We start from the raw sequence: 144179 nt of genomic DNA on the forward strand, positions 1-144179 counted from the left end.
TGGCTTTCTTTTTTATCAGCTATAAACCAAAAGAATCCCCACTGATATAGGCAGCCATTGTGACTTAGAGGAAAGACCAAATATGTGTGTCGATGGACAACTTACTGAATCTCCTGGAACTTTATCTTTTATTATAAATAGAAAATTTTGTATAAGTTAAATAATACATTATTCAGCATATACCTTGACAAAGCTATGAGAGTCTTTTTTTTCCCCTTTTTTTTTTTTTTTTTTTTAGGTGGGGTGAGGTGACAGAGTGTATGTAATGGATGAAAGTGTCAACTGAGGAGACATTTCAGTTCAGTTCAGTTCAGTTCAGTTCAGTCACACATTCATGTCTGACTCTTTGAGACCCCATGGACTGCAGCACACAAGGCCTCTCTGTCCATCACCAACTCCTGGGGTTTACTCAAACTCATGTCTATCATGTCAGTGATGCCATTCAACCATCTCATCCTCTGTTGTCCCCTTCTCCTCCCACCTTCAATCTTTCCCAGCATCAGGGTCTTTTCAAATGAGTCAGTTCTTTGCATCAGGTGGCCAAAGTATTGGAGTTTCAGCTTCAGCATCAGTCCTTCCAATGAATATTCAGAACTGATCTCCTTTAGGATGGACTAATAGGATCTCCTTGTGGTCCAAGGGACTTTCAAGTGTCTTCTCCAACACCACAGTTCAAAAGCATCACTCACATCCATACATGACCACTGGAAAAACCATAGCTTTGACTAGATGGACCTTTGTTGGCAAAGTACATTTGGCCTGATGTCAAATCTCATCTCCACACACTTACTTGCTCTGTCATCCTGGATGTGCTGTTTACCATCTCTGTGGCTCAATTTCTTCATCCTTTAAATAGCAATAACAAAAAAACATAAAATTTAAGGCCATTAACCAGCTAATACAGGCAAACAATAGTGCGTGGAAAATAGTAAGCTCTTTGTGGTGGTGGTGGTTTAGTCGCTCAGTTATCTCTGACTCTTGTTACCCCATGACTGCAGCCAACTAGCTTTCTCTGTCCATGGAATTTCCCAGGCAAGAATATTGGAGTAGGTTGCCATTTCCTACTCCTGGGGATATTCCTAGCCTAGGAATCAAACCCATGTCTCCTGCATTGGAAGTACAACTCAAGCTTCCCTGGTGGCTGAGTGGTAAAGAATCTACCTGCAGTTCAGGAGACCTGGGTTTGATCCCTGGGTTAGGAAGATCTGGAGAAGGAAATGACAACCCACTCCAGGATTCTTGCCTGCAGAATCTCACGGACAAGAGGAGCCTGGTGGGCTACAGTCCATGGGGTCACAAGAGTCAGACCTGACTTAGTGATTAAAGAAACAATTTTCTCTGACATATTTTGGCCCATCTATGCAGTTTCAGTAAAGCTATAAAGTGACAATTGCCCAACAGTCATGCTTAAGGTTTTATTCCATAAGTGTGTCTCAGAGATAGTAATCAAATAATAAAACATGAAATAAATTTGTACATTAAATTTCAGTACTTTTGGTAGATGTTTCAAAGCTTAATATGGAAATTGAATCACTATGCATGTGAATCTGAAGGGATGGGGGGAAACTTAGTAAAAAAAAAAAAAAGAACTGAGAATCTCTACTATTTCAAATGTGAATTTCTAGATTTGCCCATGGCAAATTGTTGATCAGATTCTTTAATGGCACTTGAAATATCAATTTTTGAATATATTATGAAAATATTCATTGCATTGACAGTTGGTCAGAGAGAGAAACAAGAGTAAATTACATGGAGGTAAAATTTATTCTTAAAATAAATCACAAAGCAGTTTCTGCACATTCATTAAAACTCTTGACAGTGCTAATTTAAAGTAGCACTTTATCAAAAACCAAAATAAAGACTGATATATGTGTATATGAATGGTGATCCACATATGTCCACATAAATCACATTGCTAACATAATGATTTAAAACTGACACTGCACTGCTACAGAAAATCGGTCACATTGTTAGATTAATGAGAATATCTATTTTATTAAGAAGTGAAGACACTGTGTTATAGTTCTAAAACTTAAGCTGTCTAAAAGAAATGAAATATAATTAATTGAGTTTGTTTCTATCTTAGTTCTTATTTTAAAGATTAAAATTTTCCCTAAAAAAGCTACTATTACTGTATCTCCTGGATCTGTAAGGGATTAAGTTTCCTGTGCTTCTTAATCTTTAAAAATTTGATTTAAATTTGACTTTGGTATAAAATATAATTGTCAGAAGGAGATGCTGTGGAAAATTCTTTGAACAAGATTAATGCAATTCTATATTTATTATTCCTGCCTTAAGCATAAAATCCAGAACTCCATGATGACATGTACTATCTCAGAACACACTTTTTAATACATCTATTTTGAGTTATTTCAAAGTTTTCAAAGTATGAGTATTAAAGTAGGAATCTGATTCAAAGTGCAAGTCTCAGAAGTAAGATTTCAAACCGTTTTCTTATAAGGCAGAGATCAGAAGTGGTATGGACAAACGCGGATTCGGCTCAGAACATCCCTTGAGCTTTCTAAAACAAATGTTGTTCAATTAAGAAAGTACTGGGCTTGACAGTCCAATATATTAATGAAATGTACTGTATTTTTCAGTTTCGATTCCTCTTTGAAACTTGCTTTGGATAATTATTTTGCTTGTTATCTCTTTTCTTGAGGATAGTTAATTTTTTTTCTCTTGTCTGCTGTATCAGATGAGATTCTTTTGGTTACAAGCAATAGACACCTCAATCAGACTAGCTTGTGCTGAAAGAAAAAGACAAAGAATAGAATTTACAAAATAATAAGGGCCATCTCAGTCAAAGGTGGTGTAGTATAGTTCTTCTGAAAAGGAACACACAAAAGAACTGGAATGATAGGAAAGTATCTTAGTCTCTCTGATGCTATATGCTCTTCAGTCTCTTCTTTGGACATGTGCTCATTTCATTCTCTACACACTGTTTTTTCTCTGCTTTGGTGCCCTGGTTTTAGAAAAATAAAGGCTCTTGTCACTACACAGAATCTCTTAATTCTAATTCCAAATAACAGGTAAGGAGACTACAATGATTTCATTTGAGTTAGGTGTTCATTCAGTGCAGGGAAGAGTGCTATTATTCATTCAACAGAAGTAATAGGATCAGAATTGAAGCAGGGCACTTGGGGGCAGTAGCTGTAGGTAAGGGTAGGTAATAAGCAGTTCTAAGGAAAGGAGACCACAGATCCAATATGCACACAGAAACATTGCCTACACTCACACTGAGAGTGTTCATTTATCTCTATACTTTCACACTAAGAATTCCTTGATTCCAAAATTTTACACTTATAATAAAAACTTACCCAATATGAAAACCTCATTCATATGAGGTTTTAATATGAATATGAATTATATCTTACTTATCATGAATTTTTATTATACATTTTATTATGAATTTTATCATGACATTATAATTTGATTCTATAAAATTTAAGAATTCTGAGACCTGTCAACATAAGTTCCTTAAGTACTTTTAATCATAACTGACATGCAAAAAATAATCTTAAATATTTATGAAATGATTAAGAGAAGGTAGTCTTAAAGTCACTGGGTACAAAATATAATTGACATAATTAAATATTATGGAAAAATATACAGGATATTATATAAAGTAGTGAAGAGGCTTGTTTTTGTTTGACTTTTATGAACACCCTAAAATACTTTTTTCAAGATGAATCCAGACGCACTGGCATGGATCACCCAGGCTTCACTCAAATGTAACTTTCCATTTTTCCTTACTAGAAGGAGAACAGCAAAAATCCAACCTGGATTTGTTCAACTCCCTCTTCGCCTCCTGAGACATTCAAAATGCCTCCAGGATCTCAGCAATAGGCAGAATGTTGCCAAATGAAAATGTCCGCAGGATTCTCATTCTCATTTTAGCTACTGGTTTTGAGGAGGCAGGTCCAGTGCAAATTCCCTGTTGCTTTCCCTGTGAGTTTTTCATTCTAAGGTAGTTGTGGGTCAAAAGTGGATCCAGCCCTCAGTGATGACAAAAGCAAGATAACAGTCTTTGGAGGATTGAATCAGGACTCTGCAGATTATATCATCTTCCCCAACTACTCAATTTAAATCTTGAATCAAGAAACAAAAGGATAAGTGTTCTGTATTATTTTCCCTTTTACCATTAAGTGGTCAGAACCGAATATGCCTTGCTGGCTTCATCTTAAAATGCCATTAGAAGCAATAGGTTTCTTGCTCAGTAATTGTCCAAGGATGAGAGGTGCTTCTCAAAGATGAAATTCTAAGTCCTGGTGACAGGAAAGAATATGATTGTGTAGGGCACTTTATTTTTCTTTCCTTTTCCTGACACCTGCAAATAATTCTGAATAGCATGTTTATCTAATTTGAAAGAAGCATTTTATTCTTTTTTAAAAGCAATACAGTTAGCACCTGAAAATATTATCTTGGTCTATGGCTGATATAGTTTCTCAGCTCAACTAGTAATTAAAGAGCATGAAATAATTCCATATATCATATATACAGCATATCAAATATAACTATTTTTCAGCAAGTGAAGGGAATATGAGCAAACATTTGACAGTTTTGAAAAATTAAGTTCTACCATCTAAACAATGCAACTCCTAAGTGAACTCCTATTTCTAACCATAAAAAAAAAAAAAAATATCACTCAGTATGTGAAAGCAAATCTACTTTGGCCAAATCTCTGTCTTATTAACACCAACCATCTTGGTAAAAGAGATACTAAAGAAAATAGCAAGTTTGTTTATACATTATGAGTAAGTCAGAAAAGGTGACAAAATTCAGGACAGCTTAATGCATGAGAGAAGGAATTTATATAAAGACCTATAAATCATATAGGATCATCATGTTGGAGGGTCAAATGCAATTAAAAAAAAAAAAAAAAAAGAAAACTAGTCAAATTTCCCTGCTTTTGCAAATAAGGAAGCAAAAAGGTTAAACATCTTGCCCTTAGTCTATTGTTTTCTCCTCTATTCCATATGCTTTTAGTTAATCCTACTCTAGGTATATTTGTATAAGGATTTGGGCAGAGTCAAAGCACTTGACCTCTCTAATAGTCAAGTTCTCTTAGTTGTCTAGAATTATGTGTCTCTTCTCATTTCCTTCCAAGTGGGAATCATGATATTCAAAGTAGTAGAATGCTTGTCTCTGTAATAAGTGAAAGCTCCCAGTTAAAGTTATGTTTCACAATAATTACTTCCTAAGATGAAATCAGACAACAAGGGGGCTTAGAAAGAGGGGAAAAAACAGCTTTCAAACTCTTTACTTGACTAGATTTCAGTTATTTTCTAAAGGTTGTATGTACAGTGCTTGGGTTTTACTTTATTTTTTTTTAATGACATAATAATATTGAAGTAGAACCCTGATGATCTTGAATAAAGAAACTCAATATCACCCTATATGAAAAGGAATTTGACAAACAGAATCATCTTGTTCATATGGTGATATTTTAAACTCTTTCTTGAGTGAAGCTTTAAAGGAAGCACCAATTTATCTTTCAGTTTCAATGCTATGTACAACAAGTCAACAGGCATTTATTTAATTCAAAGAAGCTAAAACTGTAATACAATTACCTTTTCTAGAAGACTTTCCATGAGTTTGTTTTTCTTTTTAGGTAAATTCTTACTGAGTAACTATGATATTACTAAATCTGTCTTTGTTTCTTTAAATTGAAAAACTAAATGCAAGTAAAACTAATGTAAAGGTACATGGATTTTTTTTGCAAGAACTATAAATCAGTTGTTTAAAAAGCAAGCATATATTAGATTAGACATTTGAATCCACTACAAAGATTTTCCTACCCCAATAATCAATATTTTAAAAATCAATGAACATTTTCTTAACATTGATGACACTAGTTTTATTAGTTAAGACATTCCTGGAAGTTTATGAACCTTCATTAAAATTTATTTTTGTCACCTCCTAGAAAAATGCTTTTGCAAAACTGCCAGGTCTTTCTATGGCATCCTGGTAAGTCAGAGACACAGGTTGTCTCATTCTAATCATGACTATTTTCAAATAAAAGCTTCTTCCAGATGTGCTAAAGGAAACAGTAATCAAACCCAAGCCTCACCATCTCTAATATATGCTACTCCACTTGGAGTTTTTGCCTTTGAATTCTTAATTAAAAAACATCTTTTAATGAGAAGCAGCCTGAGTGGGAAGCTGACAGATCTACCCCTGTCCTTGATGCATACCAAAAAAAAGGAGATTCCACTTTTAAAAGAAGCTCCAGTTTCTTGAGACATTTGTATTCAAACATGACTCTCTCTTTCTCCTTCTTTCTCCTGGGAGAACAGCTCTACTCTTCAAATGAAAAAGAAATAATAAAACACATCAGGAACAGCGGACCTCAGACCTAACGTTTCTCTCCTTGTCTTGGAATGTTATTTCCATATAGAAAGCTACTCTAATGGGACACTTGTAAATGGCAGGGAATTTAGCCCTTGTGGAGTCCTCTCCAGAAATTGGATTTTTGCTTAAGCAAACAGCAAACCATGCAGCGGGGGAAAAGCTATTTATTTGGCTGCCTATTGAAGAGCCTTACAAAAATACAATTCAGTCTGTGCTGACCGTTGAGTCAGTCAGCATACATTGGAAAACAAAATCCAGTTACTCATGTCAGATAATAGACGAGCCCTTTCATGTAACAGTTAATCTCAAATACACTTTAATGATATTTTTCTTGATTACCCTGTTCTTAGACATAACAGCGTTTGCAGTTTACTTTCACATTAAGGAAGGTTAAAAGGCTTATACAAGCTGCCAACGTCTACCCGGTCTTTTGAGAGATTATTTAGAATCTTTGCGGTTCAGAAACAAGCAAATTTGTACAGAGGGAAGTTAATCTCCAGTTTACGACATTTAATAATGTCATTCAAAATGCCTCATGACAACACGTTTACCTTCTTAAATCTGATTCAGTTTCTAAACAGTTCTTATGATTTATATGATAAATGTTTCATAATCTTTTCCCTTGCTCTGTCATTTAAGTATCAGACATCCTTCCACACATAGTGATGCTTTTCTTCTTTAAGCAAATAAATTCCCCCACCAAAAAATATTTTCTAATGTCTCCGAGTGTCCTTCTAAAGGGTAAGAGGACATATCTCTACTGAAGGATCTTTTATTAGGGATAAGAAAGATAAAGGTAATTCTTAAGAGGTGACAGATCTGCTAATTTAAGTTTTGCAAATATCCACTTATACTTGCTGACATTTTGGTGTGTCCTTTGCAGCAGGTAGAGCTTCTTTCACTGTATTTCCCAGAAACAGCTTTTTTATCCTAAAATGATTTCCTCCTTTCTACCAACAATTTCTATAGTCAAATATCAATGAAGAAAATGAACACTTCTGCCTGATTTTTCCTTCTCCTCACCTCCCAGCCTACGAAAACTTGATATTTCACTCTGCACTCTGAAAAGTATAGAACAGTGACAGCTTTCTAGTCAAATATGTTTGTGATTTAGAGAGTGGAAGAGCCAGCTCTCTCCTGTAAGTCCAGGAATAATTTGCTCTCGCAGAGTTCTTTGTTAGCAAAATGTGTTAGAACCTAGATCATTTTGAACCAGTATGGTTGGTCATTGCCTAAGCATTATGGTAGAATTTCCCAGGCAAATTTTTAGTTCAGACTCCTTTGATTGTAGACATGTCTTAAGTACTTGATATCATTGACGAACATATAAATCATTGTACAGATATTTTGCAGTAGTTTATATTATTTTCTCATTTTAAAGTACATGCATTTTTTTCATTGAAATGTTCATGACTATCCTAGTTAACATGCAAAAATCATAAAAAGTCTGCATAGGAGTATACATTTATTTAACATTATAGCAAGAGCCATAGTTTGAATTGGGAAAGGCAGGAGAAATAGTTCCATCTACTTCTTTCTTTCCTCCCTTAGAAATAAATAATATCAAGCCTAAGCCTTCACATAATGTTTAAGAAATTTAAATAATTTCTTGTAAACAATTTCTGGCATTTCCAAATTATAATTAGTCTGGTCTAAATTATATGGAATGTAACAAGAATTGTTGTCCTTGTTTTTAAAGTTGTAATTTTATTTCTGAGATAAAGTGTATAAACAATAATTGATTGCAGAAAAATTATTTGGTAACAAAGCAATAATACATTCACATTTGCTTAGAAATGTTTATTTGTAATTACTGGACTTTTACTTGTTCATAGTAGAGATAATTAAAAGAACAAAACATTATAAGGAAGCAAATAAAAATTACTTATAATCCTGTTTCACTCTTTATCAAAAATATGCTAATTAAAACTAAAAAAAAAAAAAAATACTCCTACATGCCCACTAGAATCAAAGAACTAAAAAAAAAAAAAGCAGAACAATGTAAAATGCTGATCAGGATGTGGCAAACAGGAAATGTATTGATGGTAGCTGGAAAACCACTTTGAAAACACTTCTGCAGTGCTTAATAAGGTTGATCATAGTTGAGTTCTATGACTCCATTCCTAAGACTCTAACCTATAGAAATGTATAAATACATGCTCTGGAAGAAAGGAACCTTGAGGATCTTCATAGCCTTATTTGCAATAACTAATATTGGAAACTGAGCAAATATTTATCAATAGTAGAACTGATATAAATATACTGTGATGTAGTCATAGGATGAAATATAATAAAGTGATGAAAATAAGTAAATTGTAGTTCCACAAAACATAGATACATTTCATGAATATAATTTTGACCCAGTGAAGCCAGACACAAGAACTTGTACATATTATATTATTCTATTTATAAAATTCCAAAGCAATTAATGCCAATTCATGGTATCAAAAGTAATGATACTAACTTATTTTTTTTTTTTTTCTATGTAGTGACTGAAAGGGCATAGTTGGTTTCAGAGGGTTTATTAAATTTTATGCTTAGGATTTGGGCATTTTCCAACAAAAACAAATGTATTATTTTCAGCCATTTAAACTGTTAAAAAATTTGAACTTTTAACAATATTTTGACATAATCATTGGAATCATAGCATGAATTTTATTGTATTTTTAATTTAATAATGTAGTGTGCATTTATCTTTGTTTTTTTAAGGACATCATTTCTAATGGTTACATGGCATCCAAATATATAAGTAAAAACCAATTAACTTAAAATAATTTTTTTGTGGGTAGTTTTTGCTGTGCAGTTTCAGTAGCATAAACAATGCTGCAGCTGTCATTCTTCTATATTGCTGATTTTCTTCAGGATTAAATCTAAATAGTGTGATAACTAAGTCAAATAATATGATCACATTTGGGGCTTTTGATACATTTATCAAATTTATCTTAAAATATTCTATCAATTTTCACTCCCATTGACTGATAGGAACAAAATTATAAAATTTGAAGACCTTTTGTCAAATGGGCAAAATAATTTCATTATTTTAATTTGAATATTTATTTTCATATAGTTTGACTTTTTAATAAGCTTCAATAGATAATTATGCTTTTTCTGTAGCTAACTTCCATGCTTAATCCACTTCCATTTTAGTTGGGAGATGCTTGTTTCTTTTTTACTTTTTCTTTTTTTTTTTAATTTTATTTTATTTTTTAAACTTTACATAATTGTATTAGTTTTGCCAAATATCAAAATGAATCCGCCACAGGTATACATGTGTTCCCCATCCTGAACCCTCCTCCCTCCTTCCTCCCCATACCATCCCTCTGGGTCGTCCCAGTGCACTAGCCCCAAGCATCCAGCATTCTTTATCAATCATAGTAACACTTTGCTTCTTGCACATATTCTTTCAAGTTACTTTATTGCCCTTTCCTTTTGTAATTTTTTTTTTAACTAGAAGAGTTTAAAATGTATAGATATAGTTTGCTGAATTTTTCTTTAAAGTTTTTAAAATTTATTTTGACAACATGTGCGTTAGGTTTATCTGTTACAGTTGTTTCCCAATTGCATATTGCTTAAATTAAGGTATGCATTCTTGGCACATAATTATCACACTGGAGAAGGCGATGGCACCCCACTCCATTACTCTTGCCTGGAAAATCCCATGGACGGAGGAGCCTGGAAGACTGCAGTCCATCGAGTCGCGAAGAGTCGGACACGACTCAGCGACTTCACTTTCACTTTTCACCTTCATGCATTGGAGAAGGAAATGGCAACCCACTCCAGTGTTCTTGCCTGGAGAATCCCAGGGACGGGGAGCCTGGTGGGCTGCCGTCTATGGAGTCGCACAGAGTCAGACACGACGGAAGCGCCTTAGCAGCAGCAGCCGTGTATTACTGAATGAAAGAACTGAATGTTTTAAATAATGAACAAAGAATTTTATTCAGGAGCAAATGCAATTCCTAATAAGATCTGCAGAAGCTGAGTTTGAATGGAAATTTTATAATTATAAATTTTAATAATTTTTGAAATTACATTTAAGGCTTAGAAGCAAATTTATCTAGTTAAATCAATCACACGATGATTGAATCACTAGGTAGTATTCTTTCATTTGTCTTTACTTGAATTAGATTCAGAATCGTAAATAATGCTTCAGGCGTGCTCTCTGGCTTTACACATGTCTAGATCCTAGTTTCAGACGTTGCTGTCAAGAGTAAGTGACTTTCCATTTCCCAGTTAGGCTTTCCTCTGTGCTGGTTGATTCTCAGGTAAGTTGTTCCCAAAGGTCACTAAAGTAGCTGCAGAAGCTCCGGGCAGCTCCAAGCAACCTTAGTAGAAAGCTAGTCTTCTTTTTAATAGTACTTGTAAAATCTTGGAGATTATTTAATTCATTCAGCCTGGTTGCTTTCCTATGTCTGAACCAGTCCTGTGGCTACAGGGATGCAGATTTCTCATTGCCCACACCTAAATTACACGCAAACATCCAGAAGTCTGGAAGTGGGATCAGACATTAAGAGCCAGATCATGGCTTGAGAGTTGAGAAAACTGGTTCTTTAATGGAAGCCATGTTGCTGTTACGTGAGGAGTGAATGAGTTTAGGCATATAAAAAAGAAAAAGACCATGTGTTTTTTATGTATATGTACAAACACATATATCTATGTAATTTAAACTATACGTATACAATTTTAATGAAATAAAATGCATTATAAATATGTTTATATTTGTAGAAAAATATTTTAAATTAACCCAAGCAGCTAAGAGTCAGACATGACTTAGTGACTGAATAACAAGAAGCCTCATCTGCTCTTTACTTTTATAGTTGCCTACTAAATAAATCAAAATGCAAAAATTACATTTACTGATGAAGTATCGTCATTAGATTTGGTCTATCATCCTTAATATTTTAGATCTTTATGGGTCATATCTTCCAAATTAGGGTCATATGCAAATTTAGATAATCAGCATTAGATTAATGTCCCCACGCGAGTCATCCAGAAAATGTTGAATGGTACAAGGTTAAGTTCATACAAACTTTAGATGTAGAGCTATATGCCACATCACTAGAGAATTTTCTCCAGGTTGTCACCTATCCTTTCATCAGGACCTCAAGATAAGGATTTAGTACCAATTGTAAATACATCTATATCATTATTAAAGCATACTTCTTCATCATGTCCTATAAGAATACCATGAAATATGTTGTTAAATGCTTTCTCAACTCCAGATTTACTGTGTTTAAATCATCTTTTAGTAGTCTAGTTCTATTACCAAAAACACCCTAAGCCAGTCGTGATGCAAGCATTTGGTATTGAATACCATTTCTTGCTTTTCTAAATACTCATACATCATGCTTTTTGACATTTTCACAGAGTAAATTACAAGCTCCCTGGCCCACAGTTTATTTAATCCTAACTTATTCATATTTTAGAAAGAAAAGCCTTGTATATAATTCTTTAAATATTACCTACCTACCAAAAAAAATCACATTTTTAAGTTATTTCAGGACCTTGGAATGCAGCTCATCTGTATCTGAATCCATTTTAGATAGGCTCTTAAGAATAATTTATTCACTTAATTGACTTTCAATTATTCTACATTTTTTATTTGAAAATCTGTTTTGACAAAGAATATTGAGCAAAATTAGTATTGACTGTATCATACCGTATACCCTTCATAAAGCATCAGTTCTTTGCCTAGTTATTAGTCCTATTCTAAATACTACAATATTTCCAACTGTTACTTGTATTATTATTTACCAGCTTAATTCATTTAAAACTTTGGTTTCCTATTGCCATTTTTACAATCTAGCCAAACATTTCTTTTCATTCCTGAAGATTCTAATCCTTTTGTACCCTGTTGTGAATTTCTTTTTTACTGAGTTCCTGATTTCTTCCTCATTAGGACTTCTAATTGTACTGTCGAATGTTATCAGTAATTTTGTAAGTCTCTCAAAACTCTTGCAGTGGCATCCTTGTCTGAAAAAATGTTATCACTATTTTGTGTGTCTGTAATTTTTAAGAAATCAGATTTAAAATATTGATAAATGTAGCTCTCCCCCAGGTTCCCTTACTTGAATACCATAACCTTAAGGTAACAAGTTTATTTGACGATGTACACTAAAGAAAAAGCTTATAGTGCAGTGTTTCAAGACCTAAATTCAAATTTTTGGTGGGTTTCCTCTTGGCTCTGTGTTCAGGGATATATTGCTGAATAACTAACTCCAGGTCTCAAGTGTTTTTCTCAGTTAAAGTTAAATCATGTAGATAATGGAGTATGACAAAAATCCTGTGAGTACCAAAAAAATAAATAAATAAAAGAAAGAAATAAAGAAAGAAAGAGAACAAACATGATGTAGGAAGGGATTGAGAGCTAGATGAACTCTATTTGCTTCCCCAGCTAGTTCTGCATTGCTCAGAATAGGAGTTAACTGGTCATTTTCTCTTTATTCTAAAAGGTAGAGTGGTTGGCAAGTCGATAGTTTATTATAAATGCCACTTTATTAAATTTAAAGTAGTTTTACTTCTCTGATCACAAAGTAACATTCTCGTGGTGCAAAATAAATGTAGACATTTCAGAAATACAATGCAGAAATTCAAAATCCTCTGTAATCTCACTACCTGAGACAGTCATTGCTAATTATTGCTGAAAACTCCCATGTATATTTTGCCTTATTTTTACCCTGTATATTCACTAATAAACATGCTTTCATAAAAATTAGACCAAGTTTAACCATGTACTTATTTACTTGCTTTGTTTAATATACCTTGCATATTTTCCCATATCATAACTTGTTAATACACCCAGTCTTTTAAACAAGATTGTTTGCTGCTAGTAACAGGTATCTGGAATGTTGAAGTACTCTATTCCACTGGCCAGTTTAGCCCCATGACAATTTAATGACATGCCCTATATAATGTTCCCATGTAAATAAAATTTCTGTTTCTCTATTCTTTATTCTGGTGTTTCTTTTCAGTAAAACCACCTGCAGTTGCTAATAGTGATTTTGGATCCACTACATAGCAGTTTCTTATACTTTGAACTAATATTACCAACTTCAGAGCCCATTTATGACTTCCTAAGACATTGCTGAACTGATCTCCAGTGTCTAATCACACGGTGGTAGAATAGGCAGCGAGAAGAGAGGATGCTCAGACCTAGTTCTTTAAAAATCCAATCTCATAGAAAACGGCTGAGTTAATTTGTCCCCAAATTGAGATACTCTCTCCCTCACCAGTTACATCACTTCATAAAATTCAATGTTAGGAAGATGTATTCTTTTTTCTTTCTCTTGCCTGCCCTCTCACCTCTTACAATAAGCTGATTTTTTCACTTCAACAAGCCACGCAACTTCAAAGTCTAAAGCTATTGGTCTCAGAGGCTCTGTTCAGTCACAGGTCACAGATCCTTCCACCCTGTCCAGGCTTGTACAGATCAGCTTCTTTGTAGGATTCCATTGCTTTGATCTTTGATGGATTACTGGCCAGATCAGGATTTCCATGGAAGCAGCCTTTTGCTGTGGGGAGAGAAATTGGGCAAAGTTTTCTTTAAAATGTTGTTATGATAGACGGACATATCTACACTTGATAAAGTATTATGCCATATATCATTGGCTTCAGTAAATGCCATCTAGATTATAATTTAATAATAATAATGAAAGTGAATTCTATATATTTAGAGAGAAAATACAGTATAGATCCTCATGCCATGCTAGTGTTACTTGACATAGAAAGAGAGTGTTATACCCAGTACTTCCTGACTGAGTGGAATAACTATTACTTATCTGTCTCTATCAAATCACGTCAACACTCCAGTGTCCTATACGTGCAGAATTTGCTAATTCTTTTATAGTAAAAAATAGATTTAGCCTTTCTAGAACACATTTGTTTACTTCAGTCAAAAAAAGTAATTGACATTTTATTTGACTTTAAATTGCATTTCTTTTATAATTCTTAGTGTTACTATGTTTTAATTTCCTGGTGGTCTTTTGATTTGTTTTTAGTAGAGCAGAAAACTTGCTTCTTTGTATATTATGCTAGTTTGAAAAACATAATTAAAAATTCATTTCATTCATTTTTCATTGTTTTATATTAAGCATCTCCTTTGGATTTGCATTTTGCGTTTCAAAACAGATTAGTGGAATGAGAATAATGGCAAAAATCTCGTTACGTTTCCAACTGTCCTTAAATTACTTATATTTCTGCCTTAAACATTTGTTGCAGTGGTGAGAAACCACGACATCCTTTATATTTCGTAGTTAAAACGGAAAATATTTTAATGGTTGGGATGAAGAAATACGTCCAAACGTTTCTGCCAGTTGTGGTATTTAAGTGCTGATTCAATTAGAGCTAAGTGAATATTCACCAAGAGAGTAAATGAACTTTATAAACTTAACCAAGAGGCAAGTGATGATTAATTCTTTGACTTCATTCTCTCTTGCTTAATATTAAAATAATTCATGTGCAGTATAGAAGAAGAAGCAATCCATTGGAATTTCCTTTCTTTATGGAAGGTATGGTTAAAAAAAAAAAAAAAAAAAAAAGGTAGTATTCTCTAACCACTGGAGTCAAAAAGCATGATTTTGGCTCTTTTTGTTAGCATCCACTACTGGTCTTGGGGGAATAAATTACAAATGGTCACTGAGCATGCCTATTAATTTGAAGACTGAATTTGGAAATAGCTTTTATTATGCTATTATCCATAGTATTGAATATGAGAACACCTTTATAATTTTTTACAGCATTTACAGAGAAATCTAAACTTTAAGAATGTGTTCTCAGTCATTTCAGTTGTATTCGACTCTGTTCGACCCTGTGGACTGTAGCCTGCCAGGCTCCTCTGTCCATGGGATTTTCCAGGCGAGAACACTGGAGTGGGTGGCCATGCCCTCCTCCAGGGGATCTTCCTGAACCAGGGATCGAACCAGTGGCTTCTCCTGTGTCTTCTACATTGCAGATGAATTCTATACCAATAAGCCACCCGGGGAGCCCAAATTTAAGTACAATATTTAATAAATGAAGTATTCCTAGTGTGGAGAAGTATATTTATTTTTTCTTTCAACTAGTTTCCCTGGTAGTTTTCCATGGAACCTGGATCATTGTACATATTATACCTTAGCCTGGCTATAATCCCTTAAATATCAAAAATATTTTAACTGCATCATATGTTTCATGAAAAAGAAAGAGAGGTTTCTAGATAGTAAAATGCTAAGCCAAATTGCCTCAAGTCACTGTTTCTTTATACATGTTCAAACCTAATGAAAGGGCAAGTTCATGTTCAAACTCTCTTGAAAGGGCAAGTTGTGTTCTTTTCCTTTCTTCTTTTCAACTGAAGTAACACTGGTCTTTAGCATAAAAAGTTTCATGTGTACACATTGTGTTTTGACTTTTGTATCTGCTACACCATACGCACACCAAAAGTGTGGTTTCTGTCTGTCGCCGCACAGTAGACCATTTTCACCAATTCTTCCTTCCCTGCCCCTTGTCCTTTGGTAACCAGTACTCTGTTCTATTTATTTGTTTTGGTTTGTTAATGTATGTATGTTTCCATATTTCACATGTGAGTAACATCGTATGGTATTTCTCTTTTTCTGTCTGAATTATTTGGCTTAGCATAATACCCTCAAGTCCACTCATATTGTCACAAATACCAGGATGTCATTTTTTTATGACAGAGAAGCAGTGTTCTGTTAGATATTTGAGGGGTTGGCAGTCAAATTTGACCCAGTAACAGTAACAGTGAGTGGGTGTGAGGTACTTAATATATACTGTGCCCCTTTGCTAAGTGCTATATGTCCATCGTCTCCTTTAATCCTTACAGTAACTTTATGCAGTTGATGTCATTTTATATTCACATGTCCAACTAAAAGACTAAAATATAAAATAAAATAAAATACAGCATTTCCAAAGATGATAAGACTAGTTTACAATGGATCTGGGATTCATATCCAGGAAACGTGATTCTAGATCCTGGATTCTTAACTACTATATTAAAAGAGGCCTCCCCACCCAGATTGCTCCATATAAAACAGTATCACTCCCTACAGAGCATGCCATCAAGTTGGCATTCTACATCCTCTTATTCTGTCTTTTTCCCTACAGCCTTTATAAGCCCTTGCATGTACTATATTATATATTTAATACTTTGCCTATTTTATCCTCCCTCTGTTGAGTGTGGGTCCTTATGGGTAGGAGCATTGCCTCTTTGGTTCTTGGTTATAGCCCATGTTCCTAGAACAATGTCTGACTGAAGTAGCCCCTCCTCCCTCAAATCTTTGGGAAATTCCAGCTGGAATAAAACTGAGATGATTCAAGGAGAATTCAAAGCTCTCAGAATGAGGAGGATGGCATGGATAAAAAGATGATGAAGTGATACAAGAGAGGAATTTCAAGACTAATATCATATGCATGGCCAGCAAGTAGGATCAGACCAAAAAAAGGCAAGGATCTTGAGCCAGAGCTAAGAAGTGAGAGTGATAGCTGATGTGGCAGGCTAGAATTCTGCTTCTTTGGCAAGCAGTATAGATGTTCTAGGAAATCCCTTTGCTTGCACAAGATCTGAAGTTAATGATACTCTTTATCCTAGGTCCTTGTAATCTGTTTGGCCAGCTCTAAGCTAGACAAATTCTTCACCATCCTGAAGAGCTCCCTCTTAGCAAAGCTACACCTTCAGTAACAAGGGCCTCTTGTTTTACACTGGAAAAATCAGAGTTAATCTTCAGTATCCTCTGGTTCTTCTTCTTGAAGTCCTCCTTTGCCAAGGGTCTGACATGCTTCCAGGAATAGATTTGGGTCAGTCACATTCTTTCTTTTCTACCAACACTATTAGTTCATTTCTACAAAGCAAGGTAGAAAGTATCTGTGGCAATCAGCAATTAGGCTACAATATTTGTCTGAGGTTATAGATTGAAGGACTGATTGCTCTCCAGTTAATATACTTTACACAGTTCCTATTCCAGATATTGACAGGAACTTGAACAAGGACACAAGAGACTATCTTGACTTGCTCTCAATAATGTTATACGTTAAATTTTCAAAGAAAGTATAGGCAATATATAAATTAGTCACTCCATGATGAAATAGAGCATAATTTCTCTAGGAATATTCAGTGTAAAAATTTTGTTTTGACGGGAGTACCCTTTCAAGGAAATAAATTCCTGGAGTTTGAAGTAGGCCTTTAAAAATAGGGTAGAAATCAATAGACAGAGAACAAGGAGGGAGGCAGTCCAACTGACAGAGAGCAAGAACATAGTATGAGGGTGTGGATGTTTACTGGCAATTCTTATTAATAATGTCTGCATTTGTTTTAAATGGCAGTGACATAAAGGCATGGTATGGTCCCTTTTTGTTTTTTATACCTCTAAACTGGTATTGTATATATTATACAAATTAAACACTCAATAAATAGCTGTTGAAAGAATTAACAATGAAAGAAATTTTTGAAAAGCTTAAGAAATATTACATAGTATTTCATAGACCAGTTTGATTGAAACTGAGAAAATAGTTAATAATACTAATAAATTTTGTTGAGTCCTTGTTTTGTGTCATACACTAATCTGAACACTTGACATTTATTAACTCTTTTAACTCTCATAAAATTCCTCTATGGTAAGTACTTTTATTATCTCTATTTCATAGTAGAGGCAATGAAACAGAAAAATGAAGTAAATTGACCAGGGTCACACAGCAATTACTCGTAAATAGGCAATTCCAACCACTCTATCTTTGTGTTATGTGCTTTCAACCCTGTAGTATACCTTCTATTTTTTAAATTAATTTGTAAACATGGCTTGGAAGTACTTTATTTTTTGAAAGTCATTGGATGCCAAGTTAAGAGAATTTCAGGGTTTATTGTATTCCTTTTTAAAATTTTATTTCTCTAGCTTTATTGGGATATAATTGATAAATAGAAATTGTTATATATGCACAAGCTGGAATCAAGATTGCCAGGAGAAATATCAATAACCTCAGATACACAGATGACACTACCCTTATGGAAGAAAGTGAAAAATAACTAAAGAGCCTCTTGATGAAAGTGAATGAGAAGAGTGAAAAAGTTAGCTTAAAGATCAGCATTCAGAAAACTAAGATCATGGTATCTGGTCCCATCACTTCATAGGACATAGATGGGGAAAGAGTGGAAACAGTGACAGACTTTATTTATTTATTTATTTTTGCTCCAAAATCACTGCAGATGGTGACTACAGCCATGAAATTAAAATACACCTGTTCCTTGGAAGAAAAGTTATGACCAACCTAGACAGCATATTAGAAAGCAGAGACAGTACTTGACCAACAAAGGTCCATCTAGTCAAAGCTATGGTTTTTCCATCTATGGATGTGAGAGTTGGACTGTAAAGAAAACAAGCACTGAAGAACTGATGCTTTTGAACTCTGGTGTTGGAGAAGACTCTTGAGAGTCCCTTGGACTGCAAGGAGATCTAACCAGGCCCTCCTAAAGGAAGTCAGTCCTGAATATTCATTGGAAGGACTGATGCTGACACTGAAGCTCCAATACTTTGGCCACCTGACACAAAGAACTGTCTCACTGGAAAAAACCCTGATGCTGGGAAAGAATGAGGGCAGGAGGATAAGGGGATGGCAGAGGATGAGATGGTTGGATGGCATCTCTTACTCGATGGACATGAGTTTGAGGAAGATCCAGATGTTGGTGATGGACAGGGACGCCTGGTGTGCTGCAGTCCTTTGGGTCACAAAAAGTTTGACACAAGTTGGCTACTGAACTGAACCGAAGATGAACAACCTGATGTTTTTATGTACCTGTGCACTGTGAAGTAATTACCATATTAAACCAGTCAGCATTTCCAGAACCTCACATAGTTACCTGGTGTGTGTGTATGTGTGGAAATGCTTTTTAAAAAAACATTTGTTTATTCCCTGTTTTTACTGGAGGAAATTCCATAAAAAGATGAAGTGGAAAGGTATCTTGCAGCAGCATGTACAGTGGGGTCGGGGGCAAAGAATGGCTCCTTGGTTTCATAGGCACCATAGATGAGGTGCATGATCCCAGGTGATGACGATAACTGGAAATGCATGAAGGAAAGTGTGATGTGATAAAAGTGGAAGAATATGACTCCAAAATGATTCTTGCTCTCAAAATTGATTGTCAGGGAAAATAATGATACTCTTCTGATCTAGGCAATGTATTTCTTGGGGCCAATTTTAGGAGAAATATTATAGGTGGATAAGACCGTGAGTCTGCAATACCTTCATAAAATCTAAGCAGATGTGAATAGCAGGTAGTGCATAAGGAGAAGATTATTCCCATAGATAAAAGGGAAATTCCTGTTCCTTCAGGGAACCTAATTCTTATTTTTAGGAAACTGATCATTAGACCCCAGACACAAGAATTGCAGATTAACTAAACAATTTGTTTGTGGAGAGAAAAAAGAAATTATTCTAGGGAGAAAATTCTGGTTATTGAACCATAATTTAAAAAGTGACAGTCCACCATAAAGACAATCTGGTCCACAACACAGATTTTACTAATGAGATTCGTGAGATCTAAAAAAGTTAAGAAACATTTAATGAAAGAAAATATTAGTATTGGACTTGAAGAAGAAGCTAGTTTCATCCTCTAGATTACAGGTAGTCTCACTGGAAAACCAAGTACGCTGAAGATGTCATGTTTCAACCAGACTCCTATCTTCTCTTCCTCCCTATAGAAGGCACTGTCATGCCCTTCCCACATCCTGTTTGCTGGACAGGACAACTTTTCCCCCAGCTACTGTGATTATTACTGAATGGCTCATAGAAACACTTTTCTCTGGAGAATTACCCTTGCCCAATGGGAGTCACTACACACAGAGATATCTGCAAGTATACTCCCCTCCCTACCTCCCTCACCCCCAACCATGGTGCCCGGTAGTCAATATGACTGTTAATGCCCAGCCCCCTCCTGTCAAGGTGGAAAAACTATGGTATTCCTTGTGCTCCAGAGCTCCCTCTGGAATCAGTTCTGAGATGAGATTTTCATAATTTCCATATCTTTACTTGGCTTTATTCCTTGCTTCTTTTTTTCTGCTTCTCCCTTTTCTCTATCGGTCTGTGGATGATGGTTTTGCTCTCAGAGCACTTCCTCAGTAGATCACCTACAGAGGCACCTTGTCTTAGATGCTACTTCTCAGAAGCCCCGTCTAAGACAGTAACCAACCCTGAGACTCAAAGCATCACTCCTAGCTGCCAAATTCAAACACAGAACCATTTGGTGATACAATTTGAGCTGTTTTTGTTGGAGTCTGAACAGCTGATCATGGAGTCTCCCCAGAGGCAGCTTGGCTGAAGAGTTCCCTGAGAGCTTGAGGTCAGATGGGAGTAAGTGTGGGTTCAAGTTCCAGTGGGAACAAATTAGCTCTGTGTTTAAAATAATCTACTTGACTCAAATAATTTGTATGAGGATAATTAATAGAAAAAAAATAAACAACAGCAATATAGTTTAGCCATATAATATATATAGTTTAGCAATATAGTTTAGTGACTTTGAGCAAAAAACTAAGTAACAAAAAGTAACATTTCTATCTAGGTTATAATATTAACAAAATAACTATAGCACATTTCAGTCAGTTCAGTTTAGTTCAGTTGCTCAGTCCTGTCTGACTCTTTGTGAACCCATGAATCTCAGCACACCAGGCCTCCCTGTCCATCACCAACTCCCAGAGTTCACTCAAACTCACGTCCATCAAGTCGGTGATGCCATCCAGCCATCTCATCCTCTGTTGTCCCCTTCTCCTGCCCCCAATCCCTCCCAGCATCAAAGTCTCTTCCAAGGAGTCAATTCTTCACATCAGGTGGCCAGAGTATTGAGTTTCAGCTTTAGCAACAGTCCTTCCAATGAACACCCAGGACTGATCTCCTTTAAAGTGGACTGGCTGGATCTCCTGGCAGTCCAAGGGACTCTCAAGAGTCTTCTCCAACACCACAGTTCAAAAGCATCAGTTCTTTGGCGCTCAGTCTTCTTCACAGTCCAACTCTCACATCCATACATGACCACTGGAAAAACCATAGCCTTGACTAGATGGACCTTCGTTGGCAAAGTAATGTCTCTGCTTTTCAATATGCTATCTAGGTTGGTCACAACTTTTCTTCCAAGGAGTAAGCATCTTTTAATTTCATGGCTGAAATCTCCATCTGCAGTGATTTTGGAGACCCCCAAAATAAAGTCTGACACTGTTTCCACCATTTCCCCGTCTATTTCTCATGAAGTGATGGGACCAGATGCCATGATCTTCGTTTTCTGAATGTTGAGCTTTAAGTCAACTTTTTCACTCTCCTCTTTCACTTTCATCAAGAGATTTTTTAGGTCCTCTTCACTTTCTGCCATAAGGGTGGTGTCATCTGCATATCTGAGGTTATTGATATTTCTCTCAGCAATCTTGATTCCAGCTTGTGCTTCTTCCAGCCCAGCGTTTCTCATGATGTACTCTGCATATAAGTTAAATAAGCAGGGTGACAATATACAGCCTTGACATAGTCCTTTTCCTATTTGGGACCAGTCTGTTATTCCATGTCCAGTTCTAACTGTTGTTTCCTGACCTGCATATAGGTTTCTCAAGAGGCAGGTCAGGTGTTCTGGTATTCCCATCTCTTTCAGAATTTTCCACAGTTTATTGTGATCCACATAGTCAAAGGCTTTGGAATAGTCAATAAAGCAGAAATAGATGTTTTTCTGGAACTCCCTTGCTTTTTCGATGATCCAGCAGATGTTGGCAATTTGATCTCTGGTTCCTCCGCCTTTTCTAAAACCAGCTTGAAAAACTGCAAGTTCACGGTTCATGTATTGCTGAAGCCTGGCTTGGAGAATTTTGAGCATTACTTTACTAGCGTGTGAGGTGAGTGCAATTGTGCGGTAGTTTGGACATTCTTTGGCATTGCCTTTCTTTGGGATTGGAATGAAAACTGACCTTTTCCAGTCCTGTGGCCACGGCTGAGTTTTCCAAATTTGCTGGCATATTGAGTGCAGCACTTCCACAGCATCATCTTTCAGGATTTGAAATAGCTCAACTGGAATTCCATCACCTCTACTATCTTTGTTCGTAGTGATGCTTACCTAACTTAAAAAAATAATCCTATAAATATTAGTTGATGATTTTATTTTTAAGACATTACCCTGATGGAATAGGGAGATTTAACGGAGTGGGGAACAACAGAAAAAAGTACTTTCTTTATCACTCACTCCACCAAAAAAAAAAAAAAATTTGCTTGCCTTTGATGAGTGAGTAGGTTGATATTTTCAAGCATAGCTTAAGTATAAATTTTCCAAAAGCAGCTCAATTGAGAACTGAAACACTTCCAATTTTGGAGAGCAGATTTTATAAATGCAAGTACATGTTATTTTGCTTAATTGTTTTATTTTTCCCAATCTACTAAGTAAGAAATTTTCACCCACAACTAATGGATATTTCTGTGTTTAAGATTCAGAGATGAGAAAACAAAAGAATTGGCAGTAAGTGACCTAAAATGTTAACTTCTGATTTGTACATCGGTGCTACCATGGTGATTTTTACAGACATGAATAATTTTCTAGCTTGAATTGAGATACACAAATTTTTTTTTAAAGGAAAAAAAAGAAAGAAAAAAAAAAACTATCAATGAATATGATATAAGTACTCATCTGGTCAGAAGATTAAATAAAATGTATTTAGAAAAATTGTCATCTAATCAGCTCTCCCAGGTGATTTATTTTTAGTCACCCTATGCCTTTACTACATGGTACCTGGTGCCTGATCAATTATTAGTTTGAACGTGGAGTGCTGCTTTTTAGAGAGCTATCAACCCCCTTGAAGTAAATTGTATCCTGTGGCTAAAATTTGACATGGTTCAGGAAACACATACATCGTATATTCTTCAGCGGTGGGTTGCTAGTTCTCAGACCCCTCAGAGGCATTTACATCCTCAGTGTTTGAGCCAAACTTTTCAGGGCTTGAATTCTTTGAAAACTTCAAATGCTCTGTACTGTTATCAGACCAGTGGTGAAGCTGATCTCAAAGTCCACTATTAAAACTCCCCTCAAGGACATTTTCATTAGAACTTTGTACATGGGCAGTTCAAAAGATCCAGCTATTGATTTTTGTTCAGAAGTCCTGTCTCCACTTTCATATTACGCAACTTTTTTGACAGACTTTCAAAAACCACAAACTGTAGGCTGCCTGCGATTCCAGCCAGGATTTTATGCTGCTCATTTGATTTCCTCAGGCCACATCCTTCTCGTGTCCTTGTCAACACTGCAAGGAGAAGAGCCGTCTTAGAAGATTTGCTAAAAAGCAGAAGCAATTTCACAGCCATGGAAGAAAAAAATCTGACCTTTCAATGCACACAAAAAATCTCACTCAAGTAAATAACCTTTTGAGCTGTAAAATTTTGTTGCAGCATTCATTTATCAGACACATAGATAATCAGAGTGTTTATCTCTTTTTGCCATTTAAATTTCATAAAGGAAGTCAGGAGCCAACGTGTGTAAATTGCAGCAAAGAGCCTCTAACATATGCGCTCAGCACATATTTAATGGAATTATCTATTGGAGAGTAGGTGGCAGAGGCAGCTGAGGAATTAATTATTCGGATAGATATTTTGTATCTATCTGCCAGTGCCATGTGAAATAAGACTTGTCTCCATATTACTTCTGTCACTTTGTGTGGCCTTTCAAAAGTGGCAGTTTCTCAAAAGATAAGAGAATTTAATCATGTGTTTGGTCCTGAACCACACTGTGAACATTTCATGGCCCACCAGTTCATTCCAAACAGAACAATTTTGCTAGAGTGTGTGTACAGTTCAGTTGTGAGGCAGCCAAGGGAAAGCAGTGAAAACAGGTAGGACCCTTGTTGATTTCAGCTTTCACAAATCATCCCAATTGAGCTTTCTTCATCAGAATAAATGGCAGACTCTGTAGGAAAATCTCTGTCGTGTTTTTTCCCCACATATGTGAGTTTTCAAATAATATTACTGTTACTTATTATTAGAGTAAGCTTTTTACTGAGTATTTACTCTTGTTTGGCATTACCCAATGGATTTCACCTACATTATCAGATTTAGTTCTCATAGCAACCCCTTGAAATAAGTGGTATTAGATATTCCCATTTTATGAATGAGGAAACCATGACTAAGAGAAAGGAAGAAAAGTGTTCATAGAGAATAGACTTTGGACACAGCAGGGGAAGGAGAGAATGGGGTGAATTGAGAGAGTAACACTGAAACATATACACTACCATATGTAAAACAGATAGCCAGTGGGAATTTGGTTTGACACAGGGAGCTCAACCCTGTGCTTTATGACAACCTAGAGTAGGTGGGATGGAGGTTCAAGACCGAGGGCACATATATATACTTTGAGGTATGGCAGAAACCAGCACAACATTGTAAAGCAATTATCTTCCAATTAAAAATATTTTTTAAAAAGAAAATCATTCAAAATCTAGTAAATTTTGAATGTGAGGCAAGGTGAAAATTTTGCTCTGCTCGTTCTGTTTAAAAGAAAGAGCCAGAGGATGTGTGCCATCCAAAGATGGATTCCAGCACAAGTGCAGGAATTCCAACTCCGAAAGGAGATCCTGGTTTATAATATTGCATTCCACTAGGGGGCAACATAGACTCTTCATCTATTTGAGCCCCTTTGTTCCAAAATGTCTAAAAGACAAGTGGAACAAAAACCAACCAAACAAAAAAAGACTGATAAAAGCACATAAATCAAGCACTTCAGTATTTAAAACAGATATAATACTTTATTAAAATATAATTGTCCCTTATTAATGATAAAAAAGTCACTTTATATATCAAAGAAAACTAGTCTTTTCTTATCGATATGAGTGCTTTCATCAAATGCTTTATCTTTTTCTTTCCTGACCCCATTCCCCCCACAAACTCAACTTGCAGTCTGTTGTACAGTGACAACCAGACGATGAAACATGGTCTCATTTGGGTTTTCTTGTCAACCTTTTCAAGGAAGGATTGGGAGTACAGTAGGTTTGCCTCACACAAAACATTGGTATCCAAGGCCAGTTTTTAAATGTCAGACAGTGAAGAGTTCCATGCTGCCACAATTCAGGATGCTAGTGGACACTGGTGAACACTCAGATATGTCTCTTTTAGATCAAATGTAGAAAGCACACTGTTCCTATAAAAAGCTGTTAGCAAGTTCATGAACCTGACAGCTCAGGGCAACAGCTTCCTATTGTAGGAGGAAATGAAAGCGTACGATACTTGGTTTCCCTGATACTTCTCTCCTATTTGATCCTTTTGAATTCATTTTCATACTCCCCCTGCTGGATTTAATCAGGCCTAAACAAATGAGTTTGGGTGGTTGCAGTCTGTTGACCTGTGGATGACACATTTCATATCAAGTTGCCCAGGAGTTCTGTTCCTTTATGCCTTGTTGAGTAGAAATCAGTCGTTTGAGGCCAACAGCCATCTCACCCCTTCAGTACTGTATGCTGAAACATAAAAGAAGGGCTAAATTCAGTACTCTGTGAATTAAGCTAAGTTCTGATAAAATGTCAGAAACAAATGAACTACTCCTGTAAAATATCACAACAGCACTCAGATGGAAGAAATTTCTGAAATGACTGGTTCTGTTGACATTGGGGGACCAAAAATTGACACAGAATATATGAAAGATAGGATTATGTGATAACTAAAGAAAAGTGGTATCTAGCATACTTATAGTGCCTTAAAATACATATTAACACATCTCTCTCTCTCTCTCTCTCTATATATATATATATATATATATACACTTACACACACATATATATCTTCAATATTGAAAATGAGCACAAATAGAGATATCTTTATTCCTGAATTACGATAATTACTAGCTTTTTATTGAATAGTCTCTGGGAGTCAAGCTCTAAACTATGCCTTCAAAAATAAAGAGCTGCAAAGCTTGTAAGTAGAAGTTGGGAAGATGGTTTTTTCATGGTATGGTTCTTGGACATCTCTTGCCCTAGATCAAGAATAGATCAAGAATGGACAAGTTCATGGTCACGTTTGAGTCCTTCTAGTTCCCACAGCTTCCTGGCAGAATGATGACAAGAGAATTGGGAGGCAGGGAGTCATCAGCTTGCCTCTGCTGTTTTCACTCCTTATTTAAAACTTTTCCCTTGAAAGCCTCCTATCTCATCCTCATAAACCTGTGGCACCATATTTATATACTCATACAATGATTGATGGATTTTAGCCTATTTCTTGTGTTCCTCAGATTTTGGGAGGTCCTCATTTAGCTTCAGTGAGTGTGGCAAATGCCAAAATCCCTTTGATCCTATGTATCAACTAGAAAGAACAAGACTAAATATTATAAGACAAATAGAGTACAGTTTATCCAGGTTTTTCTGTTTCAAAAATTAGTAATACAGAAAGATAGAGAACTTAGCACTTGGAGAGGGAGGAGAAATGTGATATTAATAGAAAAAACTTAGACTTAATGCCCCTCTATTAAATGGGTCTAGATTAGCTCTCTCCATTTTCCTGAAGACAAGATCAACACATTGCCTCATGTAATCTTCAAGCACATTTTATAGGACTCATATTCATTGGAATATCAATATCTATCCTCTTCAGAATGCCTCAAAGAGACACCTCCTGGCCATTCTATTTGAAAGACCACTACTTTCATGTTTTAAGTGTTTTAAATTGTTTGACATGATTCAGATATTGTTTATAAATTGTATGGTTAGACTAGTTCTGAAATAGAGTGTTTTTGTTTGCTTGCTTTTTTATGTTTTCTTGGATAAGTTCTATCTTTTTTCCCCTTTGTTTTCTCTAATTTTATTTAGATATAAGTAACACATAACTTCGGAGAAGGCAATGGCACCCCACTCCAGTACTCTTGCCTGGAAGATCCATGGACGGAGGAGCCTAGTGGGCTGCAGTCCATGGGGTCATGAGCGGTCCATGGGGTTGCGAGCGGTCCATGGGGTCGCTAGGAGTCGGGAACGACTGAGCGACTTCAGTTTCACCTTTCACTTTCAGGCATTGGAGAAGGAAATGGCAGCCCACTCCAGTGTTCTTGCCTGGAGAATCCCAGGGACGGGGAGGCCTGGTGGGCTGCTGTCTCTGGGGTTGCACAGAGTCGGACACAACTGAAGCGACTTAGCAGCAAGCAGCAACACATAACTTTGTATTAGCTTAGGTGTGCAAAATAATGAATGTGTATATGTGTGTGTGTGTGTGTGTGTGTGTGTGTGGTCTTCCCAGGTGGCACTAGTGGCAGGTAAAGAATCTGCTTGCCAATGTAAGAGACACAAGAGATGTGGGTTGGGTCCTTGAATTAGAAAGATCCCCTAGAGTAGGAGATGGTAACAGACCATAGTATTCTTGCCTGGAAGATTCCAAGGACAGAGGGGATTGGTAGGCTACAGTCCATGGGGTCATGGACATGACTGAGCATACACAACACAGTATATATACACGTATACACAAATATACAATACAGCATACACACCAACATATACATATATAAGTATACACACACACACACACACACACATATATATATACTGTATACAGTATATATTACCCCAGAAAACTAACTAAACTGATCACATGGACCACAGCCTTGTCTAACTCAATGAAACTATGAGCCATGCCATGTAGGGCCACCCAAGACGGATGAGTCATAGTGGAGAGTTCTGACACAACATGGTCCACTGGAGAAGGAAATGGCAAACCACTTCAGTATTCCTACCTTGAGAACCCCATGAACAGTATAAAACAGCAAAAAGATATAACAATGAAAGATCAACTCTCCAGTCGGTAGGTGCCCAGTATGCTACTGGAGAAGAGTGGAAAAATAATTCCAGAAAGAATGAAGAGACGGAGCCAAAGCAAAAACAACACCCAGTTTTGAATGTGACTGGTGATGATAGTGAAGTCTGATGCTGTGAAAACAATATTACATAGGAACCTAGAATTTTAGATCCATGAATCAAGGTAAATTGGAAGTGGTCAAACAGGAGATGGCAAGAGTCAACATCAACATTTTAGGAATCAGTGAACTAAAATGGACCAGAATGGGCAAATTCAATTCAGATGACCATTATATCTACTACTGTGGCCAAGAATCCCTTAGAAAAAATGGAGTAGCCATCATTGTCAACAAAAGAGCCTGAAATGCAGTATTGGGAGCAATCTCAAATTAACAGAACGATCTCTGTTCGTTTCCAAGTCAAACCATTCAATATCACAGTAATCCAAGTCTATGCCCCAACCACTAATGCTGAAGAATGTAAAGTTGAACGGTTCTATGATGACCTACAACCTTCTAGAACTAACACCAAAAAAAATGTCCTTTTCATTTTAGGGTACTCGAAGTAAAAATAGGAAGACAAGAGATACCTGGAGTAACAGGCAAGTTTAGTTTTGGAGTACAAAATGAAACAGGGGAAAAACTAACAGAGTTTTTCCAAGAGAACACACTGGTCATAGTAAACACCCTCTTCCAACAACACAAGAGATGACTCTACACATGGACATCACCAGATGGTCAGTACCAAAGTCAAGTTGATTACATTCTTTGCAGCCAAATGTGGAGAAGCTCCATACAGTCAGCAAAAACGAGTGGGAGCTAACAGTGGCTCAGATCATGAACTCCCTATTGCAAAATTCAGATTTAAATTGAAGAAAGTAGGGAAAACCAGTAGACCATTCAGGTATGACCTAAACAGTTATACAGTGGAAGTGACAAATAGATTCAAGGGATTAGGCCTGATAGACAGAGTGCCTGAAGAACTACGGACAGAGGTTCATGATCTTGTGCAGGAGGCAGTGATCAAGACCATCCCCAAGAAAAAGAAATGCAAAAAGGCAAAATGGTTGTCGGAGGAGGCTTTACAAATAGCTGAAAAAAGAAGAGAAGATAAAGGAGAAATATAAAAGGAGAGATATACCCATTTGAATGCAGAGTTCCAAAGAATAGCAAGGCGAGATAAGAAAGCCTTCCTCGGTGAGCAATGCAAATAAATGAGGAAAACAATAGAATGGGCACAAGTAGAGATCTCTTCGAGAAAATTAAAGATACCAAGGAAATATTTCATGCAAAAAAGGGCACAGTAAAGGAAAGGAACAATATGGACCTAACAGAAACAGAAGATATTAAAACGAAGTGGCAAGGATACCCAGAAAAACTATACAAGAAAGATATTAAGACCTAGATAACCACAATGGTGTGACCACTCACGTAGAGTCAGACATCCTGGTCTGCAGTGTCAAGTGGGCCTTAGGAAGCACCACTACAAACAAAGCTAGTGGAAGTGATGGAATTCCAGCTGAGCTATTTCAAGCCCTAATAGATGTTGCTGTTAAAGTGCTGTAGTAAATATGCCAGCAAATTGGAAAACTCAGCAGTGGCCACAGAACTGGAAAAGGTCAGTTTTTATGCCAATCCCAAAGAAGGGCAATGCCAAAGAATGTTCAAACTACCATATAGTTGCACTCATCTCACAAGCTAGCAAAGTAATGCTCAAAATTTTCCAAGTGAGACTTCAATAGTATGTGAACTGAAAAATTCCAGATGTTCAAGCTGGATTTAGAAAAGGCAGAGGAACCAGAAATCAAGTTGCCAACATCTGTTGGATCATAGAAAAAGCAAGAGAGCTCCAGAGAAACATCTACTTCTGCTTTATTGAGTATACCAAAGCCTTTAACTGTGTGGATCACAACAAACTGTGGAAAATCCTTCAAGGGATGGGAACACCAGACTATCTGATCTGCCTCCTGAGAAATCTGTATGTAGGTCAAGAAGCAACAGTTAGATACAGACATGGAACAATGGGCTGGTTCCAAATTGGGAAAGGAATACATCAAGGCTGTATATTGTCATCCTGCTTATTCAACTTATATTCAGAGTACATCATGTGAAGTGCTGGGCTGGATGAAGCACAAGCTGGAATCAAGATTTCCAGGAGAAATATTAACCTCAGCTATGCAGATGACATCACCCTTATGGCAGAAAGTGAAGAGGAACTAAAGTGTGTCTTGATAAAAGTGAAAGAGGAGAGTGAAAATTTGGCTTAAAACTCAACATTCAAAAAACGAATATCATGGCATCCAGTTCCATCATTTCACTGCAGTTAGATGGGGAAATAACAGAAACAGTGAAAGACTTTATTTTCTTGGGCTCCAAAATCACTGCAGATGGTGATTTAGCCATAAAATTAAAACACACTTGCACTTTGGAAGAAAAGCTATGACCAACATAAACGGCATATTAAAAAGCATAGACATTGCTTTGTCAACAAAGATCCATCTAGTCAAAGCTATGGTTTTTCCAGTAGTCATTTATGGATGTGAGAATTAGACTATAAAGAAATCTGAGCGCCAAAGAATTGATACGTTTGAACTGTGGTTTTGTAGAAGACTCTTGAGAGTCCCTTGGACTGCAAGGAGATCAAACCAGTCCATCCTAAAGGAAATCAGTCCTGAATATTCATTGGGAGGACTGATGCTGAAGCTGAAACTCCAGTACTTTGGCCACCTGATTCTAAGAACTGACTCATTGGAAAAGACCCTGATGCTGGGAAAGATTGAAGATGGGAAGAGAAGGGGACGACGTAGGATGAGATGGTTGGATGGCATCACTGATTCAACGGACATGTATTTGAGCAAACTCTGGGAGTTGGTGATGGACAGAAAACCTGGCAGGCTGCAGTCCATGGTGTTTCAAAGGGTTGGACCAACTGAGTGACTCAATTTACTGATATTATCTATATCTATATAGTGTTATGATTGCTACATAACAATAAGTAAGTTTAGTTAACATTCATCAGTTCATCTGGTTACACTTATTTTTTTTTTTTTTTTGCTGTGGTAAGGGCTTAAAAGATTTATCCATTTAGCAATTTTCAAATATATAATACAGTATCTTTAGCTATTGTCAACTTGTTGTGCATTACATTCCAAGAACTCATTAATTCTGAAACTAGAAGTTTATACCTTATGACGACTTTCACTCATCTCCTTCATCCCCCGCCTCCCACCTGTTGCAACCACCAAGCTGCCCGTTGTTTCTATGAGTTCTTTTTTTTCTTCCTTTTAAGATTACACATATAAGTGAGATCACATAGTATTTGTCTTTATTTCTCTCACTGTAATGCCCTCAAAGTCCATCCATGTTATCACAAATGACCGGATTTCCTTCTTTGTTGTTGTTGATTAGTATCTCATTGTATAGTATACATATATACCGCATTATCTTTATTCATTAATTCGTGGATGGACTTTTAGGTTGTTTCCATGTTTTGAGTACTGTATATGATGCTTCAGTGAACTTAGGCATGTGCATATCCCTGCAACAGTGATTTTGTTATGGATATACACCCAAAGTGGAATTGCTGGATCATACAGTAATTTTTAATATTTTGAGGAATCTCCTTGCTGTTTTCCATAGTTGCTGCACCAATTTACATTCCCACCAAGAGTGCACAAGTGTTCCTTTTTTCCCACGTCCTCAACACTTGTTATCTCTTGTCTTTTTGCTAATAGCGATTTTAAGAGGTGTGAAGTGATAACTCACTGTGGTTTTGATTGTATTTCCCTGATGATTAGTGATATTGAACACATTTTCAGGTACCTGTTGGCCATGTGCATGTCTCCCTTAGTTTTAAAAAAAAAGTCTATTCATTTTCTCTGTCTTTTTTTTTTTTTTTTTGAGTCTTGCCCTTTTAATGTAGGTGTCCTGAAAAGGGTACCAGACATGTATTTGGAATTGAGTAAATATTTGTTAAATCCACTACAATCCCATCATTTGGAACAATAAAGGAAGGAGGATTGTTATGTGCATGTCTAGATAGTCACATCTAATATACTGGAAAAGAAAAGGTCAACCCGTTGGCATAAAGAATGGGGGATCTTATGACTTTACATAAAATATTGGCCTCTGAGCCAATAATGATAGTATTAAAGGTTTAATGAACACTTAATAGTGTGCCAGATACTATACAACACATTTTAAGACATTTGAGTACTCACAAAAACATTTGTTTTAATCAGGAGACTGGGTCTTAGAAAGGTGAAGAAACATGTCTATAATTACTTGACAGGTGCTTTGTTTGCAAATATTTTCTTCTGTTCTGAGGGTTGTGTTTTTGTCTTGTGTATGGTTTCCTTTGCTGTGCAAAATCTTTTTAAGTTTAGTTATTTCCCATTTGTTTATTTTGGTTTTATTTTCATTACTTTAGGAGGTGAATTAAAAAAGGTCCTGCTGTGATTTATGTCAGTGTTCTGCCTATGTTTTCGTCTGAGTTTTATAGTGGTCTTACATTTGACTCTTCAATCCATTTTAGGATTATTTTTGTGTGTGGTATTAAAGAGGGTTCTAACTTCATTCTTTTACCTGTAGCTGTCCATCTTTCCCCTGGAGAAGGCAATGGCACCCCACTCCAGTACTCTTGCCTGGAAAATCCCATGAACAGAGGTGCCTGGTAGGCTGCAGTCCATGGAGTCACTAAGAATCGGACACGACTGAGCGTCTTCACTTTCACTTTTCACTTTCATGCATTGGAGAGGGAAATGGCAACCGTTCTTGCCTGGAGAATCCCAGGGATGGGGGAGCCTGGTGGGCTGCCGTTTATGGGGTCGCACAGAGTTGGACACGACTGAAGCGCCTTAGCAGCAGCAACAGCAGCAGTCCAGCTTTCCCAGCACCACGTGTTGAAGAGATTGTCTTTTCTTCATTGTATACTCTTGCCTTCTTTGTCATAGATTAAGTGACCACAGGTGCATGGTTTTATTTCTGAGACACGGGTTGGGGAGTGGGGTGAATTGGGAGATTGGAATTGATGTATGTGTACTGCCACATGTGAAACAGATAGCTAGTAGAAACCGACTATATAGCTCAGGGAGTTTAGCTCAGTGGTCTGTGGTAACCTAGACAGATGGGATGGGAGCGTGGGAGGGAGGACCAAGAGAGGGGGGTGTTTGTATACATTGAGCTGACTCACTTCATTGTATAGCAGCAACTGACAACATTTTAAAGCAGTTCTGCCCCAATAAACATAAATTTTAAGAAACCACTTGAGTAGCAAATGAGATTGAGTCAGTGTACAAACCTAGGTTTGTCTCCTAAATCACTCTCTATCGCCTCTCTGTGACCCTGCAGGATTTCCTTTCAAGTGAGATTACTTAAAATCATGCTTTTCTCATCTTTGCTACTCACAACCAGTCACAAATTTCTATATAACCTGTTTCAGAAATTGCTCATCAGTTTATTTTGCATTCCGTACCCTTATGGTACACTTCTTATGATCTAAGGCCTCATTAATTCTCATCTGTGTAATTTTCAGTTTTATATGGTGCCCTTAACATAAAACCTAACAAAGAACTCTTCTATCTCCCAGTTCAGTGTTGGGTTACTTTTTTTTTTTTCTCTCTCTCTTTTTTCTTTCATAGTATTCTTAAAACCTACATTTCTTCAAAATATGCCCCCACAAATTACCTTTTCAAATGTATTTCTTTCAACATAATATCACATATTCTAGAATTTGGCCACAGGGAATTTTTCACAATCTGTCCACGTTCTTCAACATGAATTGTTCGTCTTCAACTATGTTCTTTTCGTGAATTGGTCTTAAATAGCCTTGCATACTGTCTCTACTTTGAAGTCCTCTATTTATCCATCAGAACATGCTCAGATTTGAAGTTTTTAGTTATTTTTCCAAGGCAGCATTATTCCTATATTTCCACAGCACTTTGCACATAATAACTCTAATATATCAATGAAATTTACATATGTGTCTCCTATTTTCAACAGTCATGTTTTATTCATCTTCTATTCCTGTTAAGTATCACATTACTAGCCACAAAATTTATGTTTATAAACACTATAGGAAAGAAATAATGAGTTTAAGTATTTAATCAAATATTTGAAAGAAAAGAAAGTTTAGTAGCTCAGTCTTGTCTGACTCTTTGCGACACCATGGACTGTAGCCTACCAGGCTCCTACGTCCATGGGATTTTCCAGGCAAGAGTACTGGAGTGGGTTGCCATTTCCTTCTCCAGAGGATCTTCCTGACCCAGGGATCAAACCTGGGTCTCCCACATTGTAGGCAGACGCTTTACTGTTTGAACTACCAGCAAAGTCAAATATTTAATTTCTCTCAAATCTTTTAGAGGAAAAAAAAAACATAGATTAGTGGTAGAAACTCTTTACCAAGAAAATTTTTACATTTAAAGTTCAGTATAAAAAAAAAAAGATGAAAATATACTAGGAGGAGTAAGACCACCTCACTGAGTCCTTCTCTTATACCCTAGAGTGGTCTGCAAATAACCCTGAGATTCTATGCAACTTCGTTTAAAAAAGCACAGGCACATGATGCCAAAATCTTGCATGAATTTTCATTTTTTTTGTTATTGTTTTGGCAGCTCATATTTGAAACCCAGTTCACTTAAAAGAAATACTCCCATTCTTGGCAAAATGCATTCCTGTGATATTCTTAATTTGAATTTCTGTAAAATGTTTTCTTTTCATTACTGACTTTATCATCTTCTTCTGTGTGGACACTTTATCATGGGAATTCCAAGCAATGTACCTGAGAAAAGACTAAAACAATGTTGAAAGGATCCTTCTAACATGTACTTGCATCCAACTAGAAAAGTCGAAAGCAATTTGGGAAAGATTTTATGAAAGAAAGAAACCACCTCTGGTGAGTTAACAAAAAAAAAAAAGTGTTTGTCTTTATTTTCATAATTTACTAGTTCAAACACAGTCATTTCTATGGGGGCTCTGGCTGTTTTCATTAAACCTATTTGAGTTTTAATTATCTTTCACTTAAAAGCAGCTGTTGTAATTAAAATACTTCAAAAAAGTTATTTTAAACATGTATAAATATTTTGTCACCTATCAATGTATACAAGTTTTATCTTCATTAATGAAATTAAAAATTATGATTTGCTAAATATGTACTAGGCACTAGGAATCCACTATTGCAGGTGCTTCTGGTTACTGTGATGAGCAAGAAAGCTATCTTCCTTTCTTCAGAATGATTAGAATCTTTTAGAAAAGACTGATATTAAACATGTAACATCTAAAAACACCAAAGTAGTGGGAGTACCTAATTGTGGGAGTCACCTATAATGGAGAGTCTCAGAGCTGGGCTCCCTAAGGAAGTGATATTTTAGGCTCAGGCTTAGAGAAAATTTTCAAGTTAGATTAACTAAGAAAAATGGGTCTAGGAGTGCACCAGGGAGAGGGAAAAACAAGTGATAATTCATGACTACATGGATTTGTAATTACTTTAGATGTATGCACAATTTCATTATCTAGAAATGAAAATCATCTTATATATAGAAAAAAGTTTCTCAGACTTGCTAATTGAACCAACTTTTTATTAATAAATTGTTGTAAACCTTCTATATGTCCAACACTATGAAATAAACTAGAAAATGTGGATAGTTCCTCTTGATAATTACACCATTTTAACATTCCCTGGTGGCTTAGACGATTAAGAATCTGTCTGTAATGCAGGAGACCTGGATTCAATCCCTGGGTTGGGAAGATCCCCTGGAGAAGGGAATGGTTACCCACTCCAGTACTCTGGCCTGGAGAATCCCATGGACAGAGGAGCCTGGTAGGCTACAGTCCACTGGGTTTCAAAGAGTTGGACAGGACTGAGCAAATTTCACTTTCAACCATTCAAATAGTAATTGCATTGAGGATTGTGAGGCAACATAGAAAACACTTAATTCATAATATGTGGAAATATGAAATGATAGTATACAGTTCCTCATGATTGTATTGGAGAAGGCAATGGCACCCCACTCCAGTACTCTTGCCTGGAAAATCCCATGGACGGAGGAGCCTGGTAGGCTGAAGTCCATGGGGTCGCTAAGAGCCAGACATGACTAAGCAACTTCATTTTCACTTTTCACTTTCATGCATTGGAGAAAGAAATGGCAACCCACTCCAGTGTTCTTGCCTGGAAAATCCCAGGGACGGGGGAGCCTGGTGGGCTGCCATTTATGGGGTGGCACAGAGTCAGACACGACTGAAGCAACAGCAGCAGCAGCAGCATGATTGTATATAAAATGGATATGAAAGACACTGGAAAATACATTAAAATTATTTTTGCATTTGTACTAAAATTGTGGGTTTCCATGCCCCCAAATTTATTTTCCAACTTTCCACAGTGCAGTAATATAAACTTTTTTTAAAGATTAATGAAAGAAAACATTGAGTTAAGGAAGTTCTGCTTTAAAACTAACTACAACAAAGCAAAGTAAATTTCATTTTCAAATGAACGTCATGAAAGATTTTTTCAGAAACTAAAAATTCCAGCCTCAATAAAAAGAGTAAAAATGATTTATCATGTTCTTTATAATGAATCCAAATAATGGCATATACTCTATTTTATTGATTTGATAGAGCATCTCATAGAACGGTAGAGCTGGAAGTTTACCTTACGTTAATCTCACTCTCCTCTCTTTGCAGTTGAGAAAACAGAGAAGGTCATATATGCATACTGAGCAGGCATTATGAACCTCTGTTTTGGGTTATCAATGAGCCAGACATATTAAATGGAGGAATGCAAAACTGTAAACTCCTTCTCCTATCCTCTTTGAGATTAAAATTTATAACAAGAGGGAAGATATAACACTTATCTCCTAACTCTCATTTCCTAGGCTCTTTTCACTTTCATTTCCATCATGATTGTAAAAATGCATGAGTTTTTAGAAAGCAAGCCACACATTTTCTATTTGTCTAACTACCATTTCTCTCGTCATAGGACAAACTGACAATCTGTGCAGAGTGTTACAGATTCCTCACTGCCACAATAACAAATGGCTCTAAAAATGCCATACGAGTCTTCTTCCTGCTCTCCTTGTTGGGAACAAAACTGATACAGAAGGTTTGGGCTGTGAGTCAAGAAAGTAGATAAACAAACCAAACTAGCAGTTGGGAGTAGGATTAGAGAAAATGTTCTCCTGAGATTTCTATTGTAAGAATGGATAAGGCTGCTAACAATAACGGGAAATAAAGGAATACATACACACAAAAAGGCAAAACTCTAAACATGTTGCCAGCAAATAGGGCAAGAGACAAAATTGGGTTCAGCAGGGATGGACAGGTTTGTTTTTTACCCCTTGAAAAGTATCGGCTCGGCTCGTATTTTTTTTTTTTTTCCTATTTTCCTCTTTTAAAGTTATATGTTAATTTGGTTTACAGAGTCACTATTTATTCATGGTTTTCCCTCGACATCTAGTTGTTTATGGAGTCACATATTGTTCAGACACAATTTTTTTCCTACCTTTGGCCCTTTTTGAGGCAGGTTAAATGAAGTGGGAAGTTATCATTTACTGGAGAGATTGATAAATCTGAGCCAAAAAAAAAAAGATAATTTAAGCTCAGTGAACATTTTCTGCAAGATCTCTTTTAGATGATGATAGAGTAATTGTTGATATGTTTTTCCAGATTTGTTTGAATATTGACTACAAATTAGTCAATTCAAATAGGTGGTTGAATGTAGAAAAATCAGTCAAATAAAATATTTGGAATCTTGTAAATATCAATACCAGCACCTGCTAGATTAACATGTAAATTGTATTTTGCAAGAGGTAAGATTCTGATCATTGAAGGTTTTTGTTTCCCATTCTGTCAAATGATGTTGTGGGGTTAGATTATCTGCAAGGTCTTTCACACCCCTAAATTTTGTAATTTTTTAATTAAAACACATTTTGACTACTGCTAGGATAAGAAAATGATTTGAATAGCAAAACTGGATTTCTCACAGCAGGATTTGACATATTCCTCAATGAGTAGCCTTACAAATTTGACCACACTGCTAAATTTGTAATTTATAGTGCATTTCATGCTATAATATATTATTTCTAATTTAATTTCGTAGTTCACTTACTGTTTTAATGTTTGCAAATACATACTCCTAAGATGTCTTTGTCTTCCCTCTTCCAAAAAGGAACAATTCAGCCATAAATCAGTTAAAATATCAGCTAAATGTAATTTAAAACAGCAATAGGGAAAAACACAAATTCTGCTTCTTCAGTGAAATGCTCTATAAAGTCATAAATTTATGTCAAAATGCTGAATATTTTAACCAAATGTGATTTTAAACTTCAGAATAATACATTTCTACTACAACTTACAAGGAGTTAAAGAAGTACTAGACCTAATTTATTGCCTAAGTTTCTGGTTCTAAAAAGCTCCTGGAAATCACTCAAGACTAACTGTAAAACTGCCCCGAGGGTTTTAATTTCTGTCCTTATAAAGCCTAATGCCATCTTTGCCTTCCATATCCTTTCACTTTCTGAAAGGAAAAAGAAATTTTGCAGATTTCATGAAATAGAAAAACACCAATAAAAGGAAAATAGTTGGCAATGTTAAGTCTAAGCAGAAAGCCAAACATTTGCTCTTTTACTTTATCATAGGACTGAATGGGATAAATCAGTCTCTGAAAAGTGAATCTTTGTTTTTTATTTAGAAAATGAGAAAGCCAGCTTGTTGGTAGGAAAAAAAAAATTTAGTAACTTAAGGGGTTATATGGATTATGGGTCATGTGTATGTGTGTGCAGTGACCTTTCTTCCCTCAGTAATGTGGCAACCTGTACTTTTGAACTGAAAGGGAATCCCAAGTTGTTAATGCCTGATGGAGTGTTTCAAGTTTTGCAAACAGACATAAGAAGAGAGTTACGGTTTAAACTGAACATTTCATACTTTTGAGGGTTTTATCCAGATCCTTCACCTTTCTATAATGCAGCTTTCCAAGTGTCAATATAATTGATGCTTCTCCAAAATAATGTTCTTGTTATTGCCTAAATTACCATCCATTTGCCATCTAACTCTCAAACATGTTACTTGATCACCTAATTGTCTTATCCTTTTTTCTGATTTTCTTTCACATCAAGGAGGAAGTGGGCTCAGTTTTATAGACTCCTCTTTGCTTGTCAAAGATATACCTCATCAGCATTTCTTGATGTATTCTCCTTGGTAAAATTGTTAAATTTACTTGTCTCCTTTTTATTATGTAGATCTATCATCTGTTTTAATTTGACAAGATAAAAATGTGCTTCTTTCTCATCTTCAAAATATTATTTATTAATCCAAGTCCAAGCACACCACATTTTTTTTTATCAGCCAGTATGTGAAGCACCTGAATTAATTTTAATGGGTTAAAGTGTAATCCTATTGAAAATTAACATCTACTTTATAGCGAAAAGCAAGGTAATATGTTTCATAAAAAGACATTGAACAATCCAAGGATGATAGAAGTGGAACTCTCTGATACTATTCTGATATGTAATTTTTTACTGTGATCATTTTCATCTATTATACTTTATTTGTTTACAAGCTGGAAAAATTTAAGACTTTTTCTTTATTCCTTCTTTTCCTGATATTTCCTAATAACATGCTTTAGCATATGCCTTTTTCAATTCAATCTGTAAGTCTGTATCCTTTGCTTCTGACAAATTACATTTTATTATTATTTTCTCTTAATTTACTTCATTCCCATTCTAATATTAATAGCTATCCCTTTCGATTTGGCATAGACCTTCCTTGTTAATCCTTTCCTTTCATAGTGTTGTTTTTTTTTTTTTTTTTTTAATGAGACTTTGGGGCTCTCTTATTTTCTATCTCTTTGGCTTTAAGTTCTATTTGGGAGTAACTTTCTATTTTGCTTCTAAGCCTTTAATCTACTTAGATTATATTTATGCTATTATTTTAATTCATACAAAACTCCTTGTGTTGCATTCATAATGTTCTTCTCTATAAAGTTATTTTTGTTGTCATTCATATGGAATATTTTGTCTGTGTGTTTCTCTGAGTAAACTGGTTTTAAAGTATTTAGCTTACCCTACTTTATTTGCTTCCTCCAGTGTCTTTGAATTTGCTTGTTTTTCTTGTGTTTTCTTTTCCCAAGTAGGAGATTTTAAATTTTGATTATTGATTTACACTTAACAGTGAAAAACTATATAAAAAGTTGAATCTGCTATGTGCAGGTACAACCCTTATTTACTGGCATGGATTCATGTGGAGACACGGCCACTTTCTTGGGAATCATCCATGCTTTGGTCTCTGAAAAGCTTGTATATGGGGCTTCTCAGCTTCCAAAGAGAAGGAAAGTACAGTGTCCTTCCTTGAGGCTAGGGGGGATGTGAAAGCCAGTGTTCCAAGTGTCCCCTGTGTTTCAGAGGTCTTTCTTTGGCAGAAATCTCCCCTTTAGGTCTTGGGCCACTTGGGGCTAGTAGAATTATCCAGAAAGATTCAGGAATGGGTAAAGTCCTGAGCCTAAACTTTATATATATATATATTCCATTTCTTCACTTTGGGGCACTTTCCTTACCCACTGACGTGAGGTCAACCAGGTATACTGTGGAAGTCTTTGTGGCTGACTTCAATTCCAAAAGAGCAATGAGTCTGTGACTCATTCCCACTGAGATATTTCATTATTTTTAAAATCATGTGAGTTCAGGCCACCGGAATGTTACCAAAATATTACTTTGTGGCGACTCTTACTCATATCAGACACAAGATGAGATCATATCTCTTGGCTACTGATGATTTATCACTGACCTTTGAGCTTGAGCCTGTGGGTGAGCCCATGTGTTGCCTGCGGTCATCCATGTTCCCCCCAGAGCCCTCCATCTGTTCTATGGACTCCGATGGTGTTAGGGTGGCAGAAGGTATTCTTTATTTTATTCATACTTTGTCAGTGTCATCAGCTTGCTGCAGAAACTACATCTCATGTCTGGTGGTCTTCTAGTGTCTGTGTCTATTTCCTCCCAAAATACTTAAGGCCTTTTTTTTTTTTTTTTTTACAGTTCTAATCTTTCGCCTCTATCTAACATGGTGAGGTTGCATTGCCCTAGTTTGGTGTTCAACCATATTGAACAGAAGATGGACATTCCTTTGGCTGATAGCTCTTCTCACTCTGCACACGGGCCCCAACCCTCTCCTTTTTAGTGATTGGGATGGTATGGTAATATCATGACCATGAACACAGTGATTATAGCCAATAGAGCCCAAGAGAAGACAGAGTTGAAAAGAGTGTTTTGTTACCTTTATGCTAAAATTCTAAAATGATGAGAAAAAAATATCATTCACACATTCCAATGTGCTCTGGTCAGACTTATACTTGTGTTCATCATCAACAAAGTATAGTTATAGCCTTTGAGAAAGTCAATAATATCTGTTATTCCTGAGCAACACAGTGGGCATGAGAAATGGTCTAACCTTAAATAAACGATAGTAGTAACTTCAGAAGCCAGATGATTTATATTGTTTTAATAGAAAAACAACAACATTGCTACATTTTTCACTCAGTGAAATATATGAATTACCCAGAAATGATGTATTTGACAGTCTAGAATACGAATATATGATTCTGGAGTTGAAGATGAAAAGGTAGTGCCTTAAGGCTATGAAGAATCTTCATGTGTACTGAATGGATAATAAACAAGTATGTACATGTATTTTCTATACTCCACTGTTCAAAATATTAATCAATCGATCAATATGGCCTACTTGAGTTCATACAGCTCTATTAAAAATATTGCCCAGGCCCCACTCATATGAGAGCACAAAAACTTACCTCCTTTCCTGAAGGGGAGAAAACTCTGTTGTGACATTCACACTACAGCTTTCTATGGGATCAGGCTGAGATTAGATTTCAGCAAACCACATTTGGTTCAGCTTCTTCCTCTGCTCTATCCTGCTTCCCTTGTATCCTTATAGATTTCTCCTGAAAATGTTTCTCAATGAATCACCCGCGTATGAATCCTCATCTTATAACCAACGGAAATGTACTGTATGACTCAGGAAACTCAAACCAGGGCTTTGTAACAACCTGTGCTGTGCTTAGTCACTCAGTCATGTCCGACTGTTTGTGACCCCATGGACTACCTGCCAGGCTCCTCTGTCCATGGGATTCTTCAGACAAGAACACTAGAGTGGGTTGCCATTGCCTTTGCCAAGGAATCTCCCTGACCCAGGGATCAAAGCCAGGTATCCCGCATTGCAGGTGGATTCTTTACCATCTCAGCCAACAGAGAAGCCCACCACCTAGAGGTGTGGAAAAGGGTAGAAGGTGGGAAAGAGGTTCAAGAGGGAGGGGACACATGTACACCTATGGCTAATCCACATGTTGAGGTGACAGAAATGAAACCAATATTGTAAAGCAATTATCCTTCAATTACAAATAAATAAATTAAAAAAGGAAGAATCCTCATCTTAGGTTATTCTCCTTAAAATTCGTCCTTGCCTAAGGCAGGGTCTAACCTCTCTTTTACTCAGACATTCAACCAATCCCTCTGTTTTCACCTCTAATCCAGATTTGCCTTAAGCTTTTGGGTCTTGAATCCAGAGTCTTGTCATAGCTCTGCAACACATTTAGCCCACTACTTAGCTCTTCCCACTCTCTTGACACACTTGAAAGAACTTCATTTTTAGCCTTCTTCACTCTGTTACATCAGATATCAATCCATATTGATATCTCTCAAAATTTGTCTAGCTTCTATCATCTGGTTTTGCTTCCTCTCTATTATTTTTCTGTGATTAAAAAAAAAAATCCCTTATTTTAGTTCATCTAGTCCTATTTGATTCCAAACATCTCTGATTTTTTAAAAATATATAATTGTTAAATTTATGTAGATCTTTTCTAGTTGTTTCAACACAAGTCTTCCATCAGTTCAGTTTAGTCGCTCAGTCGTGTCTGACTCTTTGTGACCCCTTGAATCACAGCACGCCAGGCCTCCCTGTCCATCACCAACTCCCGGAGTTCACTCAAACTCATGTCCCATCGAGTCGGTGATACCATCCAGCCATCTCATCCTCTGTCGTCCCCTTCTCCTCCTGCCCCCAATCCCTCCCAGCATTAGGGTCTTTTCCAATAAGTCAACTCTTCACATGAGGTGGCCAAAGTACTGGAGTTTCAGCTTCAGCATCAGTCCCTCCAATGAACACCAAGGACTGATCTCCTTTAGAATGGACTGGTTGGATCTCCTTGCAGTCCAAGGGACTCTCAAGAGTCTTCTCCAACACCACAGTTCAAAAGCATCAATTCTTCAGCACTCAGCTTTCTTCACAGTCCAACTCTCACATCCATACATGACCACAGGAAAAACCATAGCCTTGACTAGGCACACCTTTGTTGGCTAAGTAATGTCTCTGCTTTTGAGTATGCTATCTAGGTTGGTCATAACTTTCCTTCCAAGGAGTAAGCGTCTTTTAATTTCACGGCTGCAGTCACAATCTGCAGTGATTTTGGAGCCCCAAAAAATAAAGTCTGACACTGTTTCCACTGTTTCCCCTTCTATTTGCCATGAAGTGATGGGACCGGATGCCATGATCTTCATTTTCTGAATGTTAAGCTTTAAGCCAATTTTTTCACTCTCCTCTTTCACTTTCATCAAGAGGCTTTTTAGTTCCTCTTCATTTTCTGCCATAAGGGTGGTGTCATCTGCATATCTGAGGTTATTGATATTTGTCCCGGCAATCTTGATTCCAGCCTGTGTTTCTTCCAGTCCAGCGTTTCTCATGATGTATTCTGCATATAAGTTAAATAAGCACGATGACAATACACAGCCTTGACGTACTCCTTTTCCTATTTGGAACCAGTCTGTTGTTCCATGTCCAGTTTAACTGTTGCTTCCTGACCTGCATACAGATTTCTCAAGAGGCAGGTCAGGTGGTCTGGTATTCCCATCTCTTTCAAAATTGTCCACAGTTGATTGTGATCCACACAGTCAAAGGCTTTGGCATAGTCAATAAAGCAGAAATAGATGTTTTTCTGGAACTCTCTTGCCTTTTCCATGATCCAGCGGATGTTGGCGGTTTGATCTCTGGTTCCTCTGCCTTTTCTAAAACCAGCTTGAACATCAGGAAGTTCACGGTTCACGTATTGCTGATGCCTGGCTTGGAGAATTTTGAGCATTACTTTACTAGCATATGAGATGAGTGCAATTGTGCAGTAGTCTGAGCATTCTTTGGCATTGCCTTTCTTTGGGATTGGAATGAAAACTGACCTTTTCCAGTCCTGTGGCCACTGCTGAGTTTTCCAAAGTTGCTGGAAACTGAAAGTTGCATTTACTGTATTTTAGCAACAATTGCTTTCCATCTTAAACAAAATGTTTTAGAAGTTTAAAAGCTTATTTTAAGACTGGTAAGGAAGAGCTTACTAAGAAAGTGACCTTTAGCCGAGTTCGAAAATGAGGGATAAACTGTTACTACCTGGGATAGGAGACTTGCAGATAGAAGGAACAGCAAGTGTGGATTTCTGAGGTGACAGTGGTCCTCGAATTTTGTAGGAATAGCCAGTGGAGAGTGTGCCTGGAGCACAGTAAGAAAAGGGGAAATATAAAGATATGTATGGTCAGACATGACAATAATGATAATGGGGTTAGTATTGGATGGCACAAATAGCCTCATAGATCTCAGGAACACCAGAGTCCTAAGGCTTTTTGAAATAAACCTAATCTAACCTAACCATTTTATAGCACTGCGATATAGGAACAAAGAGGAAAAGACTGTCATACGGTTTTGTTTTTCTTTTTTCTTGAAAGATGTATTAAATATAACTAACTTCACTTCCACATAGGATTCCCAACAAAATCACCTCTCCTATTTAATTTAGTAAGGAGCCTCCTTTGACTGAGCTTCCCTGGTGACTCAATCAGTAAAGAATCCACCTGCAATACAAGAAACCCAGGTTCAATCCCTGGATCAGGAAGATCCCCTGGAGGAGGGCTGGCAACCCACTCTAGTATTCTTGCCCAGGAAATCCTGTGGACAGAGGAGTCCTGGAACCTGTCAGACAGGCTTCAGCCCATGAGGTTCCAAAAGTCAAAGATGACTTAGCAACTAAACCACCACCACCACCTTTTTTTGACTATTCAGAAACAAATTTATCTGACAATCTAGCTACAAAACATATTTGCTTTTTGCAGTTCACTTTAATTTTTAGTACAGTGGGCTTTTTCAGCAAGAGCAAAACCATATAATGTGCACAGTCTAATGAGCACTGATAAATATTGCATTCCCTTACAGTGAACAAAATCTTGCCCCCTGCTGTTTCCTTAATAGCTTACATTAGCAGGCCATGATTACTGCAGTTTCATTGCTCTTCATCAAAGAAATGGCTGTGATTGTCTTTTTCCCACACTCTGCATTCATTCATCACAGAGACTCTGAGCTGTAAATATAAGGCATTTCTATTACTAATGGCACAGTCGATCTTATATTAACTGTCTTCCAATTTAGGAATGTATCCTGAGGTCTTTTTTACTGAGATCATTGGCAATGGTATTGTGTACTGTGACAGTCTCTACAGTACATGCTTTATATGCTTTAATTCTTCATTTAATTCTCACAACCGATCTACAAGTTACACATTTTCATACTAATTTTGCAAATAAGGAATGTAAGGTCTTAGAGAAGGCTGAATGCCAAAGAATTGGTGCTTTCAAATTGTGGTGCTGGAGAAGACTCCTGAGAGTCCCTTGGACAGCAAGATCAAACCAGTCAATACTAAAAGAAATCTACCCTGAATATCCATTGGAAGGACTGATGCTGAAGCTGAAGCTCCAATACTTTGAGCACATGATGTGAAGAGCCGACTCATTGATAAAGAGGTGGGCAAAGATTAAGGGGTAGCAGAGGAAAAGATGGTTAGATAGCATCACTGACTTGATAAACACGAGTTTGAGCAAACTCTGGGAGATAATGAAAGACAGGGAAGTCTGGGATGTTGCATACAGTACATAGGGTCGAAAAGAGTCAGACAAGACTTAATTACTTAACGATAACAACAGCAAAAACAAGGTCCTTAGAGACTTAGTTTGGTACAAAGTCACAAAGATTTTACTCTTTCTCCAAACTCACACTTTCCTGTCCTCCATATTGCCGTATCCTATTCAATTCTCAAGACTTTCTTCTTTAGGGGGTGAATTCTTTAGAATAGGAAATGTCAATTCTAAAGTATCCCATTCATCTACATCCTGTCATTTTGGGTCATATCATTACTCTATGGGAAAATGGTTGTGGAATCCTAATTTGGGCCCAAGAGGCTAAGGGAAAGGGGTATCATATTCAAAATTAGATTGATATTGATATTGAAGCAAAAAACTAAAATAATTAATGTACTATGTCAATCAAATGTACTATGTACTATGTACATAGTACATAATGTACTATGTCAATCAAAAACTTTTCTTCAAAAATTTTTTTTGTGAATTATACCAAAAATAGTGAGTTTTTCCTTTTTATCTTTACTTGTGGAAAATCCTTTCTGCTACTCTTCAGGTTGTTTCCAGAAATAGTTTCTCTATATTTAGTCATAAATTTTGGTATCTATAGAAGGAGACAAAACTGGGATTTTTCTTACTCCACCATATTGCCATGCCCTCTGTCATGATCAGTTTCTGAAGTTCACTTTCTCTAACTCACAACTGGAATAAAACATTTCTCCAAGAAGAATCGATTCCTCTTAACTTTGTGTGGTATGTAGAAAACAAGACCTGGGCACTCAGTATATTCACTGATACTGAGCTGTCATTGCTCTGGGCTTTTTCAATCAACAGGAGGAAAAATAAAATACATTGCCAGCACTATGATTATCTCTATCTATATGTAGACTATTTGATGAGGACAAAGTGTTTAATTTTGATAAGATTTAATTTAAGGTTTTCTTCTCTGTGTCCTGTCCAAAAAAGTATATTACTCACAAGTCATGCTGACATTTTCCAGTATATTGTTCTAATAGGTTTATGATTTTAGACCTTATGTTTAGTCTATATCCATCTCTAATTAATTCATGTTTGTATATGGAGTAAGTAGAGTTGGAGTTTATTTTCTTACAGATACCGTTATTCTAGAATAATTTCTTGTAATTTTGTTGTTGTTGCTGTTCTCCATTGGATTGCTAATGTAGTTTTATTAAAATACACATATATATAAGGGAAGTTCTATTTTTGAACTTTTCATATTGTGTCATTGATATATTTGTCAAAACTTGTTACAGAGTCACACTACCTTGATTACTCTAGCATTATAAGAAGTCTTGAAATCAAGTAGTGCAAATTCTCAAACTTTATTCTTTTAAAGATTACTTTGGATAGTCTAGTTTCTTTGCATTTACATATAGATTTTAGAGTGAGATTTTTCACTTTTAAAATAAAGGCTTGAAGGGATTCTAGTTAGAGTTGAATCAAATCTACACATGATTTTGGGAATATATGATATCTTAACAACACTGAGTTTTCTTCATTAACAATCTCTCAGGAATGATTTTTAATCTTCATTGTAGAATTCTTCCATGCCTCTTGAAATTTCTTTCTTATTCTTTTGTTTATTTATTAACTTTTAAAAATAGCACCTTTTAAAAATTTAATTTTCCAAATTTTTGCTGCTTGTATATAAAAATACAGTGGATCTTGTATATTCAATGTGTATCCTGCAATCTTGCTGAATTTCAGTTCAGTTCCGTCACTCAGTTTTGTCCAATTCTTTGTGACCCAGGGACTACAGCATTTGAGGCTTCCCTGTCCACCACCACTCCAGGAGTTTGCTCAAACTCATGTCCATCAAGTTGGTGATACCATTCAACAGTCTCATCCTCTGTTGTCCCCTTCTCCTTCTTCAATCTTCCCCAGCATCAGGGTCTTTTCCATGGAGTGAGTACTTTGCATCAGATGGCCAAAGTATTGGAGCTTCAGCTTCAGCATCGGTCCTTCCAGTGAATATTCAAGACTGATTTCCTTTAGGATGGCCTGGTTGGAACTCCTTGCAGTCCAAGGGGATATAAAGAGTCTTCTCCAACATCATAGTACAAAAGCATCATTTCTTCATTGCTCGGCTTTCTTTATGGTCCAACTTCTCACATCCATACATGGCTACTGGAAAAACCATAGCTTTGACTAGATGGACCTTTGTTGGTCAAGTAATGTCTCTGCTTTTTAATATGCTGTCTAGGTTGGCCATAGCTTTGCTTTCAAGGAGCGAGTGTCTTTTAGTTTCATGACTGTATCAACATCTGCAGTGATTTTGGAGCCTAAGAAAATAAAGTCTTTCATTGTTTCCATTGTTTTCCTATCTATTTGCCATGAAATGATGCGATCAGATGCCATGATCTTTGGTTTTTGAATGCTGTTTTAAGCCAGCTTTTTCAATCTCTTCTTTCACTTTCTTCAAAAGGTTCTTTAGTTCCTCTTCACTTTCTGCCATAAGGATTGTGCCATCTGCATATCTGTGGTTATTGATATTTCTCCTGGCATCCTGATTCCAGCTTGTGTTCATCCACCCTGGCATTTAGCATGATGTACTCTGCATATACAGAGAAGGCAATGGCATCCCACTCCAGGACTCTTGCCTGGAAAATCCCATGGGCAATGGGAATGGAGGAGCCTGGTAGGCTGTAGTCCATGGGATTGCTAAGAGTCAGACACAATTGAGTGACTTCCTTTCACTTTTCACTTTCATGCATTGGAGAAGGAAATGGCAGACCACTCCAGTGTTCTTGCCTGGAGAATCCCAGGGATGGGGGAGTGTGGTGGGCTGCCATCTATGGGGCTGCAGAGTCAGACACGACTGAAGTGACTTAGCAGCAGCAGCAGCAGCAACTCTGCATGTAAGTTAAATAAGCAGGGTGACAACATACAGCCATGATGCACTCCTTTCCCAATTTGGAACCAGTCTGTTCCATGTCCAGTTCTAACTGTTGCTTCTTGACCTGCATACAGATTTCTCAAGAGGCAGGTCAGGTGGTCTGGTATTCCCATCTCTTTCAGAATTTTCCACAGTTTGTTGTGATCTACACAGTCAAAGGATTTGATATAGTCAATAAAGCAGAAGATGTTTTTCTGGAACTCTCTTGCTTTTTCTGTGATCCAATGGATGTCAGCAATTTGATCTCTAGTTTCTCTGCCTTTTCTCATCCACCTTGAACATCTTAAAGTTCTCAGTTCATATACTTTTGGAGCCTGGCTTGGAGAATCTTGAGCATCACTTTGCTAATGTGTGAGATGAGTATAATTGTGCAATAGTTTGAACATTGTTTGGCATTGCCTTTCTTTAGATTTGGAATGAAACTGATGTTTTCCAGTCCTGTGACCACTGCTGAGTTTTCCAAAAAAAAATGGCATATTGAGTGCGGAACTTTAACAGCATCATCTTTTAGGATTTGAAATAGTTCAACTGGAATCCCATCACTTCCCCTAGCTTTGTTTATAGTGATGCTTCCTAAGGCCCACTTGACTTCTCATTCCAGGATGTCTGGCTCTAGGTGAGTGGTCACACTATCATGGTTATCTGGGTCATGAAGATCTTTTTTGTATAGTTCTTCTGTGTAATCTTGCCACCTCTTTTTAATATCCTCTGCTTCTGTTAGGTCCATACCATTTCTGTCCTTTATTGTGCCCATCTTTGCATGAAATATTCCCTTGATATCCCTAATTTTTTTAAAGAGATCTTTAGTATTTTCTGTTCTTTTGTTTTACTCTATTTCTTTGCACTGATCACTGAGGAAGGCTTTCTTATCTCAACTTGCTATTCTTTGGAACTCTGTATTCAAATGGGTATATCTTTCCTTTTCTATTTTGCCTTTAGCTTCTCTTCTTTTCTCAGCTATTTGTAAGGGCTCCTCAGACAATCATTTTGCCTCTTTCATTCTTTTTTGAGAGGTTGGTCTTGATCCCTGCCTCCTGTACAATGTTACAAACCTCTGTTCATAGTTCTTCAGGCACTCTGTCTATCAGATCTAATCCCTTGAATCTATTTGTCACTTCTACTGTATAATCATCAGATCAGATCAGATCAGTCGCTCAGTCGTGTCCAACTCTTTGCGACCACAGGACTTACAGCACGCCAGGCCTCCCTGTCCATCATCAACTCCCAGAGTTCACTCAGACTCACGTCCATCGAGTCAGTGATGCCATCCAGCCATCTCATCCTCTGTCGCCCCCTTCTCCTCTTGCCCCCCAATCCCTCCCAGCATCAGAGTCTTTTCCAATGAGTCAACTCTTCGCATCAGGTGGCCAAAGTACTGGAGTTTCAGCTTAAGCATCATTCCTTCCAAAGAAATCCCAGGGCTGATCTCCTTCAGAATCGACTGGTTGGATCTCCTTGCAGTCCAAGGGACTCTCAAGAGTCTTCTCCAACACCACAGTTCAAAAGCATCAATTCTTTGGCACTCAGCCTTCTTCACAGTCCAACTCCCACATCCATACATGACCACAGGAGAAACCATTGCCTTGACTAGATGAACCTTTGTTGGCAAAGTAATGTCTCTGCTTTTGAATATGCTATCTAGGTTGGTCATAACTTTCCTTCCCAGGAGTAAGCGTCTTTTAATTTCATGGCTGCAGTCACCATCTGCAGTGATTTTGGAGCCCAGAAAAATAAAGTCTGACACTGTTTCCACTGTTTCCCCTTCTATTTCCCATGAAGTGATGGGACCAGATGCCATGATCTTTGTTTTCTGAATGTTGAGCTTTAAGCCAACTTTTTCACTCTCCTCTTTCACTTTCATCAAGAGGCTTTTGAGTTCCTCTTCACTTTCTGCCATAAGGGTGGTAGGGGATTTGATTTAGGTCATAACTGAATGGTCTACTGATTTTCCCTACTTTCTTTAATTTAAGTCTAAATTTTACAGTAAGGATTTCATGATCTGAGCCACAGTAAGCTCCTGGTCTTGTTTTTGCTAATTGTATAGAGCTTCTCCACCTTTGATTGCAAAGAATATAATCAATCTTATTTCAGTATTGACCATCTGGTGATGTCCATGTGTAGAGTCATCTCTTGTGTTGTTGGAAGAGGGTGTTTGCTATGACCAGTGTGTTCTCTTGGCAAAACTCTTTTATCCTTTTCCCTGCTTCATTTTGTACTACTAGGCCAAACTTGCCTGTTACTCCAGGTATCTTTTGACTTCCTACTTTTCCATTCCAGACCCCTATGATGAAAAGACACCTTTTTTTTTTTGGTGTTTGTTCTAAAAGGTCTTGTAGGTCATCATAGAATCATTCAACTTCAGTTACTTTGGCATTAATGGTTGAGGCATAGACTAGGATTACTGTGATGCCGAATGGCTTGCCTTGGAAATGAAGAGAAATCATTCTGTCGTTTTTGAGATTGCACCCAAGTACTGCATTTTGGACTGGTTTTTGACTATGATGGCTACTCTTTTTCTTCTAAGGGACTCTTGCCCACAGTAGTAGATATAATGGTCATCTGATTTAAATTTGCCCACTCTGGTCCATTTTAGTGCATTGGTTACTAAATGTCAAAGTTCACTCTTGCCATCTCCTGTTTGACCACTTCCAATTTACCTTGATTCATGGACCTAACCTTCCAGATTCCTATGCAATATTGTTCTTTACAGCATCGGACTTCACTTCCATCACCTGTCACATCCACAACTGGGCAATGTTTTCGTTTTGGCTGCGTCTCTTCAATCTTTCTGGAAGTATTTCTCCACTCTTCCAGCAGTATATTGGGGAGTTTACCTTTCATTGTCATATCTTTTCGCCTTTTCGTACTGTTCATGAGGTTCTCAAGGCAAGAATTCTGAAGTGGTTTGCTATTCCCTTCTCCAGTGGACCACATTTTGTCAAAGCTCAGTTTCATTGAATTAGACAAGACTGTGATTCATGCTAAATTTAGATGGTGGCTAGTTTTCCTAGTTATTTTGTAGATTGCTTAGGATTCTTAAACAATGAAATCATAGACAGATAATGGTGATGGACAGGGAGGCCTGGCATGCTGCGATTCATGGGGTCGCAAAGAGTTGGACACAATTGAGCGACTGAACTGAATGATATCTTTCTTTTTTCTTTCCAAACTATTATATTTTATTTCTTTATCTTGTTAGAAATTCATTTTCTGTCACTTCCAACAATGATGAATCAAGATAATTAGTGTGGGGATTCTTTGTTTCTAATCTTAGGAGAAGACTGTATACCATTATCTATAAAAACTTTGGTATCTACCTGTATGGGATGTATTACAGAATAACTTCTTTTTCTTCTTCTTCTTCTTTTATTTTTTAAATTCTTTATCACCAGGATTTGTATTTGGATGATACTCTTTCATGAATGAAATGTCTTACATAGTTTAAGATTAGTATCATTTCCTCTTTAAATATTTAAAATAATCCACCAATTAAGAGAATATTTAAAGAATCTGCCTGCAATACAGGACACTCGGGTTCGATTCCAGTGTTGGGAAAATCTCCTGGAGAAGGGAATGGTAACCAACTCAAGTTTTTGCCAGAGAATCCCATGGACAGTGGAGCCTGGCAGGCTACAGTTGATGGGGTTGCAAAGAACCAGACAAGACTGAGCAACTAACACTTAACTAGTTAAACCGAAAGGACTTGGCTTTTTCCTTTTGTGGCTATTTTGTTGTACTTTGGGAGGAAGTTTTTACCTTCAGTTCAGTTCAGTCACTCAGTCATGTCCAACTCTTTGTGACCCCATGAACCGCAGCATGCCAGGCTTCCCTGTCCATCATCAACTCCTGGAGTCTACCCAAACTCACTTCCATTCAGTTGGTGATGCCATCCAACCATCTCATCCTCTCTTGTCCCCTTCTCCTCCTGCCCTCAATCTTTCCCAGCATCAGGGTCTTTTCCAGTGAGTCAGCTCTTCGCATCAGGTGGCCGAAGTATTGGAGTTTCAGCTTCAACATCATTCCTTCCAAAGAACATCCAGGACTGAGCTCCTTTAGGACAGACTGGTTGGTTCTTCTTGTAGTCCAAGGGACTCTCAAGAGTCTTTTGCAACACCACAGTTCAAAAGCATCAATTCTTCATCACTCAGCTTTCTTTACAGTCCAACTCTCATATCCATACATGACTACTGGAAAAACCATAGCCTTAACTAAACAGATATAGTTAAATTAAGTATAAAATTCCTTATTACTTCCCTAGTATATAAAGGATTTGTAATAAGAACAATTTTTTTTGTTCCTTATTTGATAATCTGTGTTCTAATTTTTTTATTGATAAATATGGAGATTTGTTGATTTTATTGATTTTTTTCAAATATTTTCACTTTTTATTTTCTTACTGTCAAATATTTCACTGATCTAGTGTTATCTTTTCTCCTACTGTGCATTTACTGTGCTGTTTTCTTTCTGGCTTATTAAGATAGGCTCTTAGGTGATTGAGTCTAGACCTTTCATTTATAATAAAAGCCCATAAAACTATATATTTCCCCATTGCTACTTTAAAGTAATCCCTTATTTTGCATATGTTGCATGTTTTTATTTTTCAATTCAAAGTATTTTCCATGTTCCCTTGAGATTGACTTCATAGTGTTTATATTTAGAGGTCTGTTGATTTATTTCCAAATACATGTTTTTTTCCTAAAAAAAAACTGTTTTTTTTACTGTTTTTGTTTTTTTTAATTTCTAACTTTACTCTATTGAAAACCTTAGGATATACTCCCCATGAATTTATTCTTAGTAGTCTTATTGAAGTATAATTAATATTCAGTAATTATATACATTGAAATTATGTGGTTTGATATGTGTTTGGCATAGGTAAAAACTAGGAAACCATTGATAAAATTAAGACAGTGAGGATTCTGAGGGGTTCTTAGCCCCTAACCTCAACCCATCCATAATCCAAGATAAACATTAGCATACTCTGTCATTATAGATGAAATTACATTTTTTAAAAGAATTATATAAAGACTATATAGTATATACTTTTAAAACTCTGGTGAAAATCTGCTTTACTCATATTTTATTCATCATTTACTAATTATTGAATCTTATATCTTATTTATATATTCTGGATATAATTCCTTTATCACCTTTATGATGCAAATGTTTTCTACTACAGTTTGGCTCTTAACAGTATCCTAAAAAACAAAAATTGTGTGTATACAATTTTAGCAAAGTCAAATTAATCAATTATTTTTAGATTGTGTCTGGGTATTTTCTTTGAGATATATTTGCCTAATCCAAAGTTATAAGTTTTCTCCTGTTTATTTTTACTCTACTATACCATACCATACCATACTATACTATACTATAGTCTTTCAAGTGTCTCTGCAGTAAAGAATCCACCTACCATTGCGGGAGACATGGGTTCCATCCTTGGGTTGGGAAGATCCCCTGGAAGGAAATGGCAATCTAGTTCAGCATTCTTGCCTGGGAAATCCCATGGACAGAGGAGCCTGATGGGCTTCAGTCCATGTGGTCCCAAAGAGACACAATTTAACTACTAAAAAACAACAGCATATTATATTATTTTACATTTTATAACAGTATATTATATTAATCATGGTACTATAGAAGTTTTGTAGTTTTAGATTTTCCATGTTAAATACCACTGCTTAATTTTGAGTAAATTTTTGTACGTAGTTGAAGAATGGATCAAAGTTTATATATTTGCATAGCACTGAAGAATTGATGCTTTTGAACTGTGGTGTTGGAGAAGACTCTTGAGAGTCCCTTGCACTGCAAGGAGAACCAACCAGTCCATTCTAAAGGAGATCAGTCCTGGGTGTTTTTTGGAAGGAATGATGCTAAAGTTGAAAGTCCAGTACTTTGGCTACCTCATGCGAAGAGTTGACCATTGGAAAAGACTGTGATGCTGGGAGGGATTGGGGGCAGGAGGAGAAGGGGACGACAGAAGATGAGATGGCTGCATGGCATCACCGACTCTATGGACGTGAGTTTGAGTGAACTCCGGGAGTTGGTGATGGACAAGGAGGCCTGGCGTGCTGCAGTTCATGGGGTTGCAAAGAGTCGGACATGACTGAGCAACTGAACTGAACTGAACTAACAGTTATCCCAGACTATTTGTTTAAAAGGCTATATTTTCTATCTAGATAGGACTAAAAATATATAGGTGTAGATTATGCATATAGATGTGTATACACACACACACAGATAGAAGACAGACCCATTTACCAAAGAGAAATAGATAAGAAAGCACTATATCAATAAATAACAGCAAATATTTTTTGGTGGTGAGATTATGGTTGAATTTTCTTTTTTTAATATTTTCTTCTATTTTAGAAATGTTTTATAGTGAATAGAGACTATAATCAGAAAAAGATAAGGATTCATTGTCAAGAACATTGTTTTCTCAAATAGTGGCTCGAATACAATTATATATATTTGCATTTAGTTCAGGCTTCATTAATCCAGTTTGATCCACAATTTTGGTATTTTTATTTTTTTCCAGTTTTACTGAGATACAGTTGGCATACAGCACTGTTTTTTGTCATTCTTTCTAGTGTATCTTTCCAAAAGTATTTGTATTATTATGCTTTTTTACTATGTTAACTTTACTCTACCTATTTTTGACACTTTTTTAAAAAGAACAAGCTTTTAAAACTTTTTTATCCCATTTACTTATGTTTATCATTTATTATTTCTACTTGTATATTTATTGTTTCCTTCATTTCTCCTGTGTACTTTGCTCTTCTTTCCACACTTTTGAGATGAATAATTTTTTTGGCATCAAACATTTTCCATTACGTGTACTTTTAAGGGTCTATATTTTCCTATGATTTTTGCTTTATTTATGTATACAAGATTCTGATGTAGGGATTTTTAAAATTATCATTAGCTTTAATAAATATGCAATTTTGTTCTGTACTTCTTTTGGATAAGTTATTTAGTGGAGCATTTAAAAGTTTACAGGTATAATGTTGTTTATAAAAATTTTAATTCACTTCTAGTTTTACTGCATTGTTGTCAGAAAATATTATTCATATTATTCCAATGTTATAGAACTTATCATGATTTTTAGAATTATATAAAATTTGGTTAGCTTTAATAAATTCCTCATATATCCCTGAAAAAGTTGTATTATCTACATATTATTGGTATGCCATATTCTCTCCCTATATAATTATCTTCCCCCCAATACATCCATATATATCCAAAATATTTTTGCTGTCTAGTTCTCTATATTCTTAATAAAATGTGTCCTATTGATTAATCAATTTAAAAAATGAATCTAACTCTGCCCTTACATGATATTCCTATTTCCTGCTTGTCATACTTTTACTGGTTTTTTTCTACAGCCTATATTCAGCACTTACTATGTTCTACAAACATGCCAGAGTCTGAGAACATAGTTATTAAAAAGACCATCATTTTCCCTTCTTTTCTGGGACTTTTCTGGGACATCAGTCATGTGATTCTGTGGCATCTGCATCTTCACAGTGATGGGTGACTTTCTTTTTCTAATAAAAAGCTGTCAGAATAATGGATCTTAAGCAAAAGTCTTCAGTCTAAGAACTATTGCAATCTCCATGAAACAGGACCACAGAAAAATGGAAAATATTCTCCATTTTATTCAAACCTCAAAACTTGTCCCACAGAAAGCATATGAGCAGTTTGCAAAATGCTAATTATTAAACAGTTTGATAACATTTTATAAGCTGAAAATGACTTGGAAACAATACTTTAGAAAAATATTAGGGTTCATAAATCCTGATCTCTTTGATATAATTTATCGCTCCTACTTATTTGTTGTTTTCTGATTTTATGAATGTTACACAGCTACCGTTGAAAAAAGAGACTTTACCCCAAAACTCTGTAACGAGAGATGCTTAAATATGAAACATATTGAGCGTGTCATTGTCATTTAATCTTTGGATTAAATCCCAAGTCATCGTTCATTTTTGAAATGTCATTGATTACATCATTAGATTCTAATATCATTACACCATCATAAAACCTAATTAAATTTTTAAAATGTAGAGTACTTCCTCCATTTTTAAATCATATCAGCACCACAAGATTATCTATAGACCTACCAGTTTTCTAGAAATTTGATGATTTTCGTAATTAAAGCCTGCAAGAAAATATATGTTGAGCACAATCACTCTATTTATTTGATTGATAATAAGTTTCCATTTCAAAATCAGTTTTGCTTATGATGTGGTTCATAATGTAAGAACATCTCACAATTGTCATCAATGAGGGATCAATGATATCAAATCAGATATCATTGATCAAAATGGCTTTGGAATTTACATTAAGAAAAAATTTAAAACAATTTTCAGAGAAGTTGCATGTGTGTGTGTGCATGTGTGATATTAGATATTCTTACTTGGAATATATAAAAAATGTAATACTATAAGTGGTCAGTACATAGATTTGTCATTGAAGCCTCTTCAATCTGGATAAGAGCAACCATGTAGCATGCCCAGATAATGGGAGTCTCTAATGATAATTTCTGACTTTATAATTGTTCTCTAAATTTCCATTTGGTGACAACCTTTGTGAGATAATTACACATCATCAATGTTCTAATGAACTATGAGACACTTAATGCCTGGACATGAGGCAGAGTAGCTAGGAAACATGTGTCACAGACAGTTCTGCAGGAGCTAACATACAAAAATGTAGGCTTCATTAACAGTGCTCTGAAAGACAGATGAGTCTCCATCCTGCCTAACCTAGTGGTTAATTTATTGACTGACTTTAACAGTGATGTCCCTTTGGAGGGTTTTTAATAGTTTCTAAGTTGCTTGCTGAGGTTTTAATAGACATTTGCCTCACTGAGCTCAATAAATATAGAGTGCAGTTTGAAATCTTGCAACGTAAAATGTAAGCAACTGACTGAATGAGGTTAGAAAGGATTTATATTTCTTCTAAATATACTTCTGAGCCGAAGTTCAAGTGAAAATGAATTCTAAAATATCTACCTACTTTTTGGAAAACTTTCTCCTGTTTTATGTTAAGACCTTTGGTGCTATAAAACAGAGAGAAAAATGTGTCAGGGATAGAAATAAAGAATGACTAAGCAATTCCTTTCAGTTGGCTCTAGAATGGATGTTGGAAAGCTGTATAGAAATTCAAGGCTTAGATGTAACCATTCAGGTTAAGTCAAAATAAGTGGCAAATAATTCATTTCCCAGGTTTTAATTGCTTGGAATCAGAGGCATTCTATTATACAAGGATACTCCATCATTTATGCAATGCTGCAGTTTACCTATTTGGTCATTTGCAAAGAGTGGTTTTGGCTACAATATTTTTAAGTACATGAAAAATAATAATAGTTAATGGGCATTAGATAATTTCTTTGCTAGGCACAGTATGCTACTTACAAGATTATAAACTCACTGATACCTCAGAAGAATCCTACAAGGCAGTTTAGGTATATTTTGCAAGATCATAGAACTAATAAACTTCAAAATTTAGGGTTGAAACTACATAATTTATCTTCAGGACCAGAACTCCAAAACATCAAATTACTATGTGGAAATATCTCCTTTTCAGGAAAAAAGGGTGTTTTTTTTTTTTTGGTTGGTTTGGCATGGTTTTTATTAAATCCAATCAGTTTTGCATATAGTTCTCAGGTACCTTTCGATAATAATGTGTGTGTTAGTCACTAGGTCATGTCCAACTTTTTGTGACCAATGGACTGTAGCCCACCAGACTCCTCTGTCCATGGAATTCTCCAGGCAAGGATACTGGAGTGGGTTGCCAGTCCCATCTCCAGGGGATCTTCCCAAATCTGGGATTGAATACAGTCCTCCTGCATTGCAGGCAAAGTCTTTACCATCACAACTACCATAAACTGGACTTCCAATTATAAGTGAACCTGAAAAACTATAAACCAGAGATCAAATCTTTTCATTGCTTGTAATTTTAATGTGTTGTGCATTTTAAGATATTAATTTCTGATCATGATTTTTTTTTATTTTTACTAATGCAATATATAAAATCAAAGCTTTAGCAAATAAAACAATATAACTTTATAGTATAACTATCTCAGATATTGTATATTCTCTATTTTTATTATTAATTTCCAGAAATTAAATTGTCATAGCCATTTATATATCATATCAGCCAGGGATTTCATGATAAAAATCATGAAAATATCATTGTCAGATTTTACTTTACCTATATGGAGAAAGAGACTGTGAGTTATAATTTTAAAATAACCAAAAATAATGTATGTCAATGAAATGATTAATTTTGAGATGATTGGACTACTATTTGAGAAAACAGAAAAAAATGTGATTACCTTGAAACTGTTAAGTTACAATCAATGTTCTCTAGACTAATCATTATAAATCAGGTCTGTATTTAAATAGCAACATCTATCTAATATTAGAATTGTATTATAAAATTATAATTTTGATATTCGTGGTTATAACTGCACTTTTAAATTTGTGTAGAATGTTTTCAAGTTTAAGACTTCAGAAGGCTGTGATTTGGTCTATATTCTGGAACTTCATGTTATTAATATACTGACTATATGAACTACCATTTTCTTGGAAAATACTTGGACTATCTTTTTGACTCTATCATGTGCGATTATATTGAATATTTTTTGGATATTTTCTTGGTAAGTTCTTTATAGTATACTGGCAAAATGAAGAACATACATTAAAACAGGAGATTTTGTAGCCTATTTCTTCAGAGGTTTATTCAAAGTGCTATGTGTGTCTTGGTCAAGCTACCTAATCTAATAGAATTATTGAGAAGAGTCAGTGACTCAATCCAGGTAAACCTGTTGTCCCAGTTCCTGGCATACTCTGAACATTCAGAAGTGGTTTGGTGGTATAGTTGCTAAGTCATGTCTGACTCTTTACAACCCCATGGACTATAGCTTGCCAGACTCCTCTGTCCAGGGAATTTCCCTGACAATACTGGAGTGGGCTGCCAGGACCTTCTCTGGGGGATCTTCTTGACCCAAGGATCCAACCCTTGTCTCCTACAGTATAGGCAGATTTTTATTGCTGAGTCACCAGGGAAATGATTGCTCGGTATCAGGGTAAAGTGTCACTTCTCTCTCATTCCTTTGCTCTGCCTACCAAGCATTCCATAGTTTCCAAAATTTGAGAAAAGCTGTCTCCTCCTCAAGCCTATTTAAGTAAAGTCACACATTTATGATGTATGTAACTTAAAGACAGAATATCCCTTCTTCTCAAACTAATATACATTTCCAGTACTATGAGTTTTTCTCTGGGAATACATCTAAAAAGAATCAGAATTTGATGTTTATGTTCGAATACTCAGGTCTTGGAAATATAGCCAGGGTCTTTTTCCTCTATTTCCCTAGAAATCTAGCACATCTTAAAACATGATGTGAGGAGAACATAGCTATTTAATCCTTCTCATTTTTTTTGTTAAATATTTTCATGTATATTGCCTTTTGTACTCTTTATAGCAACCCGAAAGCAAGCTATTATCCACTGGAGAAGGGATAGGCTACCCACTCCAGTATTCTTGGGCTTCCCTGGAAGTTCAGCTGGTAAAGAAACTGCCTGCAACGTGGGAGACCTGGGTTTAATCCCTGGGTTGGAAAAATCCCCTGGAGAAGGAAACGTTACCCACTCCAGTACTCTTGCCTGGAGAATTACATGGACTGTGTAGTCCATGGGGGTCGCAAAAAGTAGTACAAGACTGAGTGACTTTCACTTTCACTTCCCACACTCACCTCCCCCTCCCCTTCCCGCATGAGTGACTGAGCAAAGAAAAAATGTTGGTTCAGAGAGATGAGCCAACATCCTGAAAATCACACAGCTGAAAACAGTACCAGGGTATTTTCTCTATATTGCAACATTGAAAACAATGTTTGGCACATAGAAGTTGCTCATAAAATGATTATTAAACTAAATTGAACATCTAAGGAAAGAGAGTAATTATTCTATTAGATATACCTAGGTAAATATCTATTTAACTTTACAAAAAGTCTATTATTATTACTATATGTGAGCATGTAGTAATAATATATCAACCACTTATACAAAGATTTACAAAGTTCTTAAAAACAATGAAGAAATGACAAATAGGTTACCAATACAGTTCATAAAATTAGCCTTTCAACCTCAACTGCATCTCAGTTTTTAGAGCCAACAATTCATGGCAACATTAACAAAATTATCCTTGGGCAGTACTCACAAGGTGCTTGAAGTTTGCTATGCTATGAAACTATGTATTTCGGAGTTCTCATCCTCAGATCCTTTCCTCAGTGGCATGTGGTGATATCACTAGGCAGACTCTCCACACTATACAATCCTTGCATAATTGTCATTTTCTTCTAAATGCTAATATGCATACACCCGCTGCTGACACAAATCCTCTATGTATCTTTCTCATTATCTATCTTGCCTTGTCTACTCGTGTTCCTGTGCTTAATGCCCACACTGTGTTTCTGATACACTATATGATTTTAACAAAGAAGATGCATGGGACAAAGTCTCTTGTTCTCTAATAGACAATTTTCTGTGTACTCCCTCATCCTTAACCCCACGGATTAAAGGATCTTACACAATAATAACAACCATCACAAATGCATAGCATTGCAAATTATATGAGTTCATTTCTACCAAACAAAAGTGGAGGATTTCATCCCAACCTTGGCCTCCAAGGATAAGTCTCTTGAAAGTTATAGCTGCAGCGTGCACTGGTGACCACATTCACCGATAACAGGAAAACAGTCATTCTTCCTTACCAAATGGTACACATAATCAGGTTGCCAAAGGAGAACAATTATCTTTCATACTAATTGGCAACTTGTGTTTAACCTTTAATTAGCTGTGAATTTATAATGGCTCTACATGGCCTTTTTCTTTTCTTGCAGAAGGTCGTAGAAGCACTCTCTGTTCTTTCTCTGCTCTCACTCTCAGCCTCCCAAGATAGGATAATAACAGTTTTAATGGAAAACAGAGGCTCTGCAGCTTCAGGGTTGTTGTCCTTGTGTGCGCTCTGAGCTGCCACATGCATGACAAACTTAAATTGTTGAAAGGCAGGAATCCCTTGTTACTTCTGGCTTCAAAGGGAAATTCAAATAGATTTTTCTTTTCCTTTTGCTTTTTTCCATTTGTTTCTCTTGGCACAGTTTGATGCAATCAGTTTTCTTTTTTTTCCACTTGAAAGGTGTAGGACTGATTAGCATAGAGACTGTCTTCTTTGAGGGTCATTCTGTTCTTAGTTTGGCAAAGATTACTCTGGTTGAAAGAAGCAGGGCGGCATTTCCTTCTTCTGTGATGAACACTTCAAATATTGTGTAGGGTATGCTACTTTCTTTTGGGGTGAATAATTTATCTTTTGATGTCCAGGGTCCTATAAAGAAGGAACTTAGTAGTGATGAGTGCACTACTTTTTCCTTGTTAAAATGTTTATGAGTAGAAATACGCTTTGGCTCTTACAGAAAAAAATGCCACAAAAATCCTCAAAGGAAGGAGATCTTCTTCAACCTGCTTCTTGCTGTAGTGACCCTGCAAGATATTACTTGCCATTGTTTGATTGAAGACTGGTTTTTGTTTTTTTGTGTGTGAACTAATTTTATATGCTGGCTGGCTAAACTACTGTGTGATTGAATAATTGAATATTATGAAAAGTGAAAGAAATTAGAAAACATATAGCTTAAAAAATCATAAATCAATTAAACATAAAAATAATATAAATGGCTGAGCTACTATTTTCTCTGAAGAGTGTTAGATCTGTTCTCAGAAAGCAATGAAAGTATTGTTATTTACAAAGATAAGCCATTCTTCTAGTGGAATTTATAAACAGTCCTAAAATAATCCTACAGTTCTAATCTTCTTTTATTTTCCTTTTGTGGTCCATCCCTTCAGTTCCAACTAACTTCTGCTACAGATAGGTTAGCTCTGTTTCTCCAAAGCCATCCGTCCCCTCTGAGTTGTGGTAATATGCAAAGATCTCTGTGGCAAACATGGGTGATGCTCTTCTATATCCCCAGCCCTTTCAGTTTGGTTCAGTCACACAGTTGGGTCCAACTCTTTGTGACTCCATGAACTGTAGCACACCAGAGACTTCCCTGTCCATCACCAACTCCTGGAGCTTGCTCAGACTCATGTCTATTGAGCCAGTGATGCCATCCAACCATCTCATCCTCTGTCGTCCCTTTCTCCTCCTGCCTCCAATCTTTCCCAGTACCAGGGTCTTTTCCAGCTAGTCAGTTCTTCACATCAGGTGGCCAAAATATTGAAACTTCAGCTTCAGCATCAGTCCTTCCAATGAATATTCAGAACTGATTTCCTTTTGGATTGACTGGTTTGATCTTGCAGTCCAAGTGACACTCAAGAGTCTTCTCCAACACCACAGTTTAAAGGAATTCATTGGCACTCAGCTTTCTTTATGGTCCAACTCTCACAAGCATACAGGACTACTGGAATATCCCCAGCTCTTAGCACTTAAGAACTAACTAGCCAGATTTTTTTTTTTCCTTGCTGCTGGAGGCTGCTTTGTCATAATCAGTCCAGATTGCAGGAAATTTACATAACAACATCCTAGGAGCAGCCCTCAACCAGTGACATGTGGAGACTTGAGGATTAACTACCCTAGATCCTCACCCAAGTAAGAGCACTCTTGGGTCTGAGTTTTACAGTGACTCCCAGGTTATCTCTAGCAAACAGCAATCCTTTGTTCATTGTTACATCTGCCTTGATAATGCCTTTCCTGGTAGTCTTGTTTTTGTTTTAACTCTTCATTCAACTAGCTGTAGTTTTTTCACCTTCCAAATAAACCACTGAATTGGAATCATTTTTTCAGGGCATATTCTTATGTAATGCCAAACTAACTTTTTTCCTACTCATCTTTATTATAATTTCTCTATTCGGATTGAGAAGCAAAATTATGGAAAATTTATATAACATTTAAAACTATGGGCTCATAAAACACTTAAAAAACACTTTAAACTGGGGTTTCCAGGTGGTGCTACTGGTGGAGAATCTGCCTGCCAATGCAGAAAACTCAAGAGACGCAGGTTCAATCCCTGGGTCAGGAAGATTCCCTGGGGTAGGAGATGGCAACCCGCTCCAGTATTCTTGCCTGGAAAATTCCATGGACAGAGGAGCATGAGGAGCTACAGTCAATGGGGTCACAAAGAGTGGAACACGACTGAGTGAGCTGAGCTGAGTCTGTATCTATGACAAATGAGCTAAAACTATTGGACACAATTACTTTGAATACTAACTTAGAGCCGTGTAACCTTACACTTTCTGGATCTCAGTTTCTCTTCCGTAAAATGGCTAGCACATGGTCAAATCTCCCATGTAACAAGAGTTTGTGAAAATTAAATGAGATAATGTGGAAATGCCTGGAATATTGTGGGGAAAAAAACAAACAGTGAGCTGGTAAAGTTTGCAACCTGATAAACTAGGACATTTTACAGCAGGCTACACATTCTTTGCCTCATCACTCTGGTATACAGTAGGCACCTCACAGAAGGATAAGGACATCTGCTTACTTTTCCTCTGTGCCTATGACAAGTATATAAGGTGCACTTATGGGAGAAAATTTTCTGATACCATCAGTTATTGAAGTTTTTAAGGGAATCCATTTTCTTATTCCTTTTGTGCCCAAATGAACACATTGTTCGCAAATGCAGAGGTGGCAATTTATGCTCATTTTAAAGTCTGTGTTATAGGTTTCTAGGATCCTATAACATGTTTTGGGGCTTCCCAGGTGGTTCCGTAGTAAAGAATCCACCTACAAATGCAGGAGACACAAACGTTGATCCCTATGTCAGGAAAATCCCCTGGACTAGGAAATGACAACTGACTCCGGTATTCTTACATAGGAAATCCTACAGACAGAGGAGCCTGGTATGCTGCAGTCCATGGGATGCAAAGAGTTGGTGGATTCCAAGTTCAAGACAGTAACATAAGAGCCTACTGACCTCATTTTTCATGGACACACCAATTCTAAATGTACACACAAAACAATTCCCTCTCAAAGGAATCCTGAAATTAGCTGAGTGACTCCTACACATCTGGAAGAAGAAAAGCAACTCATCAAAACAGGCAGGAGAGGTGGAGATATAGTCTCATCACAAACCCCACCCCATCCTGGCACAGGATCAGAAGACACAAGATCAGAAGGAGTAAATCCCAGCTTCTCCCTGAATAGTAAAGTGTTTGAACCTAATATCTAGTGCCTGAATGTTTAAAACTTCTATCTATCTGAAAGATGAACCCCCAAAACTCCTAGCTCTGAAAGCCAACAGAGTTTGTGTCCATGACCTCCTCCCAAGACAAAGAAACAATTCTTAATAGGCTAAGGAGGACTCTCTATGACTATATAACTGTCCCTGTAGTCTCACTGCAGAAGCAGCAGATGGAAATGCCTATCTTCTAGTCTTTCCGGGAAAGACTTCTATTTATGAATCTTAAAAGCTGCAACCTGGGGCTTTCTTCGTGGTCCAGGGGCTAAGGCTCTGTGCTCCCAATGCAAGGGACCTGGGTTCAATCCCTGGTCATGGAACTACATCCCACATGCTGCAACTAAGGATACTGCATGTTGTGACTGAGACCCGTGCAGCAAAAATATATATATATATATAAGCTGTAGCCTGAGAGTCAGGCTCCAGATTTAATAAAAACTATGCGGTAACTGCAAGGCTCACCAGATACTGAGAAGGCGATAGGTAGCATTATTGCACTAACTCTCTGCTGTGCTCTGACTCACTGGTATCTCACTGAAAGAAGCTTGTATACACATCAGGCACCCCAGCTTTTCCATTCACAGGTCCAACAGGATTTTAGTAAACAAAGACAATGTTTTTAATAAACTGTCTCCCCAAGAGCACAATATAGAGGAAACAGACAGAAACACCTATCTTCCAGTCTTCCAAGAAAGAGGCAGATTTGCATAAAAGCTGCAGCATGACTATCAATATTCTACTATAACACACAGTTAGGATTTGAATCCATTCCTCTTTGGAGCCAAGGGAAGTTAGCACAGCCTCCATGTTCTCCCACTGGCCCGCTTTAAGACATCATTTTCTCGTTCAGTTCAGTCGCTCAGTCATGTCTGACTCATTGCGACCATGTGGACTGCAGTCCACAAGGCTTCCCTGTCCATCACCAACTCCTAGAGCCTACTCAAACTCATGTCCATTGAGTTAGTGATACCATTCAACCATCTCATCCTCTGTTGTCCCCTTTTCCTTCTGCCTTAATCTGTCCCAGCATCAGGGTCTTTTCAAATGAGTCAGCTATTTCCATCAAGTGTCCAAAGTATTGGAGTTTCAGCTTCAGCATCAGCCCTTCCAATGAATATTCAGGACTGATTTCCTTTAGGATGGATGAGTTGGATCTCCTTGCAGTCCAAGGGACTCTCAAGAGTCTTCTCCAATACCACGTTCAGAAGGATCAATTCTTCGGCACTCAGTTTTCTCTGTAGTCCAGCTCTCACATCCATACATGACCACTGGAAAAACCAGAGCTTTGACCAGACAGACTTTTGTTGGCAAAGTAATGTCTCTGTTTTTTAATAGGCTATGCATATTGGTCATAAATTTTTTTCCAAGGAACAAACGTCTTTTCATTTCATGGCTGCTGTCACCATCTGCAGTGATTTTGGAGCCCAGGAACATAAAGTCTGTCACTATTTCCATTGTTCCCCCATCTATTTGCCGTGAAGTGATGGGACTGGATGCCATGATCTTTGTTTTTTGAATGTTAAGTTTTAAGCCAACTTTTTCACTCTCTTCTTTCACTTTCACCAAGAAGCTTTTTAGTTCTTCACTTTCTGCCATAAGGGTGGTGTCATCTGTGTATCTGAGGTTATTGATATTTCTCCCGGCAATCTTGATTTCAGCTTGTGCTTCATCCAGCCTTGCATTTCGCATGATGTACTCTACATATGTGAAAAGATGGGAAGCAAAAATCAAAGGAGAAAAGGAAAGATATACCCAATTGAATGCAGAGTTACAAAGAATAGCAAAGAGAGATAAGAAAGCCTTCCTCAGCAATTAGTGCAAAGAAATAGAGGAAAACAATAAAATGGGAAAGACTAGACTAGTTTCTCTTTAAGAAAACTAGAGATACCAAGGGAACATTTCATGCAAAGATGGGCTCAACAAAGGAAAGAAATTGTAGGGACCTATCAGAAGCAGGAGATATTAAGAAGTGGTGGCAAGAATACACAGAAGAACTGTACAAAAAAGATCTTCACAACCCAGATAATCACAATGGTGTGATCACTGACCTAGAGCCAGACATCCTGGAATGTGAAGTCAAGTGGGCTTCAGGAAGCATCACTATGAACACAGCTAGTGAAGGTGATGGAATTCTAGTTGAGCTATTTCAAATCCTGAAAGATGACACTGTGAAAGTACTGCATTCAATATGCCAGCAAATTTGGAAAACTCAGCAGTGGCCACAAGACTGGAAAAGGTCAGTTTTCATTCCAATCCCAAAGAAAGGCCATGCCAAAGAATGCTCAGACTACTGCATAATTGCACTCATCTCACACGCTAGTAAAGTAATGCTTAAAATTCTCCAAGCCAGGCTTCAGCAATATGTGAACCGTGGACTTCCAGATGTTCAAGCTGGCTTTAGAAAGGCAGAGGAACAAGAGATCAAATTGGAAACATCCAATGGATCATCGAGAAAGCAAGAGAGTTCCAGAAAAACATCTATTTCTGCATTATTGACTATGCCAAAGCCTTTGACTGTGTGGATCACAATAAACTGTGGAAAATTCTGAAAGAGATGGCATACCAGACCACCTGACCTGCTTCTTGAGAAATCTGTATGAAGGTCAGGAAGCAACAGTTAGAACAGGACACAGAATAACAGACTGGTTCCAAATAGGAAAAGGAGTATGTCAAGGCCTGCTTATTTAACTTATGTGCAGAGTACATCATGAAAAACGCTGGGCTGGAGGAAGCACAAGTTAGAATCAAGATTGCTGGGAGAAATATCAGTAACCTCAGATATGCAGATGACACAACCCTTAACGGCAGAAAGTGAAGAGGAACTAAAGAGTCTCTTGATGAAAGTGAAAGAGGACAGTGAAAAAGTTAAATAAATTTAAATTAAAAAAAGTTGTCTTAAAGCTCAACATTCAGAAAACTAAGATCATGGCATCTGGTCCCATCACTTCATGGCAGATAGATGGGGAAACAATGGAAACAGTGGCTGCCTTTATTTTTCTGGGCTCCAAAATCACTTCAGATGGTGATTGCCACAATGAAATTAAAAGAAGCTTTCCTTGGAAGGAAAGTTATGACCAACCTAGATAGCATATTAAAAAGCAGAGACATTACTTTGCCATCAAAGGTCCATCTAGTCAAGGCTATGGTTTTTCCAGTGGTCATTTTTGGATGTGAAGTTGGACTATAAAGAAAGCTGAGCACCGAGGAATTGATGCTTTTGAACTGTGGTGTTGGAGTAGATTCTTGAGAGTCCCTTGGACTACAAGGAGATCCAACCAGTCCATCCTAAAGGAGATCAGTCCTAGGTATTCATTGAAAGGACTGATATTGAAGCTGAAACTCTAATACTTTGGCCACCTGATGCGAAGAGTTGACTCATTGGAAAAGAATCTGATGCTGGGAAAGATTTAGGGCAGGAGGAGAGGGGGACCACAGAGGATGAGATGGTTGGATGGCATCATCAACTCAATGGACATGGGTTTGGGTGGACTCTGGGAGTTGGTGATGGACAGGGAGGCCTGACATGCTGTGGTTCATGGGGTCACAAAGAGTTGGACATGACTGAGCAACTGAATTGAACTCTACATATAAGTTAAATAGCAGATTAACAATATACAGCCTTGACGTACTCCTTTTTCTATTTGGAACCAGTCTGTTGTTCCGTGTCCAGTTCTAACTGCTGCTTCTTGACCTCCATACAGATTTCTCAGGAAGCAGGTAAGGTGATATTCACATCTCTTTCAGAATTTTCCACAGTTTGTTGAGATCTATAGTCAAAGGCTTTGGCATAATCAATAAAGAAGAAATAGATGTTTTTCTGAAATTATCATGCTTTTTTGATGATCCATAGGATGTTGGCAATTTAATCATTGGTTTCTCTGTCTTCTCTAAATCCATCTTGAACATCTGGAAGTTCACGATTTATATACTGTTGAAGCCTGGCTTCGAGAATTTTGCACATTACTTTGTTAGCTTGTAAGATGAGTGCAATTCTGCAGTAGTTTGAACATTGTTTGGCATTGCCTTTCTTTGAGATTGGAATGAAAACTGACTTTTTCCAGTCCTGTGTTCACTGCTGAGTTTTCTAAATTTGCTGGTATATTGAGTGTAGCACTTTCACAGCATCATCTTTGAGGATTTGAATTATTTCAACTGGAATTCTATCACCTCCACTAGCTTTGTTCTTTGTAATGCTTCTTAAAGCCCACTTGACTTCACATTCCAGAATGTCTGGCTCTAGGTGAGTGATCACACCATTGTTGTTGTCTGAGTAATTAAGATCTTTTTTGTATAGTTCTGTTTTTTCTGCCACCTCTTCTTAATATCTTCTGCTTCTGTTATGTCCATATCATTTCTGTCCTTTATTGTCTCCATCATTGCATGAAATGTTTCCTTTGTATCTAATTTTCTTTTTTTTTTGATTGATTCTTCCAATCCATGAACATGGTATATTTCTCCATCTATTAGTGTCCTCTTTGATTTCTTTCACCAGTGTTTTATAGTTTTCTATATATAGGTCTTTAGTTTCTTTAGGTAGATATATTCCTAAGTATTTTATTCTTTTCGTTGCAATGGTGAATGGAATTGTTTCCTTAATTTCTCTTGAAGAGATTTTAGAACTTTCCATTCTATTGTTTTCATCTATTTCTTTGCATTGACTACTGAGGAAGACTTTCTTATTCACCTTGTTTTTCTTTGGAACTCTGCATTCAGATGGGTATATCTTTGCTTTTCTCCTTTGCCTTTTGCTTCTCTTCTTTACTCAGCTATTTGTAAGGCCTCCTCAGACTACCACTTTGCCTTTTTGTATTTCTTTTTCTTGGGGGTGGTCTTGATCCCTGCCTCCTGTACAGTGTCATGAACCTCCATCCATAGTTCTTCAGGCATTCTGTCTATCAAATCTAATCCCTTGATCTCTTTGTCTTGAATCCCTTGAATCTCTTTGTCTCTTCCACTATATAATCATAAAGGATTTGATTTAGGTCATACCTGAATGGTCTAGTGGCTTCCCCTACTTTCTTCAATTTGAGTCTGAATTTGGCAATAAGGTCTTCATGATCTGAGCTACAGTAAGCTCCCAGTCTTGTTTTTGCTGACTATATAGAGCTTCTCCATCTTTGACTAGAAAGAATATAATCAGTCTGATTTTGGTATTGACCATCTGGTGATGTCCATGTGTAGAGTCATCTCTTGTGTTGTTGGAGGACAGTGTTTGCTATAACCAGTATGTTCTTTTGGCCAAATTCTGTTAGCCTTTGCCCTGCTTCATTCTATACTCCAAGGCCAAATTTGCCAGTTACTCCAGGTACTTCATGACTTTCTACTTTTGCATTCCAGTCCCCTATGATGAGAAGGACATCTTTTTGGGGTATTAGTTCTAGAATTTCTTGTAGGTCTTCATAGAACCATTCTACTTCATCTTCCTCAGCATTATTGGTTGGGGTATAGACTTGGATTACTATGATGTTGAATGGCTTGCTTTGGAAATGAACAGAGGTCATTCTGTTGTTTTTGAGATTGCCCCAAAGTACTGCATTTCAGACTCTTTTTTTTATTATGAGGGCTACTCTATTTTTCCTAAGGGACTCTTGCCCACAGTAGTAGATATAATGTTCATCTGAATTAAATCTTCCCATTCTAGTCCATTTTACTACACTGATTCCTAAAATGCTGATGTTCATTTTATCCCTGGAAGGAGGTTGTACAGATATCTGGCACCCTGACTTTTGTGGCTGACACACAGGGAACACACCAGTTTGATCACCTGACCCTGGTAGTCGGGGGGCTAGCACTTAGGAGTTCCACAGGATTATAGCAAACAAAGAAACAGTTCTTAACCAAAGATCCCTGTAGAACTTAGCAAACCATGAACAGACAAATACCAATTGCCCAGCTTTCCCTGAAACAGGTGTATTATACTTCTAAAGCTGCTGCCTGAAGGTGTGACTTCTAAACATGCTGAATTTAGTTATGAGCTGAGATCCTACCTTTTGGGATGCTAACAGGTCTTGGTATACCCTCAACTGCTGGGAACTACTAAGAACAAGGGAGATAGCTTGAATAATCACAGAGAAACAGCTAAGAACTAGGGCCAGGCTACACAGTAAGATTCTTTTCTTTCTTTCTTTATTTTTTTTTTTTTTTACAAGAGACCCCTCTTTAAAGGGACTTTCTTGGTGGCTCAGATGTAAAGAATTTTCTTGCAGTGCAGGAAGTTCCCTTGGAAAAGAGAATGGCAACCCACTCCAATATTATTGCCTGGAAAATTCCATAGACAGAGGAGACTGGCAGTTTACAGTCCATGGGGTTGCAGAGTTGAACAGGACTGTGTAACTACACTTTCACTTTAACTTTCTAAAGACTAGGAAAAGTGGCTCTTTTATTTAATGCACAAAAATAAACACCAGAGAGTCAAGGATAATGAAGAAATAGAGGACTATATCCCAAATGAAAGAAAAAGATAAAACCCCAAGAACACACTTTAGTGAAAAGAGACAAATGATTTTCCTGATAAAAAGTTTAAAATAGAAGTATAAAGATCCTCATTAAACTTATGAAAACAATGTGTGAACAAAGCAAGGTTTTCAAAAAGAGATAGAGAATATTAAAAGATACTAAACAGAAATTATGAAACTGAAGAATACAATAGCTAAGCTGAAAATTCAATAAAGAACAGAAAACTAGATGAAGTAGAAGAAAAGGATCAACATCCTCAAAGACAAGAGTCACAAAAAGAAAAAAAAATGAAAAAGAGTTAAGATAACTTAAGGGGCTTATGAAATGGACCATTATTCATATTTTAGAAATCCCACAAGGAGAAAAGAGCAATCAAGGGGCAGAAAGCTTATCTGAAAAGATAATGGAGGCTAAAAAATTCCCAACCCTGAAGAAAGAAATAGACATACATATACAGGAATTCCAGGAAGTTCAAAATAAGATGAAACCAAAGCACCTCACACGAAGAGTATTTTAATTAAATTATCAAATGTTAAAGATAGAATCTTAAAAGCAGCAGAGAAAAAAAAAAAAAAACTTCTTATGTTCAAAAGAATCCCCATAAGAGTAGCAGCATATTTTTCAGTAGAAATTTTGAAGGCCAGAGGGAAATAGTGTAATAGATTCAAAGGGCTAAAAGAAAAAAAGAAAAGAAAGCAAAAAATTTCCCAGCCACGAATATTCTATCCAGCAAAATTTTCATTCAGAACTGAAAGAGAAAGAAACAGTTGCAGAGTCAAGCAAAAACTGAAGTCGTTTATCACCACTGGACCAGCTTTAAGAAATGTTAAAGGGACTTCTTTAAGATGAAACGAAAGAGCACTAGTCAATAACAGGAAAACGTATGAAAGTATAAATCTCAGTTGAAAGTAGCTATATAGTTACATTCAGAACATTTTAGTGCTGTAATGGTGGTGGGCTAATCACTTGCTAAATCTAGTAGGAAGGTTAAAATGGAAAGTGAAAAAAATAACTATAAATATAGTAATTTGTTAGTGATGTACAATGTAATACAAATAGGCTTTAAGGCAAAGAGACAAAGGGATCAATTCAATAGAGTAAGTAATATTTCCAATTATTTATGTATCCAGTGTAGAAACACCTAAATATATAAAGCAAATATTAACAGACATAAAGGGATATAACAGACATAAACCTTAAAAATGCAATAAGAGCAGGGGACTTTAGTACTCCACTTTCGATAATGAATAGAGCATACAGACAGAAAATCAATAAGAAATCTTGAACTTAAATGACATAATAGACTGGTTGGACTTAGCAAACATTTACAGAACATTCCATCCAAAAGCAGAAGAAAGCATATTCCTCTCAAGTACACATGGGGCATTCCTCAGGATATATCATATGTGTTATACCATGAAACAAATATTAATAATTTTAGGAAGATGAATATCATATGAAGCATCTTTTCTGACTATAGTGGTATGAAACTAGTAATCGGTTACAAAAGGAAAACTGGAAAATTCACAAATATGCGGAGATTAAAACTACATACTTATGCATAGCCAATAGGTCAAAGAAGAAATCAAAAGAGAAATCAAGTAATATTTTGAGACAAGTGACAATGTAGTTACAACAAACCAAAACTTACAGGATGCTACAAAAGCTGTTTTAAGAGGAAAGTTCGTGGCAGTGATATACAGTCAATATAGAATTCTAGTCATTTGTATATACTAACAAGCTATCTGAAAAGGAAATTAAGAAAACGATTTCATTTACGATTTCATAAAAAATAGACTATCTTGGAATACATTGAATCTTGGAAATGAAGGATATGTACGATGAGAATTTTGTAGGTCTTTAAGATGGGATGGAGAAATGTGACAGTTACCAGAATAGGCCAAGAGCTCATAGGATCACTATGTCTATCAGGGCTCACCAGAGGAATGAAACTGATAGGATATTTAAGGAGATTCATGGGAAATAGATGGGGAAACAGTGGAAACAGTGTCAGACTTTATTTTTCTGGGCTCCAAAATCACTACAGATGGTGACTGCAGCCATGAAATTAAAAGACGCTTACTCCTTGGAAGGAAAGTTATGACCAACCTAGATAGCATATTCAAAAGCAGAAACATTACTTTGCCAACAAAGGTTCGTCTAGTCAAGGCTATGGTTTTTCCTGTGGTCATGAATGGATGTGAGAGTTGGACTGTGAAGAAGGCTGAGTGCTGAAGAACTGATGCTTTTGAACTGTGGAGTTGGAGAAGACTCTTGAGAGTCCCTTGGACTGCAAGGAGATCCAACCAGTCCATTCTGAAGGAGATCAGCCCTGGGATTTCTTTGGAAGGAATGATGCTAAAGCTGAAACTCCAGTACTTTGGCCACCTCATGCGAAGAGTTGACTCATTGGAAAAGACTCTGATGCTGGGAGGGATTGGGGGCAAGAGGAGAAGGGGACGACAGAGGATGAGATGGCTGGATGGCATCGCTGACTTCGATGGACGTGAGTCTCAGTGAACTCTGGGAGTTGGTGATGGACAGGGAGGCCTGGCGTGCTGTGATTCATGGGGTCGCAAAGAGTTGGACACGACTGAGCGACTGATCTGATCTGATTGAAAGGAATTGGCTTACATTATTGTGGGGGCTGCAAGTCCAAATCCACAGGTCAGGTTGGCAGGTTGGAAAGTCTGTCAGAAGTTGTTGCTGCAAACTTTGGATTTTACTCTCATAAAGGCATCAATCCTATTGGATTTAGGGTCTACCCTAATCCAGCATATCCTCAATTTGATTACATTTGCAAAGGCTGTATTTCAAATACACATATTTCAGGTAGACATGAATTTTTCAGGGTGATGTTATTCAGCCATGCACAATCATTTTGTCATTGTCTGCTGATTATTGTTGGTTTAAGACAAAGAAAAAAGAATAGAATAATGAAAAAAGCAGAGAGCTTTGACACAGAAATACCTGGGCTAAAATTCCTTTACTGTTTAATTATGTGACCTTTTATTTAACCACTCTTAGAATATATTTTGTATTCTGTAAAATATGAACATAATACCTGCATTATTTACATGGTTATCATATCAAATCCAATTACATATGTGAAATGCCAAGAACGTAGTTGTATGTAGGCAATAGTAGATATAGTTATTTGTTAAAATTAACTAGAAAAAAGATAAATTCACATTAAATAATATTCTGTCATTATGGATATTGACAGCATTCCTAGAAAAAACTGAAGCAAATCCATGGAAACTTACAGAATTCTGTATGTTTCTTATGGACTATGTCATGGCTTCCCTGGAAGAAAATGAAGAAAGTCAGTTTGAGCAGGTATCTAGCCACTTCTTAAAGGTAGATTTTTGGAAACGGTGGTATGTTCTACGTGTGTAAGAGAGGTAGAGACACAGAGAGAGAGAGAGGTGTGAAGGAGAGGGAGATGGAGAGAATGATCCTTTATTGAATTATGAGTGCTAATTATGTGTTAAACACAATGGCAAATTATCTTTGAAATATAATATTCATGAGAGAGCATGTGTGCATGCTAAGTTGCTTCAATTGTGTCTGACTCTTTGTGACCCTATAGACTCTTTACAACCCTATGGCCGGACTGGCTGTTCTGTTCATGGGACTCTCCAGGCAAGAATATTGGAGCAAGTTGCCATGCTCTCCTCCAGGGAACTTTGTGACCCAGGGATCGAACCCATGTCTCCTGCAGCTCCAGCACTGCAGACAGATTTTTTTACTACTAAGCCACTGAGGAAGCCCCCCATTCATGACAGTACTAAGAAATGAATATAATTATTGAAAATCTCTATAGAGAAAGCAACAGAGAGAACAGATCCCTGTTTCCCTTCAGGACAAAAATCTGATATAAGGCAGATTATATAAATAAAGTTAAATCCTGTTTCTGCTGCTGCTACTGCTAAGTCGCTTCAGTCATGTCTGACTCTGTGCGACCCCATAGATGGCAGCCCTCTAGTCTCCACTGTCCCTGGGATTCTCCAGGCAAGAACACTGGAGGGGTTGCCATTTCCTTCTCCAGTGCATGAAAGTGAAAAGTGAAGTCGCTCAGTCGTGTCCGACTCTTAAGATAGTAATTTTTGGAAACATAAATGGATAGGGGGCAGTATTGAGGACGTTGGAGCAAAATTCTTCAAGGATGTATTCATTATGGGTTGAATCATGTCCCACCAAAAATCATGATTGAAGTCTTAACCCACAGTACCTCAGAATGTGACCATATTTTGAGATAGGGTGTTTCTACAGATAATTAAGTTTAAAATAAAGATATTAGGTGGACCCCAATCTAACTGGCATCATTATAAAAATAGAAAAGTAGAACAGAGAGGGAAGGCCATATGAAGACACCACACAGCCATCTACAAGCCAAGGAGAGAAAGAAGCCTTGGGAAAGAACAATTCTGCCAACACCTTGATCTCGGGCTGCATGGGTGTTCAGTCGCTAAGTCATGTCTGCCTCTGTGACCCCACAGATTATAACCTGCCAGGCTCCTCTGTCCATGAGATTTCCCAGGCAAGAATACTGGAGTGGGTTTCCATTTCCTTCTCTAGGGGATCTTCCTGACTCAGGGGTTGAACCCATGTTTCATGCACTGGTAGGTGAATTCTTTACCACTGAGCCAACAGGGAATCCCAGTCTTGGGCTACTAGACTCCAAAATCATGAGAAAATATTTTTCAGCTGTTTAAGTCACCCAGTCTGTTACACTATTGAAGAATCCATGGCAAATTAATACAGTGACCTTCCAAGATAGATGTCTAAGGAAAGGGGACAATTTGTAAGGATTCTAAATAGAAATATTTCTCCAGATTAATTTAAGTATTAGGGGAATTTATATGGCTTATCAAAGTTAGTTAAATGATGCCAATTTCCAGTGTCATCTTTAAAGCTACCAAGGTACTTTTGCTTCAGTCTATAATTCATAGCTTTGAATCAATTTTATGAAACCTAGGGATGAGGCATGGAGAAGGCAATGGCATCCCACTCCAGTACTCCTGCCTGGAAAATCCCATGGACAGAGGAGCCTGGTTGGCTGCAGTCCATGGGGTCGCTAAGAGTCGGATACGACTGAGCGACTTCACTTTCACTTTTCACTTTCATTCATTGGAGAAGGAAATGGTAACCCACTCCAGTGTTCTTGCCTGGAGAATCCCAGGGATGGGGGAGCCTGGTGGGCTGCCATCTATGGGGTTGCACAGAGTCGGACACGACTGAAGTGACTTAGCAGTAGCAGGGATGAGTAAGAAAAGGTAGTAAGCCATTTTGTGGTAGAAATATAAAGATAGCTCTTATATTTTCTTGTAATTCCTTTCAAATAATCCACAGGCACTCTAGATCTACACTATTTGAATCAAAATCTGGGAATCCATAGTTGGAACCTGGGTTGGAGCACTGTATTTTCACTAGATCCTGTCTCTCTTATGCATATCCTTATGTGACTTATGAATCAAATGTCAAATGTTAGCCACTTGAATAAAGTGAGGGCCTCAAGCCCATTTTAACCTATAATTTAAGAGTAATAGTGTTAATCATTTTCTTAATGTGTCACAATAAAGATAATATAATGTAGTGACTTGATAGATTTTATTCTCCTCCACCCCCATGCAAAATTTTCAATCCATAGTAATTATGTTTCTTCCTATTGCATTTTCCCATGTATTTTTCATGATGCTTCAGTTTAATGTAGATTTATCTTTTGAGGACTGGTCTTATGCTGCTTACTACAATTGTTGTAAGCATAGTGTATTTAAAATTATAATTTTATTCATACAAATGTGTTCAGATTATACAGTTTATTAAAAATTTAAAGTTATTTATAATTTATAAAACAAATATAATAATCTTGCAGAAAAAATAAAGGAGAAATATGACCTTTTTAGCGCTCTCAAAAAAGTACATTTAAACATTGCTGAATATCTGGATGACTGACAATAAATCTTAAGGGGAAGGAATTAATGTTCCTGTGCCCAATATTCAATAACTTCCTCTATATTAATATGGTTGGGGAATTAACAAAAAGACTCAACTTTCCCTCAAGATATATAACAAGCCAATTAAGAACACTTTATGAATATACTTCTTTTAATACAAATGACAGGGAAAACATTAATTTATAACTATTTAGAAACAAAGCACTGAGTAAATAAAAACATCAGAAAATAGAATAATAAATTTTACTCAGTTACCAAGCATTCATCAAATGTCTCCACAGTGTAGAAGGCATTAGAATAGGCAAAAGGGGATACATCAGACATGAATTTTGCATGGAACTTAACTTCTGATCTAGTAAAGGAAATAAGATATTTGTAAGTATTCAGTCATACTCACATACCGCCACATACACACACAAAACACACACTTTCCAACAAAAAAAGTACTGAGTGGAGTAAACAGAGGACCAAATTAAAAGAATTGTTATTTCAGTTCAATTCAGTCACTCAGTTGTGTCCAACTCTTTGTGACCCCATGGACCACAGCACGCCAGGCCTCCCTGTCCATCACCAACTCCAAGAGTTTACCCAAATTCATGTCTGTCAAATCAGTGATGCCATCCAACCATCTCATCCTCTGTCATCCCCTTCTCCTCCTGCCCTCAATCTTTCCCAGTATCAGGGTCTTTTCAAATGAGTCAGCGCTTCACATCAGGTGGCTAAAGTATTGGAGTCTCAGCTTCAACATCAGTCCTTCCAATGAACACTCAGGACTGATCTCCTTTAGGATAGACTGGTTGGACCTCCTTGCAGTCCAAAGGACTCTCAAGAGTCTTCTCCAACACCACAGTTCAAAAGCATCAATTCTTCGGCACTCAGCTTTCTTTATAGTCCAACATACATACGTAACTAATGTCAACATACATACATACATAATAACAACATATATACATAACATCACATCCATATATAACTAATGGAAAAATCATAGCCTTGACTAGATGGACCTTTGTTGGCAAAGTAATGTCTCTGCTTTTTAAAGTGCTGTCTAGGTTGGTCATCATAACTTTCATTCCAAGGAGTAGGCATCTTTTAATTTCATGGCTGCAGTCACCATCTGCAGTGATTTTGGAGCCCAAAACAATAAAGTCAGCAATCTTTAGATGTTTCTCCATCTATTTGCCATGAAGTGATGGGACCAGATGCCATGATCTTAGTCTTCTGAATGTTGAGCTTTAAGCCAACTTTTTCACTCTCCTCTTTCACTTTCATCAAAAGGCTTTTTAGTTCTTCTTCACTTTCTGCGATAAGGGTGATGTCATCTGCATATCTGAGGTTATTGATATTTCTCCAAGCAATCTTGATTCTAGCTTGTGCTTCATCCATTGTTATTTATATGTTACCAAATTTATAGCATTACATCTTTATGGAATCTATAGTTATATATCCTCATTGTGAATCATTTTTATTTTACAAAAGGGAGGAGAGTCAGATCACGAATGGAGAAGCAGTAATCAAAACTAAAGAGATTTGGAAATTCTCTATGAAGAAGATGGCAATTGCCTTTTAGGCTGAGTACAATTTGGGCTTCCCTGTCGGTTCAGACAGTAAAGAATCTGCCTGCAATGCAGGTGACCTGGGTTTGATCCCTGAGTTGGGAAGATCCCTTGGAGAAGGTAATGGCAACCAACTCCAGTATTTTTGCCTAGAGAATTCTATGGTTTGAGGGCAATAATCCATGGGGTTACAGAGTCAGACACAATTGAAGCAAGAATGGCACCCCACTCCAGTACTCTTGCCTGGAAAATCCCATGAACGGAGGAGCCTGGTGGGCTGCAGTCCGTGGGGTCACTGAGGGTCGGACACGACTGAGCGACTTCACTTTCACTTTTCACTTTCATGCATTGGAGAAGGCAATGGCAACCCACTCCAGTGTTCTTGCCTGGAGAATCCCAGGGACGGGGGAGCCTGGTGGGCTGCTGTCTATGGGGTCGCACAGAGTCGGACACGACTGAAGCGACTTAGCAGCAGCAGCAGCAGCACTTGTACTTGAGTAATATTTACATCCATGTAATAACACAACATTTGAGACAAACGACTTAGAACAGAGCTTTGTGGAAAAAAGTTAATGCAATATTTTCTGAGTATAACACATAAGACACAATTTAGGAGGTCCCAGTATGGCTATTGAAGTCTTTGAAAGTTACAGACTGACAGAAAATCAGATGCAGGGAAGCAGGTTAGATTAAAAGACTAGTGTAGCAGTTTCATTGAGAGGATTGAGGCAAGGAAATTGGAGAAAAGTAAATAAATTTGCAGAGGGTTGGTGTGCATAGCATCAGTTCAGTTCAGTTGTTCAGTTATGTACAACCCTTTGTAACCACATGGACTGCAGCACACCAGACCTCCTTGTCCATCACCAACTCCGAGAGCTTGCTCAAACTCTTGTCCATCGAGTCAGTGATGCAATCCAACCATTTCATCCGCTGTCATCCCCTTCTCCTCCTGCCTTCAATCTTTCCCATCAGGGTTTTTCCCAGAAGTCAGTTCTTCACATAAGGTGGCCAAAGTATTGGAGTTTCAGCTTCAGTATCAGTCCTTCCAACGAATATTCAGGACTGATTTCCTTTAGGATTGACTGCTTTGATCTCCTTTTAGTCCAAGGGACTCCCAAGAGTCTTCTCCAACTCCACAGTTAAAAAGCATCAAATCTTTGGCACTCAGCTTTCTTTATAGTCCATCTCTCACATCCATGCATGGTGGTTTAGTAACTAAATCCTGTCTGACTCTTGCAACACCATGGACTCTAGCCTACCAGTCTCCTCTGTCCATGGGATTCTCCAGGCAAGAATATTGGAGTGGGTTGCCATTTCCTTCTCCAGGGAATTTTCCCAACCGAGGAATCAAACCCAGGTCTCTTGCATTGCAGGCAGATTCTTTATCAACTGAGCTCTGAGAGAAGCCCTATCCATACATGACTCCTGGAAATCCATAGCTTTGACTAGATGGACGTTTGCTGGCAAATTAATGTCTTTGCTTTTTAATATGTTGCCTAGTTTGGCCATAGCTTTTCTTCTAAGGAGCAAGTATCTTTTAATTTCTTGACTGCTGTCATCATCTACAGTGATTTTGGAGCCCAGGAACATAAAGTCTGTCACTGTTTCCATTGTTTTCCCATCTATTTGCCATGAAGTGGTGGGACCAGATACCATGATCTTAGTTTTTTGAATGTTGAGTTTTAAACCAGCTTTTGCACTCTTCTCTTTCACTTTCATCAAGGGGCTCTATAGTTTCTCTTCACTTTCTGCCATAGGGTGGTGTCATCTGCTTATCTGAGGTTACTGATATTTCTCCCAACAATCTTGATTCTAGCTTGTGCTTCATCCAGCCCAGCATTTTGCATGACATACTCTGCATATAAGTTAAATAAACAGGGTAGCAATATACAGCCTTGATGTCCTTCTTTCCCTGTTTGGAACCAGTCTGTTGTTCTATGTCTGGTTCTAACTGTTGCTTCTTGATCTGCATACATATTTCTCAGGATGCAGGGAAGGTGGTTTGGTATTCTCATCTCTTTAAGCATTTTCCACAGTTTGTTGTGATCCATACAAAGGCTTTAGCATAGTCAATGAAGCAGAAGTAGATATTGTTTTCCAGAATTCTCTTGCTTTTTCTATGATCCAACAGATGTTGGCAATTTGATCTCTGGTTCCTCTGCCTTTCTAAATCCACCGTGCATAGCATAGATGTAGCACAAAGGATGAAGCAGGGGTCCAAGACAACTGAAGATTTAGGAACAGAGAGGAAATGCAGAAGACCAACTAACTACTCCATATGGAGGCTGTGATCCTGCCTTCGTATATCACTCCAGAGAGGTATTTTTGGTCCATAATATGCAAGTGCTCAGAATCACAACCAGTAGTTAGGAGAGAGGATTTAAATCCAAGTCTTTTCTTTGTACTCAATCCTACAGAATCCATGCGCTTTATGTTTTAGAGATAAAAGAATCTGAAATAATTTTGACTTATTTCACTCTGAATCTGTTATTTTCCTTTATGCATTTTAATGCATGTTACTTCAACATTATATTTAAAAATGAATAGATGGAAGTTCAAGGACAATTCTGAAGTTTCAGATGTTTTAAACCATCCAGTTCTTAACTGTGCCCTTGCATGTAGATCATTTGGTCTGTTTTTGTCTGTTCCTTACCACATGATAAATGTGAAGCAGAATGCCAACATCCTTAGGCAAGATCTTACTTTTCAAATATATACAGGAAGTTGTTGCTGATAGAAGCTTTTGATGAGGCCAGAAAACAGAATCAACAGAAATCATGATATACTACACATAATATACTATATTAGTGACCTCAATGGAGTGCTTTATTAACCTTGCTGTTTTATATTTGAATTACTGTTGGTTCCTTAAGGAAGAATTGAGTACATATAATTATTATTATATGTGAAAATAATCTGGAACACTTCCTGATTTGCTTTTTTACAATTAGAGAACTGTAATATAAAAGCCAGTAGGCTATTAAGACAGACCTAATTGTTTTGTTTTGATTTAAAAAAAGAACTACATAACCTAAAAATTATGTCTCAGTAATGTCATAATTACACACTATAAAGAATTGCAACAACCAACAGCATAAAAGCAGACTCCATCTTAATAACTGGGGTATAAATTTGAAGTTTGCTTTTCTTATCAAATTTCATAATCAACTTTAAAGTTGATTAGTGTCATGTGAATAGACAAAAACCACTCCTACAATGCCCTTTCTAGTGGTTTTTTGATATGATAATGTATCTATTATTAATGTTTTGCAAAGGACATAGGATTATGTGATTCTTACAAAAAAATACAATATGAACCATATTAACTGTAATAATAATAATTTTTAACAAATTACCCCACTAGTCTTGTCTTTCTTGTCATTCATCTAATATGCACAAATAGATGAAAAAAGTCTTTATCTAGAAGTTAACCAGTATTTGTCATGAAAATTTTACCCTGCTCTCTTTGTGATATGCTTTGGTCCTCAGGAAATTGACACATAAAATGAAAGAAAACAAAAGTGAAACCCACTTTTTAAGAATTTCTAGTGTTAACCTTTCCTCTAAAATAGAGTTTTAAGATATTAGTATTAATATTTTTCCATTTCAGAAATTTAAAAACTATATAACTAAATGTAATCAGGTGCTAAGGCTGAGGGCATGGTTTGTAAAGTTCTAGTTTCAAACTCTCCATTTTCAAGGTATAAACAGACCAAATTTAGAGTCAACACACTAACTTGGATGAATTTCAAAGTTTAAATGCCATTTTATTCTCTATAAAAAGATAACCTTATGTAGTTTTGGAAAGGTTTTTGAAATTTGCTCTATATGGGTTTGTAACCCAGGCTTTTTCAGTGACTTGCTATATAAAGTTTTCCCCTTTTAATTGACTTCTCAGCCTTTCCTTCCCTTATGTGTAATGGTACTATTGACATCCACCTTGCAGGTTTCTTTTGAAGTTAAATGAAATATTGTGTATATGAGTCCAGAATTTAAAAGTGCCCAATAAACGGTAGATTTTGTTCCACCTATCAATTTGATGATGTATAATACAGCCACATTACACAACAGAATTTATGATTCATATGATTTATGAATTTCCTCTTAACTTTATCTACCCCTGCTCTTTTCAGTAACTTGCAGATCTTTCTATTCTCACCATATATGGATTTCTTTCCTTCTTCTTTGGCTGTTTTCCTCTCTTAAATTGATTCATGGACCGTGGTGTCCATGTGAAACTGTGTTAAAGACATTTTTTGGGGGGGATCAATACCATGTTGTATTTTATAGCCATTTTAAAGGTCTGTAGGCTTTAACCTAAGAAAATGAGAAATTCCTGAAAGTTTTTAAGGAGGATGGGAGGGATTTACATTGTTACTGTTCAGTCTCTCAGTCGTGCCCGACTCTTTGCAGCACACCAGGCTTCCCTGTCCATCACCATCTCGTGGAACTTGCTCAAACTCATGTCCGTTTAGTCAGTGATGCCATCCAGTGAAGTTGTTCCCTTCTTCTGCCTTCAATCTTTCCAAGCATCATGGTCTTTTCTAATGATTCGGCTCTTTGTATCAGGTGGCCAAAGTATTGGAGCTTCAGCTGCAGCATCAGTCCTTCCAATGAATATTCAGGATTGATTTTCTTTAGGATTGACTGGTTTGATTTCCTTGCAGTGTAAGGGATTCTCAAGAGTCTTCTCCATATCTATATTTTAAAAATAAGTGAAGTAGGGCCAGTGCAAGTAGTTTGCATTGCACAAATTTAGGGAATATAAAAACACTTTCATTTTGGCTTTAAACTTCTGTGCAGTGTAAGTATGATAAGTTCCCCTTTTGTTGAATATTTAAAATTGTCTATAGATAGTAGAAAGTCTGAGTGCATTCTCAAAGGCCATCAACAATGACACAAAATTTCTATAGAACATTACCGTCCAGGTTGAGAGTTACTTGTTTTATGTGTCCCCCAAACAAATAAAATGTAAAGATAAACCATATAAAGGGTAAAATGTGACCTAAAAAGGGTGATACTCCATATCATAAGTTGTGTTTGGAATTTAAAACTGAAGTTTCTGTGAATTAATTACTTTTTTCATAATTACAAGTTAAGAGAATGATTTTAAAAGAAAATTATTTGCAAATTATCAACTGCATGTGGCTGTCAATCTAATGGAGGCACTGTTTCTCCTCCTGTTGGTGATATTAGAGTATGTTGTCCACTCCTCCTTAGCTGTGAAACCCCCTTCTACCCAGGTACCCATTCACCAGCCAATCTTATAACCATCCCTGCCCTCCCATATGTCCTTATCACTGTTGCTTCTTTATTCTTATGAAAATTGGAGTTATTCTATCGGGCTTCCACAGGTTTAGAAAATGAATTTCTTAAAATGTCTGTCAAAAAATATTTCCAAAATTCAAGGGATTTACAAAGAATATTAAATTTCTTAGAGCATTAGGCAAAGGCAATAAAGATGTGTAAATAAATTATAATCAGCATTAGTATTAGCTACATGTTGAGCAAACTGGGCTATCTAATTAATATTTAACATATTTGTATTTCCTGTGGTATACGCCCCAATAGAGGGGAGTTTTTAACAGGTACACTTTGTGCTTCTTGGGAGCACCATTGCTATTAGGTTTTTCCATGTGACTTTCTCTGGCCAGTGAGTATGTGTGGAGGTGACACATACCGCTTCTGAGCAGCTACTTTAAGAGCCGTTACTTGACCCCTCATGTGAAGAGTTGACTCATTGGAAAAGACTCTGATGCTGGGAGGGATTGGGGGCAGGAGGAGAAGGGGATGACAGAGGATGAGATGGCTGCATGGCATCACTGACTCGATGGACGTGAGTCTGAGTGAACTCCGGGAGTTGGTGATGGACAGGGAGGCCTGGCGTGCTGCAATTCATGGGGTCGCAAAGAGTCAGACACGACTGAGCGACTGAACTGAACTGAACTGACTTGACCCTACCACTTTTTCCCTGTAAACCCAACCACTTCCTCAGTAAGGAATCTACTTTAAATCTTGGTCCCAGAATAAATAAGATGGCAGGGAAGGGGGTGATTACAGCCATTCTACAAAGTATATATAGTAATACTGATAAATCAGTCTCTGTAATTGCAAGCTACCAAGATTTTGAAATCATTTGTTACTATATTATAACTTAAAGAGAGCTGACGAATTTAAATTGTTATTAAAGGTTCTCTATGAGACTGGTCTATAGCCAATTAAAACAAAACAAAACAAAAAACTCAAAATGCCCAAACAACAAAATATGTTCTATATGTAGTTGGTAAGAACATTCATTTTTCTTTATTCCTCATATATATGTATTAGTCATCCTTCATAACCTACCTGAAAAGTCATCATTTCTACCAAATCTTATTGATTCTCTCCTTATTAATTGATCTTTGCATATATTTCTCAAATCCTTAAGAGGTTTATCTCATTGATTTTTATTTGTGTCCCTCACTAAATGAGAAGCATGTATTACACCTTGGCCCTTAGCATAAGTACTTTACATGCACTGACTGCTCAGTGAATAATTGCAAGGAGATTGAATGAAACTCTTGATGAGAAGATCTGAGTTCTTTCATTCTGCATGCTTAACGGTCACAAATTGCAGTATAAATTTTCAGCAATTTGAAATGTTCCAATAATACTCTATTAATTGTGCCAATGGTCAAAAAAAAAAAATCATTCAAGGTGGCCAGACTGTCTCTGCCCTTCTTAATACTCTGTTTACTTTAGTTTGTTTGTTTGTTTACTGGTAAAATAATTTAGTCTCTTCTGAAGCTGACTGTGGTCTGGGAGAATAATTGTCAAGGGAAAATTTTGGAAACATAGAAAGGGGAGAGAAAATAGGAGCTTTAAAAATAAACTAATAAATGGAAATTATTTGTTTAGTTTAGAGGTTATTTAATACTGAAAGTGAAAGTTGCTCAGTCATCTCTGACTGTTTATGACCACATGGACTATACCGTCCATGGAATTCTCTAGGTCAGAATACTGGAGTAGGTATCTTTTCCCTTCTCTAGAGGATCTTCCCAACCCAGGGATTGAACCCAGGTCACCCACATTGCAGGCAGATTCTTTACCAGCTGAGCCACAAGGGAAGCCCAAGAATACGGGAGTGGGCAGTTTTAATATTAGTAGGTATTCAAAAGGCTCTTAAGAGATGACTTCCTTTGTTTATTTGTTGGTTTCCTAAAAGAATATTATCACAAGGCTATATCTGCCAGAATAGGATCATTTCATAGAGTATCATCAGTAGAAGTAAAACAAATAACGATCAGTTATTGATCACTTAGGATGTGTCAAGTATATAGCTATATACTCTGTGAATATTATTCAATGTGCACAATAGTCTGTTTGAGGGAGATACTATTATTTGAAACAATATGGACACATTTATTTTTAAATAATTTAAAAGTATTTATTTAGCAGATGTTGTGTGTGTGCCAAAAGCACTGCTAACTGATCAGTAAGCATTGCTGAAGGAACCAGACAAGGTCCTTGCCCTCAAGTAACTTGCAGAATAAAAGATGCTTGAAACAAGATCTGAAGAAACATAATTACAAGTTGTGGTTTTAGAGGCAAGTGAATAGGGACTCTACCTAGGTAAGTTGGCAAGAGGCCTCTCTGAAAACATGCCACCTAAGGTAAGAGCTGAAAGATGAGGAAAAGTAAAGGAGATGATGAGCAAAGTCTCTCAGGGGAAAAAAAAGTGCATTGGAAAAATTGACATAAAATCAGTGTAGCTGGTACACACTGATTTGAAGACAATGGCATGAGATGCAGTGAAAGAGATAGACAGTGACCAGCAGAGTTATGATTTTTTAAAGCACATAGGACACAGCAAAGAGCTTATTTTTCATTCATGGTGCATCAGGAAAAAAGTAATTAAAGTACGGTTGCCAGATAAAATGCAGGGTTAGGGTTAGTGGTTACTTTGGCCACCTCACGCGAAGAGTTGACTCATTGGAAAAGACCCTGATGCTGGGAAAGATTGAGGGCAGGAGGAGAAGGGACAACAGAGGAGAGATGGTTGGATGGCATCACCGACTTGATGGACATGAGTCTGAGTGAACTCCGGGAGTTGGTGATGGACAGGGAGGCCTGGCATGCTGTGGTTCATGTGGTCGCAAAGAGTCGGACATGACTGAGCGGCTGAACTGAACTGAAAATAGAAACACCTCCTTCGTAGACTGGCCATAATAAAATTTCTAGCCAAGTGCTCACATTACCCACTTCATAGGTGGAACATTTTATTTTGTACTATCATAAGGTCTTTTCTCTCCTTTGCTAATACCTATCAGTACCCACTGAGCAAATGGTAGATGTAGAACTGAGATATAGCCTGATTCACTCTTTCTAAAGATATCCAAAAATATACTGAAATTTGGGGTTATCAGGATAAAAAATACTCAACACATTCACTATAACTTTGGGAATAACAGATTAGCACATTGAACACAATTTTCAATGCAAGCTATTTTTCTAGATCACTCTGGGAATATAGTTCTGAATAACTTTACCTGAAAGAGTAGAATCAGGCTGACTTTGTTAAATTTTCAAGTAGGGAAGTTTTGTCTTTTGGTATTTTCCCAACTTCACTTCTATATTCTGCAAATCTCTACCTCTCTTCAAAGAATTCCCTTCTGAACAATAGGTCAAACATTTACAGGTGGCTGGTTTTGTTTTCTGGGTTTGGAGTCTGAATGTTATGAACTTGGATAGAGCTCATTAAAGCTTCCTTTCTGACTTTCATTATAAAAAGCCCAAGTGACAGCACTTGAAAAACAGCCTCTGGCTAAATATTATTGAAATCCAAAGGCCAGTAAGTGAAGAATCATTTGCTGGTCAAATCTATATTAATCTAACTTGTTATATTGTCTTAACAACATTCTCAAGGGTGTTTTTTCTCCTACTGAAAAGATTCATTTCAATAAACCGAACATACTCTATCTACTTAAATTAGTGTACTTATGCTATGCCAATTTGATAATTGTTCTAAAAAAATTATCTCTCAATAGTCCATCTTGGCCAGACTACTGTTTATCAAACAAGGCAGTAGAGTCAATTTAACTGTGAATATCACTTGATTTGAAAATCATGGCCTTTCCATTAATTAACACTGACTTGGTGGCAGAGGTGACAGTGATTTAATAAGGGTCAGAATCATTATATAAAAATAATTTGTAATAAAATCCCCAAATTACAGGAAACTCTCTAAATTCCACTTAAATTCAGACTATTATAATTTGTTATAACCCAAATCCAATGTCAGCCAAGGAGTGTTTTTGAATCAGATGACTTTTACTACCCATCATGGACAATGATCATGGAACTCGTGCCATGAAATCTCTTAAGTTAGTGAAACCATGCATCTTTTCCTCTTCCACGTACCCACCACAACACCTTCATTTCAACCTATTTAGCCTTTTTTTCATTCTTCATGTCCCAGCTTAAACCACACTTCCCTGAAAATCCTGGGTACATAAAAGTGCCTTGTCCTCTCATAGTCTCTTAATATCCTGAAGTTTTTCTCTATAATTTTCACTCAGGGAAAACTAACTATATTTTATGCAATTACTTAAATATGCCTCTCCTACTGGCCTTTAAGTTCTTTGAAGGAACTGAGTCAGTGTTTTGTTCTGAATCCTCTGGTAAAACATTGCCATGTAAACCTGATAAGATTTTGGATTTTTTTTTTTTAATAATGAAAGATTGATAAGTATCACCTCACACTGGTCAAAATGGCCATCTGAAAAAATCTACAAACATTAAGGGCTGGAGAGGGTGTGGAGAATAGAGTTCTCTTCTATTACATTGGTAGGAATATAAATAGGTACAGTTACTATGGAGAGTAGTATGGAGACTCTTAAAAAAACTAAAATAGACCTACTGTATGATTCAGCAATTCCACTCCTGGACAAATATTAGGAGAATACCATAATTTGAAAAGATACAGGCAGTCCAATATTCATCATTGTACCATTTACAATAACCAGGACATGGATATCCTAAACTAATGTCCGTCATTGGAGGAATGGATAAAGATGTGGTACATATATACAATGAAATATTACTCAGCCATAAAAAGAACAAAATAATGCCATTTGCAGCAAATGGATGGGCCTAGAGATTGTCATCGACTGAGCGACTTCACTTTCACTTACTTTCATTCACTGGAGAAGGAAATGGCAACCCACTCCAGTGTTCTTGCCTGGAGAATCCCAGGGATGGGGGAGCCTGGTGGGCTGCCGTCTCTAGGGTCACACAGAGTCGGACACGACTGAAGCGATTTAGCAGCAACAGCAGAGATTGTCATACTGACTAAAGTAACTCAGAGAAAGACAAATATATGATATTGATTATATGTGGAATCTAAAACAAGGACGGGTACAGATGAACTTATCTACAAAATAGAGATGTAGAAAACAAACTTATGGTTACTGTGGGGATAAGGGGGCGGTAGATTGGGAGACTGGGATTGATATGCACACCTACTATGTATAAAATAGATAACTAGCAAGGACTAGTAAAGCACAGGCACTCTACTCAATACTTGGTAATGGCCTATGGGAGAAAAAAGAAAATCTAAAGAAGAGTGGGTATTTGTACAACCGATTCACTTTGTTGTACACCTGAAACTAACACAACATTGTGAATCAACTATACTCCAATCAAAAAAAAAAAAAAAATTGAATGTTTTGTTTGCTTTCTTGGCGCCAGTCACACTGAAGGTGTGAGACATTCTGGTCCTAATCTCATCTTGGTTCACATGGTAACTCAGCTTTCAAGGTAAAAAAGAAAAGATACCTAATGCATGGCTTTCTAAACTTTTCTTCTGGTTTCTACTTCTGAAAAGGAAAGATCCTGTGATTTTTGTCCTCTTCTAGGGGCTTGACACATTGAGTCCTTCTACTCAATCTCATTATCCAGTATTTTCACAATTTAAAGCAGAACTGCATTAAGAACTCATGAAATAATGAAATTTTAGACTAGGAAAGAAATATTCACATGTCCGTCCATCTCTCTAAAATTATCCTTCTGTTTGTTTATTCACTGAATGAAGACTTAAAGATAATCCACAACAGACTGGTTACAAATAAGAAAAGGAATATGTCAAGGCTGTATATTGTCACCCAGCTTACTTAACTTATATGCAGAGTACATCATGAGGAACACTGGGCTGGAGGAAGCACAAACTGGAATCAAGATTGCCAGGAGAGTGAAAGTGAAACTGGGCTAGTTGTGTCTGACTCGTTGAGACCCTATGGACTGTATAGTCCATGGAATTCTCCAGGCCAGAATACTAGAGTGGGTAGCCTTTCCCTTCTCCAGGGGATCTTCCCAACCCAGGAATCGAACCCAGGTCTCCCACATTGTAGGTGGGTTCTTTACCAGCTGAGCCAAAAGGAAGCCCAAGAATCTTCCCAACCCAGGAGTCAAACCGGGGTCTCCTGCACTGCAGGCCACTTTTTTACCAACTGAGCTATGAGGAAATCCCCAAGATCACTAGGAGAAATATCAATAACCTCAGATATGCAGATGACACCACCCTTATGGCAGAAAGTGAAGAAGAACTAAAGAGCCTCTTGATGAAAGTGAAAGAGGAGAGTGAAAAAGTTGGCTTAAAGCTCAACATTCAGAAAACTAAGATCATGGCATCTGGTCCCATCACTTCATGGCAAATAGATGAAGAAACAGTGGCTGACTTTTTTTTTTTTTTTTTTAGCTCCAAAATCACTGCAGATGGTGATTGCAACCATGAAATTAAAAGACACTTACTCCTTGGAAAGCAAGTTATAACCAATCTAGACAGCATATTAAAAAGCAGAGACATTACTTTGCCAACAAAGGTCCATCTAGTCAAGGCTATGATTTTTCTAGTAGTCATGTATAGATGTGAGAGTTGGACTATAAAGAAAGCTGAGGGCCGAAGAATTGATGCTTTTGAACTGTGCTGTTGGAGAAGACTCTTGAGAGTCCCTTGGACTGCAAGGAGGTCCAACCAGTCCATCCTAAAGGAGATCAGTCCTGAGTGTTCATTAGAAGGACTGATGTTGAAGCTGAAACTCCAATACTTTGGCCACCCAATGGGAGTAACTGACTCATTTGAAAAGACCCTGATGCTGGGAAAGATTGAGGGCAGGAGGAGAAGGGGATGACAGAGGATGAAATGGTTGAATGGCATCACTGACTCAATGGACATGAGTTTGAGTAGGCTCTGGGAGTTGGTGATGGACAGGGAAGCCTGGTATGCTGCAGTCCATGGGTTTGCAAAGCACTGGACATGACTGAGCGACTGAACTGGACTGATTATTTATCTAAGCATTGCAAGTGGGCATAAAACTGATAGAAACTAGTGGGATAAAATACACAGAAAGTGAAGTGAGTGTTTTGCATCTATTAGTACTGTGTACTATGTGCAGTCCAAGAGACATGCGTATGCCTATATGGAAAATCAGCAAATGTGGCATACAAAGCAACAAGTGTATAAATTGGGTTTCCCTGGTGGCTTAGTGGTAAAGAATCTGCCTGCCATGCAGGAGGTGCAGGTTCCACCTCTGCGTCAGGAATATACCCTGGAGAAGGAAATGGCAACTCACTCCAGTATTCTTGCCTGGGAAATCCCATGGACAGAGGAGCCTGGAAGGGTACAGTCTATTGTGTCGCAAAGATTTGTTGACTAAATAACAAGAGCAACAGCACTTAAACTATTTCAACAAGAGAAGAATGACATTCTAGGAAGAAAAAAGAGTGTAAACATAGAGGTAAGTCACTCATGAATCATAAGTTTAGATAAAGTGCTCAAGTTAAGGGGATACTGAATAAAAAAGTAAGAAGACTGAAGTTACCTAGAAAAAAGATGATGTTGATATGATGACTCCTAATCATCATTATTTGACTAGTTACTAATTTTGAATTACCCTATGGATCACAGTCCATTGAAGGTTTTAAGTACAATTTATATTGCAGAAATGTGGATTTGGAAGAAATGTGATGAATCATTGGGAAAATGGGAAACTGGAAAACAAGAAACTGAATTAGAGTTGAGATGGCTTATGAATGGAGCAAATGAGGCAGGTCCTGAAATGTGAAGTAAATAGAATTAATAGGATGTGACTAGGCCTGCTAGGACTTCAGTTGGCAAAGAATCTGCTTGCAATGCAGGAGATCCTCGTTTGATTCTTAGGTTGGGAAGATCCTCTGGAGAAGGGATAGGCTACTCACACCAGTATTCTTGGGCTTCCCTGGTGGCTCAGATGGGAAAGAATCCACCTGCAATGTGGGAGACCTGGGTACCATCCCTGGGTTGGGAAGATCCCCTGGAGGAGGGCATGGCAACCCACAACGCACTACAGTTTCTTGCCTGGAGAGTCCCCATGGACAGAGGAGTCTGGTGGGCTAAGTCCATGGGGTCACAGAGCCAGACGTGACTTAGGGATTGAACACGGCACAGTAAGGCCTGCTAAGTTTCCACCTTGGTCAGCACAGAGTCTGGTTGTGCATTCTTGAAAGGAGAAATATTTGGGGGGGAATGGTATATTGCATTTAATTTTGAACATGTTGCATTTAAGATACTACTAGAGATACACCAACCCATACAGAAAGCATCTTTTTAGTACTCAAATAGTTGATGCATATCCAGGATGTCTGCCACATCCTGTTTGTCTGTACTTTGTATTTATTTGCCTTGCAAATTAACTCTATGTTCCATGTACCTTACCATCTCGAAAATGCTCATAGAAATTCCTTTGTTATGTAGTCTGATCTTAAAGGCGTTTCTCCATCAAGCTGTAAAACGTATCATAGGTTTAAACATGACATAAAAAACAATGCAATTTTGAGCAATTTCCAAAGTGATTTCTCCAAAGAAGCCATTAATTATAGAGCTTGGAAACGAGGTATGTCTTAATGAAATTTGTTATTTTAGAAAGATGTCTTTGCTAGTGGGACTGAATAGACTGACATCAAGAAGGTCTGAAATCAGAAGTATACTGAAGAAATTTAGGCATGAAGTAACTCAGAGATTGAGGGTTGTGAGAATGAAGGGAAAGGAATAAACTCAGAGGTATTCAAGAAGGAAGAAACAACAGTACATTGCTAAATTGTATATAAAGAAGAAAGATATAGAACTTTCTATGATGTTCATAATTTATGACTTTTCCAAGAGACAGAATCATATTATAGATTGTTGGCAAGTTTCCTGATCAGCAGGTTGCCAATTACAGTGTGTGTTTGCGTGTGTGTACACTTGCATGTGTTTGCTGTCTCGATGTGTGTAAACCTTAAAAGAAAAGAAGGGTAATGTTCATTTACCTATTCTCAAATGAGTGAGCTCATCTTTCATTTAGTTTCCATTTTTAATCTTCAGGGACATGTTTTTATAATAAAAAATTTAAAGGCCTCAGCATTTCTGGTGGGTTTAATTTGGTAATAGGGAATACATTGCCAGCTCCTTCAGGTTTCATATGCTCTCTCTATCATAAAAAAAAAAAGATATCACAGTCTTGTTTATTATTCCAACCTGCATCCTTTGGTCCCTCGTGTACCTTCTCTGTCTTCTGCTGGCAGTCAGGAACAGATTGAAAGGAACTCTCTTTGGCAGACCGCAACGATGAATTTCACTGATTTCTGTGATACTCTAAATAGCAACGACTACAAGGCAATGATCCCATTGTGGGTATCACTAGGGGGCCCTGTACAAAACACTTTTAAAGCTCTTTCTTTTCAGGGTAAAAAATAAGGGAAATCACATTTCATTCAAAGCAGGAATTATGATTTTAAATGTTCATTCATTAATTACCTGATAAACCTGGAAATTTTATTCTTCTCCAGAAAATATTTATGGGAATTTAGATGCTAAAATAGAAATTTACTTTACCACATGTAAAATAGATAGCTAACAGGAATTTGCTGTATGGCCCAGGAAACTCAAACAGGGGCTCTGTATCAATCCAGAGGGTTGGGATGGGACAAGAGATGGGAGGGAGGTTCAAAAGGGAGGGTATACACGTGTACCTATGGCTGATTCATGAAAACAACATAATTCTGTAAAGCAATTATCCTTCATTAAAAAATAAATAAATGGGATAAAAAATAAACAAAAGTTAGAGGCCATAAATGCATTCCTCTCAGAATATATTTCATAGAATTATTTTCCAAACTTTTGCTGATGTAATAGAACTGTATTTTGCACCAAGTAAAATGTTCCTATTGTGTTGGAAGTGGCTAGAAATATGTAACCTATCCCTGTAAGAGTCTAGAAGTGACAACAAGAAAGAGGCTCCTGAAATCCTTCAAGCCTATATACCTTCAGTTCCTGTTCACCCAAGTCACTGAGCTGCTGTTCCAGAGTTCTGAGGGTAAAGACAAAAAGCTTTGAATCAAGTGTAAGATTGAGGTTTAAATGAAGATAACACTACTGTCTATAACAAACACTAAAATATTGTCTCAACTCAACAGACCTTCTTCTTGCTTTCATAAACTATTAGCATGCCATAAGGAAACAAGAGGGTGAAATACTCCAACTACTGTTCAGGAACCAAGGTTGGCAGAGGTTTTGCCATCTGTACCGCCTGGTGTCCTAGAGCACCATGGACTCTGATATTACTGGTGTTAAGGATTCTGCATGAATGCTTTTTATAAGGGTTTATCCCATAAGTGGAAGAGATCAGTTCCATTAGCCAGAAATGTCACATTTATTCACATCTAACTGCAATGGAAACAGTGTCAGACTTTATTTTTGGGGGTTCCAAAATCACTGCAGATGGTGATTGCAGCTATGAAATTAAAAGACACTTACTCCTTGGAAGGAAAGTTATGACCAACCTAGATAGCATATTCAAAAGCAGAGACATTACTTTGCCAACAAAGGTCTGTCTAGTCAAGGTTATGGTTTTTCCAGTGGTCATGTATGGATATGAGAGTTGGACTGTGAAGAAAGCTGAGCGCCAAAGAATTGATGTTTTTGAACTGTGGGGTTGGAGAAGACTCTTGAGAGTCCCTTGGACTGCAAGGAGATCCAACCAGTCCATCCTAAAGGAGACCAGTCCTAGGTGTTCATTGGAAGAACTGATGTTGAAGCTGAAACTCCAATACTTTGGCCACTTCATATGAAAAGTTGACTCATTAGAAATGACCCTAATGCTGGGAAGGATTGGGGACAGGAGGAGAAGGGGACAACAGAGGATGAGATGGCTGGATGGCATCACTGATTCAATGGACATGGGTTTGGGTAGACTCTGGAAGTTAGTGATGGACAGGGAGACCTGGCGTGCTGTGATTCATGGGGTTGCAAAGAATCAGACATGACTGAGCGACTGAACTGAACTGAAGGGAACTGCAAGGGAATAAATAAATAAATATCTATTCTAGCCACATGCCCTAGGAAACTAGTGAATGTGTTTCATGAGGAAGTAGGTAGCCTATGCTCCAAACACCAATTCTTCAGTATTAGAATACAATCATTCTAACAACTGAACTTAGATGAAGAGTTACAGAATCAGGACAAAATGAGAGTAAGAAACCAGTTGCCATCAAGAGAATGTACTTTAGTATAGGAAATTAGGAGGTAATCTTTAGGAAAAATAAAGTAATTCCATGTTGATACCCCTACATTGACATTCCTTTAAACAATCAGGTCTTCTCAATTATGTTTTAATATTTTTCTTCATTAGATATTTTCATTTACACAAAAATAGATTGGAGAAGGAGGTGACAACCCACTCCAGTGTTCTTGCCTGGAGAAGCCCAGGGACAGGGGACCCTGGTGGGCTGCCGTCTATGGGGTCGCACAGAGTCGGACACAACTGAAGCGACTTAGCAGTAGCAGCAGCAGCAGCAGCAGCAGACCTTGAATAGATCAAATATAGATGACATGACATTCAAATCTACAGAAATGTCTTATTTAGTAATTTTTGTGCCAAATATAACATCAATACAGAAAAAGGTACAAAATAGAAATATAAATTTCAATGAAATGTTACACAAGCAATTTGTGGTCATCATGAACATTAAGATATAAGATATTTGTAGACTCCTGAAGCCTGCCTCATTCACTCTTAAAATACCTCTCCTTTCCCCACAAAGTAATCACTCTTCTTTTATGGTAATCCTTTCTAGGTTTTTTTTGTTTGTTTGTTTAGTCATTATTATATTTTCCTGGTAGCTTGGATGGTAAAGCATCTGCCTACAATGCGGGAGACCCAGCTTCAATCCCTGGGTCCGGAAGATCCCCTGGAGAAGTAAATGGCAACCCACTCCAGTATTCATGCCTGGAAAATCCCGTGGACTGAGGAGCCTGATGGGCTACAGTCCATGGGGTCGCAAAGAGTCGGACACGACTGAGCGACTTCTCTTCTTATTATATTTTAACCACTTAGGCATGTATCTATCTCCAGACATTACAGTTTAGTACCTCAGCTTTTTCTTCATACTTATAGAAACAAAACAATATATATTCTTTTGTGATTGGCATCAGTTACTCAGTATTATGTTACTAGATTCATATTATACAGTTGTATAGTTTGTTTTCATTGCTATATAATAGTTTATAGATGTATCCCGGTTTATTTATATATTTTACTGTTGATAAATATCCGAGTTATTTCTAGTTTTACTCTATTCTTAGTTAACATTGCTGTTACAAGCATATTTATATATATCTCTTCATACAGGGGTGTACACACTTTTAGGAAATAGATATACTTGGATGGAGGTGGTGTATCTCCAACTTTCATCAGATCAGATCAGTCACTCAGTCGTGTCCAACTCTTTGTGACCCCATGAATCACAGCACGCCAGGCCTCCCTGTCCATCACCAACTCCCAGAGTTCACTCAGACTCACGTCTATCGAGTCAGTGATGCCATCAAGCCATCTCATCCTCTGTCCTCCCCTTCTCCTCTTGCCCCCAATCCCTCCCAGCATCAGTGTCTTTTCCAATGAGTCAACTCTTTGCTTCAGGTGGCCAAAGTACTGGAGTTTCAGCTTTAGCATCATTCCTTCCAAAGAAATCCCAGGGCTGATCTCCTTCAGAATGGACTGGTTGGATCTCCTTGCAGTCCAAGGGACTCTCAAGAGTCTTTTCCAACACTGAAGTTCAAAAGCATCAATTCTTTGGCACTCAGCCTTCTTCACAGTCCAACTCTCACATCCATACATGACCACAGGAAAAACCATAGCCTTGACTAGATGAACCTTTGTTGGCAAAGTAATGTCTCTGCTTTTGAATATGCTATCTAGGTTGGTCATAACTTTCCTTCCAAGGAGTAAGCGTTTTTTAATTTCATGGCTGCAGTCACCATCTGCAGTGATTTTGGAGCCCAGAAAAATAAAGTCTGATACTGTTTCCCCATGTATTTCCCATAAAGTGATGGGATCAGATGCCATGATCTTCGTTTTCTGAATGTTGAGCTTTAAGCCAACTTTTTCACTCTCCACTTACACTTTCATCAAGAGGCTTTTGAGTTCCTCTTCACTTTCTGCCGTAAGGGTGGTGTCATCTGCATGTCTGAGGTTATTGATATTTCTCCCGGCAATCTTGATTCCGGCTTGTGTTTCTTCCAGCCCAGCGTTTCTCATGATGTACTCTGCATATAAGTTAAATAAACAGGGTGACAATATACAGCCTTGACGTACTCCTTTTCCTATTTGGAACCAGTCTGTTGTTCCATGTCCAGTTCTAACTGTTGCTTCCTGACCTGCATACAAATTTCTCAAGAGGCAGGTTAGGTGGTCTGGTATTCCCATCTCTTTCAGAATTTTCCACAGTTTATTGTGATCCACACAGTCCAAGGCTTTGGCATAGTCAATAAAGCAGAAATAGATGTTTTTCTGGAACTCTCTTGCTTTTTCCATGGTCCAGTGGATGTTGGCAATTTGATCTCTGGTTCCTCTGCCTTTTCTAAAACCAGCTTGAACATCAGGAAGTTCACAGTTCACATATTTCTGAAGCCTGGCTTGGAGAATTTTGAGCATTACTTGACTAGCGTGTGAGATGAGTGCAATTGTGCAGTAGTTACATAGATCATGCTAAATACTTTTCATTGTGATTATTCTACTTTAACACTTCCACCAACAGTTGTATGTGAATTCCACTTATTTCATACCCTCACCAACACTTGTTCTTGGTCACTTGATTAATTTTAAGTTTTCTAATTTATACATACTCTTTTTTTTGTTTTAATTTGTATTCTTTAATTAGTAATGATATTTTAAAAACACCTTCTTAATTGTTTTTTGGGCACTGTTTTGTACTCTTTGGTGAACTGTCTTTTCAAAGCTCTCTTTTGATAATTATCACAAATACATCTGTAACTTATATGTATTATATGTTTTTTGAGTGTACTGTTCTAAATATGCCAATAGGTCACATTATTTAAATGTGATGTTCAGCGTTTTTAAATCTTATTGGGTTTTGTCTGTTTTTTATATTATTTAGGGAGATTGTTTATCATTTTCCTATAGAATTACGAATTTGTCTGTCTCAGTAGTTACATTCATTTTTATTGCCATTCTTTTAAAGCTAAGTTATCAGGTGTACAAATATGTAGAATTATTGTCTCCCTATCCAGTTATTTCTTTATCATATTAAAGCACCCCTCCTTATAACACTTCATTTACTACTTGCCTTAAAGTCTACTTTATTTATGTTAATACTGCTATACTTTCTCTTGGTTAATGTTTGCATAAATATGCTACTTTTTTCAACTTAATGTGTTCAACCTCTGTCATATTTCAAGTATGTTTCTTAAAAGCAGGATATAATTATTTTTAAATCCACTATAACAATATCTGTGTCTCAATTTAAGTGCAATAATGTAGGACTTCCCTGGTGACTCTTCCTGCAATGCAGGAGACACAGGTTTGATCCCTGAGTCAGGAAGATCCCCTGGAAAAGAGAATGGCTACCTACCCCAATATTCTTGCCTGGATAATTCCATGGACACAGGATCCTGATAGGCTACAGTCTCTGGGATAGCAAAGAGTCAGACACGACTGACTGAGCAACTAGTATTTTCACATTTTCACTTTCATATTTAATGCAATTGTTGATATAATTGACTTTTTCTATACCTTCTGTTTTCTGTGTTCCTTGATCTCACCTTTGCCTCCTTTTTATATTGATCAGATGTCTTTTAGTATTCCATTTTATATGTTCCATTACCTTGCTATTGCATATTTTCTATTATTTTGTTATGGATTATCTTAGAAATTATCAGATGCATTTTTACCTATTAAAATATTTTGTAATTTTTTAATATTTTAAAATATTTCCACATAATGTAAGAACTTTATGACAGTTTAACTGTTTTTATTCTCCTTCTTTCATTTTTGACATCAGATTATTTTCCTGCTGTGTATAATATAGCCCCACAGACAAACAGTTATTATTATTTTAAATAGTAATTATAGGTCTTTCTACAGTTTTACCTTTTCCAGTAATCCTTGTTTATCTTGAAGTTTCATGCTCTTCTGCAGCATCATTTTGCTTTAATCTAGAGAAATTTATTTTTGTCTTTTATTGTGTAGGTTTCTTGGTGACAAATTCTCTCATTATTTTAACCTTAATATATTTTTCTATCACTTTCACTTCTGAAGAATTGTTTACCATATGATAGAATTCTAGTTTGAAATTCTTTTTTTTTTTTTACTTTCTTTCTTCATTTTATAGTTGTCATTATTGTTTCTGATAAATACAGTAACGGTTGAAAAGCAACCACCAGCCATATTATTGCTCCTTTGAAAAAAAGATGTCTTTTTTTTTTCTCTAGCTGCTAATATTTTACTTTGATTTTTAGCAGTTTGACTAAATGCGCATAAATATGGTTTTATGTTTATTTTTCTTGCTTAAGGTTTGCTAAACTTCTTGAATATCTCTATGCTCCTGTTTAGCTATTTCTTTTTTCCCTTGAGGTCACTGAGCATACTTTCTGATGTAAAACTAATTATCTTTTCAATTCTAGAGTTCTATTTTCATTCCATTTTTAGGAAGCCAATTTCCTATTGGAATTCTCACTCTTTTTATCAATTCCATTATTCTTTCACTTGTGTTTTTAAGCAGATTTATAATATTTGAAAGTCTTTGTGTGAAAATGTCAATACCAGGAATATCTATGAGTCTCATTTTTTTACATTAAACAATAAACAAAGTATGTTTTGCCCCTTTTCTGAATGCCTTGTAGTTTTTATTGCAATCTGGAAATTGCACAGTGGTCCCCAATCTTTTTGGCACTAGGTACTGGTTTTGTGGAAGACAGTTTTCCCATGGACGGGTATGGGGGATAGTTTGGGGATGATTCAAGAGCATTACATTTATTGTGCACTTTATTTCAAATCTAATGCTGCCCCTGATCCGACAGGATGCACTAGTTGGTGGCCCAGAGGTTGGGCACCCCTGGTAGGAGAACTATAGAATTTACAGATGATTTTTCCCCTTCAAAGAAGTTTCCCCTTAAGAGATATGAGGTTCTAATCACTCCAATCAGGTAGGAGTTGGGTCTGGGTGGCAATTTTAATAACTCTTAATCCATGTGCAGTGTGTCCCCTGTTCCTCAAAGTCTTTCTTGCAGACTCTTGATTGAGAATCTCACCATCCTTTGTTTCTTTAGCTCTGAAAGATGAAAAGCAATACAGTTCTCCTATTTAGAGATTTTGAATCAAGATCCTTAGACTCCTGCCCAGAGAAGCTTATGCTGTGGCATTTGTGGAGAAGGAGATCTAGCCTCAGGCACACGATAGCTTTCCGGTATGACTCTGCCTCCTAAGTACTGTGATAAAGGTAGAGATTTCTTTATGCCTTTTATTAGTTTCTGATGAGCACCTTAATTTCCCATGTGGCTTCAGAACTGAGCCGGTTTCAATTAGGGAAAACTGACCATGCTTTAGGAACTTTTCTCGATTTCAATCTATCATGCCAACCTGTCAGACCACCAGTAATTAGCTAGTTTTTCTTTTCCTTTAGTTTAGTTGTTCTGCTCAGCCCAAGCCTAACCTTTAGCTTAAAACCAGAATTAGCAAAGACCCACAATATTCCCTGTTGACTCAGACAGTAAAGAATCTGCCTGCAATGCAGGAGACCTGGGTTCAATCCCTGGGTTGGGAAGATCCTCTGAAGGAGGGCATGGCAACCCACTCCAGTATTCCTGCCTGGAGAATCCCATGGACAGAGGAGCCTGGTGGGCTACAGTCCATTGGGTTGCAAAATGTCAGACACGACTGAGTGACTAAGCACACAGCACAATAATTATCAGTCTTCCTAGCAAGGGCTATTTCTTCTCTCAAATATTTTTCCATCAAATATTTATTTTTTTCCTTAGAAATATAATCTCCTTAAAATTGTTATTACAAATTATCCAGTTTTCTTTCTGATCCTTACAGTACAAATGTTAACCTAGTATCTCCTTGCCAGAGGACAAACCTCAGAATAATCACTTTTTCAAAGTGCATTATCTCGTTTTCTTAATCTTCAATTGTCAGTTTACCAAGTATTTCAATTTACTTTTACAAAAAGCTTATTCTTGTCTAGGTTCAGTTTTTAAATCATATTAAAGCATAAGTCTTTTTCTTATGATATTCACTCCTGATTTTCTGTTCTATCATGCCCAGATAACCCATTCCATTTTGTGCAAAATATAATTTCTAGAAACACTAACACTCATTTGATTATTCTTTGTGGCAGTGATCTGAAGTTTCAGGGGAACAAAAGTCCATGAAAAGAACAGAGAAAATGCCCAGTGAAAAGAGGCCGGGTGACATAGACTTTAAATGTGCAATTGTTCTGATGCCAGATTTCCTCCCAAGCAGTGCCAATTGGCAGACACAGAAATCCTCACCTCCTCCCAGTGTTAAACTCAGCAGTCAAAAACTAGATGGAGTGGGAAGTGTTGATTTAACACCAGGGAAGAAACATAGTCTTATGCTAGCTTTAGTAAACATTTAAAAGAAGGTTTTTAAGAGTGTTAACTTAAAAGGCAGACAGAGGGACAGAGAATAAGAGCTGAGGAGCAAAGATGAGGGAATTACAGGCATGTGGGGAGAGGCTCCCTGACTGAGAGAGGAAGAATGAGACTTGTGATATCTAGAGTGTGTGTGGGTATGCTCAGTTGCTTCAGTTGTGTCCTATTCATGGGTTTCTCCAGGCAAGAATACTGGAGTGGGTTGCTAGGCCCTCCTCCAGGGGATCTTCCAGACACAAGAATCAAACCTGCCTCTCTTAAAGTGAAAGTGAAGTCGCTCAGTCGTGTCCGACTCTTTGTGACCCGTGGACTGTAGCCCACCAAGCTCCTCCGTCCCTGGGATTCTCCAGGCAAGAATACTGGAGTGGGTTGCCATTTCCTTCTCCAGGGGATCTTCCTGACCCAGGGATCAAACCCAGGTCTCCCACATTGCAGGCAGACCCTTTAACCTCTGCGTCACCAGGGAAGCCCTTAAATACAGTCTCTCAGAAAACCTCCTATAGAGACACAGAACTTCAGATCCAAGTGCTAACATCAAAGATTTCAAAGGGAGGAAAGGAAGCCAGGTTGAAAGAAGAAGGGGGAGGAGGCGGTAGAGGAGGGCAAAAGGGTGGCCTTACAGACATCTCCTGCCACCTACAGATACCCAGGCATTATGGGACTTTTCCCTGGGCCTCCAGAGAAGGGAGGACTGGATCTCGGCCCTACCAGAAATCAGAACCAGAATTCGAGTTCTCTGCAAAGAGGAGGTGATCAGTCTCCAATCCTCAGCTCAGGCTGAGGGCCCTTCGACCAGATTCCTGCGTCCAGGACCGGGGGACTAGAAAAACGGGGAAGGATAGGAAGGGTTAAGGAGAAGAAAGAGAGAGGGAAGGGGAGAGAGGTTAATAAAGTCTCTTGTATCTTACCGGTCGGGGCACTCTGGCCAGTTGTCAGCGTCAGCAGGAGACCAGGGACAAAAGGGTCCCAGTTGCGGCTGCTGGGTCTGGTCCATTGGCAGGCAAGCTGGCCCCTGAGTACCCCGAGTGGTCAGGATGTCAGTCTTAGCGAAGAGTCCTGCCAGAGTCGCTATTTGTTGCAGGAAGGTGGACCCCTTCCAGGGCCTGAAACTGGGCTCTTGTCTAACAATCGGAAATGAATTGTCCGAGGAGATGCATGTGCTGACAAAGCAAGAGATTTTATTGGAAAAGGGCACCCGGGTGGAGAGCAGTAGGGTAAGGGAACCCAAGAGAACTGCTCTGCCATGTGGCTCACAGTCTCGGGTTTTATGGTGAAGTCTCCTGCATTGGCAGCTGGGTTCTTTACCACTAGGGCCACCTGGGAATTATTAAAAATTCCTTTTAAAATAATATTGATATTAGATTGGATCAAATGAGATTTTTTTCTCTATGTAATTGTGTACAGAAACACCTACACGTGCATAAATGTCTGCTTAACGTATTAAGTAAATACATGTATGTGCATATACGTATATAAAATGTGTATGCAAGTGTATCTAAAAATCTATTACTGGGTCTGTAAATGTCTTTGTTGTTTTTTCTCCTTATGAGAAATACAGATAATAAATACATCAGTTCAGTTCAGTTCAGTTGCTCAGTCATGTCCAACTCTTTGCGACCCCATGAATTGCAGCACACCAGGCCTCCCTGTCCATCACCAACTCCCTGAATCTACCCAAACCCATGTCCATCAAGTTGGCAATGCCATCCAGCCATCTCATCCTCTGTCGTACCCTTCTCCTCCTGCTCCCAATCCCTCCCAGCATCAGGGTCTTTTCCAATGAGTCAACTCTTTGCTTCAGGTGGCCAAAGTATTGGAGTTTCAGCTTTAGCATCAGTCCTTCCAATGAACACCCAGGACTGATCTTCTTTAGGATGGACTGGTTGGATCTCCTTGCAGTCCAAGGGACTCTCAAGAGTCTTCTCCAACACCACAGTTCAAAAGCATCAGTTCTTCAGCACTCAGCTTTCTTCACAGTCCAACTCTCATATCCATACATGACCACTGGAAAAACCATAGCCTTGACTAGATGAACATTTGTTGGCAAAGTAATGTCTTTGCTTTTGAATATGCTATCTAGGTTGGTCATAACTTTCCTTCCAAAGAGTTAGCGTCTTTTAATTTCATGGCTGCAATCACCATCTGCAGTGATTTTGGAGCCCCTCAAAATAAAGTCTGACACTGTTTCCACTGTTTCCCCATCTATTTCCCATGAAGTGATGGGACCAGATGCCGTGATCTTCGTTTTCTGAATGTTGAGCTTTAAGCCAACTTTTTCACTCTCCTCTTTCACTTTCATCAAGAGGCTCTTTAGTTTCTCTTCACTTTCCACCATAACGGTGGTGTCATCTGCATATCTGAGGTTATTGATATATGTATACACACACACACATATATATATAATATATACATATGCAAATGGTTCCAAATAGGAAAAGGAGTACATCAGGGCTGTATATTGTCACCCTGCTTATTCAACTTATATGCAGAGTACATCATGAGAAATGCTGGGCTGGATGAAGCACAAGCTGGAATCAAGATTGCCAAGAGAAGTATCAATATGCAGATGAATATGCAGAAATATCAATATGTCAGATATGCAGATGACATCACCCTTATGGCAGAAAGTGAAGAGGAACTAAAGAGTCTCTTGATGAAAGTGAAAGAGGAGAGTGAAAAGGTTGGCTTAAAGCTCAACATTCAGAAAACTAAGATCATGGCATCTGGTCCTATCAATTCATGGCAACTAGATGGGGAGACAGTGGCTGACTTTATTTATTTATTTTTTTTTTTGGTTTCAACGTCACTGCAGATGGTGAATGCAGCCACGACATTAAAAGACACTTACTCCTTGGAAGAAAAGTTATGACCAACCAAGATAGCATATTCAAAAGCAGAGATATTACTTTGCCAACAAAGGTCCATCTTGTCAAGCCTATGGCTTTTCCAATAGTCATGTATGGATGTGGTGCTGCTGCTGATGCTAATTTGCTTCAGTCATGTCCGGCTCTGTGTGACCCCATAGACATCAGCCCACCAGGCTCCCCTGTCCCTGGGATTCTCCAGGCAGCAACACTGGAATGGGTTGCCATTTCCTTCTCCAGTGCATGAAAAGGAAAAGGGAAAGTGAAATCTCTCAGTTGTGTCCGATTCTCAGCGACCCCATGGACTGCAGCCTACCAGACCCCTCCATCCATGGGATTTTCCAGGCAAGAGTACTGGAGTAGGTCACCAGTGCCTTCTCCGATAGATGTGAGAATTGGACTATAAAGAAATCTGAGTGCCAAAGAATTGTTGCTTTCAACTGTGGTGTTGGAGAAGACTCTTGAGAGTCCCTTGAACTGCAAGGAGATCCAACCAGTCCATCCCAAAGGAAATCAGTCCTGAGTGTTCATTGGAAGGACTGTTGTTGAAGCTGAAACTCCAATACTTTGGCCACCTGATGTGAAGAGCTGACTCATTTGAAAAGATCCTGATGCTGGGGAAGACTGAAGGCAGGAGGAGAAGGGAATGACAGAGGATGAGATGGTTGGATGGCATCACCAACTCAATGGAGATGAGTTTGAATAAGCTCTGGGTGTTGGTGATGGTACAGGGAGGCCTGGCGTGCTGTGGTCCATGGGGTCACGAAGAGTCGGACACGACTGAGCGACTGAACTGAACTGAATGCCTCAGTACCCTTACAGTTCCACAGGGTGGACTGTTTGGAAGGATGCTTTACTCTTTTTGTGGATTCCATGTGAGGCTTCATACGTGAACTTTTGAGAACTTTAGGCATTTGAAATCTCTATGACTAAAATTCCACCTAGGAATTTAATGAAAACATCTCTGCAGTATTCTTTCATGCTACTATGTTAGTGGCTGCATTTCAGAAGGACCAAGATTTTGTTGAAGATCACGTGTGTGTGTGCATGTGTATGTGTGTTAGTCGTGTCCAACTCTTTGCAACCTCATGGACTGTAGTCCACCAGACTCCACTGTCCATGGGATTCTCCAGGCAAGAATACAGGAGTGGGTTGCCATTTCCTTTTCCAGGGGATTTTCCAGACCCAGAGATTGAATCCAGGTAGATCACTTGATGTAATAAATAATATAAGCTGTAAAGATACTTGTACAAAACAGTTGATTAAAATCTTGCTGTCTGTGAAATCTCTTTGCCAAATGTGACAATAAAATCAACTTGGCCAAAGTGTATAGTAAAAATTGATTTTAATATCTCTAAATAATTTCTCTGATAGTTGCTGGGAAAATAAAAAACAGTGATGGCATGAATAGTCTCTTTACAAAAATAATTTGAAGTTTTAAGTCATTTGATTTAATATGATAGCATATTAGTCCAGAATGTAAACTCTCTATGCACGATGATCTTGTCTAGCTTTTTTCATTGTAGCATTTTCCTCAGTATAAAAAACAGTACAAGGTATACAAGGGAACTTCAGTAAACATTTTATGAATAAATGAGATAATGAATTACATTCTCTTTTTATGTCACCCACTAGATTTTTAAGTGTCTTCCTTATCTGAAACATTCACCATAGTATAAATGTAGTTTTTCCCAGAATATTATCATAAAGATTGGATACTTTCTAACATGATAACCTCTGCAGGTGTGTGCTCCACAGACATTGTCTCTCTTAATCCCCACAACACTATAGTAAGTATTATGGCTATCTCTATTTTACTGCACTTCCCTAATAATTCAGTTGGTAAAGAATCCACAATTCCTCGGTCAGAAAGATCCACTGGAGAAGGGATAGGCTACCCACTTCAGTATTCTTGGGCTTCCCTTCTGGCTCAGCTGGGAAAGAATCTTCTTAACCCCCACAATACTATATTAAGTACTATGGCTGTCTCTATTTTACAGGTAGTTGAGGCTAAAGTATTCAAGTATTTAACCCCAAATCATTCAGTGAGAAGCAATGGACTCCCCAGGTGGCTTAGGGGTAAAGGATCCACCTTCCATTGCTGGAGACACAGGAGGCATGAGTTGGATCCCTGGGTTGGAAAGATCCCCTGGAGGAGGAAATGGCAACCCACTCCAGTATTCTTCCCTGGAGGGTCCCATGGACAGAGAAGCCTTCAGGCTACAGTCCAAGAGGTCACTTAAGAGTCGGACATGTCTTAGCAACTGAGCACACACCTGTCTATTTGCTTCTGGAAACAGCTCTTTAATCTGTGTTCAGCCACCTCCCCCAATCCTGATAATCTGTCTACCATCATCTCTCAATGTCAGGGAAGAGAATTAAGCTTCCAGAAGTGAAAATGCTTGTGGTGTTTTTCATATAGCAGCATTTATTTTGGAATGTTTAGCTGCTTTTAAAAGCATCCATGAAAGTTTGCCAATTACCCAGAAGATAACAGCAACAGCAAAACACATTTTAAATTCTGAGGAGTAAATTTTTTCTTCACTTTCACTGCAGGCAGGAACCTGGAAAAAGATATAAATTTCCATTTAAAGATCACTGTCTCTAAATTCATCTCTCATGCATCCTGATGTTTCATTATTCATTCTTCAATTGTAAAATTGTAGGCAGTTTAGGAAAGTGATGAAGATGATTTTGAGATAAAAGACATGATTCACTGAAAGTAATATAACAAAGGGTCAGGAATTGGACAAAAGAGAAAATGACAATACACTTTATTTCATTACATCATTTACTGCTGGCAAAAAAATTGGTGATTAATTAAGACCTTGGTTTCTTTTTTCATGTTGAGATCACACAATCTCAGACTCATCCTTACATGTGATAGAGCATGTGCTCTGCCTCTCGGCTCTTTTGGATTACAATTTCTTTTATGGAATTCTGTGAGCAATCACTGAACTCTGATATTTTATTCTCTTTTTAAATCAAAGTTTTAATTCTGGGCAGGTGGCTCTTCTTGGCAAGGAGAGGAAGGAGGCACCGCTTAGTTGTTGCGGCCTTTCTCTGAAGGTCCTAATTGACAAGGGAACACTTTACAGGTGACTGAAGGAGTTCCCTTTGTACCGAGAAATCTGTAATCTCTCTGCCGCTTTCTGCATGCAGATGACAAGCTTCTGCCAGCTTCAGAACTTCATATCCTCCAGCTTCAGAGACTTTTATGATTTCCATCCATTCGAACTGGTCCAAGCCAGTGAACTATTCCCATCTCCAGCATTCTTTCAGCCAGACCAATCCACCGTTATCACAACAGAGGTGCCAGAAACTTTGTGAATTACATGCTGTTTCTCGTGTTTACTGATGCACTGATATTTGGGAAAGGACTACAAAAATTTTATTTTACTGTTCAGCCCATTTCTGTTGAAACTGAATCACCCCTCCCAAGTTTTCCTTTCCACACAGAGCTCAGTTTCTGAGTGTGAAGCCTCTGGGAGAGGGAACTGAAGTAATTGAATCGGATTAGACAAGCCAGCAGAACAAAGTCACATTCCAGGAGGTGTTTCCAGCATCGAGTAGATGAATTGTAATTATTTAAGGATTAACACGAGCTTGAGATGAGGTCCATTCTGAATACTCTTCACTGTGTATAAACAAAAGCAAGAAGTAGTAATATAGGCTGTTTAAGCTTCTTTTTATCTTTAATAGATTTCTGTTAGAGCTACGTGAACTTGAAAAACTGCTGCCATAGTGAGCAAACTTGCTCATTGTTTTTCAATAAAATGTTAGGCCCAGCTAAGCCCTCAAGTCTAGGGAGAGAGCTTAATTAAGGCTGCTTCTTTTACCATAATTTACTGGGACCATGCTTTGCTTTATGCCATAGGCAAGGGGAATTGGCCTATCATTTGTAAATAAAGTTTTTTATTTTAGGAGAGTTAGATTTACAGAAAAGTCACAAAGATAGTATGGAGATTTCCTATACACCCCGTATATAATTTCCCATCTTGCTGATGTACTTCTGTAGTATATTTGTTACAATTAATGAATAAATATGGATATACAGATATTAAACTCCATACACTACTCAGACTTTCTTTTTTTTTTTTTTATAGTCCCTTGTCTATTCCAGGATCCTATCCAAGATACTGTACTTGGATATCCAAGATATCCAAGACCATCATGTTTTCTTAGGCTCCTTTTGACTGGTAAATTTTTTCATAGTTTTCCTGTTTTTTGATTTCTTAACACTTTTAAAGCGTATTTGTTGGGTATTTTATAGAATGTCCCTCAATCTGAATTTGACTGCTATTTTTCTTATGGTTAAACTGATATTATGAGTTATTAGGAGGAAGATCAGAGAGGTACAATGCTATTCTCAACATAGCATCGAAGTGACTTAGCAGAGCAGAAGCAGCAGCAGCAGAATAACATGCATCTTATCATCATGACTTATTACTGGTGATAGTAACCTTGTCCACTTCTTTTTCTATACCACACTCTTTGAAAGCAAATTGTTAAGTGTAGACCACAGTTGAGAGGTGAAGATTTATATTCCACTTTATTGAGTGAGGAGTATCTACATAAATTGTTTGCAGTTCTATACCAGAAATGTGTCACTTCCCATATTCATTGATTGATTAACTCAGTGCTTTTTTTGTATCAGTATGGATTCATAGATATTTACATTTTGAATTACAGTCCAATACTGTGATACTTATTTTGCTGTAACTTTGCCATTGAGAGTTATTTCAGTTGGTTCCTGTGTCCCTTTGACATATTTGTTTTTTGTTTGTTTTATCATTTAATTACTTTCTGGACTTCCCTGGTGGCTCAGATGATAAAGAATCTGCCTGCAATGCAGGAGACCCAGGTTTAATCCTTGATTTGGGAAGATTCCCTGGAGAAGGGAATGGCAACCCACTCCAATATTCTTGCCTGCAGAATCCCATGGACAGAGGAGCATGGTGGGCTATAGTCCATGGAGTTGCAGAGTCAGATGCGACTGAAAAATTAAGTGCACAGGCACGAGGTTGATAAATGCTTCAGGTTCATATTGTATATTCCTTGTCCCAGGTCCAGAAATTATCCGTTTCTTAAAGAATCTCAGGTTCCTTTTATTGGAGAGTTGCATGAGGTAAGAAAAAAAATCGGACCTTGGGTGCACTCATTGCTACTGGGGGATCATTGCTTTTAGAACTTTTCAGTGGACAAAGTTAGGAAATATATGTGTATCAGTCTCTATATTATGCTAAGTCTGAGTTTATACTGATGTCTCTAATTCTAAACCAGTATCACGGTTCACTTTGGTTCATTCTAGCCATGTCCCTTGCCCATCTGTAACTTCTCACTCCCACATTAAGAAATCTGATTTCCTCCAACTGACATTCATTTACATATTTGTTCAACCCTGGTATGAATTTACAGCAGTTTCAGAATTGCTAACCTACACTCCCATGAAAAATAACTTTATCAACTAAAGTATAGTGTGTACAGCTATATGTACAGCTCCTTTAGGCCTTTAATCTGCGTTCATTCATTTCTGAAGTGTCTTAGGTCAGCATGGCTTTCTCCTCATTAATTCCCTTCAGTGAGATTATGTCATATTTTTGTAATACAGTTAGATTCTTCTCTCATAGTTTTCATTCCCTCTTGTTACCTCTGTCTATCCTCTAGTTGATTTTATTGTTTTGTATTTTGCATAATTCTATGGGTTATGGCAAATGGTTAGTGTCATGAATCTTCAACTACAGTACTACACAGAATATTTGCATAGTTCTAAAAATATCTCCTATGTTCCCTCCATTTAATACTCTTCCAAGCCCTTAACAAGTAATAATCTATTTGAAGTCGGTATACTTTTCTCTTTTCCAGAATGTTATATAAATAGAGTCATACTCCATCAAGATCTCTCAAGCTGGCTTCCTTTACATAGCAATGTACATTTCAGATTTATGTATGTTTAAATGTGGATTAAGAGCTTATTCCTTTTGACTACTGCAGGGTTTGGACACATCACAATTAGCTTGTCCATTTACCTATCCAAGACGGTCTTGGTTGTTTCCATTTTTGTGGTTATGAATAAAGCTGTGAGAGTTTTCATGCAGACATACATTTTCAAATCATGTTCATAAATACCTAGGATAGCAATTAATGGGTTGTGTGTTGTCTTTGTTTAGCTTTGTAAGAAACAGCCAAACCAACTTTCAAAGTGACAGTACCATTTTTCATTCTCTAAAGAATGAGGATTCATGTTGCTCTGCATCCTTGTCAGCACTTGTTACCACCAGTTTTTTTTTTTTTGTTTGTTTTTGATTTTAGCTATTTCTAATCAGTTTATAGTGGTATTTATTGTTTTAAGTTGTATTTCTTTACTGACATTATGTTGAGTAATATTTATTTGCCTTCTGTACATCTTTTTTGGTGAGGTGTCTCTACAAATAGTTTGCTCATTTTTAAGTTGGGAGTGTTTGTTTTGTTGTTGTTGTTTTTTTTTTGCTTATTGTTAGGTTTTAAGTGATCTTACTAGTGAGTTTATTGGTCTTTTTTGTGTAGGTCAATGTTTCAGATTATACGTCCCACATGCATCAAAAATCCTCTAAGATCCTTATGAATTGCAGTATTTTGGGCACTATTCTAGGTCTGATAAATTGAAACCTCTTGGAATCATGACTCAAAACGCTATGTATTTCACAAATTCTGCAAGTGATTCTTACATGCCCTACCATTCATGAACTACTGATGTATAATTTGGTGAGCCACTTCATAGTTGTAATTAGGTGTTGATGAGGCTCTTCTAAATCACTGGTTTTCAAAAATAGCTGTACATTTGAATCATCTTGGGACATTTTAAAGATCCAAATACCCACACCTCTTCTTAACCTAATGAATCAGATCGTATAAGAGTGAGATCCATTCATCATTCTTGCTTAAATTTCCTCAAGCAATTGTGATGTACAGCTAGTATTATCATATTCCAAATTTCTTAAGTATTCAACAAGCCCATTCATTGTACATATTTATTTTTAGCAAATAGGTTTAAAAAGCCCTATATATTTTTCATTTTACTCATTGCGTTTTAGTGAGATTAAAGTAAATATTCATAATTTACATGATACACATGACAGAGCTGCAACACACATATCAAGTTATGGAAACAGTTAATTCCGATGTTATATGATAAGATCTTATGTTTTACTAGAGGTCATATGCAGGCAAAATTCAATCTATTTAATTTTAAGAAGCATTGGCAGATGCAGCAATATCCTTTAAGTAGCCTATATTAGTGTTTCATACTGTTATTAGAAAAGTCACCCTTTAAATAATAAACATCCTCTGGTCTCAAACTTTTCTCCATTTATATTAATGTATGGTCTCGTAACTGTTCCATTATATCTCTCTACATTTGACAATATTTAGCTATTAGTAAAAGAATTATAAAAATCTATATTGCACTATTTAAGTGTTATTTAAAGAATGTGTATGGGTTTCCCTAGTGGCTCAGTGGTAAAGAATTCGTCTGCCAATGCAGGAGACATGGGTTTGATCCCTGTATCAGGAATAGCCCCTGGAGGAGGAAGTGGCAACCCACTTCAGTATTCTTGCCTGGGAAACCCCATAGACCAAGGAGAGTGGCAGGCTACAGTCCGTGGGGTTGCAAAGAGAGACGTGGCTTAGTGACTAAACAACAACAACAATTAGTTATGTATTGTTACGATAAAAAAATGCCTCCCAAATTTAGTGGGATAAAACAACAAACATTTATTACCTCACAATTTCAGAGATGAAAAAATCTTCATGTAGCATTAGTTCAGGGTCTCTCATGAATTTGCATTCAAGATGTCAGCAGGGCCTGCTGTTATCTGAAGGTTGAATTGGGGCTGGAATATTCACTTCCAAGATGACTCATTCACATGGCTGTTGGCAGGAAGCCTCAAGTTCCTTGTTGCATGGGTCTCTCCATAGACTGCTGGGTGTTCTCATTGACATGCAAATCACTTTCCTTAGAATAGGTGATCCAAGACAGAGAGCTAAGAAGGAAACCACAATGCCTACATGACCTAATCTTGAAAGTTGCACATTGCTATTTCATCACCTGTTATTCATCCAAAGCAAGTCATTAATTAAGTCCAGCTTATACTCAAGAGAAGAGGAATTAAGCTCTACTTCTTAAAAGCAATCAGATCAGATCAGATCAGTCGCTCAGTCATGTCCAACTCTTTGCGACCCCATGAATCGCAGCACGTTAAAAGGAATGGTATCAACTAATTTGTAGACATTTTAAAAGCATCAAAGCATCCTCTCAGTCTTCATGTGAATTATTTTTTAAATCTTTTAAAACATTAATAACAGCATAAGATTTTATTCACTGAAAACTAGCAATAATTAAAAAATACTACTCAGTTCAACAATATTTATTGAGTAGCTCCTGTATGTCAGACATTGTGCTGGATTTGACAATAAATGGGAGAAATAAGATCCAGGAGTTTAAATTTATCTGGGGTCAGATTGGAGAAGATAGAAGTAAAAGCTATATTTATTTTGTGCCACATATTCTGTGAGTGATAGAAGTATATACAGAGCATGATTTAAGAACAGAAAAAGGAAACAGTCATGCTAGAGGGGCTGGTTGGAGATTTGGTCAGGAGAGGCTTCCAAAGACAATGATGGCTGATATGTCCTGAGAGATAATTGAATAATTGTTCATCAGAATCATGAAAGGAGAAGACAGACTCTTGATAATAAAATGACACCAGAAAACACTTAATGCTTAGAGGAACTCCAAAGTATTCGCTTTATCAAGTATTTTTATATTTAAGCAAAGAAGGAGGTAAGTGTAGAAGTAAAAGTAAAGTGAGCTTTGTATATAAACCATAATAAAGAATTCTACTTTATTATAAAGTAGTAAATACTAAACTAATTGCAACATTATTACTACTATAAGCAAAAAGCACCACAAGGAACTCTAAGCATTGCAGCAAAGTAATACTATTCTCATAGTAAGAATTACTTAAAATTAACTGTGCTGATCAAATGGTTAATTAAATGAATACATTCTACTTCAGAGTATGCTAATAATTATAATCTATTAGATGAATAATTTCTCCTTTCATTTTATTCAGCTAGATACAGAATGTCCTACTTATCACAATTTCAAATATATGGAAATCCAACATATTAAAGCAAACATTATGCCAATAAGAATCTACTTTGAGTTTTCTGTAATTGCCCCCACTGAGTTTGTTCACCTTTATACTGTTCAGAATATGAAACGCATTTTAAAATGTTGAATAACTACTATTGTTCTATCATACATTTGCTAACTTGTTAGGGGAGTTTGGTGGGGATGAGATGTAAAGCCATCCAGCAGGCTGGCTCTAGGAAGGATCCCAAATGCCAAGGCTCCCTTCGTGTGAGCTGCTTCTCTGAGTGTTCAGTCTAGGGATGAGCCAGAGTGTGAATTCAAAGGGGAAAAATAGGAAAGTCAAAACCAGGGAAATTTAAGCCAAGATCAAAAACGAGGTTTATTCAGGATTTGAAGAAGACACTAAAGATAATGAGGGAGCTGACCAAGGTGATTCAAAAACTAATTTCAAGAATAGAACCATGTACCCAAAAGTGCACAGATAGGCAACCATATGCTGTGTTAATGACGGAGGCAGGTATAATGATATAAGACCCATACTTTCTATAGTACCTCTTTTTCAAATCCTTAGAAAACTTATTTTTATATCTCCTTTTGTTTAATTCTGATAATCATGACTTATGCTATCTGAATGCCAATATTCAAAGAAAATTATGCTTTTCTGTATGTGCCCTCTTTTTTTATTTGTTTTTGTTGACTTTAAAGAACAATGTTAATTTAAGCAGTAATTCAGAACAGGGAAGAAAAAGACTCATTTAAAAGAGATGATGATGAAAATTAAAATGGAGATGTGGAGGAACTTGTTAAGAAGGATCAATTAATGCCATTTTCTTTTGCACTTATTTTCTTTAAGTGCATGGGGGTTGTTTCATTTTTCTTGTCAGATAGTGCTTCTTTGAATAAAAATAGGAAACTGTGTTCCAACACCATAAGCAGAGAATGGTTGTGATTCATTTCCAATAAAAAGGGAAGTGTGTTGCTTTTTCCAAGGCTCCTCAGAAATTGGTTGAGCATCAGGTGCATCTGTCTGACTCCTCCAATCACAGATGCACCCTCTTGCTTAGCTTTGTGAAAGCTTTTCTCCTTCCAATATATCCTGAATCTCTATATGGATTTTAAAATAGATGCCATATTTTCTGTCCAGTGTTTAAATTAGGCAAGAGTACAGAAGAGCTTTTTTTTTTTTTTTCCTCCTTCCCAGGGGAGAGAGAGAGGCAAAGGGACATGTTCTCAGTTGAATATAGGGGCAAGAAGGATTTGAAACTATTTTTTCTGAAAATGCCTATTATTCTCCCAGGCTTCTGGGCACTGATATTTTGACTCTCACCACTGCTGCACTCCAGGTTGTGGTCTTCAACATAATCAACAGCAAGTGTTTTCCAAAATCATGATGGAAACAGACTCCATATTCTCAATGAGCCACGTCATTTTAGTTTGAGTTCTGTGTCCACTTATCAAAAAGCTATAGACTTCAAGACTCCCAGTGACAGATCTGTAGAGTTAGTCTGGCTAGGACATAAGGGTGATGAAAAAGAAATGTAGACCTGGCAGGGCTTTTTGGTATTAGGCAGATGTTCCTGCTTTCTTTCTTTTCTACTGGAAAACATTGTATACATCTTATTGTACACATCTGTTTTCTCAAACTGCAACTCTGCCTCCCTGTAGTTTAAACCTATTGGTATATTTCAATTTTTACCATGTTATAAAGGAGGTTCTGCATGTCTCATAAAATACATAAGCTGTTGCTATAGTTCATTTTAGTCTTAGCATTTAAGGTCTTAATAGTGATGCTATACGGAATTATCTAATAAGGGATCTCAATCCCCAAAGTATTTTACTGGAAAATAAGATACAGTGACCATTGACTTTTTCTTCATTGCTTACTTTTTTGTGTATCAGAGTTAATCATATGATAATTGCTCAATAAATATTGTGAATTGATTGAGAATATTTTTAAAACTTAAATGTCTAACCCCCATTGTTAGACATGAATTGAGATCCTAAGGTAAAGGGATGTCTTGCACACTGCAACAGTTGTATAAAACCCCTCAAAATTCTTGGCAAGATAAGAAAAGCATTAATTTTCTCTTTTAAATGTATCATTTTGAATGTACAGAAATAAAAGTAATTGAATTTTTATTCCTCCTTCTAAACACAGTTTATGAATTTTTTTCATAGATACTTTGTGTTCTTGCACTTACACCACTGCCATTATTCATGCAGAGTCAAGGGAACCACACATGAGAGATTAGATTAGAAAGTTTTAAGGATCTTTTAAATTATAAAAGTCCACGATTATACTCTTAAGGAATTAATTGTTCATTTTTTAAAGTGAACAAAATTCAAATCTAACTCAATGTATTAATGTTAGAGATTGTTCCCATGACAATAAATTCATTTCTAATGTTTTCTATTTTGCTCATTTCAATATGAATTCACTGATGATATCTACATCTAAGTAAAATGAAATTTTTGGAATTATTATGGAGGCTCAGTCAATCAACAGGAAACTGGAGGACAAAACTTTGAAATAAGCAGGAGCCAAGAACAAAGATGCCCAGTGTGGTCTTATAACTGAAACAATGTAGTCAGGATGTTCAATGAATAACACTCTGCTGAATGACCTGTGTATATTACCTCCTCTTTACTTCCTAGCTCCTTAGAGATTAACAGTGTTTAAATCACAAACTGGCCCCCTGGATCGCCTCAGACAGGAGAGGATTAAAGGATCTCCGAATTACAACTTCAGTCCTTTTATCATCCAATCTGGGAAACTAGCAATGGATATAACCTTCCCACCAAGCCTATACACAGGGATGAAGATATAATCCCCAAGAAGAAAATAGAGGAGATAAAAGGAGAGACTAAACCCGAGTGACCCCAAATGATAAATCTTTACAACATTATGAAATGATTCTACAAGGGGTATGTGCAGTACTTTTCAGCTACACAGACTTATATTTCCTTCTTTGCATCTATACCTGAAGTGCATCTTGTTTGAAAAACTAATCAGGTATCTCAAACTTTTAAGTTAAGTCTCTCAGTTTGAGTCACATTCTCTTTCATTCTGCCCTAATCCCTAGATGTATACTGATTGTGCATGCAGGACTCCAGTTTCTCCTTGACTAATGGAAGGAAGGTGAACCTCTATGTCACCAATTAACTCCAGTATAGGTTAAACCCCTGGTAGAATAAGATGACTTGTTGCAACAGTGATTTGAAATGGACTAAGCAGCATTCCCTGTAGTCAACATTCAAAATCCCATTATCATCAGGTCTCCAAGGAGTACTGTTTGATAAATACTGTTGAAATAACAATTTTGTCATTACTTGTAAAGTGGCAAGATTCTTAAGTATGAATTGTGTGTTTTTAAGCCCGGTTGCACTATTTGAACTTTGGCAAAGATGGTTATGTCTGAAAGAATATGCTCATTAATCTTTACAAACAGGTTTTGGGGATATTTTTTAATACTGTTTGATATAGAAAGAGAATAAGAAGTTGGTCTTGTTAGCATTTTACCATGAATGCCAATAGTTATCTTTCTCATCTGACTCAGTAGTTCATGCCCTGAATCCATAAGAACATTGAAAACACAGGCAGTTTCAATGTCCTAATCTCCATTTTGATGGTGCTACGATTGCCTCTGGAAGAAGTGCTTATTTCTTTAGAACTCTCTTGATATTATCTTACTTGTTAAACAGGTGGAATAAATGTTCCACCTTCTGAATAGATGCACTGGGTTTTCCAGGCACTTCCTGTGTAAGTTTTTCTTTCTCATTTTCTGTTTTGTTTTTTTTAATTAACTCATTTATTTTTTCACTTTCCGATTGACTCCATATGTAATATAATCATCCAGTTTTATTTCACTTCTTATTAATTCAGAGCATTCATGTTTATTTTAAAAACTCTTATGAAACCCATTTGCACTAAATGACTAAATAAAAATATGATGTGTCTTTATGAATAAGGAAACAATAGTAGGAAGTCTTAAATGTGCAGCCTCTAATTCAGAATGACTGACACATTAAATCATATCATCCAGCTATACTGTTGTGCTTTAAGAAATTCTTATTCTCAGAAGTAACATAATTAATAGTTGAGAGAAATAAGACTATAATATTTAGTTTGGTTGAAACAGAAAAAGCACATTTGGGAAACATTTACTGGAATTCAAAGAAGATGGATAAAAATCAATTTTGCCTGTTGTCTACATTGCTGTTTCATTCTCCAGTTGCCAACACACCATAAATTGGTACTAGAATTAGAATTTTGACATATTATTAATCAGAGAAATAAATATGAAACAGCTTGATGAACCCTGGTATAAGAAACAAAAATTCAAATAAAAAGTCATCCCATATGTGTCATTTCTTGCAGGAGCTTAATATAATTTAGTAAATCATTTTGTAAATTTCAACAAAGGATACAAGCTCACTCTTCCTCATTTTTAATGGATTTTTTGAAGGGAAAACATTAGTTTAATATCATAAAATGTGTTTTCACATATCTTTGATCCATTTCTCATGACATTCACATCTACACTCTAATTAATATTAATTCTAGGCTAGTAGTTTATATCTGAATTAGAAAATTTTCTTTATGTAGAGAATTCTTATTACGCTGAGAACTATAACTGTTCTTGTTAGACTGTCTGAGATCTATAACCACTCTAGCTTATTAAATCATACTACATACATTGAACTTTTAATATATTAACAGAAAATAGGCTACACCTCATGTTGAATGCTGGTTGAAAGTGAAAGTGAAGTCGCTCACTCGTGTCCAACTCTTTGTGACCCCATGGATGGTAACCTACCAGGCTCCGTGGTCCATGGGATTTTCCAGGCAAGAATACTGGAGTGAGTGGGCTGCCATTTCCTTCTCCATGGGATCTTCCCGAATGCTGGTTGGTAGACTATTAAAATTATCCTGGTACGAGCTATTCTTAGCAGAGTAAAGACAGTGCTGATGATAAATGGATTTGGGAGCTCTCTAAGGGCAAAAATTATCAGTCCTGTGGGATGAACTTGGAGAAGGAAATGGCACCCCACTCCAGTACTCTTGCCTGGAAAATCCAATGGACGGAGGAGCCTGGTAGGCTGCAGTCCATGGGGTCACTAGGAGTCAGACACTACTGAGCAACTTCACTTTTACTTTTCACTTTCATGCATTGGAGAAGGAAATGGCAACCCACTCCAGTGTTCTTGCGTGGAGAATCCCAGGGACAGAGGAGCCTAGTGGGCTGCTGTCTATGGGGTTGCACAGAGTCGGACATGATGGAAGGGACTTAGCAGCAGCAGCAGAAGTGGGGTGAAATGGATATGGAAGCAGAGAGGAAGATGCCACATATGACTCTCATATTTCTTTTGCAAGAAATTGAATAGATGTTGGTAACATTAACAAAGATAAGAAACACTGAATTGATTATCCAGATTATTCCTTTCCACTTTTGTTCTCCTACTCCCTCTACTTTCTTTATCCTATCTTCAACCTCTACCTTTATTCTAAATAAGGCTTCAGGACCTACTTTCAGTGTCTCAAAGATTAAACCCAGGTTTTAAATCTCTTTCCCCATACTGTTTATTTTACCTTTTTTTTCTATCTCTTATTTTAGAGTGATTCTGTGTAAGTTTGCCTGACTAGATTCATGGAGTAATCCCAAATAGGATGCTCTTTTTTGATATTCCAAAACCCCATGCTTTGCAGCCTTAGATAGACAAGATGCCCTGGGCTAAGCCTTCTAGAAAGGAAATCCAGGTCCATGTTTCCTTTTTGTCTTGGAGAATTTGTCAAAACCCCCTTTTGTTAAGTTAACCCCCCCGATCTTGTCTCTTTACTAAGCACAAGATAAGAATTCACGAATCATTAGGTTTAGTTTCTTTCTAACTAACTGAAGAACACTGATTGTCATCAGTGTCATTAGAGTCTTAAATTAGATATGCACAAGCATGTAAGAGAATGTATTGTGTGGTAGGCCAGATAACGTCCATAAAGACATAAGGTCCTTCCTAATCCTCGGAACCGGTGAACATTACCTTATATGGAAAAAGGGTCTTTGCAGGTATGATTAAGTTAATAATTTTGAGATGGAGAGATTATCCTGGATAATCTGGTAGGCTCTAAGTATAATAACAAATATTCATGTAGGAAAGAGGCAGAAGGAGGTTTCTTGACAGATCTAGAAAAGGTAATGAGATTATTCAAGACTCATTGGAAAAGACTGATGCTGGGAGGGATTGGGGGCAGGAGGAAAAGGGGATGACAGAGGATGAGATGGCTGGATGGCATCACCGACTCGATGGATGTGAGTTTGAGTGAACTCTGGGAGATGGTGATGGACAGGGAGGCCTGGCGTGCTGCGATTCATGGGGTCCCAAAGAGTTGGACACGATTGAGCAACTGAAATGAACTGAAGTCACAGGCCTAGGAATGCCTTGAGCCACCATAAGCTGAAGACAAGGACTGGATTCTCCACTTGAGCCTCTAGAAAGAGCACAGCCCTGCTGACACCTCGGTTTTCAGTGAAACTAATTTCAGATTTTTGGCCTCCAGAACCATTAGGGAATGAATATCCATTGCTTTAAAGCACCATCTTTGTGGTAATTTGTTAACAGCAGTCCCTGAAAACGAATTCATATAAGAATGTTTATGCAAATAAGCTCTAAAGTCAAATTGTGTTCAAAAACTGAATACTGTCTGTAATGATGATAACTGGGCAAATCATGCCTTTCTCTGTATTTCAGAGTTTTCTTTTGTAATATGTGTGCATGCATGCTCAGTCGCTTTAGTCGTGTCCAACTCTCTGTGACCCCATTGACTGTAACATGCCAGGCTCCTCTGCCTTTGGAATTCTGCAGGCAAGAACACTGGAATAGGTTGCCATGCCCTCCTCCAGGGGATCATCTTCACCCAGGCATCGAACCCAAAGCCATGTCTCTTAAGTCTCCTGCATTGGTAGGCAGGGTCTTTACCACTAGCGCAACCTAGGAAATCCCTTCTTTTGTATTAAGTGAAGCCGCTCAATCGTGTCCGACTTTTTGCAACCCCACGGACTGTAGCCTACCAGGCTCCTCCATCCATAGGATTTTTCAGGCAAGAGTACTGGAGTGGGTTGCCATTTCCCTCTCTAGGGGATCTTCCCAATCCAGGGATCAAACCTGGGTCTTCCACGTTGCAGGCAGACACTTTACCATCTGAGCCACCAGGGAAGCCCATTCTTTTTAAATAAGAATTTATTAATAATAGTCCCTGGAGTAGGAAATGGCAACCCACTCCAGCATTCTTGCCTGTGAAATCCCATGGACAGAGGAGCCTGGTGGGCTATGGCCCATGGGATGGCAAAGAGTTGGACATGACTGAACATGCACGCTGGAATAGTAACCATCTCAGAATTGCATGAGAATTTAGAAGAATGATTCGTACATAGTGTTAACAAATTACACACAGATGTTAACTATTATTATTTATTTAACTTTGCAATGTTTTGTTATTACCAAGGATAGTTAAGGAATTTCCATTTTTCAAAGTCTTTATAAAAGCTAGTTTATTTTCTTGTGACTAGAAGTAGACAGGTTTTCATTTTGAGTTATATCAACCTCAAAGATTTTTTAAATTGTTTGACTGAAATATAGGAGATAGATAAAATGGTTCTAATAGCCAATTTTAACTACGGTCTGATCATGAGCAACTTCCTTGGTGTCAAGAAGGACAAGGGGGAATATTTAAGGAATGAAGCCCCTCTAATTGCTGATAACTTAAGCTGATTTACCAGAGTCACAGCAGTGGTCAGTTCTGGGATTTCCTCATAGATGGGAGGTCAGACAACGTGGAATTATTTACACCGATGACAGCCACATTAGCAGACACAGGTCTGTAATGCTCAAGAGGGTGGCAAGGTCGCAGACTTTGTGAAATTCCCTTATAAACCACGATATCTCCTTTAAATTTGAACCAGTGTGCTTAGACATATTATCATGTTCATTCTTCATTTTATTTGATGTAGCAGTTTTCATTCTTCTATTGTTAATATCAAGAGGGAGCCTAGTAATTGAGGTAACTGGAAGTGTGTAGAGGAGGAAAAGTCTTTCTCTACTCATCTTAGGTTTCTTGGCTGGGATCCTATAAATGGGACTGATGAAAGATTAATAACAGAAAAGCACACACATTTATTTCATACGAATTTTATATGACACAAAAGCCTTAATGAGGAAATGAAGGCCTGCAGATATGGTTAAACCTGAACATTTTTATACCAGCTGTGACGAGAATGGAAAGTCATGGGAAAATGTGATGGAACAAAGAAGAATGAGCTAATGGTAGTAAACTGAGGGAAGCATAGTAGGCCTGTTTGTTCAGATTCCTCTGTTTTCCTTGTAACTTCAGATAGAAGGCTACTCTTTTTCTCCAAGCATAGGGAACTTCTCACATGAGGGTCTTTTGACTTCCTTCAGGAGAGAAGAAGAGAAGAGGTCAGAAAGCCTTTCCTCTATTTGCTAATTTTCAAATGTCTTCAGCTTAAAATACTCAGTATGGCAAGGTATCATATATTGAGCTAGCCTGTCCTGAACACCATCAATTACCACATTTGAAAATTGTAGTTGCGATTCCTACTCCATTTGGTCCACCTGGAACTCTCCACTCAGATCATTCATTCTTATGTTTAAAAGTATGTGGGCACACTAGTCTCGTTTTCACGACATTTGCCCAGAATTCAATGACTTATTATATTTTCCTTCTACCAAATAAACGTAATACTTTACCCTTTTCTGAGAAACATAATTTAACTCTAACATAAGTTTTATTTATATGCTACTAACACTTAAAATAGTAGAGATATTAATAAAAGATTTCTGAGGCAAAGCATCTGGTGAAATTCATTTTTTTAATATAGTATTTTATCTAATTAATTAGTGGAACATTGAAGCTTTACTCTACATTATTTTGCCTTGTTTTTGATTTGTTTGAATGCCCCTATAGTTGTGGCTGAGGGAATAGCCTAGGTATTGACTTCTTCATGTATTAATAAGGGCGTCATTCTAGATCAGTGCCCACTGAGCGATGGGCAGCAGATGTCCTTCCACAAGTAGCTATCTTATGTCTCATGAAAAACCCATTCCATAATCAAATAGAACTGGCAAATATTTGGATAAAGTTGGGTGTTTGTTTTCTTAAAGACTCTTCAGAAAACCTTAGTATAGTGAATATATTCTGATTTTCCTCAAGAAAGTAGAATTCACTGAATCCCATACCTCTTTGAAAAGAGAAATTGTATTTGGTTTTGCTTTCTTAACACGTTGAGCTCCACTCAAACTGTAACATTCTTAATTTTTCTTTTTTAATTAGAGACAATACATAAAATCACTTTTTAAATAGTTAAACAATTTATATTTTATTAATGTAGGCCTTGTGTAATTTCTTCTAGTCAAGTCCTGAGGTAAACGATAACTGGTTTGTTTATATTCAATTTCCTATTCTTCCCTGTAAACCACCCCCTCCACTTTTTATCACTATAAAATCTGAATTCAATTACTTTAGTAAATTATGTGCAGTCCTTTTTTTAAAAAATTTTTACCCTTTTAAAAAATGCACAAGGATGCCAAGGTCTTACATCAAAAATAAATATATTCCTGATCAGAAAGAAAAAGTGTGAGTGAGAATTATTTCATGAGTACAAAGACATAGATTATTGGTTTGCAATTTTTGGTGAAGAAACTTAAGGAAAATATGTCTCATACTTCTAAAATTTTGAAAAATGAAAATGGATAATTTTTGCTTCTACATCTCCAAGAACCCCCTGGGGCATACTCTGTGTGAGACAGTTGAAAATGTCATTTTTAAGGGTATGAGAAATGATAGCTTTTCTTCCATAATTGATTGAACCCTAGGTAGCAATTTTATATATGTAAGTATTTTCTTAGTAGTGGTTTTAGGACTATTTGGGCAAGTGGAAATCACCATGTAAAGGCAATTTCTAGTTTAAAAAAAAAATGAGTAGAAAGGTAAAAATGTATAAAACTCTAACCCACTCCAAATATAGTTTATCCTAGTTAAGAAGAAAGATTATTCTGTTTCTAAAATCTCTAAGTTACGGTAGGAGGAAGGATGGATAATATTGAAATATTTTCTCTCTTTCTTTGATCTTATAAAGGGGATCTTTTAATAACATTGGAATTCATGGTTCTGAAATGTTTTTTATCCACAAAATAACTAAGATTAGCCACAATACAAAGGGTTTATTTTAGAAGTTTCTTCTGTTCAGTGATGCCAATATTAATCTATGTCATATATTTACAGAGAATCCACTTCGTGTTTTGCTAAGGTGTACCAAAGGGCCAAAACAAATAAATAAATGATACGAAGTGCAGGCCTTAGCAAAGACAAAAGCCATGTCCTTGTTAGCCACTGTAAAATATATGCTCTCATGTTTTCTCCAAATCTTTGAAGATCCCTAATCTGCTAGGTAAGGCTTTTGGTGACTCCTTTTTACCCACTTCCCATCTACAGCTGCTGCTGCTGCTAAGTCACTTCAGTGTGTCCGACTCTGTGCGACCCCACCACTGGACAAAGAGGGGCTTCTTTACATGAGTCCATCCTAGTGTTTTTTGATCCTCCTTCAAGTTCAGAAAAAAAGACGAGAAGTTAGAGGGAAATCAGCTATTTTATTTATATTTTTCTTTTTGTCTTTGTTAGCTTTGAGATCAATTATACTGGTTACCTCTTTCATACAAAATCAGTGTACTGATGGAAAAAGTGACAGAAAAGCATCAAGGCTACATTTTCTATCTGCTTAAATATGTAGCTATTAAAATGTCTTATCTTTTCAAATAGTAAACTGAATAATTGTCTCCTTTCCCCCCTGCAAATTCATATGTTAATTTTAAGTATTAAAACAACAAATCATCACTTGGCAGAAGATTTCTTTTATGTAGAATGGTTTCCTTTTTGTCACATGAGCAAATCCTCCAAAATTTAATCTTATGATTATTTTAGATGTATCTTCTAATATAATAAAGCTTAGAGTCAAATCCCTATATATTCTGTAATATAATAATTTTTATATCAAGTAACAGATACAGAGACATTAAGAATAGTATTTGGCAAATAGTTAACACTCATAAATAATAGACATTTTGTTATATTATTAGAATTATTATTATCATCATCATTGTCATTATTATTATTACTATATTGAAACTTAACCATCTACAATATCCAAATGCAAGGGATGGATTAATAACACATATTTGGAAAATTAAAACACAGCCATATTTGAAAGTTTTTATAAAAATTATTAAACGGTAAAGTACTTACAGAAATATATTTGAAATATTAATATATAAATTAGCATTCATATGCCAAGCTAGAAAATGTTTCTTATATATAATAAAACTGATCCTGAGGAAGTCCTTATAAAAAGATACCAGCATATATATTTGCATGATGAGACTATGAGTAATTTTTTATTTTTATTTAATTCTACATTTTATTTACTAATGTTTTAAAAAATAAATGCTATTAAAGTGAAAAATATAAAAAATAGACTCTCTAAGATTAACTACTTATCCTAAGTTTTCAAAGACCCAATTTCAGTTTGCCATCATATCTTCATCAGAACAATTTGAAAAGTTGTGACACCTTCCCTATACTTTTAAAAATGTATCTTACATTTTAGTGTTTAAACTTTCAACTTGTCACAGTAACCTTTGTATTTCTTGTAATCTTTGTACTTGGCACATCATTTAACATTTCTTTTGGTTCCTGTGTCCAATTAAGTGACAGAATTTTCAGTCTTGAAGGGCATCCATTTCTCACAATCTGAGAGAAGGGTGCCTTGATCTTTGAATACTTCTTCTTTCAGGAGGCCAGTGCTCTCATTCAGGTTTGCTACAAAGAAGAGGAATATGCTCCCGTGCTCCTTCTCCTCATTAGAATATTCAATTTCTGGTTGACTGAATAGAGTCTTGAGGAAGCCTGGGGAAGTTAACTCACCTCTCCCTGGAATGTTAACACACCTCTCCCTTTAGCTTAGCCAAGCCCTAGGCAAGAAGGCATCTGGTGAGGGACTCCCTTAGAATCCTTCAGGTACAAAGAAACAAGTTAATGTCTACATTACTCTAAGGCAGTGTTTTGCAAAATATGGTCCTTGGAACATCTGTAACAGAATAATCTGAGGAGGTTGCTAAAAAGGCAGATGCCTTGGCTCTATCCCAAAACAATTAAAAATATATTTGATGATGGAGATCAAGTAAAACCATGTTTATAAATGTCTCAAGGACTTCTTTTGACATTTAAGATTATAGAATCAGTGGTGTGATTTCTATAGTTTCCAAGTAAGAATCAATCTAAGTAGAATCAAACTAAGTAGAATTGACCAAAAAAGTACAGAAGTAGGTAAAATGAACTCCAGGTGAGGCATGCAAAAGTAAAAGGTAGGATAAAAGCAATAATTATTTTCTATAATGAGGGACACACACACATCATAGGTTACTATTTGTGTGCCATATCATCTCAATGCTCAGGACCTAAGTCACCAGGGTATGCAAATTAAAGGTTCTGTTCATAGTGAAATAAAGCAACTTTGGCAAAATCTATAATTGATACATTTTTTTTTTTGCTCATCTCTTCTCAAGAATATGTTTCTCATGTTATAAGTTGTTATATATTTTTATTATTTGTTTAAAGTCATAAAACTTAGGGGAAATGCATATAAGGATAATGTTGAAGAAAAATCATTAAAAGAAAAACCAATATGTTTTCATATGCTTATTTCATTGGATTGTCAGATTTACGCAATAAAATCGATTCAAGGTTTTCTGCTCTTTGGAGGTAAGAGTGAAAATACATCTTTGGAGGTAAGAATGGAAATATAAAACAATACATAGGTAGTATACACACACAGAAAACATATTTCCTAGTAAATTCAAGCATGAATTTGTCTTTTGAGTTACTTTAAAATGATTAGCAGAGGCACTGAAGGGAAAAAATATTGTCATTTTATAAGAGGTGATATTGATTGAGCAGCATAGTATGATTATACATAGGAATTAAATGATAAGGTACACTGGAATATTTTATTCTTAATGGCCTATATATAGCTTTTATAATTTACATACTCATATAAGATATGTAAATCAGAACTCCATAATGCCCTTTATATCTTATCAAGGAACAGTGCCATCTGATTCTTTCTGTTGAGGCAAATTTTCCTTTAGCAAAGGCTATATATAAACCCTTTCCCTGCCCCAAGTTATTAACTCAGAGTGAACTTCAAATCTAATTTGCTTTTTCTTCCTCTCTCAGAACATAAGACATAAGGAAGATTGTTTTAAATCAGGTAAAAAAGAAGAACAGGTGAAATTTTATGGTAGAGGGAAAAGTGTACAGTAGTATTTCTATTAATATTAGGGATAGGAGTAGAAAAGGATAAACTGGAAATTTTAAGTGTAAAGAATATTGCCTAAGGGCTATTTGTAAGAAAAGGCAAGCATCTTAATGATGTAAAGACAAGAGAGTATAGACTGAATGTTTCCTGCCAGCCATGTCTTAGTTAGAAGCAAAAAATAAATAAATAAACATTAAAGATGAGATATAAAATGTTTTCAATCCACTATGATAGGACATTCAAAAAGCAAATTAACTGTGTTCAGGTCGCTGTTCAGTTGCTAAGTCGTGTCCAGCTCTTTGTGACCCCATGTATTGCAGCATGCCAGGCACCTCTGTCCTCCAATATCTCACAGAGTTTGCTCAAACTCATGTCCATTGAGTCAGTAATCCTATGTAACCATTTCATCCTCTGTCGCTCTCTTTTCTTTTTGCTTTCTATCTTCTCCAGCATCAGTGTCTTTTCCAACAACTTGGCTCTTCACATCAGGTGGCCAAGTACTGCAGCTTCAGCTTCAGCAGCAGTCCTTCCAATGAACATTCGGACTTGATTTCCTTGAGGATTGACTCGTTTGATCTCCTTGCAGTCCAAAGGACTCTACGGGTCAGCACCACAGTTCAAAAGCATCCATTCTTTGGCACTCAGCCTTCTTTATGGCCCAAGCTTCTCCGTACATGACTGCTGGAAAAACCATAGCTTTGACAATGCATACAGACCTTTGTCAGCAAAGTGATGTTTTATAATGTGCTGTCTAGGTTTGTCATAGCTTTCCTTCCAAGGATTAAGTGTCTTTTAATTTCATGGCTGCAGTTACCACCTGTAGTGATTTTGGAGCCCATGAAAATAAAATCTGTCACTGCTTCCACTTTTTCTCCTCTATTTGCCATAAGGTAATGGGACAAGATGCAATGATCTTAGGTTTTTTTCATGTTCAATTAGAAGCCAACTTTTAAACTCTCCCCTCTGACCCTCATCAGTAGACTCTTTAGTTCCTTTTCACTTTCTGGCATTACAGTGGTACCATCTGCATATCTGAGGTTGTTGATACTTCTCGCGGCATCCTGATTCCAGCTTGTGATTCATTCAGCTTGACACTTTTCAGAATGTACTCTGCACATAAGTTAAATGAGCAGGGCTACACAATATACAGGCCTTATCATACTCCTTTCTCAATTTGAAACCAGTCCATTGCTTCATGTCTGGCTCTCTTGCTTCTAGACCTGCACACAGATTCCTCAGGAGACAGGTAAGGTGGTCTGGACTCCCATCTCTGTAAGAATTATTCAGTTTGTTGTGATCCACAAAGTCAAAAGATTTAGTGTGGTCAATGAATAATATTTAAATGTAAATATCACTTTTTCCATGAGATGGGAATAACAGACCACCTGACCTGCCTCTTGAGAAACCTATATGCAGGTCAGGAAGCAACAGTTAGAACTGGACATGGAACAACAGACTGGTTCCAAATAGGAAAAGGAGTACATCAAGGCTGTATATTGTCACCTTGCTTATTTAATTTATATGCAGAGTACATCATGAGAAACGCTGGGCTGGAGGAAGCACAAACTGGAATCAAGATTGCTGGGAGAAATATCAATCACCTCAGATATGCAGATGACACCACCCTTATGGCAGAAAGTGAAGAGGAACCAAAAAGCCTATTGATGAAAGTGAAAGAAGAGAGTGAAAAGTTGGCTTAAAGCTCAACATTCAGAAAACGAAGATCATGGCATCTGGTCCCATCACTTCATGGCAAATAGATGGGGAAACAGTGTCAGACTTTCTTTTTTGGGGCTCCAAAATCACTGCAGATGGTGATTGCAGCCATGAAATTAAAAGACAGTTACTCCATGGAAGGAAAGTTATGACCAACCTAGATAGTATATTGAAAAGCAGAGATATTCTTTGCCAACAAAGGTCTGTCTAGTCAAGGCTACAGTTTTCCCAGTGGTCATGTATGGATGTGAGTTGGACTGTGAAGAAAGCTGAGTGCTGAAGAATTGATGCTTTTGAACTGTGGTGTTGGAGAAGACTCTTGAGAGTCCCTTGGACTGCAAGGAGATCCAACCAGTCCATCCTAAAGGAGATCAGTCCTGGGTGTTTATTGGAAGGACTGATGCTGAAGCTGAAACTCCAATACTTTGGCCACCTCATGTGAAGAGTTGACTCATTGGAAAAGACCCTGATGCTGGGAGGGATTGGGGGCAGGAGGAGAAGGGGATGACAGAGGATGAGATGGCTGGATAGCATCACCGACTCGATGGACGTGAGTTTGAGTGAACTCCAGGAGTTGGTGATGGACAGGGAGGCCTGGCGTGCTGCGATTCATAGGGTCGCAAAGAGTCAGACAGGACTGAGTGACTGAACTGAACTGAACTGAACTAAACCAATGTTAACAATTTGATCCCTGGTTCCTCTACCTTTTCTAAATCCAGCTTGTACATCTGGAATTTCTTTGTTCATGTACTGCTGAAGCCTAGCTTGAAGGATTTTGAGCCTTACCTTGCTAACATGTGAAGTGGGTACAATTGTGGGGTAGTTTGAACATTGGCATTTCCCTTCTTTGGGATTGGAATGAAAACTGACCTTTTCCAGTCCTGTGGCCACTGCTGAGTTTTCCAAATTTGCTGCCCTATTGAGTGCAGCACTTTCACAGCATCATCTTTTAGGATTTGAAATAGCTCAATTGGAAGCCCATCACCTCCATTAGGTTTGTTCATAGTAATGCTTCCTAAGGACTACTTAACTTCACACTCCAGGATGTTCAGCTCTAAATGAGTGACCACATCATCATGGTTATCCAGGTCATTAAGACCTTTTTTGCATGGTTCTTCTGTGTACTCTTGCCACCTCTTCTTAATCTTGTCTGCTTGTGTTAGATCCTTACTGTTCCTGTTCTTTATCGCACCCATCCTTTCAAGAAGTTTTCCCTTGATATCTCCAAATTTCTAGAAGAGATCTCTAGACTTTCCCATTCTGTTGTTTTCCTCTATTTCTTTGAATTGTTCATAAGAAGGCTTTCAATAGAACTGCCTTATGATCCAGCAATCCCACTGCTGGGCATACATAATGAGGAAACCAGAATTGAAAGAGACATGTGTATCCCAATGTTCATCGCAGCACTGTTTATAATAGCCAGGACATGGAAGCAACCTAGATGTCCATCAACAGATGAATGGATAAGAAAGCTGTGGTACATATACACAATGGAGTATTACTCAGCCATTAAAAAGAATACATTTGAATCAGTTCTAATGAGGTGATGAGGTGAATGAAACTGGAGCCTATTATACAGAGTGAAGTAAGCCAGAAAGAAAAATACCAATACAGTATACTAACACATATATATGGAATTTAGAAAGATGGTAACAATAACCCTGTATACGAGACAGCAAAAGAGACACTGATGTATAGAACAGTCTTTTGGACTCTGTGGGAGAGGGAAAGGGTGGGATGATTTGGGAGAATGGCATTGAAATACGTATAATGTCATATATGGAACAAGTCACCAGTCCAGGTTCGATGCACAATACTGGATGCTTGGGGCTGGTGCACTGGGATGACCCAGAGGGATGGTATGGGGAGGGAGGAGGGAGGAGGGTTCAGGATGGGGAACACATGTATACCTGTGGTGGATTCATTTCGATATTTGGCAAAACCAATACAATATTGTAAAGTTTAAAAATAAAATAAAATTAAAAAAAAAAAAAAAAGAAGGCTTTCATATCTCTCTTGATATTCTCTGGAACTTGCTCGCAGTTGAGTATGTCTTTCACTTTCTCCCCTGCCTTTCACTTCTCTTCTTTTCTCAGCTATTTGTAAAGCCCCCTCTGACAACAACTTTGCTTTCTTGCATATCTTTTTCTTTGGGGTGATTTTGATCACTGTGTCCTGTACAATGTTACAAACCTCTATTTATAGTACTTCAGGCATTTTATCAGATCTAATCCTTTGCTATTCATCACCTCCACTTTATAATACTTCCCTGGTGGCTCAGACAGTAAAGCATCTGCCTACAAAGCAGGAGACGCGGGTTTAATCCCTGGGTCAGGAAGATATCCTGGAGAAGGAAATGGCAATCAACTCCAGTATTCTTGCCTGGAAAATCCCATGGACAGAAAAGCCTGGTAGGCTACAGTCCATGGGGTCGCAAAGAGTCGGACATGACTGAGCGACTTGACTTTCACTTTTTTTCCACTTTATAATCACAAAGAATTTGATTTAAGTCACACGTAAATGGCTTAGTGGTTTTCTGCACTTTTTTTTTTCAATTTAAGCCTAAATTTTGCAATGAGGAGTTCATGATCTGAGCCATAGTCAGCTCCAGGTCTTGTTTTTGCTGACTGTATAGAGCTTCTTCATCTTCAGCTGCAAAAAACATAACAGTTTGATTTCAGCATTGATCATCGGTGATGTCCACGTGTAGAGTCATCTATTGTGCTGTTGGAAAAGGGTGTTTGCATGACCAGCATGTTCTCTTGACAAAACTGTTAGCCTTTTCCCTGCTTCATTTTGTACTCTAAGGCCAAACTTGCCTGCTATTCTTGAGTTCTTACTCTTGCATTCCAATTCTCTGTGATGAAAAGGATGTCTATTTTGGTGTTAGTTTTAGAAGTTGTTGTAGGTCTTCATAGCACTTGTCAACTTCATCTTCTTGGCATCAGTGGTTGGAATATAGACTTGGATTACTATAATGTGGAAACTTGACTTAGAAATGAACCAAGATCATTCTGTTGTTTTTCAGGTTCACCCATGTACTGTATTTCAGACCCTTTTGTTGACTTTGAGGGCTACTTCTTCTAAGGGATACTTGCCCACAGTAGCAGATATAATGATCATCTGAACTAATTCACCCATTCCCATCTATTTTAGTTCACTGATTCCTAAGATATTGACATTCAATCATTCCATCTCCTGATTGACCATGCCCAATTTACTTTGACTCATGGATCTAACATTTCAGATTCCTATGCAATAATGTTCTTTACAGCATCAGACTTGACTTTACCACCAGACACATCCACAATTGAGTGTCATTTCCACTTTGGCCCAGCTGCTTCATTCTTTCTGGAGCTATTAATAATTGCCATCTGCTCTTCCCCAGAAGCATAGTTGATACCATTCGACCTCAGAGGCTCATCTTCCAGCGTCATATCTTTTTGCCTTTTTTATAATGCTCACGGTGTTCTCAAGCAAGAATACTGGCATGGCTTGCATTCCAGTGGAAAACATTTTGTCAGAACTCTTCACTATGACCCAGCTGTCTTGGGTGGCCCTGTATGGCATGGCTTATAATGTCATTGAGTTAGGCAAGCCCCTTTGCCATAACAAGGCTGTGATCCATGAAGAGGTGTTCAAGTAGTTGTCACTTATAACTTAAAAATGAATTTATCTTCCGTGTAAAGGATTTACCAAATTGTAATTATCATTTAATCTTATTTCCAAATCCCGAGCAGGGTTAGATGCACATCCATTGACAAATTAGCCTGTGGCATATGCAGAGATGACTTTAATTTCACTAGTTTGAGTCATGTGGCCATTTATAAAAAGTAAACAAGGTCAAGTTTCTTAGTGTCCCACTGAAAAACACGGCCACTCCATATGAACTAAGTAAATGGAAGTGGGGAAAAAATCATTTCTGAAAAATTTGTAAGAGAAGATAGAGCCTGGCAGATAAAAATTTAGGTCTACAGGAGCCATTTGAAAGTGAATTATCTGATTAAATCTGGGCATATGATCTGGATGCATAATCTGAACATCCAATGGTGAAAAATTAAAATGACTGAATCAAATAAATATCAATGAGACCACACTGATATAAATATATACATAACATACACAGAAAGGATTTCTTTCCTTAATTGTAATGCCAACTAACACATCTGGAAATATTATGGACCTAGAGAATTACCAATGCTTGCTAATGATTCTCGTTAATTATAATAGGGAATGTGGAACTTTAAAAGTATTGCATAATTATCCAAATGTCATGGAGTGAGAGAGACTCCAGAAAAGTTATAGATTAGAAATAAATCCTGGAAAAATCTGTAAGTTTCTTGCTTGTTATTAAAGCCAGGAAACATAAGGGATTAATATTTTAAAATGTATTTTTTTCAAGTAACATAAAAAGTAACAGTTTTGTATTAAGCAATATTTTAAAGAAATTTTGTTATAATGGAAACTATACTGTTATTTCAGGTCATATGTATTAATATTTGTAATGTTTTTAACATTAAAGATTTGCTGAAATCGTATCCGATAAGTTGGAACTTGTGAGAATAATAATGGCCCTGGGAAACTTGGCTTGCAATTGAGCTATTGTCATTGGTTTAAAAGTCATATATTATTGTAACACTTAAAGTTTTTATTTTAAATAAGCTGGCTTTAGTTTTTTTTTTTTAGACCATAGAATCTTTAATGCAATTATTGAAGCACTAATCGTGAATTTTAACATAGCTTAGAATAAGTAATGTCTGCAATGGAGGATGGTGGAAACTATCTCGTCAAAATAAAACCTGATACCCAGAGAAGCTCAGGAAATTGACCCAGAAAGAGTTTGTGCTCAATATTTTTCTTAATATGTTCTTTCTTATTTCACTTTCACTATCTTACCCCTTATTAAAGGATCTCCTCAAAAATAATAGAAAGAAATAGTAATATTTTAAAACAAAGAAAACTTGATAAAACATTAAGCAGAAGAGAAATAGAAATATTGGACTGAAGTTAGAATATGTATTCTGTAACATTTTTTCTGTGCTATATCTAAAGTTCCTTTGCATTCTTTGCTGGTTGACTAAAGCAAGCATTTGCTAAATAATGCCCTTGGGGTTTGAATGAGTTAATAGAGATTTCTGAAGTAAGAACATAGTACAAATTAGCTTATTCTGAAACACAATCCTTAATAAACTGTCTCTCTTGTATAAAACATTTTAGGAAAGCTCTTCTAGACATTTTGTTGCAGATTAGATTAAAGGAGGAAAAAAGCTTCCTTCTTTCCTTATTTATGGTCCTTCTCTTTATCTGGCTAGTTCCATTACTGTGAATTCTGCATTTGTTTGTTTATCACAAAACTAGCTATAGCTGTAAATCTACATTTACATCTGAATTTGAGGGGAGGATGTCTCACATGAGGAAAGAATATTTTCACTTCAGGGCCATCTGCAAAAATAAAAATTAAGAAAAGGAGAGAAGTAAGGGAGGGATGGAAGGAGGAAGGAAAAGAAGTAGGATAGAGAAAGAGGGAAAAGGAAAAATTTAAAAAAAAAATTTTTTTTCTTTTAACTTACAATTTGTAAATGGCAAGGAATCTCCTGTTAAAATGGGTTGCTTGGAAATCCAGCATTCTGTTTTCTTGTTCTTTCTTTTGTTGTACCAGACCAATTCTATGTATAATTACCCACAGAGCAAAACAATCATAAATTGAATTTGATAAAAGTATATATGTGTGTTTATAAATGTAGTGTATGTATCTAAGTATATATATTATATAATTTTATAAAAGAATTATTGAACAGTATATTAAACTAGAATAAGGTCTCAATACCAGCAGTAACATTAGATTGCAGATAACCTGAAGTTTCTAAATATAATAAAAATTAGCAATAAATATGGTACTATGCTTTGGCCATCAGAGCATCAAGGGAAACCTAATCAATCTCTTAAGTGATATTTTGGGCTGAATAAAGGTCTTCCTTGGATTTAAAGAAAATTTTTCCAAGTAGGCTTCAAGGCTAGGGTGCTGCAGTAGAGTCAGAAAAGAAGACAGTTCTCAATAGTACTAACACAATAAATTAAGTAACAGATTCCTAATATGTTTCATGTTACAGCCTCTCAATGTAAATAGAGTTAATAATGCCAATGACAGAGCATGTAAATCAATTCTTAAGGAAGCCCCCAAACTGAGATCCTTATCTACAGTTTTCTCATTGTCAGACATAAAATGGCCCCAAAATAAAAGTTATGCCTCTTAGTAACAAAAGTGTTTTACTGGTCTTTGAAATCTTATGTAAGGCATTATTTGAACTTGGCTCTTGCAAATTGTTCTAAAAAGAAAAGCTCCATATTTCATAGACTATCTATATGTGTATATACATGTATATAATATATAATATATAATCTCATAGAAAATACTCTTTCATAGGATATATATGTGTATATACATATTCACTATGAAATATGAGATTTTCCTTTAGAACCCTCTGTATGTGTACACACATCTATACTGATATGAATATATATAAAGAGGGACAGAGGCAGAGAAAAATTATATATATATGTATATATATAGATATTTCAAAATCTATGAAGTTGTGGTTTTTCCATCACTTCATGGTATACTGAATTTGATAAACTATGGCACTTTTTTTTTTAACAAAATGATCTTTTACCCTAAGACCCTATATAATTTGAACAGCCCTGGTGAAAATGTTATTTTGATGTGTTGATTTGCAGTTTTCATACAGAAGATAATTAATTGCTCCTTGGAGGTTTGAGTTTGAGAAGAATTTCTGTGAATAAATTAATCTTCTGCACCTTTTACTCTTGCAGAGGAAGGAATGTCCGAGGTCAGGACAAACTGTAGCATCACAAACAAGATGTATTTCCTTGGATGTGATTGCTTTCTTCAAGAAAATGATTAGAGAGATTAACATGCAAATAACAGACTAAGCCAGCTCTTATAAGGGGGAAAAAATAGCTCCAGATACATTTTGAAAATCACTGGGACCAAAATCTATTTCTATAAACGTCACTTTTATGATAATCAGAATACATTGTTTGGAGAAAAATATTAATTTAGGTAGGTCTGAAGAGTTGTCACCCAGTTAATTAATCCCATCTGCTATTTTTACTGTCAGAACTGCAGCAATCTGTTTGCCAGGAATTCAAAACCAGAAAAAAAGGCCCCATGAGCCCCACTAACAATCTTTGTCTACAACATCTTTCACCTAATATACATGAATTCAAATTTGAAAAGGTGACAAAGAAAAAAAAATATCTGGATAATCTGCTTTATTTCATTTATGTTCATGGAAATTTAGAAAATTAACTTTAAATATCATGACATTCAAGAAAAGCAAACTGTGAAATTACAGGAAAAAAGGGAGGGTACAAGAGTATGATTAGAAAATTTTACCCTTGTTCCCAAAATAAAATGCAGTTCTGCTTGCAATTAAAATATGTACTTTATTACTTATAAATTCTCCTTGATTCTTTGTGTCAAAAATTCATTGCTCTTCACTCTATTATGTTACCTTTGGAGTAGGACTTGAAAGTTGATTTTTTTCATAATAATTTTGTCTAGTTTTCCTCTTTAGATAATACTGAATTATGGGAGACCTAATATTAGACTTGTTATTGAGAAGTAACTCATATGTGACAATGTAATGTGTGTAATTATGTGCATTATAAATTTCCCAAATAGACATATGGTATCTTGTTTTCCCCAGTGAGTTTATCACTCAGGTGCTTAAGGAAGTGTATTAACTCTTCAAGACACCCATTTCCCTAAGTGTTTAGATTATGGCAGAGCATAGAATATAAATAAGCTGAGATATTTATCAGTAAAAAGAATGGATAAGCCTGTTTTATGGAGTCACGTGGCCACTGAACTCTCATATCAGATTTGTCATTAGAAATGTCCAGTCTCCTTTTCTAGTTCGCATGGTGGAAAGGCTGCTATAAAGTCATTAGAAAGTGACCAACCTCCAACATGATATTTTTAATTGTTTTATTTCATCCCATAGTCTAATGCTATTAATTACTCCTTTCTCTATTAAATCTGATTATAATCTTATCTTTATGTAATGTTTAGATTTTCTCTTTCATAAACCCTTCTCCTTTAACCCTTGTAACTTTTTTTTTTTTTTTTTTTTTTTTGCTTTATGCCTTCTCCTAGAGCAATCTGTTTTCTTTTCTCTTGGTTTTGAAACCTGGGTACAAATTCCTAGAGCAATTGTATTCACAGCTGTGGTATGAACTGTCTATTAACTAGTGTAATATCAAAGTGTATTTTCATCTACGAGGTTCCTTTACCTATATGCATTTCACCCTTCTGTTCTGTTCAGTCACCCAGTTGTGTCCAGCTTTCTGCAACCCCATGGACTGCAGCACGCCAGGCCTCCCTGTCTCTCTCCATCTCCCAAAGTTTGCCCAAGTTCATGTCCACTGCATCAGTGATGCCATCCAGCCATCTCATCCTCTGACACCCTCTTCTCCTTCTGCCCTCAATCTTTCCCAGCATCAGGGACTTTTCCAATGAGTCATCTGTTTGAATCATATGACCATAATACTGGAGCTTTAGCTTCAGTATCAGTCCTTCCAATGAATACTTAGGGTTGATTTCCCTTAAGACTGACTGGCTTTATCTCTTTGCTCTCCAAGGGACTCTCAGGAGTCTTCCCCAGCACTTCAGTTTGAAGGCATCAATTCTTTGATGTTCTGCCCTCTTTACAGTACAGCTCTCACAACCGTATGTGAAACACTGGGAAGACCAGTGTTATAGCTTTGCCTATACGGACCTTTGTTGGCAGAGGTCTCTGCCTTTCAACACACTGTCTAGGGTTGTCATAGCTTTTCTGCCAAGAAGCAACCATCTTCTGATTTCATGGCTGCAGTTACCATCTGCAGTGATTTTAGAGCCCAAGAAGAGGAAATCTGTCATTTCCACCTTTTTCCCTTCTATTTGTGATGAAGTATCAGAGAAGTCAATGGCACCCCACTCCAGTACTCTTGCCTGGAAAATCCCATGGACGGAGGAGCCTGGTAGGCTGCAGTTCATGGGATCGCTAAGAGTCAGACACAATTGAGTGACTTCACTTTCACTTTTCACTTTCATGCATTGGAGAAGGAAATGGCAACCCACTCCAGTGTTCTTGCCTGGAGAATCCCAGGGACAGAGGAGCCTAGTGGGCTGCCCTCTCTGGGGTCGCACAGAGTCGGACACGACTGAAGCGACTTAGCAGCAGCAGCAGCAGCAGCAATGGGGCCATTTTAATCTTATCCTTCCCCAAATTGATCACACTTTATTTTCCTTCAAACTTGACCTTCTTCTATCACTATCATTAAACTAGTAGTATCCTTATTAACTGTGTCCAGTTAATTCAAAACCTCAGTCATTTCCATCTTTCGTCATTATTCAACACTCATTGTCTAGGAATTCATGATGCCTGCCCCAAATTCTAAGTCCTTAGAGCACAGAAACCAATACTGCCCACATTGTTTGCTCAGTTTTAGCTCTGTTCTGGATTTATATTAGATACATACACAAAAAATGCTTGCTGATGAAAGAATCATTGTCCATATTATTTAGTTACACTTGCATTCTTTTGTTAGAATTTTCTTGGCATTGTTGGGTCATAGAAGGATTTTAAATTATTTTTTAATAAATCCTATTTTTGTGGTCCTAGCTATCAGAATAGGATTTTATTTTCTCCCATTCACCCATGCCACATGTAGGGAAAACCTATAGCCACAGGGAACATCTGATATTTTTATACATCCCTTTAAAGAAAAGATAGGTTATATCCTATGAAGCCTTTAATTCATCTGACTGTAGTCACTTTTCTAATATTCATTAATCTGTCAGTTTGTGGACAATGAGGATCTTACTTGACTCATAAATGCAATGGTGTGATTTGTTTTAAGAAAGATCTATTCATTCAACACATATTGTCCTAGATACTTGGCTACATTAATAAACAGACCCTTGATCCCAAGAAACTTAAAATCTAGTAGAAAATAAAAACAGATATTAAAAAACAGAAAAAAACAATAATCATAGTAAATATATACATATTTATATATATGAATGGTAAGTGTTAAATTACAGAAAAAGGAGAACAATTGTTTGTAGATGGTGGTTCTGGGAGGAGTAATATTGAAGTTTTAAAGAAAAAGGGAGCAAGAAAACAAATGAAAAATTTTGACCTTCCTCCAGAAATTGTGCCTGAGGAAGATAGATTACAGTCCTTTTCTCCTTTTCTCCTTGGGGGTTGTATTTCTTTTTTTTTTTTTTTCCTTTGTTCCCAATCAGTTCCCAGCCTAAGTAGTGTGATAGAAAATCTAATACGCTGAAGAAATAAGCTCTGAAATAGCCAATGAAAGAAGCCATTCCTAAAAAGTGAAGAGTTAATGAAGAATTTTTAACAGCCTATCGACTCAGCTTCACTCTGTTACCATTTAAATGGCCTCAAATGGGATGTGAAGCTTAACATATCACGGAATAGCATGTAGTTTCTGGTGGCTGCAAACATTTTCTCATTAATCCTGGTTGTCGGATATATCAGCAATGCCACGAAATTTGGAGAGTCTGTACCTTTGCTTCAAACTTCTTTTTTCTTTTCATTTAAAGAAGGAATTTAAGAGAATTAAGCAAAGAGTGAAATCATGGGCATTTCCTTATTACTATTACTAAAAATAAATCTAAGTAAAATAATTAATATCCTGTTAACATGGGTGGATATGATTAGACCCAGTGTTCTCTTTTCAACCAAAAAAAAATTCAAAATATGTAACTTACAGACCTCTATCTTGCTGTATTACCTACTCATGTGATATCTTAAATGTTTATATTTCCTTGATTTCATGTTCTTAAGTCATCCAATATATACAAAGTTCTAAACATGCTATTTTGCTTATGTTATATTGGGAGTTATGAGGGATTTTTTTTAAATTATGAATCTATATTGTATATATCTGCATATCTTACTCATAGAGGCTCTAGCATATCTTTGACTTCTTTGCAAGATGCCAACTTGGACAAAGTTTTATTTCTATCCTTACTGACACAGACATTTACAAAATGTCTGTAATAAAATATAGATGTTTCCTATTTACTATTTCAAAACGTTCATAGGTAAACAAATCTTCAGTTCCTAAAAAAAATGACTAGATGTTCCTCCACTCTGTGATTAGGGTGCACAAATTCCAGTTTATGCCTGGTATCTCAGCATACTAATAATAATTCTCCTTGTCACTCAAGAAAGCCTCCTAATTTGTATGATAAATGGAATGGTTACCATATCCATGACTGATCTGAAATCTGGCTGTCATTAAGGACATCACTCTTTAATGTGACTTCTAAGACTCTCCTGCGTTTCTGGAGTAATCCCAGGTCCTTTGAGAATTATTGCCATCATCGGTTCTCTCTTTATTACTGTCATGAACATTTCATTTGTTCAAGGCTTTTGCAGTTGGTCTTAGTCCCCACCCCAACCCAGCTATCGCCTTTTATTTTTTATACTGTATGCTTTCAAACAGCCAAACACTGTGATGTCCCAGTTCTGTTTCACCTTTATCTCTGATCATATCACGTACATTCAGTTTCATATCCAAAGTGATTCCCTAGATCTTGTCTGGTTTACATTTGAAATCTGATATTCTGACATTCCTTTTTCTAACCAAACCTGTTATTTGCACATGCCCTTAACTTCATTACTAATTTCTTGCCCTGAGTCTATTCTTTAACCCCATCAGCACCTTAAAAATTTGACCTCTTACTATCATTCTGTCCTTCATTAATCTCTCTGAGCTTTAGTTTCTTCCCTATTTAGAATGGTTCCTCTTTCTTTTTACCCTATTTCCCCAAATAAATAAAACTTGATAGAACAGGAATTTTTATGTTTGTTTACTGTTGTGTCTCTAACATCTACAAGGGCATCTAGCATACATACAGTAGGCACTCAACAGAGGCTTGTGAATGGATAAAAAAAAAAAAGGGTTTGAATCAGTCAGATTACAATTTAAATTTCAACTCAGCATTACCTATTTTAATGACCTGAACTGAAAAAGCTTCCACTTCCACTCTCATTCATACTCTAAAAATATCCCTGTTTCACCTTGTTCATAGCAAGGGAACAGTTTCCAAAGTTTAGTTGCTTATTACTCACCCACTTTTTTTCACCTGAAAGGCAGGACTTACTCTGCATTGCTCACTACTCTATCCCTGATACCTAATGTATTGTGTAAACTTTAGGTCATCAGTAAATTACCTGTTCTTTTGCTAACCTTTCTATAAAATGCAAATAGCAACAGCATCTAGTTCACAGCACTATTGTAAGATCAATGATATCATATATAAGGAGCTTTGTACATGGCTTAGCAGTCAGCACACAATTTTTAGCTGTTTTTATTATGACACACAAAATAGCAGCGAGGGTAGGCTTCCAATAAGCAAATGATCATGCTGTTTACTTACCAGTATTTTATAGGCCAACCATTGTCTTGACGGTGCTGATCAAACTCCTTAACATGGCACAGAAGAACATTTATTACCTAATCTCTCTTGTCTCTTGTCTCATTTCATGCTATGCTCAAAGCACCTGAAAGACCATATTCTTACCCTACCGAGATACATGCAGGGCCCCATCACATACAGTCCCCTTTCTAGGCTTCTGCCAAGAGCTTTGGTTCCACTGTTTTAAACTGATCAATGCCTCTATAGTCTCCAGATCTCAGTTGAGATAATTTTTCTTTTAGAAGCATTTCCTGACTCAGTACAGCACTTTACGAATTGAAATGCCTTTTTTTTTTTTCTTTTTGGTCTCCTCCCCTAGACCACAGACTGCTCAAGGGCGGGGATAATATCATGTTCATCTTTCCATCTTTGGCACTTAATGAAGTAGCTTACATGTGGCAGGTACAGAAATTTCACACCCTCCCCTCAACATGTCCACCTCCTTCAGCAGTAACCACACTGTTCACTTGTCCTCCCTTCCAGCACCATCTTTGAAACATAAATGTCATGTCTAATCCCCACATGCAGTGTAGATTCTATCCTTTCAAGCCTGTTCAAGGACATCACTCCACTAGCTTTCTTTCACTTACTAGTACTTTTAATTTTCTAAAGAATAATTTGCTTATAACAGGCAACTTCTATTCCCAATTTTATGAAAACTTCTCTAAACTCTACTTCCACCTAACAGCTAAAATCCTTTTTTGTGCTCTGGTGATGGTGGTTTAGTCGCTAAGTCATGTCCAGTTCTTGCAACACCATGGACCATAGCCTGCCAGGCTCCTCTGTCCATGGGATTTCCCTGACAAGAATACTGGAGTCGGTTGCCATTCCCTTCTCCAGGGGATCTTCTGGATCCATGCATTGACCTGGGTTTCCTGCATTGCAGATGGATTCTTTACTGACTGAGCTACCAGGAAATCCTTTTTATGCTCTCAGTTCAGTTCAGTTCAGTGGCTCAGTCTTGTCCGACTCTTTGCGACCCCATGAATCGCAGCACGCCAGGCCTCCCTGTCCATCACCAACTCCCGGAGTTCACTCAGACTCACGTCCATCGAGTCTGTGATGCCATGCAGCCATCTCATCCTCTGTCATCCCCTTCTCCTCCTGCCCCCAATCCCTCCCACAATCAGGGTCTTTTCCAATGAGTCAGCTCTTGGCATCAGGTAGCCAAAGTATTGGCGTTTCAGCTTTAGCATCAGTCCTTCTAATGAACACCCAGGGCTCATCTGCTTAGGATGGACTGGTTGGACCTCCTTGAAGTCCAAGGGAATCTCAAGAGTCTTCTCCAACACCACGGTTCAAAAGCATCAGTTCTTTGGCGCTCGACTTTCTTCACAGTCCAACTCTAACATCCATAACTGACCACTGGAAAAACCATAGCCTTGACTAGACGGACCTTTGTTGGCAAAGTAATATCTCTGCTTTTTAATATGCTATCTAGGTCGGTCATAACTTTCCTTCCAAGAAGTAAGCATCTTTTAATTTCATGACTGCAATCACCATCTGTAGTGATTTTGGAGCCCCCGAAAAATAAAGTCTGACACTGTTTCCCCATCTATTTGCCATGAAGTGATGGGACCAGATGCCATGATCTTCGTTTTCTGAATGTTGAGCTTTAAGCCAACTTTTTCACTCTCCACTTCACTTTCATCAAGAGGCTTTTTAGTTCCTTTACACTTTCTGCCATAAGGGTGGTGTCATCTGCATATCTGAGGTTATTGATATTTCTCCAAGCAATCTTGATTCCAGCTTGTGCTTCTTCCAGCCCAGCGTTTCTCATGATGTACTCTGTATATAAGTTAAATAAGCAGGGTGACAATATACAGCCTTGACGTACTCCTTTTCCTATTTGGATCCAGTCTGTTGTTCCATGTCCAGTTCTAACTGTTGCTTCCTGACCAGCATATAGGTTTCTCAACCTCTACTGGGCAGCAAAAACTTCTTGAAAGATACCCTTATGGTTTCGACACTTTCAGTTTTTGTATTTTCAAAGCATACTTCAGTCTGTTTTCATCCTGTCACACCTTCAAAAATTACCATGACAGGATCATCAATAGCTTCTATGTTGCCAAATGATTGATGCTTTTTAAGTTTTTTAGTTTTTAATTTGGAAATGATTTCAAAATTTATTAAAGTTCTAACAGTAACAATAGTGCTAAGCATACCATGTACCCATGTTCACTTATTGCCAACTTTTTATTCCACTTGCTTTCTCTCTTTGTCACACACACATACACACACAGAAACCCTCTAATTTTTTCTCTGAAACATTAGAGAGTGGTTCACATGTATCATTGATGGCCCTTTAATCCTAAATATGTCATTGCATAGTTCCTAAATGTAAGAATATATTATTTTATTACTATACCACAGTTATTATCTTCATACATTTATATGCTACCATAAATTTATCTAATCTACTGTTCATATTCCACATTTGTCTGTTGAT

The sequence above is a fragment of the Bos mutus genome, chromosome 7, assembly GCF_027580195.1.
Source record: "Bos mutus isolate GX-2022 chromosome 7, NWIPB_WYAK_1.1, whole genome shotgun sequence".
NCBI lineage: Eukaryota > Metazoa > Chordata > Mammalia > Artiodactyla > Bovidae > Bos > Bos mutus.